Source organism: Rhea pennata, chromosome 2 (genome assembly GCF_028389875.1).
Source record: "Rhea pennata isolate bPtePen1 chromosome 2, bPtePen1.pri, whole genome shotgun sequence".
In the NCBI taxonomy this organism is placed as follows: Eukaryota; Metazoa; Chordata; class Aves; order Rheiformes; family Rheidae; genus Rhea; species Rhea pennata.
In genome coordinates, this window is record NC_084664.1 from 95,036,960 (window position 1) to 95,156,747 (window position 119,788).

General features: G+C 40.2%; 5 protein-coding genes across 18 annotated transcripts; 3 read left to right on the plus strand and 2 right to left on the minus strand.

Moving 5' to 3' along the window:
- Nucleotides 1–4,433: 4,433 nt before the first annotated feature.
- On the plus strand, nucleotides 4,434–14,865 carry FAM8A1 (family with sequence similarity 8 member A1). The gene is made up of 5 exons (XM_062569952.1): nucleotides 4,434–5,079; nucleotides 10,041–10,161; nucleotides 13,094–13,217; nucleotides 13,445–13,584; nucleotides 13,885–14,865. The coding sequence occupies exons 1-5, from the start codon at nucleotides 4,479–4,481 to the stop codon at nucleotides 14,027–14,029; spliced, it is 1,131 nt and encodes a 376-aa protein (XP_062425936.1). The 5' UTR covers nucleotides 4,434–4,478; the 3' UTR covers nucleotides 14,030–14,865.
- Nucleotides 14,866–16,537: 1,672 nt separating this feature from the next.
- Nucleotides 16,538–57,918, minus strand: NUP153 (nucleoporin 153). 5 transcript variants are annotated; one of them, XM_062569948.1, is made up of 22 exons: nucleotides 57,806–57,918; nucleotides 43,042–43,255; nucleotides 40,704–40,952; nucleotides 39,378–39,517; nucleotides 39,161–39,289; nucleotides 37,307–37,423; nucleotides 37,144–37,188; nucleotides 36,996–37,049; nucleotides 34,800–34,946; nucleotides 33,618–33,670; nucleotides 31,077–31,209; nucleotides 30,579–30,716; nucleotides 29,658–29,750; nucleotides 29,311–29,401; nucleotides 28,277–28,396; nucleotides 26,268–26,888; nucleotides 24,553–24,747; nucleotides 23,179–24,021; nucleotides 21,187–21,555; nucleotides 19,218–19,490; nucleotides 18,147–18,306; nucleotides 16,538–17,647 (listed from the first exon to the last, which is right to left on the minus strand). In XM_062569948.1, exons 1-22 carry the CDS (start codon nucleotides 57,893–57,895, stop codon nucleotides 17,563–17,565), a joined length of 4,359 nt encoding a protein of 1,452 aa, XP_062425932.1. In that variant the 5' UTR covers nucleotides 57,896–57,918; the 3' UTR covers nucleotides 16,538–17,562. The 5 variants fall into 5 exon arrangements, with proteins under 5 accessions (XP_062425932.1, XP_062425933.1, XP_062425931.1 ...); XM_062569949.1 differs by having other exon boundaries at nucleotides 40,704–40,916; nucleotides 43,042–43,258; XM_062569947.1 differs by having other exon boundaries at nucleotides 29,311–29,398; nucleotides 43,042–43,258.
- Nucleotides 57,919–58,775: 857 nt separating this feature from the next.
- LOC134137230 (tRNA selenocysteine 1-associated protein 1-like) lies at nucleotides 58,776–73,565 on the minus strand. Of its 7 annotated transcripts, XM_062569957.1 has the most exons (11): nucleotides 73,529–73,565; nucleotides 71,975–72,135; nucleotides 70,402–70,471; nucleotides 69,322–69,398; nucleotides 69,102–69,229; nucleotides 68,453–68,584; nucleotides 67,441–67,560; nucleotides 65,109–65,304; nucleotides 64,529–64,574; nucleotides 63,604–63,772; nucleotides 58,776–60,366 (listed from the first exon to the last, which is right to left on the minus strand). In XM_062569957.1, exons 1-10 carry the CDS (start codon nucleotides 73,548–73,550, stop codon nucleotides 63,636–63,638), a joined length of 1,089 nt encoding a protein of 362 aa, XP_062425941.1. In that variant the 5' UTR covers nucleotides 73,551–73,565; the 3' UTR covers nucleotides 58,776–60,366; nucleotides 63,604–63,635. The 7 variants fall into 7 exon arrangements, with proteins under 7 accessions (XP_062425941.1, XP_062425942.1, XP_062425939.1 ...); XM_062569958.1 differs by lacking the exon at nucleotides 58,776–60,366 and having other exon boundaries at nucleotides 61,387–63,772; nucleotides 69,102–69,226; XM_062569955.1 differs by lacking the exon at nucleotides 58,776–60,366 and having other exon boundaries at nucleotides 61,387–63,772.
- Nucleotides 73,297–81,367, plus strand: PAK1IP1 (PAK1 interacting protein 1). 2 transcript variants are annotated; one of them, XM_062569953.1, is made up of 10 exons: nucleotides 73,297–73,421; nucleotides 74,143–74,305; nucleotides 75,316–75,436; nucleotides 75,530–75,604; nucleotides 76,297–76,349; nucleotides 76,835–76,980; nucleotides 77,069–77,166; nucleotides 78,109–78,208; nucleotides 80,120–80,246; nucleotides 80,982–81,367. In XM_062569953.1, exons 1-10 carry the CDS (start codon nucleotides 73,359–73,361, stop codon nucleotides 81,140–81,142), a joined length of 1,107 nt encoding a protein of 368 aa, XP_062425937.1. In that variant the 5' UTR covers nucleotides 73,297–73,358; the 3' UTR covers nucleotides 81,143–81,367. The 2 variants fall into 2 exon arrangements, with proteins under 2 accessions (XP_062425937.1, XP_062425938.1); XM_062569954.1 differs by lacking the exon at nucleotides 73,297–73,421 and adding an exon at nucleotides 73,752–73,800.
- Nucleotides 81,368–82,391: 1,024 nt separating this feature from the next.
- LOC134137231 (transmembrane protein 14C-like) lies at nucleotides 82,392–93,067 on the plus strand. Of its 3 annotated transcripts, none has more exons than XM_062569966.1 (5): nucleotides 82,392–82,513; nucleotides 83,471–83,679; nucleotides 85,028–85,111; nucleotides 88,001–88,102; nucleotides 92,492–93,067. In XM_062569966.1, exons 2-5 carry the CDS (start codon nucleotides 83,490–83,492, stop codon nucleotides 92,497–92,499), a joined length of 384 nt encoding a protein of 127 aa, XP_062425950.1. In that variant the 5' UTR covers nucleotides 82,392–82,513; nucleotides 83,471–83,489; the 3' UTR covers nucleotides 92,500–93,067. The 3 variants fall into 3 exon arrangements, with proteins under 3 accessions (XP_062425950.1, XP_062425948.1, XP_062425949.1); XM_062569964.1 differs by lacking the exon at nucleotides 82,392–82,513 and adding an exon at nucleotides 92,190–92,277 and having other exon boundaries at nucleotides 83,559–83,679; XM_062569965.1 differs by lacking the exons at nucleotides 82,392–82,513; nucleotides 83,471–83,679 and adding exons at nucleotides 84,817–84,903; nucleotides 92,190–92,277.
- Nucleotides 93,068–119,788: the final 26,721 nt, after the last annotated feature.

A 119,788-nucleotide genomic window follows, 5' to 3' on the forward strand; every position in this document is an offset into this window, starting at 1 on the left:
TTTGATTTTGAAATTGTCATATTAGTAAAAGGCAAGAGTTCGATTGGGATGAAAAGGGAATAAAAATAAGCATCTGCTTCTTATTACAATGATTAATATCTTTTGTTTTGAACATTGCTAAGCATATTTTCATTGAAAGCATATTTCATTAAAAATACTTGACTGAACTTAAAAATAATACCTATTAGAGCTATTGAAGGTAAAAGGGGAAGTAATTTTAAGTCTGCATTTGAAAACCGGAAATCTTTTCAGTATGTTCAGTCAAACTTACTATGTTTTGAGTCCTCAATGTATCTGGCTCTGCATGAGTTCTTTCAGTGCTATTGTGCTACGTGCATGGTCATAAATCTCTGCACTGCATTTCTTTTTTAGAGATGAGGCATTTGGCCATCTGCAATCCTTCAGGAGTTCAACTCAGTATCCACCCTCAGTGCACTCTCCTTACGTGATACACAACCAGGCTCCTTCTAAAATGTGGAAGTAGCTGTCACTTTTTTTCATAAGCATACAGCTAAAGGAGGTAGTGCTCACACGATGACATGAACGACTAGCAAGCAGAGCAATTACTCAGAACACGTAAGATAGACTGAGTTCCCCTGCTGGAGGTGATTCAGGTTGATTCCCATGAAAATATTGCCCTGAGTAGCTGTCACCCTCAGAAGGTGCCTGTAAACAGCTGTCTGCCATATATGAAGCAGATAAAAATCATAAACAACACTCTCCAAGGAATGCTCTGGCTACTAGAAAACAAGAATCTTGCTCCCTCTTTTTGGCTGAAATAACAATGAATAAGCTTTTTCGGTACAAACTTTTAATAAACACTTTCTAATTCTTGACCACCCAAAACTCAGTAGTGAGCCTCTACACGCAAGCTTACTTCTCTAAGTCTTGCTGCATGCCGGAAGCCCTAGCTGATCACTGACCACCACAGACTTTTCTTCTGCCAAGCCCTAGGTTCCAGTTCCACCCAGCCAGTGCAGCTTCAGTGGAGGCACACTCCTATTTCCTCTCAGGGCTCATCAAGAACATGCAGGGGGATTAGGTATTTGTTACAGTTTCTCAGTGGCACAGTTACTATTTTTGCCACACTCCTGAATAGTCTTCTAGTTACTCTTCATGCAAACCAGGTCAAAGTAAAAGGCAAACAGAAGAATTTGCATACAACTCCCAAAACAGACAGTCCTGTTAAATGAGAAACCATGTTAATTATATGTACCTTTAAGAATTTGGGGGGGGGGCTTACCCCCCAAAGAACACGGCCTGTTGTCAAACATGACCACCAGGATTCTGGTTTCTGTATGTATTACACCTGAAGGTGCACTTACTGGAAAGAAACCTCCTCTTTGTGGGCCATGCCAGCTTTTAGAGCCAATCTCTCCCTGAACATCCTAAACTGGACAAGACAGATTGGTGTCACAGGGAAATGTTGCATTTACTTAATCTGTGAGGCAGTTGTGCCACTCTTCTTTACTGAAACATATTGTGTTTTATTTTCTTGTAGATGCATACGTTTATTTTTTGGTTCAAATGTCAAGGTCAGTACCTGGCTGCTTGCCCCAGCAAGGGGTAAAATTCTCACTCTTTGGTGAATCTGAAGGATCACTTTAATCAAGGTCTGCATTTAATATTCATTTTGTATATGAACACACATACTTGATACAAATGTTTAATTGGGGTGAATGTATGTAGGTTGCTAGTGGCTTTTGATGATCACTGGACACAACAATAATTGACTACTTTGGGGTGACAACAGTTCGCTGGTGATTTACGTTCAACAACTCCCATCCAAGGATTCTTTAGCAAGTGCCCCTATTATAAGGATAGGTGTGAGGCAAAAGATGTGGTTTGAATGCCTCAACTAAAGGAGGAAATTAAACTGAGATCTCATGCATCCAGATGAATGCTTCATCAATTCCTTTAAAATTTGTTTAAGAACTTGCCTTGAAAACAAGATGCTGGGTTGTAGGTCAAAAATAAACCTCTGTAGTTCTGAACAACAGCCAGATTTAAAGCAGACCAGTGTTTTATTATATCTACTGACTGTGAAAGGCTCCCCACTTAATAGTTACTGATCATGTTTTTCAGCACTTATCTATAAATAGATTAAGATGGGATTCTTAACTATTGCAATGTCAGTTTTAGGTGTTTAACTCCCTTTTCTGGATCTAGTTCAAAAGCTTTCTCCTCATCCGAATCTCACTTCTAGAAAAGAGAATATTTAGCTATCAAAGGCATTTCACCACTTATTTTCATCAATTGGCAGAATGAGCTACCCAAGATTATCTTCCTTTCTGATTGCTCACAAGAGGAAAACAAGCTCAAGTAGGGAGACATCAGCGATGTGGAAGATTGTAAGTACTCCCACAATGTGTGGCAACCTAGAACAGCAATACAAGATTCTTTGTGATCAAGCTGAATGCTTGCATTATACAGAATTTGCTTTTTTTCTTTTGTAATGGTATTCTCAAGGCAGAAGAATGAAAAATTAATGGTTGAAAAACTTGGGAATGAAGAAATACAATGTTACATTGTCTGCCTCTCCTACCTGTTACTCCCCTTCTCACTGCTGTCAGTGATGCCTTGGGTATCCAGCATAACTGTGCAGTGAGTTCCAGTTGTTTATGTCTCTGTTATGCTGCTGACAACTCTAAAATTTACAGGTGACTGACAGCATTATATAAAGCCTCTGAGATTTTGAAATTGTACCTAAAGATATGGTATGGCTAGCAGAAATTGATTATGCAGACATAAAAAAGGGTCTGTCTGACATGGACATGGTTCTAAAGGGTTTGCAGTAAACAACTAATTTAAAAAAAGTGAAACAGGCTGTAGCTGATAAAGAAATCGTTAAATATTACAAAAGTGGATCTCTGCTAAGCTACTTATACTGTTATTTTCAAAACTAGTTTTCCTATTACAAATTAATAGCTATTTTAAGACATATATTTCAGGCTATCTTAAGCATAATCTTGGGACTGCGTGAGGTATTTTGTTTATATTTTCATAAATTCAAACTCCTCGTTGCCTTTGTCTTTTCTCAAAGGGTCACCTCTAAGACACCACATTGAATGGTTTTCTTCTATACATGTACATATCTTCCTTCTCTCTTTTCCTTTCTTTCATTCTTCAATGTCCTTCCTAATCATGCCACATTCTCATGTTTCCCAAAACAATTATGCATATTGATTTTAGCCAGTGTATGATACAAAACACACATCAGTATGATTAGAACCATTTAAAACTGATCTATATAATGAGTGCCAGCACATTATCTGCATTTCTTTTAAGATGGTAGCATTATTAGCTAAGCACAATTTCAATTCACTTCAGCTTGTCTATACTAGGGATTCATAGTACAGAAATTACTTCAGTTTTTTAACGAGTTAGGATTACATGGGAGAAAAGTGTATTTGTCTAACAGAGAAATTTACTTTTTTCTTCAGTTGTGCTATTTGCTATGTCAAAAATGTGTACAAAACACTCCTCGTTTAATAGAATCTATTACCAGTTCATCCAGTATGGTGTTAACATTTATGTTGCATAGAAGTTGTAAGAACCTTAAATATTAGAAATTAATTTGGAGAACTGTGTTTAAAATTGTAGTAGTTTTTCAGCATTTTTGCACAGGAAGATGAATGAAGTACAGGAAGAGATGAGAAAAGGGAGATTTAGGCATTCATAGCGTTATTTCTCCTCCACGCTTTGGGTTTTGTTTCTACGTCTGCAACCCCGCAGCCGCTTCCGTCGTCCCACCCTTGACACGCAGCAACTCGCGGCTCTGCTAGCACGGACGGGGCGAGCAATGGGAAAGGCGCTTCCTAGGTGCCGGTTCCAGCTCCCGTCGGCAGCAGTCAAGACAGGCAAGGCAGCGCCGCAGGGGAAGAGAGCTGAGGGCGGCTGAAGGCCCCCTTCTCCCCGCCCAGGAAAGCCTGAGAGCAACGTCTCCCGCTCCTTAAGGCAGGGGCGAGGGGCGCGACGACGGCAGGAGGTGGCGCCTGCCCCGCCGCAGCTGAACCTGCCTCGCAGGCAGGGTCAGCCCCCTCCCCCCCCCAAGCGCCGTGCGGGAATTAAACCGCTGCGTCTCGCCTCAGACAGCCCCGAGCGAAGGCGCTCCGCGACGCCAACGGCTCTAACGACCCTCGGCGGAGCGCGAGACCCGCCTCCGCCTCAGCACTAGGCGAGACCATCTCACGGCTGCGCGGGGGTGGGGGCGGAAGAGCCTTTCCACTCCCTAGAGAAGCTTGTTCTTTCTTCGGCCGGCAGCAGAAGGGGGACCACTGGGCAGTGGTACGCCCCTTCCCGCGGTGTGTGGGGGCTGGCGGGGGGGGGCTGTTGGACTCTCGCTAGGCTGCGCCCGCTTCCTCCATTTCCCCCTCTCCTCCTCGGCGAATGGGAGAGGCGAGGCCGCGCCCCCGCCCCGCCCCGCCCCGCGCGTGCGCGGCGACCGCAGAGGCGCAGTGTCAGAGGGGCTGGAGGAGATGGCGGAGCCGGGCGCGGAGCCGGGCCCGGGCCGGCCCGGAGCTGGTGCAGCGGCGGCAGCAGCGGCGGCGGCGGGAAGCAGCGAGCGGAGCGACGGCGGCGCGGGAGGGGAGGCCGCGTCCGTGTCCGCGTCGCCGCTGTCGCCCTCCCCCGGCGCGGCCGTTGGGGGCGAGGGCGGCGGCGCGAAGGCGCTGAGCGCGGCGGAGTACGCGCGGCGCGTGCACCAGTGGCTCTGGGACTCCTACTGCGGCTACGTGAGCTGGCAGAGCTGCCTGCCCGCCTTGCTCGCCGCTGCCGCCCCCGCGTACGCCGCGGGCCCCGGCCGCGCTTCCTCGCCGCCGCCTCCCTCCGCCGCCGCCGCCCCTCCGGGCCCCCCGCCGCCGGGGGCAGCCGCCGCCGCCGCCTACTACAGCCCCTTCTACCTCTTGGCTCCGGCGGCAGCGCACACGGCCACCGCCGGGCCGGCGCCCCGCGCCGCTGCCGCCGCCCCCGCTTGGCAGGCAGCGTCGGGCAGGTTGGCCCCGCTGCCCAGGGCCGCCCCCAGCAGCGCCGCCGGCTCCAGCGGCAGCGGCGCCCCCCGCGAGGCGGCGCGGCCGGCAGGTGAGAGCGAGCGGGCGGGTGGGCGGGCGGAGGGGGGATGTCCTTCTCCCCGGCCTCGCTTTTGGGGCTACTCCGGCGCACTGCTGGGAAACGGAGCCTCGAGGAGGAAGCGAGGGGGGCGGCAGCACCGTGGGGGGCGGCAGGCGTAGCCGTATGGCAGGCCTGCAGGTCTGTCATGCGAAAGACGACAGCCGAAATACCGAGTTTGCAGACTTGAGAGGGTTGACTTGTGCTTACGGCTTACTGCTTTCATATTTGTAAATCGTTTTAATGGATGTGAAAGAGTTTATTTTTTTCCAGTAAAACTTACATTTGTGTTGACAGGACCATAGCTGTGCATGAAGTGTCTAGCGCTTTAAATAGTCCGTTTGGATGATGAAAGCTAAACTGGTTTTCTCTCTTTAGCTTGGTGGACTCTCAGTGCTCAAAATCATTTAAATGAAACTGAAGCAGAGAGATTAAAATATGCTTACATGCTAGTGGCTGGGCCTCAAATGAACAAGAATCTGTTATGACTTTGACAGGTTTAGCAGCGCAGTAACCTTGCTTCTGTTAACATTTGCGCAAAAGTAAGACAAACTTTTGCTCAGATCACATCAGAAAGAAAAACTGGAACACAAACACTTCTTCACAAACTCTAGGAGTGCCTAGATGACATTCCATGAATGTTTTGTAGTACCTTGAGTAATTGCAGAATCCTGCTAGAGGACTTTGGAGAAAAGCCAGAGCTCCTTTCTCTGTCTAGGGCAAAGTACAGCATTACTGGTCTCTAACAGTATTTCTAAGCTCAGTGGCTGAGTGCGAGGGGAGAATTTTTTTGTTTCTTCTTTATTTAAAAGAAAGAGAGTCTGGTTCCCAAACTTGCCTTTTTGTTGTGGGTTTGAGCAGGTGTTGTTTCAACATGGATGTAACACAAAATAGATTTTTTTTGATTATGCCCTGATTTATACATTGCTTATGACCAGATGTTACCAGTCACTGGAAAAGATGATGTGGACCAAATTTAGACTGAAATAACTCTTGGATTTTTATCTAGCTCATTAGGAGCTAATGATGAAGGTAATTTAGAATATGAATAACCCTTCATTCTTCTGAATGTGGCTATTCTGCATGCTAAATATTGTTGTAATACCCAGTCTTTCAGAGGGAATTTTTTGTGTGATATAGTGATATGGTAGTATTATAAACAAGCACTATTTTTGCCGTGCTTTTGCTCCTAATTGCATAAGGATTTACCTGGAGCAACTATAGCTACTTCCCTTCTGCTGCAGATTATTGCTCACACAGCAGGGCTGGTAGTACAGGACGTGTATCCATTCCTAAGCCAGTCTAGTGTGTGTACATAAACTGAACTAAGTGATAGTTTGTTAATACTGCAGATCTTTTTTGAGGATGTCTAAAACAGAAATTAAACTGCTTCTTCCAGTTCAGTCTGTCTGCAGATGTTTGTCAGAGCACAAATAGCACTCTGGGTAGTACCAGGCCTTTGGTAGATTTAGTCATCAGGATTCAAAATGTTTGTTTCCCTCTCCTCTCTTGATTTCTCCTCCTTGCTTTAGTGTAGGAGATTACTGCTCTTATTCTGGGAATAGCAGGAAAAAAAAAGTGTGTTCAGGCCTCGACTGCCTTATTTTACTGTCTTTATTGCTAATTTAATGTAAGACTTTGAGGCATATTTCATTCAGCTGTACCTCCAATACAAAAAGAAACTCCCAGCGAAACAGTGAATTTCTGATGCCAAAAAATATCTTGAGCTTCTGCAACAGAAATCTGCCAGAGTTGAATGGGATGTCAAAAATTTCTTAATATATTATAAGTTTCTTAATATAACATAATCTGGATGCTGATTTTCATAGTCCCAAACACTTTCATTTCTTCCTTATGCAGTTATTGTTTCAATCTACCATATTCAGTTGAAACTCTGTGTCACTAACTTCAGTAAACATGCTCATTTTAAATAATTCAGTTGCTTTGTGTTCTCCACTGCTATGTGCTCAAGCGCGTAGCTTGTTGGGGAGACTGGCTCTGTTCCCTCTTGTCTTAGCTAAAGATTCTTTAATTAGTTTTGTGACAACTTGTTGACAATCAGAATTGAATTCACAGAAGTATTATTTATGTAAGAGCCGTGCTGTGTAGCAGTGTTGACTTACGAGTTGTCGATGAAACAGGTGTGAAATAGAGATGTAAAATGAGGTACATTAAATAAGAATTTGCTCTTAGTCAGTGATTTGCTTTACCCCTTTTTAAAAATTGCAGAGGTGTCAGGGGCTTTCAGATCCATATCCTTAGCTTGTGAGGCCAGGACTGGGAATATCAGGTTTACTGATTGAATTGTGGAAGCTTCTAAGCTTTTTAGAGATTAGAGAAAGAAGCCTTTTTCACTTTCTGTTTTCTGGGCTGCACACAAAGGGAAGGACAGACATTCTAAGAAACACTTAACAGAGCCAGTCACTGTTTTCCAGATGTTACATCTAGTACAGAGGTATTTTTAACTGAAATTTTGATGAAAACTGGTTTCATGTGGGTGGCTGTGTTTGTGCTATTTGGGAAATACAGAATGGCAAATGAGTCCAGATAAAATTCTTCTGTGACGCTATTCCTTGACATTTTTCTAAGGTATTCCTAAATGCTTTATTCATTTTAATCAACTGAAGAGGGGTTAGCAATAGAAGTGTGCACTTGTTTGTTTGCCCTGTCTGAGCTTGGCCAATTAAATTGGAAAACTGTTACATTTGCTGGCTGTCATTGTAGAACAGCATGCTGTGCTTTATTGTAATAAGTTGTCTGTAGGAATGTTTACTTCAAACATGGCTAATATTTTAATCTGATCGTGTTCATTGGTTGATGATTTGAGGCATGAAGTAAGCTGCATTTTTCTTTCAGAGAGCTGGTGTTTGGTACATTCTGAAGCCTGGTTGCAGAGGGACATTCAGAAACTAATAAAGAATTCTCTTCCTTAAAAAAAAGACTGTTGCTAGGTGATAAAAATGGAATTTAACAACCCGAATTTCTCACAGTGATCATCACTAAAGAAACTTTCTTTTTCTACTGCAGTCTTTCAATAAATTAATGAAATACAATCCTGCATGATTAACTTTAAGCAATATTTGTATCTTTGTAATGGTAGAGTTATAGCAGTGCACCCTGTAGCAGAGATGCAACTACATGAGAATATTTCTTTGTCTTATCCCCTTTCTCTATGAAAAGAAAAAGAAAAAAGCTCGAGTAAGACCTCTGTACTGCAACATACTAAAGATTTTATCCCCAGCTCTGTCTAAGAGTCGGAGGTTGATGACTGAACACCAAATGTAAATGATGGCATTGCAGCATTTGAGAACACAGGAACAGTACCAAACCCTGCAAAAGGAGTAATGATGTTAAGTTTGTAATACATGATGTTGTTCTGATCCTGAGCTTCCCACACAGTCAAAACTGTTCTACCAAAAACAGCAACCCAAAACACTACAAAGCCCCTCTCACATATCACCTCTCTACATGCACCTTTGCACAAAAGTATTCTTTTGTCCACCCCGGCTTTAAAAAATACGCTAATAATTTCTTCTGAAAGCTCATGGGGTGGGGTTTGTTGTTGTTTTGCTTTGCTTAAGTCTAAACTGCAGATGAACAGAACATGAGGAATGGAAAGGACTAGTATGCCATTTATTAAAGCTTTCCTCTGAAAAACATTCATTTGCTCAGGGCAGGGAAACGTAGGCACACTGCAGTATTCCTAGAGGAAAACTGAACAAGTCTGCCGTAGCTTAAAGGAAAAATAACAGTGCTGCTTTATTTATTTATTTATTTTTTAAAAAGAAGCAGCTATATGCTTTACACACTTTACAGCAAGCGTTTTTCATATCATAGAGCCTCAGTGGCACACCTACAAGGACCCAAGTGGAACACCAGAATACAAAATTTCTCTCTTACTGTTCTGGATGACAGAAAATGCAAAAGCACTGCAAATGGAACAGAATTCCCACTCTCACCCCTACAGTTTTAAACCCCTGAGGGTGACTTTTAAGAGAGTGGTCAAAGATTATGTCTGCAGTTTGAAACCATGAAGACAGGAAGGGGTCTTCTCTTCCCCAGCACATGGAGAGAGTTCTTGTTGAGAGGGTTTTTTTTTATCTGCCGGCCTTGTATAGACCACAGGGCTTGTTGTAACAGGCTGTGCAGCTGCAGCGGCAGAGGTCTTCAGAGAAGTAAAGCCTAGAAAAACAAACAGGAAGAGAGCTTACTGCTGAAGCAACACCTCACTACCTGTAACTAAGTTACTTATAATAGTAGATGGCATAAGTGTAAACCCAAGTGCCAGTGGTGGCAATGGTATAGTCTGATGAAGTGGAACAGGAAGCCCCAGGAAATCTTACCTAAAGAGATAAAATTTCATATGCTACACTGAAACATCACAGAACATTTAATTAAAGCTTCAGGTATGGCTGATACTTTAATCTGGTCTTGTTCGTTGTTTGATGATTTGAGACATAAAGTAGGCTATATTTTACTTCCAGAGATCTGGTATTTGGTAGGTTTTGAGGCCTAGTTGCAGAGGAAAATAAAAAAATATGATAGATTTAGGAAGTTTAATGAATCTTCCTTTCATCTGAACTCTCAGATTTACTGAAATCTGTTCTACTGGCAGCTGTTCTAAAGAATAGTTTTTATATTCTGCTCTTTCAAAGGAGCGGGCTTTTGCTGTAATTTTCATTACAAAGGGACTCTGAAATCTGAAATTTTACAATTTAATTTCAGAAGGTTTTTATAGCTCAATTTATAAAATTCAATCAGTTTTGAATCCTAAAGCACCTTTTTAATAAGATTTTCTTGCAAAACGTGGGCCGGGATGAAGATTTTAGAATGTTCCTTGCAGTGGCATTAATGCAAAATGTCTTTTAGAGAACAGTGTTTACTTTATTTTAGTACAATAAAATGTGGGATAATCTCAAATATTTCTTTTACAGGTCGTGAGTTCATTATCCCTTCGTTGGCGCACAGATTTATAGCAGAGATGGTGGATTTTTTTATTCTGTTCTTTATAAAGGCAACCATTGTTTTAAGCATCATGCACCTCAGTGGAATAAAGTAAGTTGAACAATTTAAAGTATTATTATATAAAGCTTTATGTTTTTTGAGGTGTGATTTTTGTCTATGTATGTGATATGATTAAGCATATGATGGTACTTCATAACTTTCAAATATGTGGAAAAAAGCATCACTTGGTTATCCTTTTGTAAAGTACCTTCTGATTTTGAGTGATCTGATGGAAACAAAGAACTTGCAGAAGTGTAGTTTCATAGGCTCATAATTTACTTATTTAGAATAGATTAGACTTGCACTCTCATTTTTTGGAAGATACTGCCAAGGTTCAAAAAAAAATTATCTTAAAAATCTCAAAGAAAGAACAATTGCCAAGTTAATTTATTCTAAAATAATTTTTAAAATTACTTTGTATCCTGCATGTAAAATATGTATATAGCTTTTAAATATGGCCTGATTGCTAGTAATGCTTTCATGCTTCAGTCTTTAATGGTGTAAGCTGAATTTATAAGAAAGTATGATTAAACATCATATGCATCAAGTATATATTATGTTGAAACAGCCTTCATTTCACACTTCTATCCTCTGATGTAATCACTCACCCCAAAGACTGTTTCCTTTTCATCTGTTTCTTTAACTACAGATATCTTATTCCCTAGCTAGTTTAGTTCCTCCACTTTGGATTGGTATAATGAAATATTACTTTCGTCTAATCAGGAGATCAGAGCTTGGTATAGTCAGTAATTCCATTATGTACAATTACATTCCAAAACACAAGTTTTCCACTAAGAGAACCTTCCAAATGTAAATTGATACTGCACAGATAACATTTTTCAGACAGAGGTTAAACTGCTGCTTGAAAGGTGTATGGAATAGGGTTAAGTCCAAAATAATAAATATGCCAGTGTAAAATATCAGTCTTTGTTGTTCAGATAAACATACAATTAAAATTCCAACCTCTTGGTTGTATTGAGGTGCCAAAACCTCCAACTGCAACATGGCAGCACATATCTCATTTTCAATAGACTAAAAATGATTCAAGCTGAAGTACTGGAAGGATGGGAGCAACTATGTCTGTATTGCTTCTTTAAAGTGTGAGGGTGATGTGAAAGGGAGGGAGTCTTTCTCTTTTTGAATTAATTTCCAGTATATTCAATATTACTACTTTGCAAGAGCCAAGAAGTTGCTTTGAAGTAAGAGTGCTCAGAAAAAGGTTATGTTCTTGCTTATGGGATATAGTGTACTTTAGGTTAGGCAGAGGAGTTGTCATGAAAAGACATGTACTTGTTAGTTTGAGAGAGAGACTTTAGGCAAAGGTTTTGTCACTGCTGAAGGAAAATAGTTTGCCATGCTGCACTATTTTCTCAGTTCTTTGATCCTTAAGTCTGACTATAGAGGAGGGCAAGTCGTGCAGATACAAATGGACCACTCTGAAGTAGGATTGCACATTTTTATTGCCTTTTAGAAAGGTTAGTGAAAAGTCGAAATACATGTTGGAAATATGTCCATTCCAGGTAGCAGATGTTAATGTTATATCTGTAATATATATCTGTAATATATCTGTGTAATATCTGAAAATATTACACACTTGACTCCAAATTTATTCTTTGCATAGCTTTGCTAGGGTGAACAGCTAACAGAGTACCGCACGTAATAGGATGCCTTCTGCTGAATGATCTGGGGAACTCATTGTTGCATGTTGAAGATGAAACAAAATTCTGTTTGTCTCATGATCTAGTGAAAGTGTGGGAGTTTACTTTTTGTTTACATGCTAAAAGCAGGCAAAGAATGATGATGGTTGAGGAGGACCTTTTAGAAAACTTGAGGTGATTTTGTCCTTCTAAGGCAAGGTGTTGGGGTGAGTAGCATTTGAAACTTGCTATGATGTGTTACTACTGCATGAAAACTGATGAATTAGTTCATACTGAAATTTTAGGGCTTGCACTAGCTGCTCATAAAGAGGTTCATCGGTGATACTAGAAAGCTGTAAATATTTCTCTCTTGAGTGTGAATTTTATCAAGAGACAGAAATCATTTTTTTTAACATAGTTCAATAAATTATGGATGTTCATAGAACTGTTGCTAGGCCAGAACATTTGGTGTAGTAGAGTAATTTTCAGCTTACAAGTCTTTGGGGTCTGAAGACTGTGTTTTCCACATTTGAAAGTTCAGTGAATTAGAAGCTGAGAGTTAGAATCTCACTTCTAATTTTAACAGAAGGTTACAAAAATTAACAGTTTTGAGATAGAAACTGTGAATAGTTATTCTTTGAACAGTTATGGTAGATCAGGCTGCTGATATAGTTAATGATTGCTTTGAATTCCCAGTTATGAGGAGTGGACATATTTACAACAGAAATTGCATCCTGTCAGGAGAGTATCTAATTCATCATTTCATCATCTTGTGTAGCACCTTTTGACTGCATGAATTGAAGCTCTCCTATGCATGCCATGGTGCCTGCCTTTGGAGAGTATGTTGAGCAGCAAATGAGACTGAAAGTGAAGAGCCCTGATCACGCGAAGGAGGAAAAAGTCTTCCCTTGCTTGTGTAGCAGTTAGAAGAGCATTTTCTCTTCTTTTTCCTTGAAAGGTCTTGCAGAAAAAGAGACTTGCATCCCCCTGCACTACATTTATATAGAGTTAGATGATCGCACACAAAATCTCTTATGTATCTCCCAAGAATTATGGGAATTTTCAGAACAGTTCTACAACTCTCTACCTGGGACATCGTATTGCAGAAGTGGTGATAAAGAATAAGTCGTTCTTAAGTGAAAAAGACTATAAACAAATTAGAAAACCTAGAGTGAAACCTAGCACAGTTAATTTTAATGATATGTTAAATATTAAGCCAAGCAGTTTTTGTTCTTTATTTATACTAGAACAGAAGAATTAGATTCTAGCACTAAAAGGATAACATCAGCACTATGACAAGAATCATATAAGTTTTATTTTTAAAGCTCAGTTTTTATTTTGTACAGGGACATCTCTAAATTTGCTATGCATTACATAATAGAAGAAATAGATGAAGATACATCCATGGAGGATCTTCAGAAAATGATGATAGTAGCTCTCATCTACAGATTGTTAGTCTGCTTCTATGAGGTAACTAGTCATAACCATTAACTTCTAAAACTAATTGTTGTCAGCTGTTGAATATCTATCTGATTTATTTATTTTTTCTTATCATTGGTCTATAAAATAAGTAGTTTTTACTGTATTTTGGTTTACTTGAAGTTGTATGACTTCTACGCAGCTTGATGAAAACCAAATTTGCTAGACCAATCAACAACAGTGTGCTGTAGAATTAAAACAGCTCTTTTTTCTTACAGATTATCTGTATTTGGGGAGCAGGTGGAGCAACCCCAGGGAAATTTTTGCTTGGACTGCGAGTTGTGACATGTGATACATCTGTACTTATTGCACCAAGTCGTGTATTAGTGATTCCGTCCTCTAATGTCAGTATGACAACGTAAGTGCTCTTAGCTCGGTTATGTTGCTGTCAGATTAATATTGTGGAAAGCACGTTATTTGAAAGGAAATACACTTTTACTTTGTTATTGGGCTTTGCAATTCTGTGATCTAAGAATAAAATACTAATTAATCATGGAAATATTCTTTAACACATTAGGTGGTAAAGTATCTCCTCTTAAATTTCTGCGATTGACTTCGTGCTGTACAACACTGAGGCACTAAACTGATGGCAAACTAACAACTAATCTAAGCACAAAAGTGAAAACAAGGCACTGAATATTTTATTCTCATTCTGCAGGTCTACAATACGAGCTTTGATCAAAAATTTTTCTATTGCTTCGTTTTTCCCTGCATTTATTACACTGCTGTTTTTTCAGCATAACAGAACAGCCTATGATATTGTAGCAGGAACTATTGTGGTAAAAAGAAATGGCATCAGATGATACCAAAGGATGACAGATTTCCAGACTGTTTTTGAACCCTTTTTCACTCCCCGTCCCTCCAAAAAAAGCAACAGAAAAGCAACCCAAACCTGAAATTGAGAAGACTGTCAAAATCTTCTGCCTAAATTAAATAGGAGCTGATTCAGAAGCGAAAGAAACTGTGTTGCTTCAGTGGGATACCAGCAACTACCTTGAAAGTATTGGACTTTTCATAAATGCCAAAGAAAGAAGTTTGAGAGAAACTATACTTGTTAAATCTGGAAGTATTACCCTTAGATTGACAAGAGGGAGACTGCATTAACTGCAAAGAAGATGCTTTTCTGTTCCTCAGTTTATGGAAAGTGGATACCTAGAAATACTCCAGCTTAAAAGAAATGCTGTTCCTACAATTTTCGGGTGTTAACAGGTAATTAGAAAATTAAGTTGTTTTTCAAGCAGTTGCCCAAGTCCTATAACAAACTCCGAGTGGGAGGGAACTGCAGTATTATACAGTAAGGCAAAACTACATCTAATCATGTTCATTAAATTGCCAAATGTGTAGAAAGAGAGATGAGCAGTGTTTATCATTTCCCTTAAGGTATTACAGCTTCATAGATCATACTCCTTCACTTTTCAGGTATTTTACGTGACAGGTTTTTTGCACAAGTATGTCTTAAGCAGTCATTTATTTCACGTGTCTGAGCTAATAAAGAGGTGAAATAGCAACTGTTTTTTCTGTGGGAAGGGTATGTTACACTGCAGTGTTAGTGAATTGGCGTGTATATAATTTTTGGAGCTATGAACAGTGCAGATCACGCTAATAAAAAGTAACTTTCCTGCTTCTCTTTCGAGTGAAAGTACTTGTCTATTATTTCTTGCATATAAGACCAAGCAAAACAATTGACTGACTTCCAGGAGCATGCAGAAAATATTAACCAGATTATGTGTTATGGGTGTAAATCTACAGACATACAAACACTGGTTACTTTCACTTTATATTCTATAATTCTGCCTAATTGTTTTTACATTCAGAATAATTAATTTAAATACTGAATAAAAAGTCTAATATTTTGCATGACGGCATAGCTTTGGTAATTTGTCATCATGTTAAGTTTTTTTGGAAAAAAAAAAGCATATGTGCAGCAATGTTGACATTTTATTAAAATTTGTATTCAGAATTCTTCTAGAAACCCAATTTTTGTCTGTTCCTGCCTTAGGTTTGTAACTGCTAGCCAGGGGGTTCAGTTCTTCTACAGTTTTAGGTTGACAGTAGAGATGATGGTTGTTGTATAGGATTTAAGTAATCTCTTTACTGCAGGTGACATGTTAGTATTCTGTAATATTTTAGTTTGATTAGTGGTGTTCTTAGGTTTAGCAAGACAATTGCTTCGTTTTCTTCTAGGGTATATGTTTTCTGATCTTCACTTGTAATGGTATTCTGCAAGAGTAGGTGTTTTTAGACCAGATTCACTGCTTTGTAGTAGGAGAATGACATCCTGTTGCTTACCTCTCACATGATCTTTCCATGATCACTTAGTCTTGCAAATGTACCAATATTACTGACTTATCTCTGAAATAAAAATGACCAAATAATAAAAGGCAGTTAAGAAAGTCTGAAAATCCTCTGGTAGTTGCTCCATGTAAGACCAATCCATGATGTGAGCGAATGAAGACATTCAGCTGAAAACACACAGAAGACATTAGCTAGCAGATGATGTCTCACACAGAATGGTAGAGGTGTTATTTATTGTTCCTTCAAAGGCTCTGTCTCTTAAGTATTGAAGCAAAAGCTGTCAGGGCAGTTCTGTAGGTGCTGTGAGACTCCCACAAAACACACCCCTAGTTTTTACCTTCCTGTCAAGTCTGGTTCATGATTTGAAAAGGTACCTCATTTCTACAAGAACACTTGCCTGTATTATGAACTGCAAAGCAGCAAACTTACCAAAAAAAAGTCTTCTGCAGCTGGATTGTTTAAAGAGCTTGTGCAACTATTTTAAGGTAGGTAGGTTATACAGGTCTTTCTCCCTTTACGGTCTGAAAGGGAAGTGGTGGTGCTTTCAGCTGTAATTGCAGCAAGTGACCATCCCTCAGCTATAAACTAAATACTGTGACTAAGTCTGACTATAATACCTGAACATCCTCCATCATGTTACTAAAAGTAACATCTGTTAAGAAACTGCTCTAACAGCTGTTAGATGATTCACTTGGAATCACACGTGCTTTCTGCTTCTCCGTTAGAATGCCAGTGAATATCAGTGAGACAGAGCTGCTTCTTCAGAAAGCTCTAAAAGTTAACTACGATTGTACCTAGACAGCTGAGATGCAGACAAGTGGTTCCAAGCAAGCATACAATGAAAACCCCTTCACTGGCAGAGACCCTAAAAAAATTTAAGATTCTCTACAACCAGCATCAAGCTCACTGACAAAAAGCAGAGGTTGTAAAAAAACATGCAACTTCGCCCAAGTAGAGTGCCTTGTCTTGTTCGATTACAGCTGCTAATGCCTTAATTTGGAGTTAAAACTGCCAGACAATATTTCATAGTTTTTATTGATGGCATTTATCCCATGGTTTAACATGTTAATTATACTGTAATAAACATGGCTTTAATATTAAACTTTTCCTTATTATCCAAAGTCACCACAGTCCATTTCAGTAAATATAAAAATATATACTTAATACTTTGTACAATACTGGTTTTTGGTCCAAACAAAAATGGATCAGAAAAGCCAATAAACTTATTTTAAGAATTCCCAATTTTAAAGATTTTCTAAATGGATTTAGGCAACTTTGAATAATGGGATTTACGTAATAAAATCTGAGACAATACTAAACAAAAATGGCTGTAACACACAAAATTAAAATTTCAATTTCACAGATTTGTTATGCCAAAAAAGTACATAGAGAAACAAAATTGTATTTACACATGTTCCATAATAAAATAACAAAGGCGAGACAGGTGATAAAGGGCTGTAAGAATGAAAATATAGAAATAGCATATAATTATTAAATGCAGAACTACAGATCTAACAAGTCCTTAGCATGGATTATCCTTTAATCAGTCTTCCTCTATCAGAAAATTTTAGTGAACAGTACACCCAAACTCACTCACTTCACACATACACCAGCACAAACTCAGCATAGAAATCATTCATTATCAACATTCTCTACTCTATACAGAATCCCTCACTGATATAATTACAATTTTGAGGCGTCAGTAAACGCAGATGAGCGCACATAGTGGTGCGGATGAAGAGGTATTGTACAAGCCATTCACTGTGCAGGCTATATTCACGTCTATAGCCAGACCATGCCAAGTCAGTGAAAGAAGTAAATTGCTGGATTCTAAAATAGTTTTGCTCGAGAATGGCCTTGTTGCCAACTCTACTCGTTACCAAAAAACTAAATGGAGGGAGGGAAGGAAAGGGCAGCAGAGTTTTATATTCCTTTAGGCAGATCTGACTTCAGCTAACCCAGCACGAGGTACAGTCCCAACAGTTGAACGATGGTGGGATGCAGGGCAGCAGCAGTTTTGAAAGTTGCTTTACCAGGACGATTACTTTCTACGTCTAACTGCAGTCTTTATCTTCCGACCAGAAACTGAAGATCCAGAGGCAGAGAAAATATTTTTCCCATTAGTCCTATCAAAAGAAATTAGCAGTTCAGAGTTTAGGACACTGTAGCTGAAAATTCAGTAGCACCACTGAGTAGTAAACATTCCAGAATGGCTGTACTAGTTATCGGATGGCAACAAATGGTAAATGCGAAACAGGAAGAGAGTTCCAGAAACAAAAAGCAATTACATCTGTCATGCAGAAGGTAAATAGCAGCATAAGGAATAAATATAGATTTTATTTTTCCACAATTAGAACATTTCACAAATGTTGATGTGTGGTATTTCTGAGAAGTAGGCTCCTTTAAAGGCAGCATTGGTTTGTTAGTCAAGCTAATACATCAAGGAAGGATGACAAATTTAGAAACGAATTCCAAGGTTCATCTGAATACCTCTGTATTTAACAGCAGGGAGAGGCTCACCACTGCCCAACTGTTATTACCCATAGCTCAAGTGAAATTCTGATATGGTCTCTTCCCCTTACTACCTGTCTCCTACCCTTGCCCAATCCTCAGCTGAAGTCTTACCCCACAGTAAATGCTGGAGGCTGGTTGAATGAAAATCCTGAAGAGCCAGAAGGCTGCGCCGGTGCTGTTGGTGCACTAGGATTTGCGCCAAAAGTAAATACTCCTGGGTTGTTTGGAAAGTTGAAGTTAGCAGTATTACTTCCAAACTGGAATACAGGACCTGGAAAGATGGGGTGGGAATGAAAGGGAAAAGGAAAGTCAAAATTTGAGTTCTTTATCTCCACACATTTCCCACTACCTTTAACAAATGTTTTTATTTCAGGTTGCTCAATATGACAAATTATTTTGGGTTGGTTGTAGCAGAAATGCTAGATTCTATATAGAACTATAGGAACAGTACATAGAGAATCATAAAGGGATTCTTAAAGTAACAGTACTGGCATACTGCTAATGAATTGTTTGCTTATTTCTGTACCACTATTAGGTTTTTGCCTGTGTAAACTGAAGTTTACTGTTTAATAAAGTCTTAAATTACAGTACTGAATCATGTAGATTCAATATTTAAGTAAACATTCTCGTGTTAATGCAGTCGATCTGGGGACTCCATGTTATTTATTGTGCTTACACAGCAACTAATCAAAACAAGCTCCTAAATTTATACCATCAAAGTAACTGTTAAGTAACGCAGACAATCCAGAGAGTTTTTAATCTCCAAACTGCTACATGACTAAGGAAAGAGTTGGTATAGCTTGTTACTTGGTCATTATCTATTGATTAGTACAAACATAAGTTACTTTTAATAGATTACTTTTGTAGAGCTTCTGAGAGGAAAAGATAAATGTTTTTTCCCTTTAAGTATTTGAGGTGATGCTATAATTGTTTTTTAATTTTTTTTTAATAATTACTAGTGTGAAACAGGTCTTACGCTTAAATTCTCGAGATCATTCATTCTTTTCATGTATTTCATATTTCATTAGCAAAACAAACTAAAGCCTTAACCCATAGATGTTTTAGAAAGAATGCTGACAATATAGAACAAAACCCTCAATCTAATAAGCTTGAGATGTACCATCATTAGTAATAATAATAAAATTTGTGAGACCAAAAAGCAAAAGGATGGTCAGCACTCACCAGCGGTCGAGGTACCAGAGCCGAACCCTGGCTGTTGGCTTGCTTGCTGTCCAAACACAGGGGGCTGACTACTGCTCGTCACGGAGCCGAAGGCAGGAGCAGCAGGCTGGGAGCCAGCCGAAAACAACGTTGTCGATAATGATCCGAAAGTCGGAGCGTTTGGCTGGCTGGACCCTTGGCTCTGGCCAAAAGCTGGTAGCTGACTGGCACCAAATGCTGGACCAGCAGCAGGTGCTGAAGATCCAGAGCCAAACACAAATGAAGAGGATGACCCTCAGGGAAGAAAACAGAAATCTCAGTATATGCCTTTTTTCCCCCCTCAAGGATTACTCTAACTGTTCCAGAAACATAGGCTCTAAAATCTCACTTTCTAAATCCGGTACCTGAATACTGATCTTAAACTATGATAGGGCTTCATGTTTATATCCTAGTAAGTAAAACAAACACTACCTCAACCATAACATGAATTGCACCTTTTCCTCTAAGTAAGAGGAAAACCAGCATGTTTACAAGATGAAATTCATCTCAAATGCCACGGTTGTCCAGATTCAAATTACTGTCTTAAGATTCACATTCTAGAACAGACTGCCTTGAGTAGTACATATTAATTTATAATTACTAAAAGCTGATTATATCATATATTCATTCAATTTGGTTTTGTCACACATTAAAAATATAGCTCTGCATGAATCTTTTGTGCTCTCAGCAACTGCTCCCCTCTCATTGCCTGAATGTTCATTCATCCAGTTCTGGAGGCCGAATTAGCTTCCAGTGATCTGGCTGTACTCAAAAACTCAGTTTAGTAGAGAAACTCTGTCCCTTTCTATGCAACATCAACAGATACCAGTTCATTCATTTAACTGCTTCAGTTCTGCACAGCCAGCAAAAATAATGAAACAGAAATATATGACTGAACAGTGACTCTGAACATCCAGATCTGCCAAGCAAAAGGGCACATTTTAAACAGTGCTGTGACTCTTAATGCAATTCAAGTGGCTGTCATGCAACAGTGAATACCATCTATTGCACCATAACTTGGAATGGCTGACTGTTTTTCTTTCCAGGAAGAACAGACACACAGTAAAGTTTAATATTAAAGTTGAAGGCTTCTGCATTAAAAAAAAATCCTTTATGAAGATTTTTCAGTCTTCTAGTAAAGAGACTCTGAAAGTTGTTAATCTGTAAGTAGGTTAATTTGATTTGCTGACTGACATAATTTAGAACTGTTCTCTTACAGTAATACTTATAATTCCATGTCCTAATTACAAATTTTTTTCTAACAATCCAAAAAATGATTAAATTTAATTTCTGGGAATAACTAGGTTAAACAACCAGTAAACACTGCTTAATAAGTGTAAAAATAGATGCATCTTCCTTACAAGTTCAATTTTACTTCCAACAACTGCAAGGCTAGCAGGAATACAACTGATTTAGCATCTTTAGTGTTATCTTGCAACTGCTAAATTCAAGCAGGCCTTCAGTGGAGTAATGAACATAAAGCATGAATAAAACTTCAGAGTCTCATCTCCATCTTCACTGAATTAGAGGAAAATTGAAAAAAAAACCACTGACCATGACACATCAACTTATTAGAAACAAATCTAATCTTTAAGCAGCAGCAACGGCATGCATACATACTGCGTCTGTATGTACTTGCCAAATAAAAGCTTTTGCAAGTCTTGCCATTATTTACAACACTTGGGAGTTGTATGTATGAGAAAGAAAAATGAGGAATGTCATAATTCATTTAACCTTAAGAACAGGTCTGATACTGAAAAGCGGGAAACCATCTTCTCGTGATGAAAAGTTCCTATACAAATTAAAAGCCAATAGAGTTGTCCAGTGCATAAATCAATGCCACTGCCAGTTCTTAAACACATTCTCCAAAGTAAAATATCCATAAAACAGTATCTTCTTGGTTCCCTATTCTTATGGCAAAACCAGAGATCAGCACTTATTTAAAACATACCTGTTGAACTTGATGTGGTTGTGGCTCCAAAAGTAAAGCCAGAATTTGCTGCATTGCTACTGCTGGCTCCTGAACCGAAGACAAATGGCGCAACAGCCGCAGCGGTGCTGGAGGATGTGGTTGCTGGTTTGCTTTCTTGGGAGAAGCCAAATGACTGAGATGCTGTAGATTCTGCAGAATTGCCAAAAGCAGAGCTGCTCACAGTGTTGCTGGCTTGTCCAAACACAAAGGGAGTGGGAACTGGTTGAAGATTTGAAGAAGCAGTGGAGCTGCCAAACACACTGCTGCTGTTGGCTGAAGATGCAGGTACAGTTGTGCTGGAGGAACTAGAGCTCAAGAAGCTGAAGGCTGGCTTCACAGCTCCTTGATCTGAGAGGAAGAACCGTACATAAACCACCTCAGAAACGCCAAACAGAAGTACAACACTACAAACAGCAATCCTGAATGACAATCCAACTACTACCCTAGCTACCCTGTCACTTGCGTAAAACCTAGATATAATGCGCTTATTGCTGCCATCCCCATCCCCAATTAAAGGAATGGAAGAACGATGAAAAATAGGGACACCACTGAAGTCTGGGTTTTATTGGTTGCAAACATTAAGCATTAGCTAGAATTACCTGAACCAGTACAGACCAGTACCTCTGAACTTCTTGGAAAAAAATGTATTTTGGAAGTTCTTAGGGGAACAACATTAGTCACCTGGAACAGTTTTATTGACAAATGCAGTGTTACTGTTTGTTCTGTAGCCCACTCTGAAAATATAGCCCTATTCCTACAGCTTTAAATCAGACAAAGCTTACTGCCTTCCAGCCTAACTCCTCCAGCTCAAATTACTTGAGCACCTTCAAGATCTGCCTTTAAGAGCAATTGAGAATAACTCTCTCTTAAGAGGACTGTTGTAAAGCACTGATCTGCAGTTCTACACACTTGAAAGAGCTATTTTTTTTAAAATAAATCCTTCTTCAGCTTTTTCTAAGCTGTTCCTCTGTCCAATTCTCATTACTAATTTGCCTGTGATCTTGTTTTCAATTCCCCACTATCTTTTTTCCAGCAGTTAAGACACCTTTTCATCTATCCCATTTTTAAGCGACTATGCCATTTTGAAGAACATTTGTTAAAATTTCCTTTTTACACATGGCATTTGCATCAAATTTCCAAGACTAGACCAAACTCCAGAACTGTAACTGGAGGGAAAAAAACATGCGTCAGTCCTCCCTCCCTTAATTCCCACTATCCTCCCAAAATTTATTTGTTCAGTTGCAGTTAAACCATACAAATACTGTGATTAAAATCAGTATAATCCTGTCCCTTGCTTTTATTCAGGGTCACTTACAGATACTCTTTCACATACACCGTCAGAAGTGAATAAAGAATTTTGTTTTACAGAAGACTGTTGCTAGGTGATACAAATGGAATTTAACAAGCAGAATTTCTCACACAGTGATCATCACTAAAGAAACTTCATTTTCCACTGCAGCCTTTCAATAAATTAGCAAAATACAATACTGCATGATTAACTCTATTAAGCAATATTTATATCTCTGTAACAGTAGAGTTAAAGCAGTGCAGCCTGTAGCACAGATGCAATTACATGAGAATATTCTTTTTTCTCATCCTCTTTCCCTACGAAAAAAATGCTAGAGTAAGGCCTCTATATTGCACCATACTAAAGATTTTAACCCCAACTATGCTGTTACCATTGAGGCAATAACAACTTCTGTGCTCACATAAGATGTAATACAGGTAGAGGTCTGGTGAATTTTTTGTTTAACCCTAATGTTAAAACTCACTGAAATCTAGAAAGGAATTGCTGCAAATTATCTACACCTCAACAACCATAAAGATACACATGTGGCAGAGAGTAAATCTTTTTCTAAAGCTAAGCATTAATACATGAAATGCCATACATCTATTTTGTCCAGTATGGCTTCAGAGGTATTGTACAACGCATATATGCAGACAAGAGAAGACAAAAGATGTCCTGTTTACCTGAAGTACTGGTTTGTGCCCCAAATGTAAAAGCTGGCTTGGCCTGCTCAGTTTCCTTCTCTGATGGTTTTATGAAACTAAAATTAAATGTGGATTTTGCTGTGCTCTCTTCTTTGGTATGCTCAGACTTCCCAAATGAAAAGATAGGCTGTGGCTTTGGCTCTTCATTGTCAGCTTTCTTTCCAAACACTAATGGAGCAGCAGAAGTGACAGAGTCCTGTTTCTCTTCTGTCCTTCCCAAAACAAACTGCGAGGCAGGTGCAGATTCCACACTGCCAAAAGAGAAGCCTGCCTTTGTGGAAGGAGTTTCATCCTTTTTCTCATCAGGCTTCTTAAATGCAAAAGCAGCTGACGCAACCTCCTTTTCTGCCACGGTTCCAAAACCGAAGCCACTGACCCCTGTCTTATTCTCAGTCGGAGCTATGGAAGAAGTAGAACTTGTGCCAAAACCAAAGCCTCCCAGGACTGTTTCCTCTTTCTTTGCCTGCTGCCCCAGGCTCCCTGTCCCAAACTGAAATGTTGAAGGAGCCTGACTGCTTGTAGATGGAAGTCCAAAGGTAAAATTGTTGTTCTTCTCTTCTTTCTTACTGTCTTCTGGTTTGGAGTCTGAGGAAGAAACTCCAAATTTGAAGTCCCCTGAATTGCTAGGAAACTTAAATCCCCCAGTCCCAATATTGGAGGATGCAGATTCTAATGCAATACCAAACTTGAAGCCCCCTTGTTCACTAAATGTAAAACTTTTGGGGCTACCTAACGTATGAGAAGAGTCAGAGGTTGATGACTGAACACCAAATGTAAATGATGGCGTTGCAGCATTTGAGGACACAGGAACAGTACCAAACCCTGCAAAAAGAGTAATAATGTTAAGTTTGTAATACATGCTGTGGTTCTGTTCCCAAGCTTCTCACACAGTCAAAACTGTTCTACCAAAAACAGCAACCCAAAACACTACAAAGCCCCTCACACATATCACCTCTCTACATGCACCTTGTGCACAAAGGTATTCTTTTGTCCACCCCCGGCTTTAAAAAAATACGCTAATAATTTCTTCTGAAAGCTCATGGGGTGGGGTTTGTTGTTGTTTTGTTTTGCTTAAGTCTAAACTGCAGATGAACAGAACATGAGGAATGGAAAGAACCAGTATGCCATTTATTAAAGCTTTCCTCTGAAAAGCGTTCATTTTCTCAGGGCAAGGAAATGTAGGCACACTGCAATATTCCTAGAGGAAAACTGAACAAGTCTGCCATAGCTCAAAGGAAAAATAACAGTGCTGCATTTATTAAAAAAAAAAAAAAAAAAAAAAAAAAAAAAAAAAAAAAAAAAAAGCACCTATATCACAGAACGCGCGCACATACCTTCCTCATTAAACATTACCTATGAGCTCTGCTTTGGTGCCTGGCTTTGCATTTTTGCAGGCTACACATTTTGTGGCTTCTGCTTTGTTTTGGACCAAGCAGACCTCACAATCCCAGCTTCCTTCAGGCTTCTTGAATTTGTCTAAATCCAGCAGTCCTCCAGAAGAAGCAGAAAAGGCAGAAACACTGCTACTGGTCACAGGCACTGAACTCCCTAAGCAATAAAGAAAACAGTTAAACAGGCTGCCTAAATATTAAAGTGAGCACAAGCCTTTTGAGGATGCCTGCTAGGTTATGAAGCAGACAGAGTAACGCAGTAAAAAAGTTAAGTAATTCCAGTCAAACTGCATCCAAGAGCCTAAGGAATGTAACAGAAATTCAGTTTCCTCTTTAAAATCTGTTCTGTAATTTTAAATACAAATGAAACCAATGCCACACTGTACAGCAAGTGTTTTTCATATCATACAGCCTTAGTGACACACCTATGAGGACCCAAGTGGGACACCAGAATGCAAAATTTCTCTCTTACTGTTCTGGATGACAGAAAATGCAAAAGCACTGCAGATGGAACAGAATTCCCACTCTCACCCTTACAGTTTTAAACCCCGAGGGTGACTTTTAAGAGAGTGGTCAAAGATTATGTCTGCAGTTTGAAACCATGAAGACAGGAAGGGGTCTTCTCTTCCCCAGCACATGGAGAGAATTCTTATCCTCTCCTTCTAGCTGAATCGCTCTTCCCCCTGACTGATGTAACATAACTATGCAGTTCTCTGCCCCAGAATGGTCACGCTAAAGCCCTCATTTCCAAAACTACTCCTTGCAACGAATTAAGTCCTTGCTGATCACTCAGAAGCCAAGTGTTCAAGAGAATAACTTCCCTCTGTAGTGTTCAAGAGAATAATCTCCCTCTGAAACATATCATCCCAGCTGAAGAAACTTCACTTCCACTGTTTGGGATGATTAAAAAAGCAAGATCAAATCTGTGTTAGGTTTCTTTCAGGATCTCCTTGAAAAGGTGTTCTTGATGTGATGGTGTATTAAATGATGCTCATATCCAAAGAAATTCAACAGCAAAACAGTTACTTATTCTTTGAAAAATAAGAAATTCACCACACGCAATATCAGGTACAATTGCATATAAGAGGAAACAATGGACAACACACCCAATGGGTCACCCACGGTCTGGAAGGCTACTGCTGGCCTTCGCAGGCTTATCTGTACACAGGGTTTTGTTTAAGGAGACTGGTTAAGACTTCAGTCTTGAAACCTGGCTTCATACCTTCCCTCAATTATGTACAGACAGTGGGTCCAAGGCATTGTCAGCCATGTTCTGTAAATACTGTTTCTAATTAAGTTTTGAAGGAGAAAAAACAGTAACGTTTAACTCCTTCCGTTTCCTCCAGTGAAAGTAAGAAAATTGGCTGCAACTTGGTTAAGGCATTCAAGCTCGCCATCTCTCCTGACCAGCTGCAAAAGCAGGGTGTAGTGGCTTGGATTCAGCTCTGTACTAATATATTTCCCAGTCAGTTCACTTCATGTGAGAGGCTGGAATCTTGGCTGAAACCTCCAAAGTGCCTGTAATCGCTCCTGCAGGCAGATACTAACCCATCCTCCCTGTGGGGCATACAGCTCTTCTGCTCAGGATATGTTGTTTAAACAACGAGCAATTTATTTTATTCTGTAAAGAATCTGCAGAAGTCGAGAAGTGCAACAAGAGAAAGCAAAACCACATACCTGGTTTCTCAGACTGGCAGGCTATGCACTTGCTGTCTTCTGCCTTATTTGTCACACAGCACACTGTACAGTCCCAGGAGCCCTTTGGCTTCTTAAATTTGTCTCCAAATCCCAGGGTGACCGTTGTGTCAGTGCTGCTGGAGGAGGAAGTAACTGTAGCCGAGGTGTCTGGGACTGCTGGCAGTGTCAGAGCAGGCATTACTCCTGTGCCAGGCTTTGGTGTCTCACATGCTACGCATTTGGTAGCTTCTGGTTTGTTCTGGATTAGACACGTATCACAATCCCAGGTGCCAGGTGCTGTTTTAAATCTGTCTCCAAAGCCCAGTGCCCCTGCTGTGGGGGCTGCTGACTTCGAGATGCTGCTTGGGCTTGAGCTTATTGTCTGTTTTGTACTCTGCTCAGCAGTTGACACTTTAGCAGCTTGACAAGTTCCACATTTGCTGTCCGTGGCCTTGTTTTGCATGCAGGGGTCACACGTGTCAGACTGCCAATATGATGAAGCTTGTTGAGAGGTCTCTTTACCTGCAGAAAAACTACTTATTGCAGGCCTTGTATAGACCACTGTGCTTGTTGTTACAGGCTGGGCAGCTGTAGAGGCATGGGTCTTCAGAGAAGTAAAGCCTAGGAAAAAAAAAAAAAAAAAAAAAGAAAACCAGGAAGAGAGCTTACTGCTAAAGCAACACCTCGCTACCTGTAACTAAGCACTTAAAACACTTAAAATAGCAGATGGCATAAAGGTAAACTCAAGTGCCAATGGTGACAACTATATAGTCTGACAAAATGCAACAGGAAGCCCCAGGAAATCTTATCTAAAGGGATGAAATTTCATATGATACACTGGGACACAACAGAACATATAGTTAAAGCTTCATTTACCTCTTAATCTCCAAGAAAGCTTTCAAAACCTTCACTGCCTGACACTCTTATGAACAGGACTGAAAGCTATCATATCCATGAACAGAATTTTTTCCAGTTTCATTTTAAGATGCTATGCCCACTCAAATCAAATTTCTAAAGCTACTCCTGCTGTAGCAGCTGACTCACATTTACTTCAGCAACCATACAGAAATTTGTGCTTGGAGCAGCTAACCACATGGTATTTCCCCACTGATGCTGAACATTAAATAACAAAGAATGAGAAGGACAGAGCAATTAATTGTCTCATATTCCATAAGCTTTGTTCAAAATGCACCACACTGAGGCCAAATCCTATTTAAAGGTGCAAAATTTAACAGAAAATATGAAATACTAATATTAAAACACTCAAGAAAACATTAAGGCAATGCATCTTGAGTAACAGCTCAAACTACTTTTAATGCTAAATTAAAAAAAAAAATCATTTTTTAAAGTTGACTCTCAGAGCAATATGGATTTAGATTCTGCTTCTCAAAGTGATAAACAATTTGCCACCTCACTCATGGACCTTTCCTTATACCAAATGCACGCAGTATGTATTTTCTCTCATAGAAATACAAAAATTTGTCACTTCAGAAGAACAAACAAAAAATCTGATGCAACTGAAGTGAAACATCCCAATTTTGTTTAAAATTTAAAATACAATCTATAGTAATTGCTTTCACAAAAGGTCAAAGGGCTTGCAGCTTTTGAAATCTCTTTAGAAACACAATTACCTTTTTTTTCCCTAGGGCTGGTGGAGGTGGGAGAGGCACGTAGGGCTTTATAAATATTTTCTTTACAATTCTATTTATAAATTTTATTTATTTAAAATGGAACACTGATTATCTGACTATTTCTCTTTACATTTTACTTACAACACATCATAGAGGTGCAATCTATTTGTTTTTGAAGTTGTAGTTTTCCTTTCAGCGTTATAAGCCCCTTAGGACGGAAGGGGCAGACCCATCTTAATAGACACAGTGCTTATGCAATGTACTCGTACATGCATCTTTATAGCTAATATTATATTAACCATGACATTAAAGTTCTTTATCAATGTATGCTAGCATATTTTATGCAGTGTCTTTTAAAAAAGTAGTTCATCATCTCACCAGGGTTTTTTAGAATATCTAACACACTCCCTTCCTTTAAGACTTTTGCAGGTTTGAAGGGGCCATCATACTCCTCGTTTTCTTCCTTCTTATTGCTGGTGCTGTTTACAGTGGTGGTGTCTTTAGAAACAAAGCAAAGCAAAACAATACAAAAAAACACATCTTTCACAGAGCAATCCACTTAAAACAATACATTCATTTTTTCTAGAAACAAGAATTTTCAACTCATATACTTCAGTATTCAAGTATCTACAACGCATTTACAACAGAAAAAGCATATCTGTCACTGAAAAATACCAGACGTCCAGAACTTTGTACTTGTAGCAAATAAAAAATATTTTTTAATTTTTAGAGCATATACAAATCTCTTATTTGAAGTCGACTCACAACTAAAAATTAGTAACAATTCTGTTAAAAAAAAAAAAGATTAGAGAGTCTAAAATCTAATTCTGATGGAAAAATTGCAAGTATCTTTTCTCCCTCCAATTAAGTGAAAGTAAAAACAACTAAATATATTTATTTCCTCTCTGAAAATCTTGGATCTTCTACCAAGAAAGCTTAATTTAAATTTGGGGTGTGTCAGTCTTAATCAAGTTTCAGTTTGGACAACTGAACGAAAACGTTCTACTTCCAGTTACGTTATGCCAAAAAAAGTCTCTGCACGTTGTTACACTGTCATGGCTTGTCCTTCACATGCCTCTCAAGCCTTCCTCTCCACAAGGTCTAAAGCTAATTCTAAGTGAACAACAGAGTAAACCAAGGGAAATGTACACTAGACATTGAGCCCAGTTCTAAATGAGGCAAGAAGCAGAGCATCCTACTGAGACTGTAGTTTGTAGCTCACCATCAAACCACCTTTCTGTGGATCTAGCTTTCCAAAGGCTGAAAAGCCTTGCTTTGATTGGAAGTACTAAAGAACAAACTCTGAAACTCGTGAAATTGTAAGCGTTTGCTTCCTGAGAAAATCACATTTAGTATTTACAATTCAAAAATAAATCAACATCTGCAATCTGAAATGCTAAAATTTCAGTTACCTAGGGTAAGTAGGGATGTCACTGGCGTATCGCTGGACCCAGAAAGCTCTGCTGATTTTACAACAGGAACACTAAATGTAAACCCGATCTGCTACAAAAAATAAAAAAATAAAGAGAGCGTGCTTTCAAACTCTGACAAAAAAGAAATTTTATTAAAATTTCACACAAATATAAAATTGAAATCCATTCTTTAAACTTTCAGTATAAGTATACATACTGAGTAACAAGTCATATGCCAGGAACCTATATATTCATTTCCATCTTATCAGAGACAACTCTGTTTTATTGTTCCGCAATATTCTACTAAGATCCCCCCCAAAAGTTAAGCTTCTAGAGCATTTACTTACAGACAATGGAGGTAGCACTTCTGCCTCAGTAGATTTTACAATCGGAGATGAAAATCTGAACACAGGACTGCCAACATTACTTGCTAGTTGTACCTATATTTTAAAAAGAAATAAGATTTGTATCTAAAGGAAACAACATCATGTTGATGATGATGACGTTGAAACAACATCAACTACCTCAATTAATCGTCCAACAGAAGTTCTGCAGCAAAGTTGACAAATCTCATGTTTGAGATTTCTTTCTAATCCACATATAAGAAACATAATAATACACAACGAAGTTTCCAAATGAGTATATAGTACAGCAAAATGCTATAAACCACAATACAAAAACTGAGATGCTAGTCAGGTCTAAATTTATTAAATACATAGAAAAGAAGAGCAGCCAGCTTAAGAACCTTAAACTCAGGTCAACTGAGCTGAGTAAACTTAAGTCAGAGTGGCAGCAAATATTTCAACATATTAAAGCAGGTATCTGCTTCAAAATATACACAAATAATTCAAATGTTTATTTTATTTCAATAGTATTCCAATTAATGGACATCACAAATAATTCAAATGTTTATTTTATTTCAATAGTATTCCAATTAATGGATATCACCGTAGGCTTATATGACCATTAATACTACTTCTAATATGTGAAATAACTTGGTATAAAAATCCCAACAAATTTCGATAGCATTTGAAACAGTTACACAACTACGTTAACCAGAAGTTTACAAGTTGTAAGATGGAGAGAAGTCGAATCAAAATCTGTGTGCATTTTTCTCCCTAATCAAAATACAAATCAACCCTAATTTATTCAACTGGATATAAACTAATATTGATTAGTTTCATGAGCACCCTGGAACAACTCAGTGTGCAACAAAGCATACGCATACTAAGCCTAAGAAATACAAAGACTAAACAACAGAGATTTACCTTGTTCATCACTGATGTTGAAACAGTGCTTGGTGATGATGAGACAGCATTACTGGTAAGAGAACTAAAACTGAACTGAGGCAACAATGTAGTACTGATGGGTAAGGATATTTTCGGTAGTACTGGTTCCTCCACTTCCTGAAATTGTAAATTTTTATTTTAGTTTCTCTCTTTTACAAGACATTACTTTCTCATCCTCTGCACCCCAATTTGTTAACAAAGTTAAGCGTAAGAATGGAATTTACTAAGATAAAGCAAGTTTTCAAAAGGAATCCTGATATCCTCACCTTAGTCTACCATATCATTTTAATTTATGGGAAGCCTCTTTCCACATTATGCTACATCCACCACCAGTCCAGTAAAAGCAGTGAAAACTAGCTCAAAAGTGTGACTCTTGCCAGCTGCTCACTTTTTTCTACTACTTCTGAACTTTTAAACTATACATACTTAACTAGTTCCTTCAGTAATCTCAGTGAAGAAATTATCTGAGTTACTCACCTGTTGTTCTTGTCCAGGTTTTGATACATAATGTACTCCTCTTTCCCTTCTCATCTTGCCACCACCACTTGCTCCTCCTCCCGAAGACAGACCATTGGACGCAGGAGTACTGAATTTGGGGTATGTCAAATTGCTGACACAGAAAAACAATGCACAGATTGGAAAAAAAAATTATCAACTTTCTCAAGTTATCATAGCCATTATTTGTCTTGAAACTGAAACCGAATCAAAATACTAATGCTGTTTCACAAGTTACCAAATGCTGGTAAATACCTGATGTCCTGAATAGTAAGAACTATTTTAATACAAGCAGCGAGAAGGACCTATATGAGAAACAGTCACAACATCCATGTAAGAGTGTTGACTGAGGAAATTTCAACTACGAGTTTTCTGATTCCATGATGGACGTGTATCGTGATGGGGTGTACGTGTATGTACACATACATACACCCATGCAAGATGTCTGCCTACAGGAATATACAGGTTAAGATTTATGCAGCAAGACAGTATGGCAAAGGCTTCAGGAGCAGCTCTGAATTTCCCGAGGCCATTAGAAGAACCAGCAGGGGTGTTTAGGTGTACAAGCTTTCCAGAAGCCTTTTCAGACGTTAATACAGATCCCTTTTGCAAGGCATACAAAGACATTTCTCTTTTCATTATAAAAACCTTGATCAAAATCAGAAAGATTTCCTAATCCAAATGGGAAAGAAAACAAAACAAAAAACAAAACGTGTTAGGGAGTAGCAACAACAATAAAAAAAACACTGCATCAAAATAAAGTATCTGTGGAAAAAAATTACGATCTTAAAGCTCATTTTATAGATAAGCAGTCAGCCATTACAAAAGCATATTTGATCAAGTCTGAAGATACCAGCTCAGGTTTCTAGAAGACTGAGGAGAATTGACCTAAACTGGTCAGATCCTTGAAAACAGCTTGCTGAGCTCTTAGCACAGTAACCACCAAGAAGCAACTAGATCTTTAAGGCCATATGCTCAAACTTTTTTCTAATCCAAACTGACAATCAATTAGAATTCTGAAAAAAAAAACATTATGTCAAAATACAGCGTTACTCAGACAATTACAGTCCGCTCATAATAGCCTGTATTCCTCTTTCCAGTAAACACCTGTTAGTTTCTAAGGATAAAGTTCCCTGTCTTCAAGCAAAAAAATCCAATCTACTATTCTGATCCAGATTTAAAAATTAAAATCCATTTGGTAGGCCAAAGAGAGGTTTACCAAAATACTGCAGGGTAGCTGCAAAAAGGAGCTCTTGACAGCTGCCATTTACCAGTGTTGGGTTCCTTTGCCAAAACATGGCACCATTTAACACCACCCAACACCTATCTACTCCAGAAGAAAAAGTAAAACAAAGTACTAAAATCTGTGAGCCAAATTAAAAGTAGTGTCAGTTGCTGATCTTCCCTTCTACACAGAGGAGATGAAAGGAGTTCTACCAGAGAACATTTAGAATAGTTTGAAAAACCACAGTTAAAACCTAACATCTGCTTGCACCCATCTCAGAACCTGGGAGCCGGTCTCTTACACCACTGAAAAGGTGCTTACTGTGAAAGTCAAACTATTAGATGCCAAAACAAAGAAGGTTTTTCTCAAGCTGAAAAATGCCCAAGGCTTAAGAATTGCTTGGAAGACGAATACAGAGACAACAAAATACAATTTCCTACTACTATTCTTTGAAAAGTACAGATTGCCAAAAACACATACTTATGATGCAAAGTGTCTTAATTCACTCAATACCCAAAACAGTACTTGCCCCGAAGAGAAAGCCATCAATATTATTCGGAAGTGAAGTCACTCAACCTAAATTAAGAAAGCAGTGCAACACAAGACAATCTGCTCAACATAAGCACAGAGGAAATACAATTATTCACTCCCCTGCTTTTTTTTTTTTTTTTTTTTTTTTTTTTTAAGAGGTTAGTTAGCATTTGGCATTAGATGCTTCTAAAGTGCTCCTGTTTTTCACACTAACTCACAAAGCAGAGAAATGACTTCTCCATGGAAGAAGCATTAAAAGCAAAACAAAACCAAAACACCCCCCCACCCCACTTCCCCAAAAAACTCCCACTAGGTTTTTGCTTTTTCCTTTTTTAAAAAATTGAAAACCAAACATACTCATGAACAACAAGCTGTTACTTCATCTTATAAAGACTCCTTCTGAAAGGACTCTGTCCTTAAAGATTGAGCCTGCAGCCTCCATTAATTAGATAGAAAGATAAAACTAATAGCTGTTTCCCTTATGAATGCCAAGGTGGAAAAACAGCTTCATTCAAGTAACAATAATCCAGCTGACAAACTGCAAAATGATCTACCAAAGCAAACACTTTCTCACACATAAATTGATATTTAAACAGAATTTGCATACTTCATACCTCCCTCATAATGAAAATTTATACTGAATTTGCCATTTGTTTTTATATTGTTACTGCCCTTCCAAAGACAACAAGCATGAAGACTGTAGTAACAAAGGAAATCAAACAAGGATTTTACATTAAGAAAGAAAGCTAGCAATAGATTTCTCTTACCTTTCAGGTGGTTCTACTTCCTGTTCTGCAGGCAAACTCTTCTCTCTCATTCCCTGCAATTTAGGTTTGGTTTATTACAAGGTTTATCTGAATGCCTTACTATTCTAGACACAGCAAAGACAAACAACAACTCTTATGCGGTGTGTGCGTGTGTGCGCATTTTAATACGCCATTAAATAAACCTCATCTACTTAAGCTTGTCCCTTGACTCAGTATTCTAGGTACACGTCAGTTAAATTTGCAGCTAGAACAGGCAACGCTACTTCAGCCAGCACTGAGGATGAACAGATAAAATCAGTTCTCTTAAAACAAATGTCAGAAACTGTACCATAAGATGTAACTATCTTAAACAAAATGGGATCTAAATGACATGGGACACAGGGAAGTCAAATCAAGTTTTCTAATCAAAATTGCTGTTAATTTAATCAACCCATAAAAAGAGTGTAATTTTTAAATAACCCTGGTTAAAATAAGTGATTTTTCACCACCACTACCTCCCAAAAAAATCCCAAGCAGTTGCTACTATGTGCATTTCAGAACTCTTCAAAGATTGCACAAGCTAACCACCATAGGGATTTAAACACAAGAAACAACCAGTATGACTATCCAGTCTGATCTCCTACCTAACAAAGTCCATAGATTTAATATCTGATCATTTTTATATCTAGACTGATACTGGAACCACAGAGGTTTTTTGTTTGTTTGTTTTCTGAAAAAAATGCTAATCTTTTAAGGAAAGTTTAACAAGGACTTCATCTACAGCAAAGTTATCAAAATTGATGATTATGGTTATTGTTAGAAATCTCACTTGGAACACATACCTCATCTGAAAGAGAACGAATACACCTCAGCGTATCGGAGCATACACAAAGGAAGGTGTTGTCTTTTAGGGATTTTTCCACTGTGTGTGTGTGTGTCGGGGGGGGTTATTTATTTTTTTACAGCCCTAGCCAATAGCACAGCACTATATTGTGAAAATAACCACTAGACATTTACTGCACCGTAAACAATTAAATCCATGAAAACTCAAAATATTCTTTTCAGAATGGTTCCTACTGCCTTAACTCTCACCTAAAACATGCCATCACTATTCTCTGCCAGGAAAGAGCGTATTAGAAGAATTTGTTAGAAATACTCCAGGCTTGTAAAAACAGGCAGACAAGGATCAGTAAAGGTACTTACTTTGTACTTTATATTTATTCTTTGTCGAACTTTACTGGAATCAGTAGCTGGAGTCAAAGATGGTTTAAAATACTGGGTCCGACTCACTGACAAAGAGATTGCCTTTGGTGTCACAAGTTTATAGACAGGTGGATGCTGAGTTTCCATCTTTGAAAAGGAAGCAGCAATTTATATTTGCACCTGCTCAAGTTAACTGCAATATTCATTTACGAAAATATTACAGTACTATAAATCTCCCATAAGTTTTGGCTCTCAGTGAAAGTGGTTTGAGAAACTGAGAAGTATTCAACTTGAAGGGGGAAGTCTGATTGTACCTCATTTCAAAACATAAAAGAAGCCTGAAGTATTCATCTGATTTTCATTTTCAAAGCATTTTTCATAGGCCAAAATTACTTTTTAACAGCAAGCACTATACATTCTAGAACTGACCTTCCTCAATGCAAAACTGACTTAATCTTATCAAACAGAAAAGTGACCCCAAAAGACTACAACTTTTACAGAAGGCCCCATCAGACTTCTTCAGGCCTGTCTTAAGGATGTGTGCTATTTAAATTGGTATCAACAGAAAACTGTGCTTACAATACAGCATTAATTTCAGAGCATCCTCCTAACTCTTGGTAATAAAATTCACATTGTACCATCTCTAAAACAATTAAAAGTACTTATTTCTACAAACAATTATATTGATTTTGAAGTCTTGAATAAAACGTGTTTTACTTAAGCTCACAGCTCTTGTTTTGAGAGAAGGATGGTTCACTGGTGGTTTTAAATGTAAATGACTAAAAATGAAAAAATAAGTCACCCAGCTAGACATCTGAGAGCTATTCTGCCTTGTGCAGACCCTTGGAATAATAAAAGTGTGCCATATCACTGCTACCCGCTGCAGAAGTTTTGCTTCAATGCACAAGTGTTGTGTCAACTACACACTTACTTTAGCAGCAAAACACATTGCCCTCTGCTTATCAAGGGCTTTCATCAAGGGCTTCCCTTTCCATGCCAAACATTATGAATTCTAACACTGCAATAGACAATTTCTCTTCTTTTACCCAGTGACAGCTGTGCACAACATTCATTACTGACTGACAACTCCAGGCTGTCTGCTGCAAATCTAGCAGAATTTTCTTAATGCCTCATCACAGGTGTAGTTCCACAGTTTAACTGAGAATTCATATCAGCTTTGTTTTCAATTATTTTAGACATCATTTAGAGTAAAGAAATTATATCCTTTACTTTTTAATTTAATTTAGCGCATGGTAAAAGAAAATAGTACAGGAAATCTGAGATGCTTCTAAGTTCTGAAATGTTTATAAACAGTTGTACTCTTAATCAAGAGATTAGGATAGAAACTTAAAGACAGTCCATCCACTTTTGCATTAAAAGAGCAGACGGAAAATTTGCATGGAAGTAGAACCATCCTTTTGTTCTTTCAGTTGCCTGATGTTAAAGTGGCCTTTTGTGGGTTTCAGAATTGAATAAACCAAATGATACCCAATATTAACATTCGAGTTAAAAAAAAAAAAAAAAAAGACTAATTTTCAAATTTTAAGCAAAAATGAAGGAAATTGTGATTTACTACTCCATTACCACCAATTTAATGCCACCTTAGAAAAGGAATTTAGGAACACAGAATTACACAAAAGACAAAACAATTTTCCTCTTCTTACATCTAGATGGAATAAAAAGGAGAAACATCACTTTTTTGCACTGAAATGAACACAAAACTCTGACAAAATCTGTATGACAACTCAAGCAATATCTTTTCATTTTTGATGATTTCTCCAACAGAAAGTTTTCCTAAAAAACAAAATTCAACATGTAGCTTATCTTCAAATTATAGCACAACATAAAACTGTGCATGTTCCAGAACACTTGTTTTTGAGTGACATATCAAGATACCATAATACAAAAATAACATCATCCTTAAACTGATTTATCTTCACAGCTCTTCATTTAGTGTGGGCAGAAAGTTTAAAAAAAAAACAAAACAAAACAAAACAAAAAACAAAACAAAAAAAAAAAAAAAAAACAAAAAAAACCCAAACAATATAGGCACTGCCAGGACAGCTATACTTCGCAGAACACTAAAATTACCTCGAATTCATGTGCATGCTGTCATTGAGGTTTGTGACATTTCTGTTAATAGCTATAAAGCAGAGAAAGTTATGTATCTCAGCTTAAGACATTATGGATTCTTACCTGTTTTCGTTTTGAATGAAAGCCAGTCATATCCAGCACACTCCTGTCCACAGGCTAGAGGGAAAAAGTAAGCCTAAATATTAGAGGAAGATTTTCCTAAGACAAGCTTTCATGTAACAAAAAGGTGGCGATTTATTGATCAACTTACAGAAGACAGTGGAGTAGAAACAGAAGATGGAATCCTTTTAGCATCCTGTTGAACAAATAGTGCAATAGATTAATATGGATATAACATAAAGAACATCTTTATACCTGTACTAGCATTTTTGCAATTTTTAATAATACAAGAAATTGAAAGGAATGCCATTTACCGCCAAAGGACTTGACATCTTCTCCAAAGACTGCAAGATGCGCCGTGCTGTTGAACTTGTCACACCATAGGATTGCACATTTGCTTGTTTAGCTTTCACTTGTCTTCGTACTGGTGTCTGAAAAAAATAGCATTGTAAATGCTAATACACTTGACTTTGAATTAAATATGCCTATATGGCTTAAATAAACAATATAGCCAATAATCTAGTGATGATGGAGAAAAACAAACTCACTAGGAGGTCAAGTCATAAAGTAGAAAATAAACTCTTACAGAGTCAGTAGACTGAGGACCCCACATACCTTGAACGGGGGCAAAACAACGCGAACAAAAGAAATACTTAAATGTATAGGCACAAGTGGAATTAGTTGGGACTATCAGTGTCTCTGAAGCAGTAATCAGGAAAAAAGAATTCAAGCAAAGGCTTGTGCTGCAGAAAGTACTTTCAATAACAAAACAGACCTCAGAGTTTCCTAATGGTATAAGCGTATCATCTTAAAATCAGTTTATACCCTCACCATCAGGAATTTCTAGTTTTATCTATGCTTTCTCCCTTCCTCCAAGATTGTATTTTTCTGCATATCTTTTAACTCTGTTTAAAATGATCTGATTTGTACTGTAACAGATTTAAAAATTAAGTATTATGCTGAAAAAGTAAATTGTGTTTTATTGGCACCAGATGACTTAGTATCATTCAAAAACTTTCTTTACTATTACTATTTTTTCTATTGCATATATTAAACCCCTCATATTACCACATGATGTTTAACATGCTGCTATGTAAAGACAGGAAGCAAACCATATAGCATGTAAAAATTAAGCAAGACTGGCTGTAATCCACAGTAAGCAGCAACAAACAGGCTAGTTTCTCCTTTAAAAAACTAATCTTTTCGTTCCTCTTTTCAGTATAATACATACTTTTTTTAAAAAAATAAAAATAGCTGACCAAAAAGAATTTCTAGCCCGCAGGAAGTTTTGAGTCTTCTGAAGTTTGACTTAAAATCAAGTCAGAACAAACTACAAGTTTTCAAGATTTCCCAGAAGTAAAGAACTTGTAGGATACCTCCCTCCTGCCCCGGTTGCATGGCACAAAGGGACTGCCAAAGTAAGTCCAGCAAACCCATGTTTTCTGTTCCCAAATAAAAGTTCTAATCTGGATCATTTTGATTTAAACACACATTCCCAGCAAATCGGATTTTATTGACTTGCTTTTAGATTCAACTCTAGCTACTGATAGTTGTCAGTTTTTTTTATTTGCTGGTTCTTCTTAGGATGCTAAGAACTCTTAAGGGCAAGTAACTCTTTTTAAGAGGTCCATGAATCATACTGAAATAGAAAGCATTTTATTGCTTGAGATCGCATTTTCGACTGCATACCCCGCTCTAATAACAGAAGAGCAAAGGATCAGCAAAGCTGCCTTTCAGTTTTATAACATATACTTATGAGTTCATTCAAGCAGGTTGGACTATGTAAGCTTTCGCTACTGTAAATGCAAGTTTTCATAGTTATGCCATTAATGTTTTTATTTTTTAAATAAACACTGCATGAATTTGTTAATGTAATACAGTCAGAGGCAGATAAAAGCACTTGAATGAAAACTTTTTCAAAAGCCTAAACAGAGGAAAGCACAACTAGAAACAACTAGCTAGAACTAAGGTGTTACTGTCATTCTTTTTCATTAGGAGGAGGAAGTTTAGGCAAATTATTAAAAGAGAATTTATACAGAAATTCCTCTTTTCTACTCTTGCAGGCTGGTAAAATAGGAACTGGTAGCACATTTTCAGCTCTTTTTGAGTGTTATCCATTTTGTATTTCAATTACAATTCCCCTCCCACTGCTTCATTTATTCTCATACCTGATAAGGAGCAATTCGCACTTTCGTCTGTCTCGCTGCTGCAGCTGCGCCACCGTAAGTGGTCTTTCCAGGGTAAAATGGAGAATCCCCAAGCTGACTTGTCTTAAATACAGAAGTATTTCCAAGTGACTGCAGAGATATATTACAGTAAGCAGTTAGTAAAATGGATGCACATTCAGCTCAACTAAAAAAAAATAGTATAGAGCATGGTACTTACAGGAGAGAGTGCTCCGAAAGCAGATAAGTTGAATGCAGGCTTTTTAGAACTAGCTGCAGTATGCTGCGAGAGGGAATGAGATCTTTCAGCCTCTGTGGACCAGAGCGGTGGAGCCAATGTATTTTTTGAAACTGCTATATCTGCCAAAAGGACATATGCAACACATAAATACCTTGTGCACACAGAGAACTTTAAAAGATTACTCTAACTTCGGAGTTAATACAGAAAAGTAAATCTTAAAGACAAAAGAAATTCCCTAAAACTCACTTCTGCAGCACTCTGACCTTCACTCCAGAGTTCTTTAATACAGATCAATTTCAAATACTGTATGAAATCTAAACATCAATCCTGAGCTCCAAATCTGTTCACTGAATTAAGTATGTAATTTATTATCTTTGATGTTTCAAAGCATTCACAGCATATTAATACTATTCTTCAGAGTAGTTTTTCTTTTTTTCTTTCTTTCTTTTTTCTTTTTCTTTTTTTTTTTTTCCTTTCATGGAAAGATGTTAAGGGGACTCCAAAAACACAGATGCATTTATACAGATACAAATTTTTCCTATGTTGTATATGAGGCCAGCATAGGTCAGAATTGCATGGGGGGACCTGAAAGAGTCCCCAAACGCTGATCTAACAGATTCAATGACCTGTTTTCTATATGCATTATATAGAGGAAAACAAACAAACAAACAAAAAACAAACAAAAAGAGCACACAATTCAGATTGTATTGCCAAAGCCTGGCAACATCTACTCTCAACTTTTTGAGTAAGTTTTCCAGAAAGCTTGCTCATCACGCCTCAGATATTAACTACAGGAAGGACTAGAAAACGCTGCAAAACTGCTGCTTGCCCTACTGCAGTGAGGTCTCCAACTGCATCTCAAACTGCTCCTGGTAAAACTCAGAAAAGCATCTTGTGTTTCTATTTGTCACCTAGAATTATTCACATGTAAGCAGTTAGATATTGAGTCTCTCCTCTGTCCAGGCAATCACTTAGCTGTAAAGCTACAGTGAGTCATGTTCAGTTCCCACCATCTCAGTTCAAGATTTACATATAACCTAATTCAAAAGATTGTATTTCAGCACTGACTCTTTGTAGCATTGTATCATGTATCTCTAAAATATCCCTAATCATAATATATCCCTAAGCATGGTTACATTAAAAAGGTGACATGATTTTATACTTCTAAAATACTAAAAATTTAATTGAATTACAATATCCAGAACTGCCATTCACCTGTTTTATATACTACGGTGTAATGGTGTATCAAAGAATGTAAAGCATTTCATGTTGTGAAAAGAGTTAGATTGAGAAAATGAAAGTTACCTTTATCGGATGCTCTAGAGGAGAAGCCACTAGTTGTTGAGATGTTATCATCATCATGCTGAGAGGTAGAATCTTTTATTTCTTTTACAAGGGAGAGTCCAGGACTGCCAATGCCAAGTGCAGAAGATGTAGAGGGCTGACAATGTGGTACTGTGGAATCCAACATGGTACAGTTCAAATGGCTCCGATGAAGAGAGGGCCTTGTTAACACATCTGAAAAGTTTAATGCAGATCTACTCGTGGATGGTTCTAAACAAGAACAGGGAGGTAATTAGGTTTCTTATAGGCAAGCTCTCAGAAGCCAAAACTTGTTTTCTGTCAACACTCATTCTATTGCCAAGCTTTCAGTACAAAAATAGTGATGCTGAATTTAACTTCTTCCTCATCCATATAGAGTTTCATTTAACTGTCAGATTACAACAGCAACACTGCTTACAATGATGAATATTAATGTCACATTAAGAGGAAGTTGAGTATGAGGTTTTACTGCACAATAAATTCTGATCGCACAATCAAGTGCTCTAAAACTGCCTTTTATTAAATAAAACACAACCAATTCTTTTTCTTGCATATCTTGCAGTAAGTTTTCCAAAACTTAAGTTTTTACTCTTACATAGCAAGAGTTAGACACCTCTGCAATTTATGTGATCTTGTAAGAAAGAGAATGCTAAGCTAAGTATGTAACATGAAAACATCTATTTACATTTATTTTCCAAATTTTACCATAAAAGGCAAAACACTATGTCCTATTCATCAATTTTTTGAGATTTTGACACAAAGGACAAGTAAGCATCCCTGCCTCAGTAACAAGGTAAACATCCCCCCTGCCCCTCCTAAACCAAAAGGTCTGTAAACACAGCCACATCCTGGAGGAAGAAGTCTCACAGTTCAACTTACTAAATGAAGAGAAAAACTATTAATGGGTATTTTGCCTGGCATAAGTTCACAGCCTCTCTCAAGATTTCTAGGAAAGATCATTTGAACTATCCTCTTGATATCTGCACTGAAATTTAAAGTACCTAGCTCAAGCTTCATAACCACGGCAGCACTATTAATCAGGTTTCCAAAGCACTGGCAGATTTTTAGGACAGCATTGTTTCAGATGAAGTAAGTGTTTTAGACGGAAGGTCAACTGAGCAGAGGAATACAGGCTCTAGCACACTGGTACTTCAGAGCCGATGAAATGAGTATTTCTTAAGAGAAGGATTTGTTTGGGGCTGTTTGTTTGCTTGTTTGTAAGTACAGCAAAAAAAATTTGGTATATGCAATCTCCAGCCTGCAACATAGGCTATTAAAGTTTTAAAGGGTGTCCATCTGCTCCAGAGCTCTTAGAGTTAGTAAGTTTGCTGTGCAGCTGTTATTATTGAAAGGTCCGTTCACACATTTCCTTAGAAAATCCAACATGTGTTCCTCAGTTATGAAGACCTTCTCTGTTCCTTTATCCAAACTTATTCTCAGGCTATACCTACACAGAAAGTTATAAAGCTTTTTATTTACAATTAGGCTGCATTGCAGATTAAGGTACTTCTTCATTCTTTTTGATCCAGCAACAAAAAGAAGCAATGACTTTGCATGCATAGATAGGTTATCTACGTGTGCTCAGACCAAACAATCTCCTTATTAAAAATTAAGTTCTGAAAAACTGCTAGTTAAATGAAAATCAAATGAGAATATATGCAAATTTGCACAGCAGGACTACAGAAATAATTAGTGAAAGGCTCTGGATATAAAACACAGATTAATCTTTTATACTGTAAAGTAAGGATTTGGAAACCTCTTTGCCAGAGGTCCAAATAACTTTTCAAAGACTTCAGGTACAGATCATATCCAGGCACTGGTTCTCCAGTTCTCCATTTAACTAACAAGGAATTTCTGTACCCTGATCAAACAAGCCCCAATGCTGGCGGGGGGGGGGGAAGAAAGGCATAAGGAGCATTCTACCATTGCCACCAGCCCTTTGTCCCAAGGACTACAAAACACATTCAATGTTTTTTATTACCTTGGGAAATTAGATAGACTTTCATTCCAGACATCGGGGTGGGGGGGGGAGGAGGTAACCTAAAGCAATTCTGAATGAATATTATCAACATTTTGCACCAGGTTAATAGAGTACATGACGTTAACCGATGAATTCCAAGAGCTGTAAGACATCCTCCAGAATATACTTAGACAAGATGTTTCACAGTTACATTTACAGTTTAAAGCTAAGACAGTTTCACAAACAGTTCTTTGAATTCTGTCAAAATCCTCTTTCCAGCTTCCTTTAGAAATTTAAATTTGAAGTAGAAATCTGTGAATAAATACAGATGGTCAGAACACTAAATATTTTTTCACATACCTTCTGAATTAATTCTTGCTGAATCAGGTGTGACTCTCCCATCAATCACTATGGTATCTTCATCTGGATAATCATGATGAAAATTTACTGGATTCTCTTCCTGGTTAGTAGATTCATTTGTATCTACACATTCATCTTCGCTTTTATTGAAATACTTCTGTAACCATCCTGGCACGATGTTTTTCACTGATTCTGTCACTCTGCTAATGATTCCCTGCTTGAAAAAAAAAAAAAAAAAAAAAAAAAACCCACTTGCTTAATTACAGAAAAACACTCAGTAGTATAATCAAAATGCAACTTCCCACAGACCTTGAAGACAGATATTAGGTATCAAATACTTCTTTATCTTATTCTTGTTATGAGTATGATCCTTTACAGAGGATCTCTATATTTCTGGGACCCGTGGCAAAAATTTACCTATCATACTTACTACTCTCTATCAGTTTCTGCACCTCCCAGTCACCTTGGCAGTTCTCAGAATTCTGAAACTGCAGTGCAAGTTCACCAAGAACTTGCCAATTCACAAGCCCACCTGGAACATTATTTCTAAATAACTCCTGATATACATACTTGTTTCAGGATTCCTCTACCTAATGTCCTCATTTGAAATCCACCAAAAACAGACATGCAGCAGTTATCTACAGTGGCAACCATGCAATCTGTTAAAATCTGTGAATTTTAATAATCTAGCTATCTAATGCTAATTATCTGATGCTGGGCTGCAGTTACAAAATACATCAGAAACCACCATTATGCTCTGAACAGTCAGGGTATCCTGAGAGAAACCCTAGAAGAAAAGCAATGCTATAGTTGAATAGCAGATGCCTTACTACAGGATTGTTAAATAGATCCATTTTGATTAAACTTCATTTCACAGTACAGTAATGTTTTAGAGCTCTAAACCCTAACATTCTGCAATTATTGAATACATAAAAGCTATTTTCATTTTTCCATTTAACAGTTCTTTGCAATGCTTGCACTCTACACTCAAGAAATACACATTTATCATTTTGTTTTAGTCAGTCACTTCTTCCCTAGCATTTCCCCAAAATTTCAACACACTTAGTCAAATCTCAATTCTGCGTGGCAGATAACTTGTAGCACTGAGTTCCCTCCCTCCTGCACTCACTGTAGCTTCATAACTAGCTGGTAAGTCAAATTAGCAAACATGAAATTGGCAAACATTAGCTAACTCAGCAAATTCAATACTTTGAAAACTCAAAAGAAATAAGTTAGATAGATTTTTTTTGAATAACATTGTCAGTTGCTAACATGCATATCAAAGGTTCTGATACCGTACTCTGATATTTATCTGATTTTAGGCAACAGATGGTCAAAAATTATTATTCAGATGTAGAACTAGGCAATGCTTTTTCCAATTCTTTATATACATTCGATATTGCTCAATTTTTGCAATCATAGAACAAGGTATTACTGGCCTTAAAATAGGCCTGTAAGATTCTCTCACTGAAGAAATCCTCCAAATACTTACTTCTACCTATTTGAGACTTAAATGGAAGAAGTCATAGGTATCTAAGAGTAAACGTACAACCATCTTTAATATCCAAAGAATTAAATGGAGAATTCTAGCTAAACTAATAATTAATCAAGATGACATTTTACCATCCAGATCTAAATATAAGCTGGTCTTACACCTTCCTTCATATGACAACATTGCTACCCTTCACCACATCAGCAGGACTTCAAGATTAAACTCAACACAGGGTAACATCATAAACATTCATTTCAGAAGCTGCAACTTGGTAAGTGCAGTCATAGTGCAGAAAGTACTAACATGCTGAAGGACAAACAAGCAGCAGTTTTACACTCCAGAACGCCGGTGACTTACTGACAAAGCAAGGAAAAGCAAAATTCACCGCAACACACCTATTTTCTGTCCACAAAGTGAAAATACTGATTTCTAGTACTGTGAAAGAACGAGGCAGAGCTGATATGCAACAGACTATATATAAGCACAATATATATTCTTGCTAGGGCATTTTAGCAAGGTGTCATGCCTCACATTGCTTTTAAAGCTGGCATTTTAATTTTATTCTACCTTTTAATCTTTCTATTCTCCAACTTCCGCACATGTGTTTTAACATCCTTTCTCTCACCCTGCACAAGCCTACGCTGTCAGCAGGAGAGTGTTGTCCCTCCTCACTCCTGTGTCACCAGCTCCATCCCTTGCCCATCACTGGCTCCCTAATGCCCTGCAGAGGCACTGAACTCAGTACTGTGAAAGGGCAGGAGATGCCCCAGGAAAATCCTAACTGTGCACAGCAGCATTTTACTCAATGTGCTGAAAGAATAAAACACATTCAGCATAAACTCACTGATTTCAGCAGTTTGAGAACTGTCGTCAGTACCAACAATTGCCTGCTCCTTTTAAATGCATTTATATTCGATTCTCATTTTAAAATACCAGCAGGAAAGCAGAACTAAACACAGAACATAAACAGAAAATCCACAAAATCCACAACAGAGACCCAGCAGCTTAAGAATAGGTATTTACAACGGCTCTTCAAATTTGGTGCATCCTACGTGTCCACAACTCTGCTAGACAAGATCTACATATGTAAACACCACAGCAACAGTAACAACAGTACAGTTACTCAAAGCATATTAGCTTGAGATGCAACTCTGAAGAAAAAATATGGAGATAGGAATGCTAACTATTATACAAATAAGGGTTATAGTTTACTACTTTGGAATACCAGTTCCTCAAAGGATTCATATACAGAAACTAAAATCATCTGATCATAGTCACAATGATTCCCAAACTTAAAAGCAAGCTATTTCTTGGCTAAAAACACTTCAGAAATAGGACAGTATTCTTAGTTTATAAGGGTCTTTCATATATGAATATGGAACAAAGTGCTGGCAAGAGTACTCAGAAAGAGTGCATTACTGCTAAACATCTATTTTTGTAATTGAGTAGATTTCAATTTGAGAGGATTAAGTAAATCCTGCTATACAACATGCAATGCACTAAAAACTATACGTAAAGGTCATATACTAACACAAGGTCTTTAGAGATGCAAAAATCTACAACCTCATAAAAGAGCTAGTTTCCACTTCACTGTATGCACACCTCAAAGCATCAAGTTTTCACCTCCAGGCCAATTTATAGATTTTTTTTTCCTTTTCATTTTGAAGTCTAAAGTTATTAAAACATATGAATCAGTAGGTCCCCCAAAAGAAAACCTGCAAGCTACAGCACCTAAGGGTGAAGTTCATGGAGATGGGGCAGATCAATCTAACTACTTCCAGTTATCCAGAAGGAATGTTCCTCCCTCTCCATTCCCCACCAGGTTACCTTGTGCCAGCCCTGGTGCATAGCAGACTACTCTCTGTACTCAGTGAATTCATTAATCTGGCAAAAAGCACACGTTCCTCTGCTGGACTAATGAGTTCAACTGGCTCGGCGCACTGGTCAGAGAGAGAGAGAAATTAGGCAGCCAGGACAAGGGAAAAGAGGAACAAGACTTCTCCCTTCTTCAAACAATCCGTGTCTGTACTGCCATTGAAACACTGCCCCATTCTTCCCTTCACCTCCATCCACCTCCCTCGTGCTGGCACTGGCACACACGCAGCCGTGTGACAAACTGTAATCAGGGAACAGATCCAGCCCAAAATTCACTTGGAGAGCGCGAGGGCGAGGACACCCCTCCAGGAGGGGCAGCTCCCTGGTCCAGCCGCACAAGTGCTAACGCAGAGGCGAGAACAGAAACAGAACCACCACAGGGTTGTCTCTTGCAGCGGCACAGGCTCAGACCAGCTTAAACTGCATTTTTGCTGTTCAGGGAGTGGTTTCAATTTGGATGTAGGGAAACACAGAGTTTGATATTTCATTAAAAAAGACAATAAAATTTATGACTTAATATGAACAATATGTTACAGGGATGCCATTAGTTACGTAGTGTTGGGGAAAAAATATTTAAGGCAACTGGACTGGTTCAAATTTATTTCTAAAAATCATGACGAATTATGCTTCCTGATGCCAGCATATTTCCTTTTTATTGCTTGAAGTAAGACTTATTTTCCTTAGTCTAGTTAGCTTTGGAATAAATATCCCAGGGAAAGGCAAGTACTGTTTTACATTTTGGCACTGCCTGCAGATCTGCACCGTGAAAATAGTAGCCCATTACTACCGTTTCCATCAGAATGCAAAAAGCCAGCAAATGCTCCCATAGACAAATCAGCGTCTAACCCACGAGGTTAAAACCTTATGATACCGAACAGTTTTAACTCAAATTTTGTCTACACCTTTATTTGACACTGATTAAACATTTCCAACGAGAACATACGAAATACAGGACTTCTTACTTCCTCTTTTTGTAGAAAGCACTAGATTGACTAGCACTAGGTGCTAACAGTGATCAGTGATGGGTGTTGTAACACTAACTGCATGCTCAGGGATTTAAGCTTTGTGATAGGAATCTCTCAAAAATGAAAAATATGAAAGATGAAAAGGAGACTACTTTCATTAACAACCTTACAAGTAGTTTTGAAGGAGTACATTACCCTAAGAGACCATAAATGCAGCTAATATTTTTTATCAAAAGCCTCACACTTAGTGTGCATACAGCTAAGTTTCAAAGACAGTACACTAAAAGAAATGCAGCTCAATTTTTCCCCCCTTTCCTGTAAAGGAATGCTGTAGCCTGAACCAGTCATTTTTATTTAATGAGCACAACAATAACTAAAACACCACATGGCACCACGATAGCAAAGTCTGACATAACTGCATGAACAAGTTTAAAGTCTTCCAAATTAAAATTACTAAAAAATGCATTTCCCATAGCACGAGATGGTTTTGACAAGGTTATTGGAACAAAGTAAACATTTAGCAAAGTGTGATAACATACATTCATATTTAGGTTTGAATACAAAGTTCAGACAAAAATGTCTATCTTATTTACAGCAATTCTCTATGTAAGACCGGACTCATCACAGTATCTCAATATTGCCAAACTATCGCAAACTTCTGTTCGCTAATAGAAACGGCAAACTCTCCCCCTTTCCTCCTATCTACCGTAAAGAGCAACTCTTACACAGAAAGGCTTTCGATGCACCATTTCCCACTCTACCAGTCTGCTGTCTACTAAAATATACCAAATTCCAAGGAATGAACTAAACAACATTTAAGTGCCGCTTCACCTAACAGCGCACACAGACAAATACGATGCCACACGCTGATCTCAGGCACGCAGTAGCGAGGACGCGCGGCGTGTGTAGAGCACAAGCAGCGGCAGGTTCCACAACAGCTTCTGCAACAACGCTGAAACACCAGCCAGGGGCAACTCAGCTTACTGACACCATCCCCATGCCAGACGTTTTCTAGTGCAGACAAGGCTTTATAGGTAACATTGAGCATATCTCATGAAACGAAGTATTTTCTACTACAATATTTCATTACTCCCACTTTGGAGCAGCATTCCAAAGTAAGTAACTATCTTGGAACATGAAAACTAGAATTATATTTTTAAATTAAATGTGGTAGTAATAAAAGATAACTAAGTACTCCTATGCTGTTCTGAAATAGCTTTTCTGTCTGTACCAATCTACAAACTGAGCGGACCATAGTATGCCAGTGGGCCTGTCAACGTAACATATCAATTCTGTTACACATTGATTACATTATCTTATTCATAATCATTTTAGTTTTTAAAAAGACAGTTGTTTTTCTTATTGATTGCTATCAAAACTGCATTCGACAAAATCAAAATAAAAAATTTAGAAAGCCTGCATATGTATTAAATACTTCCCTAAGTCATAACAGTTACCTTGCTAGGTCCGGAGACTGAACATGGAAGTCAAAACAAAGTAACTGAAGAATCATCTTCAGGTATTCTCTGTGAACATCTAGATCTTAGCAAAATTCAAAGCCTCCCCACTTCTGAAGCATCAAACTGGCATTGTTTAGTGTATAGAAGTTAAACTTCACAATTCAGCTGCATCAACAGAAGCTGCAATAAATTTCAGTTGGACAGGGGGGTTTTTAAAATTACACTAGGTTTGACCCTGCTGCATATGCTCCCTGACTAGCTTTAAAAATACAGTAAGTGGTGCTTAGAAGAAACTAAAAAGCACCAAGTCTCAGACGCAGCTGCTTTAGCTGCAGCAGTTGTTGTACCTTATTATATCTTCAGTAATTTATCTGTTTTATCTTTGGCAATGTAAGCTAATACTGTGGAACTGTGACGGTAAGGTAGATGCACCTCTGCTACAGGGCAGTAATCTTTAGTCATTAGGGGCAGCAATGTCTTTCTGGCTGTGTATTTTCATCATAGCTCATCTGACAGAGCCAAGAGCATCCTATGTAAACATATCACCATTTTCTCCACACACTGTTCTCTTACCAGTAACACAAACTGTCATTAACCAGAGTTTTTAGTGACTGTAGACAGTAGCATCTACAATTCTGTATATATTCTGCAACTCTAAAATAACATAAATTATAAATACTAAAGGCTGACATTAGAACAGTTGCACTACTATAATTCAATTTAAAAAGTAGCTAGTTATATTAGAGTAAATCCCCAATATATGTACATTTAAACCAATTTAAACCTAGTTTATATCTGCTTAGCTTAGGATGAATGAAACTACTAATGTACCTAACATTACAGGTTTGCACATATTTCTATTGCACATAGATTTTTTTTTCCTCTAGCCAATCTAATATTTTGTTACTGTAAATAATTCATGCCTCACTACATCCTTAATCTAGTCTCAAAGAAAATGTCAGCTGAACAGTTTAAATCTTTGGTTGGTTCACTTTAATCTGGGAGGTCACCAGTCCTAGAGTTCTAATAGGCAGATGAACTGAGACAGCCCATCTGCTTCAGAAAAAAAGACAATTTCCATTAAAACACACTCACAGCCTAAAAGCAAAGTCAGCTCGCTTTGCAGGACACACTCAAACACTTCTTTCCAACAGTAAAGCTATGGAGACAATAATGTATAACCTGGGCAAGAAGAACAAAAATCTTCTCCTGCAAAGCCAGCATGTGTGCTGTAACTATAACTGAATCACTGCAATTAGGACCTCAGTACATCTTCATGTTCACATGTTAAAATACGCATTCTTCCCTCCTACAAAGTTGTATCTAAAGACTATTATAAATGTGTGCTTATTTTGAAAAACAGGAGATCACAACCAAGCTGAAGACACACAAAGACATTGTTACTAAATACACAATTATGAGGTGTGTTACAGAAACTCGAAGGAATTCCCACCCCCCCCCCCAGAAATATTCATATTCCTTCCCCAATATGAAAGCTTTAGTGATATGATATTTCCTTCCTAGAGGAGAGAAAAACATTTATATTCTCCCTCTTCCGACAGAAAAAAAAAGCTGTGCAACAAAGTTAGAAGATCTCTTCGATTATTATTTTTGTAAAGTAATTTTGAATACCACAATGACAAATAGTTGTATCAGCAACTTACAAAATTACTTATGCTTCAGGCAAAGTCAAAAAAGCTAGTTCATACTTGCCTTCACTCAAATTTAAGATGACCCAACCGACTTTGCCTAAAGGGGTTTAGAGTGTATTTACACAGTCCCTTCCAAACTAAAGCTACTGGTATAACAATCTTCCACCAAAAGTGCTGACACACAGCCATGAACAACACTAGATTTAAACAGTTCAACTGTTAACAAAATAAATACACACACACACACACGTATTTATAAACACACACACACCTAAAAAGTATATTTGCACTGCACCTTCAATTACACAGCTGTAACAGCTTTCCTGTAGACAAGACCCATATAATGCAGGTACCAGGAGAAAGCAAGTCCAGTATTTTAAGCAAAATTAAAAAAATATATATATGGAATGTAGTGGCAAGAAATAAGAGACACTTGACAAGAGTGGTCTATCCAAGGGAAAACAATAAATATGTCCAAAGTGAGCACAGTTATTCATAAAACTGAAGAGAACAAACGAACTAGTGGATAAATTATTTAACACCCTAACAAGGAAGTATTAAAAAATAGCTCAAATTCTTTATTAAAAAAATAACGTACTTACTAATTCTTTGGCAAAGACATGTATTGTACTTTTCAAAAAGCACACAGAAGAGTTTTCATTATACTGTCTTAGTAGAACATACCAAGAAACGTATACTGACAACTTTCTCATCCTTCTTGGGACTGTATTAATACCACCATTCCACAGTTCATGCTTGTACAGTATCTACTTAATAAAAACATTTAAAAGATTGCAAAAAAAAAAAAAAAAAAAAAAAAAAAAAAAAAAAAAAACCACTGATTTTCAATTTAACAGATGGAAAATGGGAAAAGGGTATAACATCACCTACCAGTTCTTTAAACAAAAAAACAAAACAAAAAACAAAACAAACAAAAAACCCACATAGCCACGGAAACAGCAACCTTAGAGAAAGGCCTCTTAGCTATGTTCTCCCTGAGGAGAACCTTACAGTTTACTCTAGATAAAATGCAACAGAGAGATGCAGGCATTATTTCTTCCCTCAGAAACCAATATAGCCCTGAAACAGAATGAGGATGCACCAGTAAAAGGATTATGAACCTAAAGTCATGTTGACATTTATGCTGGAACTGCATGTCTGTGTTCTGTGGGCCGACAGCAGCCATCACAGAACTGCACGGCCATAAAAGCCAGGTGGGACCCTGAGATCACCTAGTCCAACCTCTTGGTCAGAGAAAGCAGGTTGCCCAGGGCACTGTTCAGCTGGGTTTGGCTAGAGACCTCTCTGAGAAGCTCTTCTAGTGAGCAACCACACACTGGAACTGTGTGATTCACAGTGAAAACATTTTCCTAATATCTAATTGGCATTTCCTATTTTGCAACTTGAGTTTGCTGCCTTTTGTCCCACTGCTCTTAATATCCAAGAAGAGCTTGGCTCCTCCTTTTCTATATTCTCCCATTAGGTATTTGCAGACAGCAGGTCTCCCATTTGCTTTCCTCTTCTTAGGGCTGAATGAAGTCAGCTCTATCAGCCTCTCCTAACTATCCAGCCCCCTAATCATCTTGGTGGTCCTCTGATAGACTTGCTCCAGTATGTCAACATGTTTGGTGTACTGGGGAGGCCAAAACTGGACATGTGCTCCAGAGGCAGACTTGCAAGTGATTAATAGAGGGGAATCATCATCTTCCTCCACCTGCCGCCCACACTGTTACTAATACAGCCCAGTATGCAGTTGGCCTTCTTCACCTCCAGGGCACACTGCTGACTCACGTGCAACTCGTCCACTAGGTGCGTGCGTGGGGTTTTGTCCCAGGGAAGGACTTGGCATTTGCCCTTGCTGAACCTCCTGTCAGCCCCTTCTGTGGGGACCCCTCGATGGCAGCACCACCCTTCAGCACAGAGATGCTCCCCACGTTTGGTTTCACCCAGGAATCTGCTGAGGGAATACATTCCCTCATCCCAGATTGTTAATAAAGACATAAGCCAGTGTCAGCCCCAGTATCAACCCCCGAGAGACATGATTAATAACCAGCTACCAGTGCAACTTTGTAGTGAGCACAACCCTTGGAGCCCAGCAGCCCAGCTAATTTTCCAACCATTTTACAGTCTACTTGAGCAGTCTGTATTTCACTAATTTGGCTACAAGGCTAATACGTGAGACCATGCTTAAGACCTTGCTAAAAATCAAGGTAAACACTATCCACTGCTTATCCCTTGTCCAGTGAGTCAGCCACCTAGTTGTGTTATGAATTTGTTACACAATGCTATGCTGACCTGCATCTATGCTAAACTGAAATTGCTTTTCTTAAACTCTTTTAGGTGAGCAAAAAGGATTTTGCACTCTATCCTCACCCAGCTTTCAGAATCAGCAGCAGCTCAGCTCCTGCATAACAGTGGAGCAAGAACCAACTCTAATTACTAACCAGAGGAATAAATACTCTCTCACTCAGAGGAAGTGATGTACTGCCAGCAACTAAGGCAATTTACAGTGTCCCAGCTAATGCAACCAATTATTTCATCTGTTTTTCAATCCTCTGTCCTAAGACACCACCCACTAATATTGGGGGCTTTTTTGCCAACACTTTGCAGCCCCTAGAGATGTCATGACAACACTTTGAGACAGAATAACAAAAATATTAATAAAATGCTACAGTCAACATATTCTACAATTTGTTATACCATTGAGAGCGTTTTGCAGTGAGAGAAAATTGTCAACAAAGTTCTTCTCAACCAAGATAAATCTTTGCTTACACTGACAGCAAAAGGTATTGACTCATCTTGTAGTAAGGTATACTCACTACATAACTACGAAAAAGAACAATATTTAAAAATTCATTTTGCTAATACAATTTACTTGATAGTGCTGGGAGAGACAAAAATCAACTGAAGTTAACTAGCCCATTCTTTTAGCTGAGTATGCTAGTCTACCAAACCAAAACAAGCAGAGACATATATAAAAATAATCACCTTAGCACACTTCAAAGTATAATCCTATTGATTACAGTTAAACCAATAGTTACACTTGCATAACACCCTATAGACATTCTTAATAGTTTAAAGATTTTTTTAAATTAATATTTTCCTGCTTCACGTTTATGAAACATTACCTAATTTAAATTACTCAACATAATATTCTAGGAACACCACCTCTTGAGCATGAGAGGTTCAAGATTTGTTCTCAGAATAAAGCAAGCAGTTTATGAGATTCCTTTTGCCCACTGTCTGCAGCCACCGCCCATCGAGAAAACCCCACACATAGCATAAAACAAATCAAACAGTAGTTCAGAACTGAGTTGTCTTCAAGAGCAGGTGATAATGATTTAGACATTGCTTCATACAGTTTAAGTTCTCAGTCCTCTTGACTATTTTGGACAGAATCTTACACTCTATCTCAAATTACTTTGTAAAACTCAACAATTCGGAGCAGCTTTTGTGAGCAGGACCATCCTTCAACGGCCAGCCAGTTCCCTCTTTCTGGTAGCATCATAACTACTATCGGCACAACACCAACTACATACATGCAACGGCATATGCTGGTATAATCAAGTAAAACACATTCAGACTGTTGTGCTTTATACCAGTGCAGCACATCTACATTACAAATATGCACAGGCATATACACATGCAAGAAAAACCAAAAACAGACCACTCACCAGCACAAGTTTCAATCTGCAGTTATGACCTCCAATATAAAAAAAAGCACTAATTTGAAGCTTAAAATAAACACATAGGATTATGGCAAGGGTATAAAGTCTTTTCATATAACTTGTTTTTCCTTGAGTTTAACTCCACTTGTATGAGTTTTAAAGTCTGGAGGAGTCAAATTCCTTCATATCTTCATCTGAATAATTAATTAGCAAGTAAAAATAACCTAAAATTATTTTACTGTCCTATAATGATATATTTAGGATCTCCAAGTTACCCAGATGGGAATAGCAGTTTTCTAAGCTAAACCGGCACACACACACAAAAAGCTAAACATAAAGTTAAGAACAGGAATATGCAGATACTATAGTAGAAGCTGTGTAATAAATTGGTAATATAAACTCCCTTCCCATTCACACTAGCAATTCCAATCACCAGTCTTCCTAAGTGACCAGGACCTAACCAGCGTTTGGAAGCAGTAAAGACACATCCAGAAGTTGGCCAGCGAACAAAAATGCCAGGCACAACAGCACCCACCTTGCTTTCAAGTGCTTGGCTCTCAGAACAGAAACCGTGATTTTAGCCCAAGTGTCTAAGCTCCTTCCATGGTGCAGGAGGAGACTGGACACTTCAAATGAGATGGTTAAGTAAATCGGTAGCACGCCAAGCATGGCATTATCTAAAGTCAACACATTCAGCATGGAGCTGTCAACATTTAGCCATTAGAAAAGCACTGTGAAAGGGAAGGAACTCCTGAATTCTACTTCCAGAATGTCTAACTGTGAGGTACAAAAAGGCTGTTTTTGTGGATTCCCAGCCCAGAAGCCTCCATGGTAGGTAGGGGAGTACATACCACCTCTACTTAGCACTGCTGCCACTTTTTTTTTTCTTTTTAGTAATACAGCTACAGATAGCATCCACAGTGCCTCTTTTATATATATATAAAAAAAATATCGTAGTTCAGTTCCCATCACTAGGGGAGGGGATTTTAATCCATCTCTCCATCTCTCAGAAAAATACAAAAGCTACAAGTCATAGATAGTCCACTCTCCCACATTTTTTCAACTGTCCTATTTGGGGTTGATTTTAAAAAGGCACTAGAATTAAAAACAAAACAAACAAACAAACAAAAAACATAAGCATGCATGGCTTTAAAGCCATGCAAGGTCAGAGATTTTGTCTGGGAAGGAGGAGCAGGAAACACAAGGCCTTGCATCTTTGCTCCATAAAATATCTAACATGAAACAAGTAACTTCTGAGAACAAGGACCAAAGCCTACACATCTCCCTTACTGAAGAAGTACTCCAATTATTAGGCCAGAGGGCAACATTTTCTTATATATCCTTTTTCTGTCTCAACGAATCCTGCATTCTTTTTCTGGATAGTAAACTAGCTTCAGTCAATAGAACTAAAGACAACATACAGCTTTGCAACTAGGATATTTGCCTGGAAAGCAGATGATGTGGGTTGATTCCTCAAGGCAGAAAAGGAAATTGAAGTAGGGTCTACCACATTCTGAACAAATGCTTTAACTACTAGTTGTTATATAGCAGCAGCAGCAGCACCTCCTCTTCCAACTGTCTTCTAAAGCTGTCGCTGTATTTTATAGAAGACCGATTCTGCAGTACATGTTAGGTATGAACAGAGAATTCCCACCTGATCAAACTCCTCAGGAGACTATGGCAAAAGAATAACAACCAGAAAGCAGACACCATGATGTCAACGCATCATGGTAATCATCCTTCATACAAGTGAGAAGGAAGAAGGAAAAAAAAAAAAAGATATCCTGGGAACTTTAAAGCTATTAGCCATACTACCTATAACCTTTAGACACCCTCAAAGCTTGATGGTAAGAGATTGAGGGTTTTCAGGACTCTAATTTTGACCACAAGCATCTAAAACAGGTCTGTCAAAAAATTTCCACAGGCTATGATTCTATTTACTGATAACGCTGTAATGACTTACGGATGGGGGTCAGAATTAGAGGTATAGCGCAATGTCAGAGTTGCACTGAATACTGTCATGTCTTCTCAAACTCACTATTGAAAGACAATCAACATTAAATCAGAGAATATTTCTGCAGAGTGGACATGATATTGAAAACAAGAACACTTGGGAATTACTACGACTTAAATTAGGTATCTACCCAGCAGCTCATCTTCTTATGTAATGCAAGCTAACAAGCTGCACATGGTTAAAAAGCTACCCATGACAATAAATACACATATCTAACCTAATTAGTTTATTAATTTATTAAATCATTACTATAATTTTCTCTCCAATACTTCACTGTTAATTTGATCTGTGTGTTCAAGTTGCAGCATCCAACCTCTGAGCAGAATCCCACAGATATCCCCAACCATGTGTTTGCTTTGGCACACTGTTTAAATAAAGCTACTAGAAAAGGCACAGAGATAACAGTCAATAGAAGAGTTAGAAAACCATCTAGTCTGTAATTACTTCAGATTCATGTGTCTGGTTTATCAGTTATCTACAGTATCAACACATGCAAGACACAGCAATTTCAGTGTTTGTCTCTCATTGACGTAGAACTGTCAACATTTGTACTTAATGTCTCTGTCCTAGCTTATTATGGACAATATTGCTTATCAGAATACTATATACAAACCTAAAGAAGTATAGCACTTCCCAAAATATGAAAAAAAGAGTAACAATTCATGCATAATGTTTCCTCAGTTTCCCATATAATACTCATTCCTGTAGCTACTGATCAAGTTGTTGATTTAATAACGCAAGGGTTTTGGCTGAACAGTCAACTTCAGGTTCATAAAAACATGTGAAGGCATAAGCAGAGTGCCATTTCTCTTAAAAACTCTTAGCAAACAGGGACTGGGAAGCACCTCTGCTTCTCTCCCTCCAGCCACTAACTGGTGTGGGATTTTTGTGCTGCAACATACAAACTAGTTTTTGTTATCCGTCCACTCTCTCCTGCAATATAAAGAACAAATGCCTCACGAGTTACATTTAATTTGCACTGCATCATCACATTTAAGCACAGGCAAGAGACTGAAGAAATTACCAGATGCAGAACTGAGGGCTCTGCATGTATTACCTCCCCAAAACAAACTTGCAGATGAGTAACTGCTAGTACCCTCACAAGCTAACTCGCTGAAACTTGTGAACCAGGCAAGAGATGCACTCAGATCCGAGAAGTGCCAGTGTCAGATTTTAACCAAAGGGGCCCGTTTCGGGAGCAGCGTTCGCCAGGCGGCAAACCCAAATTCCTCTTCTTCCCGGCGTCTCCCCGCGGGCGAGAGCGGGCAAGGCACCCGGCAGCCCGGAGACACAAAGACGGTGGCCGAAGACGGGGACCAGCCCGCTCCCGCCGCAGCGGGGGGCGAGAAGGCGCGACCGGCCGCCGCCGCCGCCTCCTCCTGCCGCGGTTACTTCCGCCGAGCCGCGACATCTCCGCCCGACCGAGCGGCGGCGGGCAGCGGCGGAGGCAGTGAAACAAAAGGGCAGCGCGGCGCCCCCCGCACACGCGGCGCCCGCCCGGCTGCCGGCGGCGCGCGCCCGCCCGCCCGGAAATCCCACAATGCCGCTGCCCCGGCGGGAAACCCCTCCCCCCCCTCCCCCGCCCCGCCGCTCCACCGGGAAACCCCGGGGGCGGGGGCCGCCCGCCGCCCGCCTCACCTGCTTGCTCCTGGCGTAGGGCGGCTTCGCGGCGCCCAGGTGGTACCGCCGGGTCCGGATCTTGCCGCCACCGCCGCCGCCCGAGGCCATGTTGGGATCCGGCCCCTCTGCTGCCCCCCGCCACCCCCCCTCCCGCCGCCGCCCCGGCCGCGCCGCGCGCAGCGGGCCCGGCCCCCGCCGCCGGCCGCCTCGTGCGGCCCTGCTCCCGCTCCTCCTTCCTCCCCCCGCCGCCCTCACCGGCGCCCCCCGCCCCTCTGTGCTGTCACCGTCTCTCTAGAGACGCGCCCGGCCCGGCCCGTTGGCGGCTCCCGCCCGCCACGCGCCGCGCGGCCTGCGCGGGGGCTCCGCGGCCTGCCCCTCCCCTCCGCTCCCGCCGCGCCGCGCGCAACCCCGCGCGCGCCCTCGCTGCCGCCGCCGCCGCCGCCGCCTGCTCCCCCCGCCCCGCCGCGCTCCGCTCCCCCCGCGCGCGCGCGCGCCCTTTGCCTGCTCCGCGCCCGGGCGCCGGCCGGCCCCGTCCTGCCCGCTCGCGCCGCCGCCGAGCCCCTGCACCCCTCCCCCCTCCGCCCGACCAACCACACGGCGCCCGCCCGTCACCAGCGCGCGCCGCGCCGCTGCGTCACGCCAGCGGGACGGACCGGCAGCCCTCGCTCCCCGCCCCGCGCGCTCTCGGGAAACGCAGGCCGCGGCGGCGGCCCGTCCTCCCGCGGCCCGCCCCGCGCAGCTCCCCCGCGAGCCGCGCTGCTGCTCCGGCCGCGGCGGGCGGCGAGGCTTCAGCAGCAGGAGGCGCAGCTACGGGCGTTACCGCAGGATCCCGCGGCACGCTGCGCGTACGCGGGGAAAACGGCACCCTCCGCTTTTAACGTCGTTCATTTTCGGCTAACAGGCAGCAGGCGGAAAAGGTGAGCCCCAACCCAGCTTCCTCCACCTCAGAACCAGAGGGGCTTCCAGTACAAATCAGGAAAACGTGAAGTGTTTTAGTTCATCACATATTTTTATGCTACTGAAAATTAAAAGTTGAGAAAGCGCAGCGGCTTTGCGTCTTACTTTGTGCACTGCTGGCACCCTTAGGTGGTGCGCTCCCGTGATGGAGCTGAGCAGTGGATCTCAACCACCCAATGTGAAAGTCAGTAAGTGTTCATCACCCCAAATGCAACACAATGCAGTAACAAATGTTTTCACGCACGTTGATGCAGCAAAGAGACTACGATCACTGAGTCTATCATAGATATTCAACAATGAAAGACAGAGCCGTAATACAGTACTTCACAACCCCTTTCACCCATCTGCACAAAAAATAAAAGCAGTCATCACAACACACCCGAAGAAAGCTTATCAGACTCAAGGGTTTAGGAGAACTCACACCAGTAAAAGCAGTTCTGAAGGCCTCAAGAAAAGCAACTCAGCAGCAGCAGAGTCCTTGCTTTTAGGAGGAATCTTGGGATTTTCGCACCATGAAGTCGTTGCTTCTTGTTTCATACTGGAATTTTTAACCTCGTTGGTATCTTCCCAACTGTCTGGATTTGCCATCTCTCAGTCCACCGATTAGTCTTTAATCCTGCCTTCATGGACATCTAAATGAGGTGATCATTTCTGAAATCCCAATAGAGTGGAATTACTTTCTAGCTATTTCTCCCAATAAAATGGACCTTCGGAACTTGTCTCCTCCTCTCCTCTACCAGCCTAGCTAAAATTTTATGTCTCACGGGATGGTTTATGCCAGCCAAGACAAGGAACACATTTAGAAGGCACCTATAAGAACTACCTCATCTCTTTAAGCTGCTAGTGTTCACATTTGCACACCAATTCTAGCAGAAAGCTCTATTTCCATAACACACATGTAGAAAAAAATCAATATAATCAAAAAAGATTTACATCAGTATTATCAATAAAATACAAAGAAGGTAACATTTTAGCCTGAATTTGTCATTGTTTTGGCCAAGGAATCAATTATTGTGAGTTCCATCAGGAGAAAAAGAATCCATTATGGGAAAAAAAAGCTTCACAAGGGGATATAAATTATGCCTTTTAATAATGATCACTTATCAGTAGTAATGCCAACTTCTGAAAGTGTATTTGCCTAAAGAGTTGACTAAAATTACTCCTATATTGGACACTCTTAAGTGATGGTCTATTTTAAAATTAAGATTCTCTTTCTGATGTATGCTAAGCATATTAAGACAATCTGAAACAACAACATCTCTTCCAGATGAGTTGCAAAGGCAGCTATACTACAACTTTTCTCTGTAAATTCATCTGCTATTTTATTTACTTCCTTTACTTACATTTTACTTATTTTGAACAATTTTTATATATAGACATGCCCTTAAGGACACTTATGACTCAGAAATGCTCGTAGCTGTACTCAAACAAACATCTATTAACATGAGTCACTGAAGTTAAATATGCATTGTTAAAAGTACACCAAAACGGAAGGCAAATGCAAAAAAGAAATCCAGCGGAATGAGAGGGATCATCAGCATTAGATGAATCTTCCCTGTGAGTTAGATCTGCAAGTTTACTTTGAGGTAGTGCTAGAAAGAAGCTGTTGGTCCAAGAGCATCCTGCAAAAAGAAACAGTCATGGCTTAAGTAACTCTTTAACCTTTTTGGCCTGTTTCTTTTTCCCTGCTCACAACTGTGGGATCAGTAGCCCCTCACTCCATTGTACTAAAGCCATTCTTTTCAGAGAAGGAGTAGGAAATGTTAAAACTATTCCAGGAAAAAAGCTAGCGAAACTTAAGTAAAGGCACTAACGTAACTATGCAGAATGAAGAAGTTTTATGAAACTATTACTTGATATTCTTACAAAAAAAAAAAAACTTCATTAAGCTTAGGGAAAAAAAAAAACACCTTTCAGTTGGATAAAATGGAAACAAAAGAGAACCAGAGAAAGTGAAATATGGTGGTGTGGAAAAGGTTTCCTTTAAATTTTTTTTGTCTTTTTTGTTGTGTTTTGTTTTTGTTTTTAAGAAAGCTCCCACTGCAATCACATCTTTGTAAAACTGATGGCAGACACCCCTACAATGTGTTCAGGTCTTTGTATAGCCAGCTAACATGTTGGTAATTGTAAAACAACTGCAAGCCTACTCAGTAGAAAGTCTCAGCAATACATTCCAACAGTTCTAATGAGAACACTTCTTCCTGTATTTGGAGTTTATAGGTAATAGCAGGTAATACAGGAAGAAACTTTGCATTCAGGATGCTTCTGTAGTCAAAAACCTGCACTATAAACAGTGTTACTCCCTAAACCCTGCAACACTCCTAACCCTATGCACACACTCCTGACTGCAAAAGAGAATTGGCTAGTATGTCTCAGCAGAGGCAAAAAAAAAAAGGGGGGGAGTGCCTACAGAACTATTCTGGAACAGCACCAAAGGCTACAACCCACATATGCAACTTTTTTTTCCTCTCCTTCCCCTTTTAAGTTGATTGCAAGACAGTATACCCTCCACATTCCTCAGGTTTAGAGAGGAACTAGTGGCCCAATCTTTCACTGAATTTACAAAACTAGTATTTCCCTTACATAGGTAATTTACATTCCAGAACAGAAGGTGCATGCATATTTCAAAACAGTCTCCAATGTAGAGTGTAGCGACTTTATTAACAAGGGAAAATTGCATGAAGGTAGTAGCTACTGACTAACACTACTAAGGTTCATATAGTATGGTGCTGTCACTACCACATTGTCAGACTAAGTGAAATCACATAGCTACTTGGGCCCCAAAACATAGCCTCCCATAGTTTACACATTGTGAGCAGAATTCTCAATGGCCAAAATTCAGCAGACACTCTACAGCAATCAGCTAATGTTTCTTCTGGGCCAACACATTCTTATTCTTATCACATTTTTAATCAATAGCACAAAAGATTTCCACAGATCACTTGCTGCAACATAAGTGCAGTGTTAAGTGGTGCTATGCAAGCCACTTCAAGCAGCGTGTAACTCAGGCACAGAGCTGGACACTGCCTGCTATCCTTTCTACGTACCCTTGCTACTCATGTTGACAGTACCTACCAGCTTCAAAATCCTTTGTGTAGTAGGTCAGCTCTTACTACTAAGGTCAAGAACCACAGCTACACACCGAAGTTGCCATCAACATTTCTTCTAAGCTTTGAAAGCTTTCACGCTCCCATTCAAATTCAAGGAGCCCGCATCTTTACAGCTTTACCATCTTTACAGTTCTCCCCTCCCCTACCTCAGCCTCCTAAAACAACTCCCATCTATGGATAACAGGCTACCTCTTTCCCACCCAATCAGGTTCTTTGCTCCATCTATTTTACTTCCACATTCCATTAAATTCTCATAAATATGCTCCCCGCCACCACCAGAGGCTCATCAGTTTGCGTAAGGGAATTGTCCAAATCCCCCTTCCCAGGAACTAGCTCTCCTCAAAGCAAGGCAGCAATTGCTGACATTGTGGTGCTGCTCCCCCTGCCTACATGAAGTTCTCTGCCTTATGACTGTTCCTACAAGTAACTTCACTGACATTAATAATGTCATTAAAAGGCCAAAGAAATGGATTCCTGCATCTGCTAACAGTTGTTTTAGATTTTCCCCAAAACACACGTCAGTAGCCATGTGACAAGTGTCTTAGTTGCTAGTTCTAGTGGTTCTAGTTGCTTCAGCAGCTATTACTTACACTAAATAAATTCTGCTTCCAGCCTAAGTTATTACTACAAGTTGTTGAGTAGTGAATACTTTTGCTTGTATACTATTAAGCAGTCTGTGACTACAAAACACTTCATGCCTTTCAAGATGAAGGCAGTTTAGCAGTAAGGAAAGCTATGGTAAGAGGTGGCTGTCTAATGAAGCAGCACTCTGCTCGTTATCATCTCTCTTACTCCAACACTGAAGACTGGCATCCTACTTCAGAAAGATCTTACAACCTTCTCTTAGAAAGAAGACCCCTGATGTTGGCCCCCAGAGTCCGATCAGCAGGAAGACTCAACCAGTTGTGCAACTTATTTACACCAAAGGCACAAGAAGTTGTTAATGGGTTTTCTGTTGTTGGTAGCGGGGTTATTTTTCCTCCTTTAAATGAGAAAATCATTTCCTCCATGAATTTTTAGGTTTAAGAATGTTACAGTAGTTTGTTATAAAACATAAGCTGAGAAGGCTATAGGAGGAGGGGCAGGAGACTTTAGGGAGTAGTAGTATACTGGGGCATAGATGGTCATCTGAGAACAACCTCAGCTCATGGAATACTTGCAGCTGTGGCACCCCAAAGTTAGCACTTCTTTTTAATAAGCCATACTTACAAAGTAGTTTTAACTGACCATCAAGTCTCAACAGTAGCATAGTTAGCTCCAACAGACTACAGAAGGAACAGCAGGCATGAGTGTCCCCATAGCAAACCCTAGAACCATCTCCTGAATATATTTTTATCTAAGTAAGCACATTAAGTGCTTGTAAAAATAATTATCTATGAAACCTCAAAAACTAGAAGAGCTGGGTTTTGTTCATGGCCTGATGCCTATTCCAAGTCAACAACAGATGAAGCACTCCAATTAAATTCTCTAAGCCAGAAGAGAATGTGCTGCACACATGTATGAGTAAAATCCCTTGCTGGCAGGTTTGCAGAAACAAAATTTTATTTACACAGGCAAGTCTATCTTTAGACCCCATTTAACTCTTTACATTTCTAGAATATTTACATGATTTCAAGATGCTCCAAGAGTAGAGTGATGAACAAAAGATTACAGAATCTGTCAAAAGCATAGCAAAAAAAAAAACCAACTTATCATTGTGCTTTAAAACTTATGATCTATAGTAATGTAGAAGAAATGTAGTTTTAGCACCTTGGTCATAACGGTCATGCTATATAAGACACTTAAATAGCAAAGGGGATGTCAGAAGTGACCGTATCCAGAGGTTGCCAGTGACAATTCATGAGTGAATCATAGAGTTCTTCACTTGTCTCCATAAATTGTCTGTTCATCTCATCAATATCCAAGTGAAGTTGTGGATCTGAAAAATAAAAGCCTGGTCAGTACAAGTATCTGACTTCAGAGAGGCACAAGAGAAACTGAGAAGTAAATGCTGAAGAATATGCTTTAGAGTTGCTTTATTTAATCAATTCAATAAATCTGTTTATTCCCCCAAAATTATGATAAACTTGACAATTCCAACTTCAGAATTTTTTGTATTAGAATGCTATGACTGTATTTAAACAAGTTTAAGGATAGTTTAAGCTGTGAGTGTTTTCCCTAAACCTGTTAAGTCATTTCTACTAATGTGTTACACAGGATAAACACTGACAAAGGAAATCTCAGTGGGAAGGACTGTTCCAGAACCTTCCTAGTCAAACAATTAAGTTTGGTACCAAATCTTTAAGCACAGCCTAGATACTCATTTTAGCACAAAGTCAAGCTTTTACCTTGGGGTTTTGAAACAGAACTTTGGCCTCTTGATGAATATTTAATAAAAAAATCTGCTTAGCAGAATCAATACAGAGATGACAAGTTCGGAATTAGGAAAGAGACCAAAGGTAGCTTTAAGAGAAAGCTACTGTATTATTGACAATGTCCCATTTTACTTGGCATATAATATAAACAGTATCAACCCCAACTTCTCAGCTACACTCCAGAGATCCTTAGTGCATGAGTTACCTTCTTCAGTTTCCAGGACATACCTCAAATAGAAGTTCTATAATGATGTATATATATATATATATATATATGTATATATACACATCATTATAGAAGTTCAGAAGATCATTATTACCTTCAATTATTAGGTCATCATTGATTTCAGCCATAGCTGAAGTCTCCTGAAACAAGAAAGTGATCATAGAAATTTAATCATAAGCCATAACACATCAAAAGTACAAAACTACTTTGAACTTACGTTCACATAACCATTGTCATCTCCTAATCTCAAGTTACTCTCTCCAATTACGTGAATAGACAGCTTCTTTACAAAAGAAAACCAGAAGTATAGTTTAGGTTGGAAAGGACCTCTTTGAGGTCATCTCAGATGAGCCAATAAACTTTAAGACCATCTTATACTTTAATTTGCTTGAGGCAAAGCACATCAGAAAGACAATAGGAATATGCATAACAGCATGATTCTGTAGGTCAAAAACATTTGGTATGTGAGCAACATGCAATAATGTGTAACTATAGATGTACTGCTTTAGCACTTAATCACACAAACACCTCAGCAAGAAGCCTGCTATTCTAACCCCCACTCCATACTAAGCAAAAAAAGCATAATTTCAGTTTTAGGTCCTCATTTTTTTTGCTCCAATTTACCCAATAACTTGTGGAATTTATTATTTAGAACAAGTTTGTAGTATCTTTACCTCAAAAACAGCTGGAGCCATAACAGCATCTCCTAAAGAGCAGTCTCCAACAGCCTGCATGCTATCATAGGGAGCATAGGAGCTATAGTTGTAGTCAGCATAAGGATCATAATTCCACTGCGAGTAGTAGTTCTGATAATCTTGGTAATAATCATTATAGTTATACGACTGGTACCGCTGGAATTCTGCTTTCAGCCTGAAACATTAGAAGTTATATACTGTTAGAGTTTGAGAACAGTAAGCTTTAAAATTAGTTCTGAAGTTAAACTGGCAAACTGTTTATGTACTTCAGAATTTAAAAGGAAAAATTTCTTGAAAATAGCCACCTAGGTGACAGTGAGAAAAACCATAGCACAGTGCCTCATGTTTATACAGAGACAAACACTCTCACCTTAACCAATACCAAAAGTAATTTTCCTGAATTAACTTGAGATCCATGGCACTTATCTCTACCCATTTAAAGTATTTTTTATTAGTAGTATAAGCAAGCTGCTGCTAAATCTTTGTGCTATGCTAAAAACTAATTGACTAAAACCAGGAGGCATTTATGAGCACAGCTGCTTTAAAAGTGAATTCATTCTTAATCAGTCCTTCTATCTTTTGTTTGGTTAATTACTAAATCTTATTTCCAGAAACAAGTGAGCCAAATTAGATTCTGTTTCAGAGGAACATCTGACATTGCCTGCCAGCATGCAGTGTCCCATGTTTACCCCCACCTTTTCCACTTTATTCTCCACAAAATATTTTTCAGTAATTGCCAAAGTCTGTCAGGTGAAAGTCTTTTTAAATCATAATCACTGCCATTATCCAGTGGGAAGCCAAATCAGCAGTAAATTTACAAAATACATTGGTTCTTAAGAACCAATCTCCCCCAAAGATATTCTATGAGGCAGTTCCAGACTGACAGCAATCAAGGCACAAGTGTTATCTGCAATAAAACTGAGGTATACTGAATAAGGTAAGTTCAGATAATTCAGCTGCACATTCCAAAAGAGCCTTTATGTTTATACATTTCTTCACTGATTCAGTAGAAGCAGACCTCCTGTGTTTCCAGCACCCAGGACCTCTGTATCCCCAACAGAAAAGACAGCTTCAAACATGCCTTTTGTCAAGGACACAGATTAAAGGAATTCACAAATAGTTTCCAAATTGCATGAGTATTTGTGAAACTACTCTGATGGCTGGAAATTTTGATACTAAGAGAGCACAGAATTCAGCTGTTCAGAAATAGATACAAATTAATGACATGTATTTTACTACAACATTAAGCGTATATAATTGTTAGAATGCATGTTTAGCTTTACAGTAAAGAGGCATTTTATTATTTTGCTACTGTAGTACAAACAGCTAGATAATGTATCCTCTATGTCTTCTGCTTCTAATTTCTCTCCCCACACACACATTTCTGTAAGGAAGAAAAAACCTCAGAACACTGTCAGCATTGCTCTGGGTAGCAGAAGTGGAGAAACATGCTTCTTCATGACCTATTCTTGTTTTCAAACTCGTTTAGTCATCAGACCACTTCTGGACAGTGCCCTCTTCAATAAGAGCATTTCCATTCTTAAGTAAAGATGCAATATTTGCAGTATTATACAGAGTAAGGACAGAAAGAGTTTTTATTTCCACTGTTTAACAGAACATACAAGCTAACCTCTTAAATACAAGAGCTTTATACAAACATGTATCCTGCATCAGAGTTTATCAAATCTGGTATCAATTCTGTAACTGGTCAGAGATTGCCTCAAAGACTGACTGAAAGAACTGAGAAGGCAGAGTAAAAAGCCTCTCAAATTATAAAGATACAAACTTTAAACTCCCCACTGCCCCAACTTTGGAAAGCAAAGAATGTTACCAGAACTGTCTGTGTGAAATACCATCTCCTTTGCCCTTTTCTTCCCCCTATACACATGTATTGTTCCAGTTAACGAGTTCCTTCCTCCTCTAGCCTGCTAGGAAACCGGTGTTCTAGCATAGAAAACCTCACTCATACAAAACCCTACATTAACCTGTCATCCCTTCACCTTCTTCTTGCCTAAACCCCAAGAATATTTGTGAATGCATTCAACTTTGCTACTATGAGAAACAAGACTGGTCACAGCAACAGCTAAGCCTATGTTCCAAAACCTGGAATCTACCTCTCCCCAACAATCCTGAAAGAGGTAGATGAATCCAGGGAGTCAAAATAATATATGGAACAAAAAAAAAAAAAAAAATGCAGAAGTAGACTGCATCATGTGTACAGTCATTACAGCAAGTAAGACAGACTTTACGAAGGCAGAGCTACAAGAATCTGATTTAGAACTACTGTATCAATGCACAGCTGGTTTGTTACCTTTTAGAAATTCCTATGCTCAGCCGAATTCGTTTTCCCCCCAGACCTGGCGCATTCTGGCAGTCTTGCAGTGCCCTCATCTGATCACCTTGTTCACCAAATCTGACAAAGGCATACCCTCTACAATTTTCAAAAGGGAGAAAACAAAAATTCTAGTATGCGTAACAGTTACAAAACCAATTTGTCTTCTACAAAAAAAATATGATAGTAACTACTAGAGCTTCTGTTACAGAACTCAGCCTCTCCAGCATGTGCACATGCACAGTAAATGTTTTCACCAAATCAAAAACTTGGGCCAGAAGCAAACAGCTTGTGCCTTGGTAACATTAAGATGTAACCAGCTAAGAGCCAGCACAAACAATACGTTCTTTTTAACTGCTTATCTATGTAACTAATCAGATTCTATACTTCTGCATATACAGCAGTATTAACCAACTAGCACTATACAGCACTAACGTTTTTACCTCAAATGTGCTTTTGCTTCAGTGCGCCTATTACAGCCAGTACTATCAGAACAGCAGACTCTCATCCCTGCCTGATTCACTGCACAGCCAGTTTAGCTTCTGCTAAGTTGTATTTACTACTAGTACTAATAGGCTCAGCCCTCCAACCCCATCTACAATTTGCCAGGCCTTATTCTTTTCTTCTGCACGTAAAAATGGGAATTCTTTGTCTTCAGTATTGCAGTTGACTAAGCAGACACACTGCCATATGTGAGCAGAGCAGCACTGATTTCAATGCACAGCTCTACCCCCTCCCACCTCTTAGGTTTCCTTGCATGCAGGCATGCATGTTGAAGTTTATCCTATCAACTTCCTGAAACTAACCCCAAAGTTGTTTTTTTAAAGCAAAGAAGCTCATACTTCTAAGAGTTAAAGACTGCTATCTGCTCTGCTCTCTCCCTGCCTCGGGGGGGAAAGAAAAAAGGCGGAAAAAGTTCAGATGTAAGTGCTTATACATTACTTATAGAAGCAAACATACTGACAGCATTTCAAATTTGCTTAAAAGTTACCTGGAATATCCCAGTAGATCCGTTGCTATCTTGCAGTCAATACATGAAGGGTACCTCTTCAGGAAATAGTCATAGAGCTGGAAGTCATCCACTTCTGGGGTGAGCTCCCCAACAAATATTGAATAATCCGGTCTTCAAAAAAAAAAATTTTGTTTAGAGACTAACAACAGATTTGGAGACAAACAGATATACAGCCACTTATCACTGGACAAATAAGGAGACCAATGTGACAAAAAATATTAACTGAAAGACTACTGCTTTAGCAAAAAAAAAAAAAAAAAAAAAACAAAAAAAAAAACAAAAAAAAAAAAAACACACACACACTTAATTAGAAGCTGTTTTTTTTAGAAAGCTCAGCTTTTGCTGTTTGCAAGCAAGAAAAATGAAGGCACACAATTTTCAAGAAAAGATATTATCTCAAATTACAGTAATAATTCAAAAAAGCTACCAGCATATTGCACCACTGCTTCTCAGTAACAGTGGTAGAAATTAACTTGCTACAGAAACCTTCATTACTGTATTGCACCTGCAGTATTTGGTGTACAGGCACCAGCGGCACTATTTCAGAATAAAAAAGTTAAACAATGGCATTCACTGCTGTCAATTTAAATGAATGCAGTCAGATCTTCCCATTTCAAAAATACTTTACCTGCTTGAACTACTAACAAACTCTATTCTTCCGGGTTTTATTTTGTTCTTTTTCTTTCGTTTTTTCTGTGGTCCTCTCCACCAGCTATAGGCCTGGAGGCATTCTCTTTTGTTTTTTCCCAAATCCTGCTGGAATAAAAAAAGCACCTTTATAATATTTAGCCTCATTTACATTCCTCCCACCCACTCCCCATCACCACAGGTGATTTCCCCATATTCACCTTGCCCTTGAAAGAAGCCTGGGGTCCCATTTCTCCCTCCGCCTCCCATGAGGGAAAGCAGCCTCTGGGGAAAACGCCTGGCAAAAATAACAGAGCCAAAGGATTGTATGAACAGCCATATTCCCCTGACTTGTCAAGCTGGCTAAAGGACGGACAGCTTCTTCTCGGAATTAGGGAAAAAGCAGTTAGCCCTTTGATGTTGGCCAATCCTAAGTATTAGCTTAAGGACTGGATTGTGCGCAACTTGAGCTCTAAGACTCGAAAGAAACTCTGCAGCAGCTGTTGGAATGATGAAGAGGCAGAGACAAATCATCTCTTGCCTAGAGGGGGATCTCAGCTGTCCCTGTTTTCCCTCACCTACGGATTCTCCTCCTCCTATGTGAGATGCCTCTCCCCACTATGCTATAAGTCAACTCTCCCAGGCCAGGAGCAATGATGGGACACCAGTTAACAGAACATAAGGAGAAGGCAGACCAAGAACAGATACTAGCTTGGCTGAGGGAAAGCTCAAACCCAGATGCAAGGCCAGGAAGAAATAGGCGTAAAAAAATGCCTCTTAAAAAAAAAAGAAAAAACAAAAAGAAACCACCACAAGGTTTAAAAACAAAACAGGACAACTACAAGAAAGAAAGAAGAGGGAGACAACAGCAGTATTAACATAAGTTGCCTCCCTCATTTAAGATTCTGAAGAATGAAGATTTCCAATACAATGCTCCAAAAATAAGAACAGTAGTTTTTAGTAACTTTTACTTACGCAGACTTTAACGTTCTTCTTCTATAACACCTCTACTTACATCTTATATAGAGGGTGTTATGCACAAGATCCATCAGAACTCATGCTCAAATAATCCAAATTGCAAAATTTAGCGTTATGCCCCCAACCTACTCCAGTTGATATGATTAAGCATCCAGACGACAAACACCAATTACCAAATTACCTGAAGAAATCATAGGATTAAGAGAATGCCCCGATTTGGAGCAAGCTAGCTATTTCAGCTTTACGTTTACTATGAATTCTGAGTGTGGTTTTGGAATCCATTCAAGAACTTCCAACTTGAATTTCTCACCATATGATCTTACCTGGTTCGCCAGGGTTGCAAAGTTGTACGGCTCTCTTGCTTAAGACAGGTAGTTTATTGCAATCCTTCAGCTGAAAAAGTGTTGGGGAAGAGCAAGAAGATAAAGCATCTTTTAACTTTGAGAGGAACTATTTTCACAGATGTTCACTCTGCCTTAAGTTTTGGGGATTATTAATTCAGAACTTAAAAGTTTCTATGTTCTAACTTGTCATTGCCAAAGCATCACCTCATTATGTTTAGCAGTCCACTGAAATTGAGGTTCTGCAGATCAAAATACTGCTGTTTTACATCACATAGTAACCAAGCTTAGAGATAAAAAAGGATGCATGGCCAAAGGGACCAAAATTAGGCAGCATCTTCACATTTTTACTTTTTTATTGTGATGGCCTGCCAAGTTTGCCCATTGTCTGAAGCAGTGGGAAACGAGAGTTCAGGTCACCTGCACCTTACCATTATTTTGTACGTATGTATTCTAGTAAACAAGTGGTGTCCTTTTTGTGGGTTATTTTTTATTTTTTTTATTTAAGAGATCTAAGATAGTTTTAAAACATCACAATAAAACATACAGACTTCAACATGCTTGGTACAACCCCCTAATTCTTCCTGCCTGTGAGCCTAATTAGGTGTTGATTTACTTGTGCTGCAAGTTCCACAGCAAAACAAGCAGTGGTTCCTTTTATGTACTGAAGAGCAAGACGAAGAGAAAGGAGGGCACTATAAGGTGGGCATGATCTTTCTCTGCATGTTTACTTGCACACCTTTTCTGCCCCTTCCATGTATACACACTGTGCTTGCTAACTCACTCAGCTAGTGAGCACAGCTACTTCTGACAATTATTAAAGTTCTGGATAATTGTCACACCACAGATTTGCTATTTCTTTCAGACAGCCTTTAAGTCTTTTCCAGGCACACATCTAATACAAATCATTGCAGAAATCTTTCCTTTACAAAGTATTTTGCAGCCTCTTTCACATATGTAGCCGTTTACTGACTATTACTATCCTTTTTTCCCCTCATCCAATGTTGCTGTTTCACTACAGATACAGAATTGTTAAAGTTTTAGCTCCCATTTCCATGTAAATTTTGTAATGTATTATGTACTGACTAGTTAAGTCCACATTCACTTTTAACAGTAATTAGAGTATTTGTAACGCCTTAAAGGGCTGCCCACACAGAGAATCACTTCTGAGAAGTATGCAAAATGGCTGAAGATAAAAATAGCCAAATACTAGAGTAAGAATGTCCATGCATGGTTGTTTTCAGGATAGGATGCCTTTCACCTCCATGTCCATTCTGAAGCCAAGAATTTTTTCAAGGACAAATAAGTCCTTGAATATACACATACACTAGTATGCTTTGCAAATATGAAAACTATGTTTATGATAAAGAATTATGAATAGCTATTTTTCAGTTAAAAGTTGTCATTAAAGTGCCGTATCATGATGATTCTCTAATTCTAACCTTATTTTTATTAAAAAGGAAACCACCAATTTCTCCATACTTTAGTATTTAAATTCTAATTTTTAAGTTGACAACTACATAATATGCTTAACATTTTTTTTTAAAAAACTTACCACTTGTTCTTTGCGCAGACAGGAGATGCCACACACACAAAGCAACACTATAGCAAAAAGTGATGCAACAGCTTCTTGGTCAGTTATCTGACTTTTAAGCACAACAGCGTTTTTTTTTTTGTATTCTTCCTCCTCCTGATCTTGACTGCTTGATCTTTTCACTAAATCAAAAACATTAAGAAATTAGGATCACATGTATTCACATAATAAGATAATAACTGAAATACTGTCTTAACTGTAGTTACAGATGAAAATATTTATTACTTCAGGTTAACAGAGCAGCTCCAGAATCCAAACACCTTCTTAATAAGACTTAAAAAGCTGGTCAGATATGTGTGCATTCATTTTATTATTCTGATTCTGCTAGCAAAAATATGCACTTTCGATGCATACTAGGCTAGATAAAGCCATCCACGAATAAAGGCACTTGAGGGAAATCAGCTCATCCAGCCTCAGGGAAGAACAAGCCGTCCCCTTCTGGTGCAATTTCGCCGACACCAGGGGCCCCAGCACCATGGAGAACCGCCTCGGCGCGCTTCCAGGCGGCGCAGCGAGCTGCCGGCAGGCCCAGGCCCAAAACGCGCCGCGCCGTGACGCATTTTTTTATAAGCCACTTAGCCCGGCGGAAGGGCCGCGGCGCAGCGGGAGGCGAGGCCTTCTTCTCCCCTCCCCCACTCCCGGCCCGGCCTGCCCCGCCCGCGCCGCGGCCAAACGGGCGCCTAGGCCGCGTTTCCCATTTATTGTCGTGTTATGCGCTGTTAAAAAAAGAAAAAAAAAAAAAAAAAAAAGGAGAAAACGGCGAACCAGCCCGCACGGCCCTAACAAAGGCGCGCGGGGGGGGATGGGCGATGCGGCCCAGCGGCCGCCGGGCCTTCCCCCCCCCCCCCCCGCCATAGGCGCAGGCCGCGGCCGAGCCACCCAGGAGGCGGCGGCGCTGGCCCCGGGGGGGGGGGGGGCAGGGAGGGGCCGACCCCCCTCGGGTGGCGCAGAAGATAGTTTCATGCCCCCTCCGCCGGCGGCGGCGCCCCCCGTGAGGCCGCCCAGGGCGCTCCCTCCCCCCCCCGCCGCCGCGATCCCGGCACTAACGTCTGCCGTCCTCCGCGTCGCCATAAGGAGCAGCGCGAGCCCCGCTTCCGCCCCGCCAGGACCCGCCGCGAGGGCTGCCCCGCGCGGCGCCTGAACCCCACCGCCCGCGCCCTCACCGCGGCTCGGCGCGCCGCCGCCCCACGCCGCCCCGCGGAAGCGGCGGGCTCCTGCGCGGCGAAGCGCCCTCGGCGGCGAGGCGCGGGCGCGGCGCGGCTCGGCGGTCCCCGGCGCGGGCGCAGGCAGCGCCGCGGGCAGGCGGCGGGCGGGCCTCGAGGTGCCGCCACGCGTGGCAGCGCCGATGGAGCTAGTGGCGGGTTGCTACGAGCAGGTTCTCTTCGGGCTCGCCGCGCGGCCCGCCCAGGTACCGCGCGCGCGCACAATGCGGGGGGAGGGGGAGGAGGGGGCGCCGCGCGCTGCGTCCGTTAGCTGCGCCCCCAACGGCCGCCCGCACCGGAGGGAACCACTCACCAGCCCCACAGCTCGCCCCCATCCGCCCCGCATGGCCTCCGGGTGGGCTTTTAAGGCGCCGCGGGGGCGGAGCCGCCACCCGCAGCCGCAGGCTCGGCCCCTGCCGCGCGGCCCTGCCCGCGGAGGCGCCGTGGTCTCCGCAGAGCTGTGCGTGCTTCGAGCCGCGGTTAGCGGCCAGCCTTCCCTCAGAGACTTGAAGTGGGAAGCTGCGTAGAAAGGGCAGCACGAGGGATGCCACGTTGTCTTGTGAGACCCAGAAGGGCCCGTGCCAGGTGGGGAAGGGCATATCTCAAGCCTGTAGTGCTGGAAGAAGGGCAAATTTGTTTTGTTGCCCATGAGATTTATCTCTGTTGTAAATAGTTATTCACATACGGCTTCATTTAAACCCAACACTGATTACAAAAGAGTCTGGACATTTAAATTTTTGGAGCTAGTGGCACATTAATTTTGTAGACTCCCATTATTTTTATAATTAAGTGTATTTCCTTTGCATTTCACACATGTACATTTTGGCTTTTACTTAAAAAAAGGTATTACAGCATGATGAAGATGACTGTAGAAAAGCTCATTGCGATGAGCTTCAGAAAGACCTGTTTGTTTTGTATTTCATATAGTCTTGGACAGTTGTCCCTGATTTTACACATCATGCCCACTCTGCCTCACTGTCGGCGGTAGCAGTGAATAACAGATATGTGGTCACTGGGAGCAGAGATGAGACAATCCAAATCTATGATATGAAAAAGAAGATTGAGCATGGGGCACTGCTGCAGCACAACGGTAAGGGAGCTTTTCATCATGCAAAATACTAGTGGTAGAACCTCGTAACTGGAAAACTGGCCCTCGCTAGAAGAAAATTGAAATTGTCATGCCTTTAATAAGGCTTTAGTCTTTAAAAGTACCAGTGATGTAGCCATGATGGTCTAAGGATATAAGCAAGGTAAGCTTTTAAGCATAAAAATCCAAAAATTCTTTTGGGCATCAGCCCAAAATATAGCTTCTTTTTCCAAATATTTTTAGTTTTAGCTGTAGTTACAGCCACAAATGGTTCATGAGCCATTTTTGTTCTACCGTGACAGGTTACCTCTACCATGCTTGCTTCCAGCAACCATCTTTCCCAGTGTCCCTGTCCTGTCACAGACATACATAAGCCACCCAAAGGAAAGAAGTAGTATCTGGGAGCAGGCTGCTGCTGCCAGAACAGTTCACCTGGTCTGTTGCCTACTTCATGTGCCTCCTAAATTATAGCTGGGAAAGAGAATGGTTAATAACAGTCCAATTCAATGTGTATGGGTGATTTGTAGCTCAATCTTAAATATCCTTTTTCTCCTAACATCCAAGAAGTACATGGAATCAGACTGAACAGTCATGGTACATGCATTCCACTTACGTTTGCTAAATCTGGTGCTTCTGGGAAGCAGCATGTGCAGTAGATTGAACTGTGTGTCAAAAAGGGGGCTTTGACATGAGACCATTCCTTACGCTGACAGAAGCTGCATGTCACCTGAGTCACAGCTGTTGGTTACTGTTATTTCAAAGGATGGATCAGATAAGGTTCAGATGTATATGGCTACAGCAGGACTAACTGAGCACATAGACTGAATATAGCAAGAAAGTTTTTTTTTTTTTTTGGTGTAGAAATGCTTGGGAAATAATTAAGATTTTCCCAAGGGTAGAGCAGTAGCTGGCAAGGTTGGATGCTAGAAGCATCTCTATTTACTAATATGTTCTCTGTGTGGTGACTGTTCAATATGTACAGCATTGCTCATAGCATTGATTTTGATTCATAGGCACAATAACTTGTCTGGAGTTCTATGGTACTGCACATCTCCTGAGTGGGGCTGAAGATGGACTAATTTGTATCTGGAACACGAAGAGATGGGAATGCCTGAAATCCATTAAGGCACATAAGTGAGTTTCTTGAATCTAGATATTCATGAGTTTTCGTGTTTATGTTCCTTGTAAATAATAAATGTAGATAAAACATTGTTTTGTTTTTATCAGGGGGCACGTGACATCTCTTTCTATTCATCCTTCTGGAAAATTAGCTTTGTCGGTAGGAACAGATAAAACATTAAGGTAAGTTGAAACTGCGGAGAATCGTAGGTAAGTAGTTCTTAGTAAATTTTGTGTTTATAAGCATCAGTCCTGTGTTAGGTCTAGCCTGCAAAACACTGATAAAACATACTCCAACATAAGATGGTTGGTTTGTCCTTTTAAGTTCTAAGTAACAGCAACATTTAAAGTCTTCTCAAGAATAGCTCCTGCTGTTCCTAGCCCCTTGCTGTACTTAAACTCTTTATAACCACCAGTAGATGTCCAAACACATTCTCATTTTAGAATAATACTTGTTTAAGCTGCTGACAGCTGTCAGGTTTTTGTTCACTGTGAGAAAAGTATTATTTCATTTTGAGTGTGTACGTATTGCTGCATATATATGTCTTTTATATATATACATACATATATATATGAAGTTACTTTAACAGAAAGATTCAGCTCCTTTTGCTATTTGGCTCTGCATTGCAGACTGTGCTTTACAAAGTAAATAACACAACCTTGACCATGTAGTGTACATACAACATGTCAAATCATCAATTTCTCCTGCATTAAGAAGGTCGTGAAATAGAGATACTTAAAAATAGTATGTCATACAATACATAGAGATACTTTAAAGCTTCTTTTCGATGCATCTTGTCAGCAGATAGGATTTCACTGTGGATTTTGCTGTGCTGTTTTTAATTTGAATGCACATTGTCTGTTCTTTCTTTCAGGACATGGAATCTTGTAGAAGGACGATCAGCCTTTATCAAAAACTTAAAGCAAAGTGAGTTGATCAGTCTAAATCTGTTAAACAACTAGAATTAGATAGGTGTTTTTTGTTTGTTTAAAGTTGAGTAAAGATCAGTGGAATTATTTAATCAACAAGCCAGTTAATTCAAGGCTACTTTGACAACAACATTTTTGTACTTGCAGGCAAGCATATGTTCTTAATTATAACTATTTACCAAAAGGAAAATAGAGTAACACTAATTAAAAATCGTATTTTCTTCCTTAACATTTGATATCAGGCATTTAAATAAATGTTTTATTTTCTTTATAACTTCTGATAATTAAAAACAAGTATTTAAAACATAGTTTTACTTATTACTATTTATTCTAGGTTATTTGATTTTCTTTTTCTGTGTTTTTCTCAGGTTGACTTAGAAAACAGTGTCTAGCAGCTTCTGAAGATTTTTACTTTTAGATTTGTATGCAATATAGAATGCAAAAAGCTGTATACATGTATATATAATTTTGTCTGTTGTATAGATGCCCACATAATTAAGTGGTCTCCCAGTGGAGAGAAGTATGTGACCGTGATAACAAATAAAGTGGATGTCTATAAACTTGACACAGCCTCGATCACTGGTACCGTCACTACAGAGAAGAGAATTTCTTCGCTTACATTTATTACAGTAAGTACAAAAAGAAAGATATTGGGAAGTAAATTGTTTTGAAAACATGAATTTAATCACACTTGCATTTCTTTTCTCCTGTTTCAAGCATTCTATCCTTACGATAGCTGGAGATGATGAAGTTATAAGGCTCTATAACTGTGACTCTCAAAAATGCTTATGTGAATTTAAAGCTCATGAAAACAGGTATTTTATATTTATTCTCTTATACTATTTAAATACTTACAGCAATGCTTAGTACTCAGTACAGTCCAATGAATTGTAATGTTCAGCATATTTTAGTGTTGTTTCTGTTTCAGTATAGGAAGTAAATTTACTAATATGTGCTAATTCCAAATTTGAGACAGGCTTGTTTGCTTTTAGTGTGAACCCATGTGCTATCGTTTACATGCAAGTTGCAAAAACAGTAGGTATACAATTAGAAACATTGCAGGTGTAAACTTTTATCTAAAATATAAAATATTTAGATCGAAATATAAGATCTAAATCTCAGTATAGATCATATCTAGTTACACGCCTCAAATTAAGAGCTAAATATACTGGCATGGATTTATGTTAATCTTTTTTCAAGAAGAAGATACACACACACATATGTATAATATATATATAAAAGTTTACATCTGTGATCTATGTATTCCTGAGATTGGGCACCAATATTTTGCGAAAAGACCATCTAAAGAATGTTTAACCAGACTTCACAGACTCTGGCTGTATAGGATACTTACATAAAATAAACTAGTTGTACTCAGTCCAGACAATAGAGGGATAATTATGTATTCTCTGTTGTTGTTGAATACCAAATATTCATCCAAATGCAGATTTTAATTCATCAAAACACACAAGCATTACCTGAAATGTCAATAATGTGGATAAATTTTAGTGTGTGCTTAAAAGAGTTAAAGGGTTCTTCTGAATTGAATTCTAATGGCCTAGGAAAGACAAGTATTCCTTCTCTAAATGATAGCATTCAAAACAGATTGCCTTTCCAAGTTCCGGCCTGGCATTTGTGTTTTTCTTTTTCAAATTAATTTTTAGACTGTTGCCTATTCATCTTTAATTTCTGTCAGCTATTGTTTTGAAGTGAATTACCATGCTATAAAGTAACCAAGTATTACATTTTCTTCACAGAATAAAAGATATCTGTAGTTTTGAAAGGGAAGGACAACATATTATTGTTACTGCATCAAGTGATGGTTACATTAAAATGTGGAATCTGGATCTTAATAAGGTTGGTCGATTTAACTGGCTGGTACATTTATGGAAAAACATCAGATAACTAAAATTGCAGATTGTTCCATTTTAAAGACTAATTTTAGTCTTTAATCACTGAGGAAATTTTATTTGTAATCTGGGTATCTCAATCTTGATGCTATTTTCAGCAGAAAATGTAAATATCTACACATATATTTGTGTATACTTGTGTATCTTTGTATCTGTAATTTTTTAACAAACTATAAAATCTGATGAAATTATGAAGCTTTCATCCTCTCTCTTATGTAAAATCACGCTTTCCTTTAGACCCAGCTGAGGTCTGACTGGTCAAGGCCTGGCCAAGGTTATGGCTGTCTAATCAGTTATGTATGCTGTAAGGATTGCTGTGAATTTTTGTGATGTTGTTGACTGTTACTACTCCCCTTAAAAACATAAAATCTATGGTGTGGGGATAGTGGTTGTTCATGTGGGAGAAAAAAGTTGTCCTGCTGAAACACTCAAACTCATGAGTGTATTGGGCACTTTTTTTTCCTATATTTCCTGAACTTTTCTTTATTTTCAAACAGTTCTGAGTAATGCAGTTGAACAAAGAATCATGGCTTATCTTTAAAGTTTTCTGTGTTTATTGTTTTGCTTTAGAGTGTGATCTTTTTAAATCCAAAATAGATTTGTTTAATACCTAATCATAAAGGATCTATTATGTTCAATCATAAGTATATAATATGAAGTACATATCTGTTAACATTTTGTACTTTATATTTCTAATCTGAATTTGCCCATGTATAATTTCACCCCCCTTGACAATTTTTATACATTTAAGTATATATAGTAAGTATAGTTATGTATACATAATTAAGCTAGAGTGAAAATCCCTCTTTTATCTTTGTCTCAAATTTCTGTTCCCTTTGTACATAATCTACATTGTCATCAAGGCACTCTTCAGCCTCTCTGTAACACTGTCGTTATTTTGACTAAATGCGTGATCTTTTTCCTTCTTGCTATGCAGTCAAAATTTTGTAAAACTATTTGTGTAACTGCATGGGCTGCTCTGTCCAGTTCTGTGAGGGAGAATATCCTATTGCAAATAGTTTCTGATGTATTGATACTGTTATTCTACACTTGCTTGTGACACTTTATCCCCTTATATATGTAGAAGGATATTTGTCCAAATATTCCCAGAACTAACTGATAGAAAGCAGTTAAGAAATTGTGTAAATGCAGATAGATGCAATGGTTGATGGTTGTGGTGGGAACATAGCATGAAGAGATTATTTTTAATCAAGTCTTGTCTTTGTGAGGGAGAAAAGCAGTCTGATACAATCGCTTAAATTATTTTAGCTGCACCAATAAAATAGTTATTACTCTGGAGCTTAAATTTTTAATCATTAACAAATGTTACAGAATCACACAATAGTTGAGGTTGGCAGGGACCTCTGGAGGTCACGTAGTCCAACCACCCTGCTCAAGCAGGGTACCTAGAGCATGTTGGACAGGGTTGCATCCAGGCAGACCTTGAAGATCTCCAGAGAAGGAGACTCCACAACTTCTCTGGGCAACCAGTGCTCTGTCACTCTAAAAGTTTTTCCTCATGTTTATTGTCATTGTGGACCTGTGCTTCAGCTGCTTGTGCCTCATGTTAAACTATTTGCATGTGCCTGAAATCCGTCAGTCTTGCTTATCGAGATACTCTCTTAAAGTAGTTGGGAGTTTTGTATAAAACCACCAGTGAGGGTTGGTGTGAGGATAACAGGACTGTAACAATCTGACCATTAATCTGCACAGTGTCTAGTTCTAAACATTCTTAGGTATCTTACAGTTTCCCAGAAGCTGGGCAGTAAAATACCTTTTCAAGTTCAGATACCTGAGTAAATTTAAAGGGAAATAAAGTAACATTTAACTCTTTTATTTTTTTCTGTATTATTTTCAGATTAAAGATGTGCCTTCTTTACTATGTGAAGTCAATACCAAAGCTAGGCTGACATGTCTGGCAGTATGGTTTGACCACATTTCAGAAATCAAAGAAAATTCTGATGAAACTGCAACATCATCCCAAGGTAATAGAATCGTGTGTATTTTTAGTTGTTAACGTGATTGTGAAGTGGAAGATACTTAGTGGGAGGTTTTTTCATACATACATTGGAAAAATTTATGTAGCTTGAAGAATTGGAGATAATGAGATTGGTAAGTGACACACATATCCTTACTCATCTAGTAAGAGTCCCAAGTCTACACATAGTAATGATACAACTACAGAAGTAAGCGTAGGAAGATAGGCACAAGGACTGAGCTATGATTTGGGTCTGAGCAATGGTTTATTTGTATCTAGAAACCAGTTGCATGATATATTGTCACCTAGTTGGAAGATATCAGCCTTTTTGCACTTCTGTTATAGAAAATTTTTGTTCCTTTTTGCTGAAATAACATACTGAGGAACACAGTGGGAAGCTTTTTTAAACAGATATGAAAAGAATAAACAGTTTGATAGAACTGCATTTTTTTGTATGCACGTAGGAAAAAATAGATCTGAGGCCAATACATTTGGGCAAATTTACAAAATCCAGGTCAGTATCTTTTCTTATTTTGTTTTCCTCTATAGTAACCTATTTACAAACTTGATCTTCAGATTATTTCCATTTCACAGGCAAAGCTGTCATAAATGGCAAATTCTACTTTAAATTATTTCCCTTTAACAAAGGGGGACCATAAAATGATTCAAAAAAGTCTCTGTACCTCCTTAAACTACAAAGACTGGAAGTAAACATAGTAAAAAAATTTTTGCTTTTTTTCAGCAAATGAAGATGAGAAATTATCAATAGTCAGGAAAAAGAAAGTTTGTTGGACTGATAAGAATGGTAAAACAGCAAAAAGAGATAGAAAAATTATTTCTGAGAAGCGAAAATTGGAAACTCCACTGCAAAAGAAGAAAAAGAAACTGAAGAGCTCAGAATGAAGGCAACTACCTTCTCTCTTGAATAAAAAGTAAATGCTGGTGTTTCTAAAATCAGTTTTTACAAAGGTGTAAACCTGTGACAGAATGTACACTTTTGAAGCGATCTGATGTTTCAAAGTAACAACATCTTTTACTCTGAGGAATTGACTGATCATTGTGTGAAGTACCAAAAGAAGTGACAACTTTTCCTAAGCAACAAGGCAAAAATAAATGCATGAAGTGTAATATGTGTATTTTTTAATTAACAACGCCATATATTCTTTAACTAGCTCTGAAAATGTCAACTAAAGCAATTAAAATAGCTACATCTACATCAGTGATTATGTTTGTGTCTCAGTTAAATGCAAATTGAAAATACCTACAGTTTGTCATTTTAGTGTTGAAAAAGTTACTGTTCTTTTGACTTAGAAAGGATCTGCCTTTATCATGCATTCCTTTTGCTTCTGTAAGAAGGAACAAATTTGAATTACTTAAAATACGATGATCAAATTCCACTCATACTTTCACTAAAAAAATTTGCTTTTTACCTCTTGTCATATATGTAGAGTTTATAAACAAAATGTTTATTTTTTTAACCTTATATTTCATGCCTTTAATGTTTTTTAAGTTTTTGTGCCCATACATATAGTTTAGGTCCCTTTTTTCCAGGAGTTGATTTTCCTCGTTTAAATGAATACTCATAAAAATTCTGTATCAAGTTTATAGTATATACTTTCAAGAACTTTCAAAATACTAGTATTTATGAAATACGGATAGAATAGCTTTAGGAGGTCACATGATTTAAGTCTTTTTTTTCAGAAGACTATGTATATTTAAGTGGAAGAATTTATATTGAGTAAATTTTTCCATTTTCCTCCCTTCCCTTTAGTCTGAGCTGTATTGTAAAAAAAGAAAAAAAGAAAAATTGAAAAATTATCTAACATATTTGAAGTTTGTCATGATGGAAGAATGTTACCCATCTGTTCTGTACTTAAACAAAAAGTGAATTCCTGTACTTATCAGTCAGTGGGAACAGGATTTTATTCTAAGTCTCAACATAAGCATACAGTGGGAAAAACAAAGTTGAGGTGGAGAGAACAAGGTCAAATAGTTGTACTAAATGTTCTTTTATTTCTTTTAAATAAGGCATTTTAATGTTGTTTTCTGCACTATGATAGCAGTCTGTTTTCAAAAGATAGTTGGAGTTATACTTTGTTCTGATTCACTTTAGGAATAATCTGCTTTTCCTTATTCATGTTACAAGAGAAAAGGTCAAAGAAATCTGAAAAATGATTGAGCCAAATCTAGAGACAGGATTGCAGTCTGTCTTAAGGATATAAAATAGGACATAACTCCAGATGAGGTCCGAGTATGCTCTGACACTGAAACAAAGTGAGTATCTTCTGGGCTGTAGTGAGATTATTCATGTGGCAATGGCAGTATTCTCTTCAAGGTAGATGTCGGTAAATTGTGTGTGTGACTGTTTCCTTTATTTAGATAGTGCTCATAACCCCTGTAGGAGTTCGGTTTAATTCAACAATAGAGATTTCAGCTGTACTTTAATTTTAATTTACACAGCTTTGAACTTTAGTGGTACTTTGAATATGTGTGTACACAAACACTGCCAAATAATACAAGACTTAAAACAGTTTGTAGACTTGGCAGATTTTTAACTGATAGCTAGATACCTGTGGTATACAGGACTTGTAATATTCTCTTATTTAAGCTTCGTAAAATATTTTCAGATACCTATTTTATAGTGTTGACAAAGACTGCTGCTTGACAAAATGGCTACTACTACTAAAACAATTGCCATCATTTGAATTTTTGAATACATGAGCTTATAACCATGCACGTCACGATTTACAGAAATAAGCTCAGGTCTGAGCATCAGAAAAAATCCAGTCTGCACTGTATTTTAAAGATGAAGAAGCAACAAGTCAGAGAATTTTGGTTCTAAGAGCTAGACTTATAAATAAACATTAGACATCTGTGTAAATTTGAACACTCTGTGTAGTAACAAGGAACTACGCATCTCATGAGATTATGGAGTCTCCTTCTCTGGAGATCTTCAAAGCCCACCTGGATGCAACCCTGTCTAACAGCTGTAGGTGACCCTGCTGAGCAGGGGGGTTGGCTAGATGATCTCCAGAGGTCCCTGCCAACCTTACTGATCCTATGATTCTATGATAGTGAGGCTTGGAACAATTTGTGACTGCAGCAGGAGATAGGGAAGACAACAGCTTTTATAGTGAAATACAGAACTCATATTTTGTTTACCTTGAGTGAATGTTCAACTACTAATCAGTACTTGGCAATTTTTTTTCTTGCACACATTTTCTTTTCCAGAACATTCTCCATTCTTGTTATGGTGAGTGACAGAGGGGAGCCAACAGGGCAGAGAGAGAGGACAAGTCGGCAGGGAGAAAGCTTCTCCTGTGTCAGGGTGAACATGGATGACACTGGCAAAGTAGATAGAGCCATGGCTGCAAATCACAGCCTGGGAAGCAGCCTCTCGGCAGAGCCTCAAGTGACTTCAGCAGCTCTGGCAGCTGTGGGTAGGAATATTTTATAACCCTCTCTTTGGGAATTCCTGAACTGCATTACAAAACGCAGCCCACTGAAACCTGAGCCCACAGCTTCAACAGAAAACTGAACCCCATCCCAGAGTAGCCTAGATATGCATTGGTTAAGGCACTTTTCTGGGAAACAGAAGATCTATGTTTAAACCATTTATTCCAAAAGGGAATTAAAACACTCTCCTGCTGACTGACCCTTAGGCTAACTCATACAAGACAGAAACACCCGCCCGTTCTAAAGCAAGCTGCATTTTGCAGAAAGCCCAGAGTAGTGAGGTTTTGTAGCGCAAAACATCTACTATGTCTCTACTATGGAGGGCTACTAAAGGCCAGCTCAGGGGCATGGCTGGAGCTCTGCTGCTTGTGTGGCTAAATGTACATGAGAGGTAAGTGCCCACCCAACTGGAATAAATCATGCAGCACCACTTAAGTAAAGAAAGCCAGTTTCAGCACTTAACAAAACAAAGTTCAGCATAAATCTGTGTACACAATTTTAATCATCTGTCAACATTTTTTTTCCAGACTAAAAAAAAAAAAGCAAAACATTTTACCAGATACTTTCTTCTGTCTTTTGACTTGTTTCCCATTGCACTAGCGATGACTGTATTTTGAGGATTATAAAGTAGTCTACATTTTCCATAAAAAGGTTCTGCTGAAATTCTTACTCAAAGCTAGAAGCAGCATGTTGACTGCCTGGAGATGTGACCCGCACCAAAACCCAACCCCAAATTCGCAGCTGCACCATAAACCCTCACGTCATTTAGAGGACTAGGACGCACTGGGCGGAAATAAGTACAGTGCGGAGGGAGCCCGGCTGCCTCACTGAAGCAGCCCACAAAACCTCGTTTATACCGAAGTGTGTTCTCGTTTGCAGGCGGCTCCGTGCCTGGACATCCCCAGCACGCCCCTCCCGCATTGCCGTGCGGAGATCCCCGCACTTTCTTCGGGGCGCATCCAACCCCGCCTCCTTACATCTTTTACTTTTTCTCCTCCTCCAAAACCAGCCGGAAAAGGGAGGTTTTGGGCGGTGCGCTGCTCGCTCTCTTCCCTTCCCCTTCCGTACCCTGCTCCGCCCCGGGCTGCAGCGCAGCGGGGCCGGCAGGCGGTGAGTGCTGCGGGGGGCTCGGGCCGGCGGGGCGCTGATGCTGAGCTGCGCCGCCTTCCCAGCAAACTGGCTTGCAGCTCTTACACCTCCTGTAGGGTGTAGGCAGGCCTTGATTGCGAAAACACTCCCTGCAGCAATAGAGTGATTAAAAAAAAAAGAAAAAAGAAAAAAAGGACAGCTCTCTACCCTCTCCCCACTCCCTTCTCTTTTTTTTTCTTCCAGTTTCCAGCATGGCTGTGGACTGGCTCGGCTTTGGCTATGCTGCCCTGGTGGCAACAGGAGGGCTTATTGGCTATGCAAAAGCAGGTATGGTGTGCAAGTTGCTTGTCGTGAATCCCTCCTTCCCCACCCCACGCAGCAACATAAATGTATGTGAGCTGATGGCTTCTTACAAAAACTTCCTATCTCGGTGCTCATGCAGATGTAAAGCTTGTCAGGCTGTGCCATGTGTTGATAACTTGCTTCTGTTGGGGTGCGGTGCTTTTCAGTTTGAGCTGGTGCTTTGGGTTGATAAGCCCACAGTTTGCTCTCTGGTGGGTGTTGGTGTACAGCCTCTCTGTTGAGCTCTTTGGGACAACCAACAGAAGTTTGCTTCAGAAAGGCTTTCTCCTTTCCTGTTATTTTAAATATAAGCATTCTATAACTGTTCTGTGTTTTCAAGTGACATGAATCACAAGGGTTTCCCTCCCCCCCTACCCTCTTACAGACTAGTAAGACTCTTTTTAATGGTTGGCATTACCAGTGTCCTGCGTGCTGCAGAGAGAGTTTTCAGAAGGATCCCTTCTACAAGTACAGCTGAACAGCAAAAATCGGTCTTTAAGCTTGTTTCTGTTCCACACTGCTCACGTTAAGCTTACTCCCTAGCCTACACCTTCCCCTTCCTGACCTTTTTCTCAGTTGCTCTCCTCCAGCAGAACTGTGGATTCACCACTGCTGCAGCACAGTCCATTACTGCTTTGGAAATCCCTGAGCCATCTCAGTGCTGGTGATATAATGCGTATTCCTGCATTGCTGAAGTCAATGGGAAGCTTACCGGTGTATCTGACTACATAGCTGCTAACACCTACTCCCTACTGCTTTCTACTGGCTTGCTTTGTCCTTTGGGCTGGGAGTGGAGTTTAGGCCAGGAGGGGCAATACGGAGAACTTAAATAACTAATTTTCTGCATAGTTCTCTGAGCTCATTACAAAACAATAGGCAAGATTATCAATACTATCACTAATGATATTATCCTCTATTCCCAGGTGGGAGGACAAGGTCATGTTGAGGCAAGAAGAAAATCCAGCTCATAGGGTTTTTGAAGGGGGACATGAACTTTATGAGAAATAGTAAAATGGAGGAATTAAAGAGCAAAGGTGCAAGATCAGACAAAAGGACATGTTTGTACAGCAACTTGTAGGGAAATAAAAAAACTTGTCATATCCCTACTAATAACTGGCTGCTTTTTGATAACAAACACTGAATGAGCATGTTTGAAAGAATAGAGAGGAATGATGAAAGAGAGCACAGTCCAGAAGTATAGTTGCTTTATTCTTCACTGTCTACTTTCCATAAGCATATCTGCAAGTGTACAGTCAATCCAGTTGTGGAATAGAGTGACTGTTTTGCTATCCTTATTAAAAATGGAAAAAAATGTAATGGTATTCACAGAGGTTGTTAAATGTAATGATCAGTAGGTAGGCTCTTTAACTGGAAAAGATTTGAAATCTAACGATTATGTGCAGTTGATGATACCTTTTTCTGTTTTGGAGGTGCATTAATGAAGTAAAAGACAACTTTTATATTTTCATGATTCTCCCAAATTGATTAATAATTTGCCATGAAAATGTCTTGGAAGAAGCAAAACAAAATGGAACCTTAATCGATAGATCTAGTTATAAAAGAACAAATCATCTTAGCTTTATTTAGCCACAAAGCCAGTGGCCAGCAGTAGGGGCCTTAGGAAGAATATGATAAGAGGGTAAGCACAAATTGATTTTATTATTATTATTTCCCCCCCTCTTCAGTGTGTTCTCTGGGCCTCTGATGTTTTGGGACCTCCTGAGCCAGAGGTGGTATTATTGTCCTAGTAAGTTTATGTGCCGTAGCTGCTTAAACAATGCCTCAAGGTAAAATTCAAGGATATGACAGCCATTTGTGGGCTTTTAGGCTTGTATAAAGAATTGTAGTTAGTACGTGTTGGTTGCTGAACTGCACTAGGTCTGGAGTAGCTGCTTACTGGAGTGCGTATCTTTTCCTTGCACATGTACAAGGGTATCTTGTGTTGTCTATCATCTTTAATTCTTGCTTTTTTTGTCAAAAGTAGGATCTGAAGCAACATTGCAGCTGCCTTGTTGATAACCGAAGAATTATTATTTTCTTGTAGCAATGTACAGTCTTTCTTCAAGTAACATTGAGAGATCTTTATTAGCTTGGCTTTGCAATCTCCACTCCTTTTATAGGTGACCTAAAGAAATGGAATATACAAAGTATTGCCCTCAATAGCAATAAGTCTGAATTCTCTGTTAGCATTGTTAAGGGCATTCATCACTCACAATAGTCATGATACTTCATTAATTGATGTCATCTATGAATCATCATTTTGGATATGATATCCTTTATCTTCTGATAGCTCAGGATTGTCGTTTGTACTAAGGACTTGATCCAAATGCTAGGTGAGTCCAGGGAATCTTCTTCCAAAGTCAGCAATGACCTTTGAATCAGATCTCAGGCATACTCAAGAGATAGAGCCTCTCTTATTTGACTCCCCATTGCTCTTTGGCAACTTCTTATTTGTCTGAATACTCTCCTGCCCAGTTTAGCTTACAAATCCTTCTTTCTGATCTTGCACCTTTGCTCTTTAATTCCTCCAGTTTACTGCTTCCCATAAAATTCTGAAATCATATTGTTGAAATAACATATTTCATTTCACACAAAGATCATGCTGATTCTTAAGCTTTTCTCACTAGTTTTTGCATCATAAGTATATCGATGGCTTTGCTGTTAAAGAATTAAACACGTTTGTATCTTATGCAAGAGTATTTGAACATGGTTCTTCATTCAGCTCAGCATAGTCTTAATAACTTAAGAAAACTAATCTGCTTAATAAGAGTGAATGCTCATTTTTTTGTTATCACCTGTTTTATAGAATATCAGCAGTTGAACAGATTTTTTTTCCTTAGCTTCTAATAAATACAATGTCTTTGATTCATTCAGGTAGTGTCCCATCTCTAGCTGCTGGCCTTCTCTTTGGGAGTTTTGCTGGACTGGGTGCCTATCAGCTCTCACAGAATCCAAATAATGTATGGATTTCTCTGAGTAAGTCTTCTGGAATTTTATTTATGTGGGATTATATTTACTCAAATAACTGGGTACTTAAAATGACTACATAGAAGTGCAATAGTCACTGTACAAGAGTTAATCTGATGATGTTACAAATTACACGGAATCACAGAATTGTTGAGGTTGGAAGGGACCTCTGCAGATCATCTAGTCCAACCTTCCTGCTCAAGTAGGGTCTCCCAGAGCATGTTAGACAGGATCGTATCCAGGTGGGTTTTGAATATCTCCAGAGAAGGAGACTCCACAAGCTCTCTAGGAAACCTGTTCCAGTGCTCTGTCACTCTCACAGTGAGGAAATTCTCCGTCACATTCAGGCAGAACTTCCTGTGATTCAGTTTTTGCCCATTGCCTCTAGTCCTTTCACATGGAACAACTGAAAAGACTTTAGCCCCATCCCCTTGACACTCTCACTTCAGGTGCTTGTACACATTGATAAGATCCCCCCTCAGTCTTCTCTTCCCCAGGCTGAAGAGGCCCAGCTCTCACAGCCTTTCCTCATAGGGCAGGTGCTCCAGTCCTCTGATCAGCCTCACAACCTGATGCTGGACTCTCTCCAGTAGCCCCATGTCTCTCTTGTACTGGGGAGCCCAGAACTGGACACAGTACTTAAGATGAGGCCTCCCCAGGGCTGAGTGGAGGGGCAGGATCACCTCTCTCAACCTACTGGCAAAACCCTTCCTAATGCACCGCAGGATAGCACTGGCCTTCTTGGCTGCAAGGGCACTTTGCTGGCTCATGGTTAACTTGTCATCCACCAGCACTCCCAGGTCCTCTGCAGAGCTGCTTTCCAGCAGGTCAGCCCCCAGCTTGTACTGGTGCCTAGAGTTATTTCTCCCTAGGTGCAGGACTCTGCACTTGCCCTTGTTGAATCTCATGAGGTTCCTCTCCGCCCAGCTCTCCAGCCTGTCCAGGTCTCTCTGAATGGCAGCACAGCCCTGTGGTGTATCAGCCACTCCTCCCAGCCTGGTATCATTGGCAAACTTGCTGAGGAGGCACTCTGACCCCTCATCCAGGTCGCTGATGAAAAAGTTGAACAGGATGGGACCCAGCCGTGAGCCGCGGGGGACTCCACTAGCCACAGGCCTCCAGCTAGACTCTGCACCACCTGATGACAACCCTCTGAGATCTGTCTTTCAGCCAGTTCTCAATCCACTTCACAGTCCACTTGTATAACCCACACTTTCTGAGTTTATATAGGAGAACGTTATGGGAGACTGTCGAAAGCCTTGCTGAAGTAAGGTACACAACATCCACTGCTCTCCGCTCATCTACCCAGCCAGTCATGCCATCAAAGAAGGCTATCAGATTGGTTAAGCAGGATTTCCCCTTGGTGAATCCATGCTGACTACTCCTGATCACCTTCTTTTCCTCCATATGCTTGGAGATGACATCCAGAATGAGCTGTTCCATCACCTTTCTAGGGATGGCGATGAGGCTGACATGCCTATAGTTGCCTGGGTCCTCCTTCTTGCCCTTTTTGAAGACTGAAGTGACACTGGCTTTCTTCCAGTCCTCAGGCACCTCTCCAGTTCTCCAGGACCTTTCAAAGATGATGGAGAGCAGCCTGGCAACAACATCCGCCAGCTCCCTCAATACCTGTGGGTGCATCCCATCAGGGCCCATGGATTTTTGGATGTCAGCATTCTTATAATCCTCCCAAGTAGCCTGTCTCCTCTTCCACATTCTGTGTACTTTCTTCTTCTGTTGGAGTTTTGTCAGGAGCTCCTTGCTCATCCATGCCAATCTCCTGTCCCCTTTGCTGGACTTCTTTCTCCTTGGGATGCACTGCTCTTGAGCTTGGAGGAAGTGATGTTTGAATACAAGCCAGTTCTCCTGGACCTCCCTTCCTTCTAGGACCTTAACCCATGAGATTCCTCCAAGTAGGTCTCTGAAGAGCCAAAAGTCCGCTCTCCTGAAGTCCAGGGTTGCAGTCCTGCTTATTGTCTTTACTTCTTTCATGCAGCATCCTGAACTCCACCATCTCATGGTCACTGCAGCCAAGGCTGCCCCCAGCCTTCACATCTCGTTGTTGGTTAGAACAAGGTCCAGCAGGACACCCTTCCTTGTAGGCTCCCCCACTATCTGTGTCAAGAAGTTATCATCAATGCACGGCAGCAGCCTCCTGGACTGTTTGTGCCTACTGTGTTGTCCTTCCAGCAGATATCGGGGTAGTTGAAGTCTCCCATGAGAACCAGAGCCTGTGATCATAAGGCTGCTTCTAGCTGTCTGTAGAAGGCCTTGTTGACTTCCTCTTCCTGGTCAGGTGGCCTGTAGTAGACACCCACAACAGTGGGTGTCTCCCACCTTAGCCTGTCCTTTGATCTTCACCCATAGGCTCTCGACTGGCTCCTCCTCCACCCCTAGGCAGAGCTCAATGCATTCCAGTTGCTCTCTCCAATCTGGAACTCCACCACCTCGCCTTCCTGGCCTGTCTTTCCTAAAAAGCACATAGCCATCCATGACAACATTGAGTTTAATTTAGAGTTAAATTGAGTTTAAATTAGACCTTTAAACCTGTTCCCCTGGAGCAGGAACAGTTAACAACACTTAGTTGTTTTTATTTTTTTTTAAAGGGTGTTTTGAAAATACATATTTAAAAACCACTTTGGTGTGTCTTGCTCAGCATTTTCTCACTGTGTTCCTTCTTTCTGCATCCCTTTTATTTGAAGCATAAAATGCTTTGGATGACAATTTGAACTTATACTGTTGTTCCTCTTGGCAACAGGAGAAGAGAATATCTGTTATTCATCATGTTATTCATATTCATGGAAAATGTGTGCTAGGATAAACTGATACAGTAAACTCATATGGTAAAATAAATCAAAACACCATTATTTCACTTACTTTACCAAAAAATGAGGTACACATTTTGTGTTTAAAAACTTGTATGTACTATGACATGTGTCTCCAGAATGTGATCTTTGTCTTTATGTCCACACAGCACTCAGGCACAATCAAGTTAAGACAGCTTAGCATGTGATCATCTATTGCTTTAACCTGTGCGTGCATAAAGCCCATGCCAGCTGCAAAATAATACAACTTGAACTTAACTCTTGTTCACTAGTAAGTTAGGGTAACTTGCAATTGAAATAGGGTGAGAATATACTCGTAAATAATTTCTGCAGCTCCTGGTGTCTACCACTTGTTAGACTGCTTTAACTTAGATACTTGTAAGTGCACATTTGGCCACTATTTGTGTTTTAGTTGTATCCTCTCTGTCCTTGATCTGATTCCTTCACTAGGACCAAGGATGGGCTGGGTCCTTCAGCAATGTAACAGTTTTGCATCATGCAGGGAGCAATAATAGGGAATGCTTGTTCCAGCCACTCTTTTATGTGGTGCTGTTATGTTATCGCTGGATAGCAGCTACATGCTAAGGCTAAGGATTTCATTGGTGTGTTTTCTGCATATTTTTTGTAGTAATCAATCTTTCTTTGAGATACAGTGTTCCAGGGATTGCCCTTCCTCTTTTATTGGCTCAGTGAAACTGCTTGGCTCCTGTCTCAATGTCAAGCAGTCAAGATGGATGGTATTCACTCTTTGATATCAGATAACGGAAAGCAGTACAGCTTTCAGGGGTTGGTAGTGCTTAGCACTTAAACAGCACAACTGCTTGTCAAAGTCTTTTGCAAATATAAATCAGTTAATTCTTCAACAGTAGGAGTTAGGCAAGAAAATGCTATCTCCCTCTTCAAGAAGTGGGGGAATTACATGCACAGGTTTAGTGATTTTTGCTAGGGTGCTAGGAAAGAGTTGGTTCCAAAGCAATGTGGTATAAGTTATTCCCAGGCTCCAAAGCAGCATGTTTTACCAAAGAAACTTGGGAAGGACACGAGTATATAGAGTGCATTGTCTGCTAGAACTCATTTTTGAATATTTATTCTTTCCATACTAAGACATTCAAAAGTTTACACAATTTATTGACTCTTTTTGGCCACCACATAAAATAATCCTGTTTCACTCTTTTAATTTATATTACTTATCTCTGTTCCATTGCTTCTGAACAAGCATCTCTCTCACATGTACATCTCTGCTGACTGAACTCTTTAATTTCTCATTTAAGTTACATCTGGAACATTGACTGCCGTCATGGGAATGAGATTTTACAACTCTGGAAAATTCATGCCTGCAGGGTTAATTGCTGGTGTCAGGTACAATACAAATATAGAGAGTATATACATATTTCAACCCCCTATATGTGATTTCTTTTCTTGCTTAACTTTGATCAAATAAATTGCATTTTATATGTCTTTTTATGTTTTCTCTGCATCAGTTACATAGGAAATACTTGATAATGAATTGACAAATTATTATTATTATTGTTTAATTTTGGGAACTTATAATGTGTTTTTCCCCCATAAACAGTTTGCTAATGGTTGGAAGATTAGCACTGAAAATGATGGAAAAACCACACGATAAGTAGTTTTGCAGCTTAATCTCTGAATAAGGAAACCTGAGAATGAAGATGCAGGAATGCAGAAGAAAAAGGATGGAAAAGTTTTCTATATCAAGACAGCTTATTTTTTAATAATGGGAAAGAAAATTATGAGAGTTTTTTTTATATATATACAAGATGCCATTTGTTTCAAAGATCATTTGTAGAGCTGTTGTTGTGTGGTAAGATACTGGTCTTGGTTTCCAAACACATCTCAGTGTATTTCAACTCTTCCAGTTTTTATATTCCAAAATAAACTGATGACATGTATGAAGCAGGGAGGACTCATATTTAAGAAAGTATCCATAAAGAGTCACATGAGTGGCTGGCCAAATACAGCACTATGGTATCTCATGCCTTTTATCCTGCGTGTTACAGTATGCTTTCCCTGCTTGCATTCTAAGTTGTAAGACCATAAGTGTATAACACCAAACAGATCTTTTTATTGTGGAATGATGTTAAAAGAGAATGGCTCTTCTACAAATAAAATCTGTTATAAGACTTTACTGGCATGTTTTTGTGTCCTTTCTGTGTGTATGGGGTTGGAGGTATTTTTTACCTTCTTACTTTCTTCTCAGTGAAATTCTTTACAGTGGACTTTTACCTAAGTGCAGTCTTTTCATGATATTTAAAAATCACTTTTTAAATGGAGGTACAGAAGAGGAAATTAGGTTGGGGCCTTCAGTAATGCTGCATTAAAGCCCTCTTTAGAAAGAAATTTACACCATGGATTAACTGAGCAAGATATGTGTTAGGCTAAATGAATAGTTAAACGTTATCTATCCAAAGGACCGTATAATCAGAATTGAACAGGATAATATCATACAGTTCTGATTTTACAGGTTTAGTTGGCTACCAAATGTATCATCATTTTTTTTTCTTTTTATCACATACAGTGATGGTTATGCCTCTCAGATCTGCTTTTACTAGGAAACCTTGGGGTTGGGAGAATTCCGCATTCTTGTACGGTGCCCAATGATGTGAGTGTAGAAAAGGAATCAGCAGCACCTGTCATCTGACCCTGTAGTTTTAAATTGTTTCTCCTGTGCTCTGTCTCCCAGCTCTGTTGGCAGAAGCACAACTAGTAGAGTCTTAGCATTTCAATGAAAAAGAATTGCAAGAAATGCGTAAAAGAAAATCTTTTTTCAACATAAACCTCTAAAGAGTTTTTAAAAGTTACTAGGATTCTTGCTGTTTGTAACTCTACTTGTATTTTAAAGTGATACTTTATTTAGTGACTATTTAGAATTTCCTTTTGGGATGAGTACGCCATTGATTATATCAAACCTTTGTTAATTGCATAACATCTAATTATGGCAAATTAGGTTTAAAACATAACTTAAATTTTATGCACAGTAATCACATTCCTATAAAATATTTTCTATTTTGTAGTGCTTAAAGGAAATTTTAAACAATTCTCTCTGGAACTACATAAAGCTAACTTTAAACTACATAATTGTTCCATTTTATTGGTCACTTCAAAGCTTATATTTCCTGTTTGGAAGACACTGCTTTGACAGTATTGAGCCACAGTGGCATTTCATCACAGTGTCTTCATTTGATGAAAATCCCTGTAGCAGTAGTAGAAATAAATAATCACAGATGTATAAATGATGGGCCAATTATGATATCCATGTTATTAATTTTCTTTGCAATCTTAACGAAAGCTATGAAATTATGAAATTCATTCTAGCTTTTTGAACATGCTTCATATTGTGACCTCTCTTGTTTCTAGACACTTACCCATAAATAACCTGTTGAGTACAGGAGAGGTCTGCTGGGAGTACCATAAAAAAAAAAGTGAAAATATGTCTGAAATTCTAGTCTTAGTTAAATCATAATCTCTTGTGACTATCCTGTAGGCAAAATCCAACAGAAGTTTTATAACGACCTTTGTGTTTTTAGATCACCATGTGTAATTGAATAGACTGTTCTGTCTGCTGTAGAATTTTCTGGAACCATTCAAAAATTAGAGATTAATATCCCTTCTACAGATTGCTTATGCTTCTAGGATGATTTCTTTTCTTTTCTCTTCTCTTTTCTTCTCTTTTCTTCTCTTTTCTTCTCTTTTCTTTTTTCTCCTCTCCTCTCCTCTCCTGTCCTCTCCTCTCCTCTCCTCTCCTCTCCTCTCCTTTTTGCAGACCTGTAAGATCTTCTTTCCTATTTTCTTCTGAAGATTTTTTTTTTCACTGAGGTTGAGCTCTGTTTAAATTGAGATTATTACATTTGTACAGAATTCACTGTGACTGTGTCATGGCTTCAGCAAAACTTCACACTGTTAAGTCAAATTTTATGTAATATTTTGCAAGAGTGATTTTTTTAGGAAATTAATTGTTGAAGTAATTCTCAAATTAAGGCTAATTCAAAGCACACTGAAAATAAAAACAAGGTTGTTTACCATCTTTAATATTCTGAAATGAATACCGCTTTTTTAAAGATATGCAACAACAGGAAACTAGTCTTACAATGCACAGACTGCAGCAAATCCTTTTCTTTATTCCTCGGAGTGGAAACCCAGACCCTCTATTCACTGTGTTGCTGTCACATACAGAGTGCCTGGTGGAAGCCAGGTGGCAATAAGAAATGTTAAGTACTTCACACCTCTCTTGAGCCAAGGTGGCTGGCTCAAGACTTCAGGGAGAAATTTCCTCTACACTTTGGTGGTAGAGTGGGCTCTTGAAAGGAGGTGCTGGCCCCTAGACCTCCTGAGGGTGATGTATAAGAATAGCTGTCTAATGTATTAGCAGGTGGTTACCACAAGTCCTGAAATGTGAGGGGCCTCGGGCTCCGTTCAGTTCCCACCTCCAGGGAGGTTCAAACCCCCTTTCCCAGAGAGGCCTCGATGCCTCAGGCCATGGGATATCCCACACGGGGAATATTGCTTTGGGAAGCCATGCTACAGTGCAGAAGAGAGTGCAAAGTTTCTGGGGCCCATGGAAAAGGGAGCAACTGTTTTCTAGTGTCCTTTTAAAGCTAAGTAGTAACTGGCAAAAATACAGAAACAGTCCTGAAATCGGTGAGTGGAATCCAGGTCATGCTCTTCCCAGGTGGAGGAGCCATGAGATGACCTAAATTTCACCTGTGTTGTATGTTTCCTGTTGGCAAACCTTAGGTTCTTCCCCATTCAGGATGTTATTCAGGGCCTTTCAATTATTCTTCAAAGTCTTCTAGTGGTGCATTTTTCTTTGGGTCGATTAGACCCAAGCATTTAGGGAGGGCCCCATTTCTGAGACCCTTCGGGTTGAGGTGTGAGAAGGGTACTGAGTAGCTCACCGGGGCATCAGTGGACACATACAAAGTGGGAATGTTACATGCCACTCAGTGGAGATGTGAGCAAAGATTTTTTTGTAGGTCATAATTTTGTATACTGAGGTGCTTCGACCATGCCTTAGTCTTTGTGGGTACAGCACAGAGCCATCTAATACAGCAATAATGTACGAACGTTCAATTGCAGCAATAAATTGAGAGGAGAAAAAGCATTATTTTTACTCATCTATCAATAGATGTCACACCCTAAGCTGGTCTTTCAATTAATGTGACTCACAACTAGCAAAAATCCCTTTAATTTAATACTAGATATGTGATGTTATAATAATACGAGAATACAAGTGGTGTTACACTAGTATTACAGGCAGAAAAATGTCTTTTAAAGGCCTAGCAAAGGAGAAGAATGAGGAGGAAGGAAGAATATTTAAAGTGAAACAGCTTAGAAAGGAAATAGTCATGGGCTGTCCTACTTACCCTTGTTCTAACAACATAGCACATGACTCTGTTTTTAATGCAGAGCGTATCCCCTAGCTCTCATTCTGCTGCAGGCTTCGAAAGTGCAATTTGCCATGTCCTAGTTCTGTCAGTCATTGTAGTGGGAGCTGTTGGCACTCTGTCATCCCCGGCTGAGGGTTGGTCCCTGCTGAAACTAATATGGCCTGAAGTGTTAAGCAATTACCGCTTTGTGGTGCTAGAATTCCTAGCTTCTTGGCATTATATTCATGCTTTCTGACTGAACAATTTAATTACCTGGAAAAATGGGAGGGGAAAAAAAGGGCAGCAGAACCTCCAGGCAGTCAGTGTAGAAAGAGAAAAGTCTTTGTTTCTTCAAAATCTCTACAGTAAAAACTGCAATATGTTGCTTCAATAATGGCGCTGAGACATCCAGACATCTCATCTTCTCTCCTGCTTCCTTGAAATGCCATGCTGGAGCAGGTCAAAATGCTCATGCTTTGGTGCCATAACCCCAGCTCAATCCAGTGTCACAAGTGACTTCAGATGTTCTTTTTATCCTTCCCGTGCCTCTCTTCTGAACCTGTGAAATGGAGATAATTTCTTCTTTATCATCTACTGCACACAGTTTGCCTGTCTGCTATTTCCTGTCTTTTACTGGGTGCTTACACAGGATATTATAAAATACGTTCCCTACCACAGAAGCAAGAATTGGTAGATCTGGCACTGTTTCATTGCTGGTAATTAACATAGTCTGTCCTTGTTTTAATTCTATGCTATTTAAAAAATATATGAAGAATCATGTAGGACAAAAGGTATATTTTCTTGGAATCCATGGTGTGATTTAGCCACTAGCTGGGAGAGCAATGGACTATATTTTGGAGGTGAACTCAGACAGACTATCATAGTTGGGATGTGAGTGGCTTATTTCGTGATTATAAAGGTGTCACTTGATCTTTCTGGACATGGTATTATCCCCCCGGCGCTCACCAGAGGGTGGTCCTGCTTCCGTTCTGTCATTTCATTGCTGTTAGCATTTGCCCGGTATTTTGAGATCCTCTCCAGAAAGTACTAACTTGAATTTGGTTTTTAATACTATAACGCTCTGTTATTTAATTTTCAGGGACGAAGAAAGTGTTCAGGGTTTCGGGGATGAGATTAAAAGGGGGATGGTCCCTTCCTTTGGTGGGTTTCCTCCTCTGTCGCATCCTGCCCCTCATGCCACCCTCAGGGGCAGGGCTTGGGGAGGGGGCGCAGCTCTACCTGAGGTCAGCGGTACTACGGGGAGAGCTGGACTGACGTGGGCTGCGGAAAGCGCCCTGAGCGGCACATCGAGGAAGGGAAGGAGGGCTGGGATTAGGTACTGGGTCTCTCTAAGAGAGGCTGTTTTCTCAGCTTTTTTCTTAGTCTCATGAGCTGCTGTGGAAATGAAACAGAAACCTTCAGAGTCATTCCTCTAGGGACCACAACAGTTGTGGAAATGCTTAGTTATTACTATGAATACTCCAGCAAAAAGGAAGGTGGTTGAATGGAGACGTCACATCTGCTACCCTAAACGTGCAAATGGGAAGGAAGGGCAGAACTTTCTGATTTTAGTACATCTTTAATCATCAGAATACACAACCTCCTCATATCTCTGTTGCAGTTTGCACCAAAGCTACGTGAAGATCAGCCTCACGATGCAAAAGAAAGTTTAACGGCCGTAGCTGAAAGCAGAGGTTCATGAGCTGCTTGTCAGGTGGCGTTCCTGCCACGGTCCTCCGGGGCTGCGGAGAGCCCCCCGCTGCCCCCTCCCAGGCTGCCGTGGCCGGAAAAGCTTCTGTACCACCAGCCGTGCATGCGTATAGATACGAACGCTGAACTACAAACGGAAGGCAAAATAAAGCACGCTGTTCCCCGCGCACCTTTGCGTTCTGGCCTCCGTCTCGCAGGGTTTCTTCGGGTTTATCAGCGTTTGAGTATTTGCACCGGTGCTGGATGCAGAGTGAGTTTGGGAAGGAGAGGAGGGCCCGCTGGCCGCGCGGGTTTGCCGGCAGCCCGGCTGCGTGCTGAGCCAAGAGAGGGCGGCAGTGCTGCTCAGATGAAGCTGATGCTCTGCCAGAGCAGAGGCACAGCAGGCTGGGCACCTCTTTAGAGAGGTAGGCAAGGCTGACTGAGGATAAACAGTGCTCACCTCCCTCTAATTTGGGCAACGTGGTGTTTAACTGGTTATCCAAGCTGGAAAACCCAAAGAAGAGCACGTACTCATACTTACTCATCCCCCAAATGCCAGAGAGGGAGGGCATCCACCTCCTCCATCATTACCTGTGTGCCCATCTCAGGAACGAAAGGACGTGATTAGGGGGCTTCCCTCGCCAAGCAGGTTATACAGTCCCAAATTAGTGCTGCCAAGGAACTAGTAATAATCACACGAAGAAGGAAAATAAAACCATCCTGCCATTCTTCCTATACTTCCCGAAGGCAGCCGCTTCCTAACCATATTTGAAGATCGGCTCAGGCTTGCAAAATTTAGTCCAGCTTACATCAAGAAATAAAATCAGCCTGCATGCAATCTGCAGGTTGAATCAGCTTGTCTCATGCATGGAAGAGATTTAGGAAGACATGCCTCTTTCTCTAGACACATCTACGACCCATATAAACAGCAGAGCTTCACAAGCTGTTGTGCTACGTAATCAGGGAGAGGATGCTGGACATGTCTCTTCCAAGGTGATGCTCTTTCAGCAGTGGTATAATAACAGCAGGGAATAGTTGGAATCAAATATCTGCTGTTCACATGAGAGCATCCATATGTAGGAGAATTACTGGATGTGCTGAAAGCCCCTCTCTCCCGCCTCTGTTCCCTGATAAACCTGAACATAACTTCCTCTGGGCACGGGCCAAGTATTACTTTATTAGTATGCAGCACTGCAGCCAGCAGGGCAGAAAAATACACACCAGCAGGAGAGAAGAAAGACGAATAGCAGCAGGAGCAAAGTAAACGCTTTTAAATTCTGGGCTGAAATTTCTCTCTGCTGAAATTCCTGCCGCCACCCTCCCCCCGTAGGAAGGAACAGGCATGTGTTGTGTTTTGAGGACACATTCCCAGTGGGCCATAAATAATCATACTAGACTGCTCCACAAATGTCTCGGTGCCTGCCGGCAAGGATGATGGGGACCTAGACCTAGTTTGGGGCCAAGAGGTGCTGTTGTAAAACACAGAAGTAATCATAAGGTTATTAAATAGTATTTTAAGGCAATATCATGTTTTTAATCTGTCTGTCAGGTTATGACATCTATAGTGTTTTGAGGTGAGAGTGAGATTGATTCACTTACCCAAGATGTTTCCAAAACAATAATGGGCCCTAAATTGAAAGTTAGGGGAAATTTTCTGTGATGGGCATTAAGAATCCGAGTACCATGTCACTGAATGACAAACTTAAAAATGCTCTAAAAATACCCTAATCTGCACAGCTGTTGTGAAAATTATCCTTCTGGAGCTCCGGGTAGTTAGTATCCCTGTGTCTAACACTGTGCTAGGTGCTCTGTTGTGCATTGCTTTGGTCCTATATTCAGCAATGCCTTCAGGTCCCAAAGCCTGACTTTGCATCCAGGCAGCATTTGCATCAGCTGAGGGATCATCTCCAGGTCTTCTCCTATATCTGCAACTATCGTCTTATCCCTCCTGAGCAATGAAGATCATCTCTTTGCTTTATGTGTTTTTCCCCAGATATTTTGTAACTTTTTTTTCAAGATGTTTGCCTTGTGCTGGTTCTTTCCATCCACCTCCTTGCTGAAAGCTGGTTCTTTTTCTGTGATTACCACAGTATGTAAGTAGGCAATTTTTGCTCTCTTCTGGCCCTGCTTCTACATAGAAGTGACCGAAGAGAGTCCCCAGCACCTCTGTCCTACATGTGCACAAACTGCCATTCTCTACTCCCAGGTTTTTCCTAATCCACCACAGTCTAACTGTTCATTATCCTCACTCGCTTTGTCACGGCATGGGTAAAACGTAAGTCCTCAATGCCACAAGGTCATACACAAGATGAACTCCAGTGACATTCATGGTTTATAAGACTATTCTGGCCACGTGCACCAGCAATGAGGGCGGAAGCTGCACGTTGCAAAACCCCAGTCATTCCTCATGGTGTCACCTGAAAGCATCCAGAACGCTTCTGGATACCACAAAACTATACACAACATGCTATTTATAGAGGTAGCAGGGCATAGTTATGTAAATAGTCTCTATATAAGTTCATTTTAATGTAATTTAATTTATTTATATAAAGAACAGATTGGCCGTATCAGGGCTGGGTCCTTGGGCGGTGCGGAGAGCATCCTTGTCCAGCACAGACCCGGCTTAAGCAGCCTCCTCCTTTCAGCCACTGTTGTGCATTCAGCATGCGCAGCCACATGTATATGCAGCAACAGGCAGTGCCACGTATGCACAAGAGCTTTGCTTAAGCTTTTTATAGCATTTTATTTGCTTATATATATATCAATATTTATTTATCAGTGGATACACCATCCATTTCTGTGTATCCCATCCCCATATCATCAGCCAAATACACCCTCTAGTCTGCAGTAAAAGGCTACAGCCTTTCCGAGACAAAAGTGCCAGTGGACTGCAATGACTCCTCTTTCGCTTAGCTGTTACCACCAGAGTGATACAGTCTCTAGGGAATGGTGTGTTATAAGGAGGCAGAAAATAACCATAGATTCTGTTAGGTGGATTTGATTTATAGCATGTATCCCACAGGACTTCCTTTAGGATCAGAACATTAATCAAGAGTATTCCTTATGTGAAAGTAATGCTGTACACTGTCACCTATAGAAACAAAGCCTTCTTCAGACAGTATTATCTGGAAGACTATAAGAGTTAAAGGCGTGCTAAAAGAGTATGTTAAAAGTGTTCAAATCCTTTCCTGTCAACCATAAATGGAGATATGATATATATGTTAACAAAAAAAAAAAAAAAGGAACGGAAAGGGTTAGCTATTTAAGCAACCTTGTTAAGCAAGACCTAATTAATCTCCATTTTTCTTTTCTTCCCCTGGAGCAATAGTGTGCAGAGGAAGAGAAGGTGTTTGGGAGAAGAAGGCTAAGAGAGGTCAGCCTAACACTAATTGCATCTTGGTTAGCCAGGTCACTTCAATTGACCTCATTCAAATCTTTAATTGATGTCTTGGTTTAAAAACCAAGATGGCAACATCATGAAAGGACTGTCTGACTCATGCTATATTCATTATGCTCTCGTTCTTCAGCAAACATGGTTTTGCTATGCAGCTGCAAATTAAAATTCAGATTTAGTGTTGCTCAGAGGTAGAATGAATCTTGCATTTTTATGCCCTGCCTAGTGCTTTATTGTTCCACTTCTGTCAAAGTGGAGAGAAATGATAAATCTCTACAAAACAAAATTTATAAACACTTTATGCAGAAGATTGGAAGAAGGGATGTGCCTCTGGTTTCCTACTAAATTGAAGGGGAAATAGGATTGTGCAGCATCTTTGGAAGGAACGGAAAAAATTAAAAGACAGATGATTAAGAAAAAAAAGGAAGTGTGAAACATCTTAGTACTGTTTCTGAAGAGCTATGAAGACGTTGCCTGGGAAGAGGGGTTTTGAGAAGATTACCCTAAGGTGTCCCAGGGCCAGGCATTGCGGACTTGAGAAGCGGTACGTCAACTGCCCCACCTGAGTTTCTGTCTGTCTGTCTTTAGCTTTTAGCTTTTCAAAATAAAGCTCTGAAAACAAGACAGATGAGAGAGGATTGTGGTCAGCTGTAAAGATATTTGTTTTTCAGACTTAGAAGAAAAAAGAAAAGAAAAAGAAAAAAAAAAAAAAAAAAAAACAAAGAAAGCTCATCTCCTGAGGCTGTGCTGAAGTTTACGGAAGGGGAGAGAACTGAGGCAATAAGCATTCCTCAGGGTTTCTCTACAGAAGAGACAGCTGCGGGCTTAGTTTAAGCAATACACACAGGTAAACTAATACTCACTAATCCACTCAGAATTGTCTTGTTAAAGTGGTTGTGCTTATGGGATCCTCTCCCTACAGGCAAGGCGGGGGGGTCTGAGCGGCCTGAGCTCCTGAGTGATGAGGTGGCAACTTGCGCAGACCTGCAGGGAAGGAGAAACACTGCTCCTCCTCGCTCCACCAGCCCCTTGCGACCCAGTCTGAGGCAATTCAGCTTGACGGCAGTCTGAAGACCCGATCTGGCTTGAGGATCAGACCCTGAGCCTTCCCCAGGTGTCTTGGAGGACCTGCACAGTTTGGTTACAGAGGCCCAGAGGAAATCTTGGAGTGATCTCCTGGCCTTTTCCAGTCAGGGAAGTTTTTCTGAGCCCTGTGTATTCCCTTCTTTAGGGGAAATGATGCTTACATGGCTTTGGCTTGTGAGTTTGCCCCAGCAGGATCTGGAGAGGAGAGTATTGCACAAGGAATTGCATAGGAAATGAGAGGAACCAGGCTTTGTTAGTCCTGCTGCTGCTAGAACGATTAGGAAAAAAAATTGTAGATAGGCTTGAGGATTATAAGGACATTTACATCAAGAAGAGTGATTTTATAATGGGAGAACATAATCTTTTTCCGTTGCACTAGTGTTCCTATTTTGAAACCACAGTAGGGCCAAGAGATCCTGACAGAGCTGGAAGTGCCACCATGCTTGGTGCTGCCTAGGTCCTCACCCAGAGAGCTTTCCCTCTACAGAGACTAGACAAGCTGAAGAATGGAAACCTTATCCTGCAGTTCAGATCTTTACTAGCTGATTTTGAAATTGTTAATGCACTTATTTCCAGATCCAGAAAGAACAAAGCAAAATGTGGGGCCTGGGCTAGCTCAGTGGGGTACTTAAGAAGAGCTGAGTTGAAAGAATTGGCTTTTGGAAAGGGGATTGTTATGATTATGTCGTGTTGGGGAACGAAGTCTTTTCTATGCAAGCTTTAACTCTCTTTTAAGGCAGTCTTGGCAGAGGGAACAGGGCTACACAGCATTTATTTTCAATGCATGTTTACCAGTGTTTCTCGGGGATGCTTTCTGGTGAGCAGCTGGCAAAATGCTGAGTGAGCTACTGGGCTGGGCCCTGGAGGGTGGGAACGCTTCTGGTCTCATGAGCAGAAAGAGCCCTGGTTAGAGACTGAGGGGAAAATTGCAGTGTAGAAAAGTGCATTTCCTGGCTCACTGCAAATTCTATAGTCATGAGAGTTAAACTTTATTCCTATGGGCTGTATTTCTTCCCTTAGCTGCTGGAGGAAGCTGAAAACTTCATGAGCATTGCCTAGATGTCTCTTCCCTGTTCATTTTATTGGTGTCACCCCTGGAATAATTTATCCCTTTCCCTCTCTGCTAGTATTTCTTGAACCTTTGGTTTGCCACTATCATAAGGTTATGTGAAAAAGGCCGGCCCCACACACACGCAGAGGCCCAATGGTGGGGGGAAACCCAAATAATGCCCTGCCGCAGCCCCTGCCAGGAGGTCACGGGGAGCCGTCCACCCCAGGGCTGGAGGACGGCCACCGCAAGCAGTGTGCAGAAAGGCTTCCCAGAGCACCTTTCGGACTGAGGGGTTACTGACCAGGGGACATGGGACGCCTTATGGGATGCCGGGAAAAGCACCCTGTGATTGCACAAGACTTATTATGGGATACTTCAGGCAGGAACCAAAGGGAGGAAAAGGGAGCATAGGATCAAGGTGGTTTGGGGAAGAACAAGCATGGGAAAACAGAGGGATACAGGGATGAACGGGTCCGGTAGCATGTAAACAGGCTGCTGGGCAATACGTTTGCCTGGCCGTGCCCTGCGCCAGATCAGCAGAGTGTCCTGTCTTCTTAAGAAACTCCATCTCTAATGATTTTCCTGGGTCAGGGGACAGCTATGCTGCACGCAGGAGCATGTAGAGGCCTCTGCTAGCCCCTGGAGTGGGACTGTGTGTTTTAGGGCCTGTATATCTGTGGTGCCAGCGCCTGGAGCGAGTGAGGGTGGCGCATTGGTGTGTGACCACTACAAAATGCACAGCTGGCCCAGAGGGTGAGAGGTTGGGGAGCCTCGTGCACATGTCTGCGTGTGAGGTGACCAGAGGAGCTGCCTTCTGGTGGGATCAGGCAGTGCAGACCCACTGCTGGGGAGACTGTGGGGTCGGGGGGGCCAACTGGGAGACCCATTTGTGCGCATGCTTGTGTGCATGTTTGTTTTGTGTGTGTGTGCATGCTGGTATGCACACGGGCTCTGTCCCAGCAGCTGCTGTGGGGCTGCAGCCTTGGGGGCTCATGTGTCCCCATGCTGGCAGCTGGGGAGAGCAGGGACCCAGGGGCAGCTGCTGGGTGGCCTGAGTGACCTAGCCCAGCTCTTGGGCGACCCCAGCCCCTATGTATGCATGTACGTATGCTGAACACATGTATGCATTTTCCACTAACACCCCATCCTTGCGGTCAGTGGGACAGGATGAGGCCGTGGGTGCTGTTTGCATTTGTATGAGGGCTGAACGTGCCTGTGCATGCTGATTTGTGCAGCTGGCCAGTACACACACATTGTATACGTGTGCTACAGGGGCTGCACGTGCAGCCTCGCTGTCGGCTGGGCCTGGGCACAGAGCCAGCAGCCCCCGAGGACACTCACTGACCTGGCCTGCGAGGTGCCACCGCTGCTCACTGTCCGACGATGGGCCGAAAGGGCTGTGTCTACACCGTGCAGCCAGGCAGGCTCCAAGCCCTGCGCCCCTGCTCATGTGCAGCGCTGGGCACAGGGAAAGCAGCCCTCCCGTTGCCTAAAGCCTTCGGTGCCCAGATCCTTCACCAGTTTCTCCTCCTGGCTGCTCCATATCCTTGCAGCACATGTAAGCAGAACATACACCTGCAGTGAGCTCTTCCCTTTACGCCTCTGAAGCTTGGGAACTGTTGATTGTGTCAATAAAAATAACCTATTTTGTGGCAGGAGTGAATTTTTCTAAAGAGTGAAATGCTCTGGAAAGAAGGCCTGTGATGGAGATCCTGGTCCCTTGCTGTTGCTCATCTCAAAAGCCTTCTTCATATAAACCTGCAGCAAAGTGCACAAGTGCCAGCACACTGTCTCTGAGGAGAAATGTGATTTAGGCAACAAAAGCAAATACAATTTCTTTCTTCAGAATCAGAAAATGATATGATAGGTGCATCATTGTGGAACCTCTGTACCAAGCTATAAACTTAAACAAAAGATGATGCAAAAGCAAAGGTGGCTTTGTTCAGGTCATGCAGTGAATGAAAAATATATACCAATAAGCTTGCTCCTACTGGGTTTGATTGAATTTTAGATTTCTGGATGAATTGCTATAAATACATCACTACTGGGCCCATGACAGACCCTGTGAAAAAAAAGTGGAATCCAGCTGAGGGACCGCACAGGCTGAATTTGGAAATGGAGATGGTAACTCCCCTCTCCCTGCTCTCCCCCTCACTCCCATTTTATTTTACTTATTGCACTTATTGCACAGGCCTCTTGCCCAAAGAAGCAGAAAATTGACAGCTTGCAGAAAAATCAATCTTGTGCTCTGTGACCATCTATGCATTTTCTACACAGTCTTTTATACACAGTAGTTTGGCGACTTTGGTTGGCCCCACAATGTAAGTGGGATGCACGTGTACATAAGATTTGGCACAGCTGGAGCCTTGCTGAGTAAATAATGCCTTTTCTAATGAAGCTGCGGTGCGTGCTCCCATGAGCCGTATTTGATGGGCAGCTTTCCATAAGCTCGGCGGCTCTGGTACGCGCCTGTGGGTCTCATCCAGGAGCTACGCGAAACCTGGTTGTCAAAGCAGTGCCAGCTTGCTGCAGCCGCTCTGACTGAAGCGCTGGAGGAGGAAGGGAGCCACCGGGTGAGGAGGAGGCAGCGGATGCAGAGCTTTGCCCGAGTGCGGTTCTCGCGGGCCGCCAGCCCGTTTCGGGATGATGCATTTTTTTGCCCCTGCTCAGGATCAAGACAGCGGGTTGAGCCCCTCACGGGGAGGGGACATGGCTGCTGTCACCAGAGCAATGAGTTGCAATTAATTAAATGAACACAGGGCAATTAGTGTCGCTACCTTCCTGAGGCCTGCTGCTGCATGACCAGTCCGCAATGGGGATGTCCCCAGCTTGGCCCAGGAGAGCAGTGCCCGGGAACGCATTGCTTAGACTGGAGTTCGGCCAAGTGACGGTCTTGCAACAGGAGGTCCAGGGGAGGCCTGGAGCGGGCCGCTGGTTCAGGAGGCTGCCTAAAAGCCTTGGAGCACCCCATAAAGTACCTGAAGCAACATGAACATTACTGCCGTGCTCGTGGCAGTAAGCACGTTGTGCCCACCCGCACGTTGTGCCCACTGTGCCTGGGTGAAGGCTGCAGCCCCAGCTTCAGCTCGGCAGTAAAGACCTGCCTTGAGAAAGCAAGCAGCTGAACGGTAGGGGAGGTGTGAGGCAGCCAAACGAAAGCACGAAATTCCACCTCCAGGCTAAGGCTTTGCTATTTTAAATGTTCGCCAGGGGCACTTGGGAAGAGGGATCAAAGAGAGATGCTGGAGCTGGTCTCAGCGCAAGACGCTGAGCTAAGCATTTAAAGTTCCAATCTTCACTGCAATACAAGAATATGTACTATATTTTAAGTAAATGTATCTGTGAGGAGAATAAGAAAGGGCATTTACTTAACAAATCGCATCTGTTCCTCAGGTAAATCTCTGATCTAAATGCAAGAAACCTTGTGTATTTAAACTTAAATGTTGTTTTTCTATGTAGATTCAACACAGACTTCTAATGTATACTGTGCATTAGTTCTTTATATATACTTATACTTGCAACTAGCTTCTTAACTTACAGGGAAATATCAGTGCTGGCAATGACCGAGCTGTAAGAGAGACAAAGGGAAGGACAAATGAAGGATGTTCTTGAAACCTGGGGATGTTAATTGGTACTCTGCTCCGTATTGATCTCCTTCTCCTGCTTCTGAATTTGACTTGTGTTCTGCAGCCTTAAGGCAGGCAGATTGCCACTAAAGAGTTTGGTCTGCATTAACCCGGCAGTATTAGACTCTCTGTTGTTCTGATATCCAACTTGAAATGCCTTGTCTTTTCCTTTTATTCCCTACATGTCAGTCTAGCAGTTTCTGTCATCTCAAACTATGGACTAAAACCACAGGAATTTGCCTATCCAACCAGTGTATTAAAAATTGTCCAGCATCCCCTGAGAAAGCATATGGCTTGCAAAGCGTTGCTTAGTCTTTTTGCACTTTTATGTTTCATTCTACAAAACTGCTGATAACGTTAAAGCTTCAAATTTCTCCACAATAATTGCAATGATATTTTTCAGTCTTTTCCTGCCAACCAAGCTGCTGGCTTTTGATCAGAAATCACATGTGTTCTAGAAAGAAGTGGATCGCTGTCAGCTGGCTCTCGTAGCTTGGTGAGCCTCTAAGGTCTGTTTTGCCATGGATGTCAGGGTGAGGTGTACAAAACCAGGCTTCTGCAGCAGGGGGTGAGGACGAACAGGAGTGCATACATGAAGCCATACAATGTACATGAAAGGGCTTAAAAACCCTGATTACTCAACCAGAGGGCTCCTGTTGATGCAACACTGGGTGGGAAGTCAGCAGAAATTGCTCCTGTCCCTGGATCCCCTGCTGACCTTGGACTGCCCACCTTCCTGTGCCTCGGTTTCCGTCTACGTGAACTGGAAATGGAGGTGCCAGACTCCTTCAGAGAGAGCTTTGAGACCTGCTGACGAAAAGCAGTAGGCATTAGCTGGAATGAAATATCCTATTTGTCATTAGATGGCTTCTAATACAAGCAGCCTTATGGGGACATTGAAAAAAAAAATACGTATATATTCCCACGGAGTGGCAAAGTACCAGCAAATATAATAAATAGATGGAAAAAAACAGTTTGAGATAAGTAAAGACCAACACAGCTCCCACTAGCCTGGCTGAAAACAAGCTCTGTATCGTGCTCGTTGGCGCACAGCCCCTACACTGTAACAGTGGGGAGGGGGCCATGCTGAGGGGGAGCTCGTGGCCCTTCAGAGGGGACAGCAGGTGGAGGAAGACCCACGCTGAGGGCTGTCGTGTTTCTCCCGAGGAGGCGTTGGGTGGAGGGCCCCTTGGTGTGTCCCCTTGGTGCCCCCCCCCCCCCAGGTTTCTGAGGAGCTGTGAATTTACTGTGCACGTGCTGCACAGGTGGTGGTCGCTTGCTAAGAGAGACCTGAGAGGCAAGATGCCCCAAACGCTTTTGTTTCTGCCAAAAGTTGTTTCGAGTTTTGCTTCCCGCAGAGCAAAGAGTGAGTGAATGCCCCACTGGTTCTCCAAGCAGCTTGACCACATTGTGCTTGTTCTTCTGTTTTATGCCATCTCTTTGGGGGATTTCTTGTAGACAAGGACTGGGAGGTTTTGCTCGAGCTTTGTTTGAGCTCCTGGCTTTTTAGTGCCTTACTTGGCATTTCTTCTGAATGTCTGCACCTTCCTTTTCTGTGGTAGCGAAGTCTGCTTCTCTCTCCTCTCTCTCCCCTTCCCTTGTGTCTTCTGTGAAGAGCACAGAAAAATTTCCCTCGTATATTGATTGGATCACATATTCATCCTGTCTGGTGGTTAAATTCTGTTTTGTCTCAGACAACCCAGCAGGCTTGTGTGATTAAAATACAATGACTGCCCATACTGTGACTTCTCCTCCTACCGAAGAGGGTTTTTTCTTATACTATGGTATTTTGGGCATGGCAAAGTTCTCCCAGTCTTGAAGATGAACTGAATGTAAAGCATTTATCCATTTGAGCTAGGCTTTCAGAAGTCAGTTGCTAGAGCACTGGACAGTTGCAGGCACAGAAGCTGGCAAGATTACGGTTTTGCTATGCAAACTACAATTTGCTTAATTTGCACGTTCTTGGATTGGCCGAAGGAAACATATAGTCTTAAGAGCACTGACTCAGCTGAAGGGGATTAGAGGAAGAAAGAGGAGAAATGTCCAAGGAAATGTTGAATGTCTTGTGATATGAGAGGAAATGAGGCTATCTTATATTTTTAGAACTATTGAAAACTCAGTTTACTCCTCCTTCTGAGGTCTATGAGCATTCAGGCAGTTTCTGTATTTAACCAAGTAAGTAAGCAGAGCACAAAGGCTGAAAACATTTTCCTAGGCAGCAGGGTTCAATCTTCATGTGATAACGGACCGGAAATTAAGTACCTTGCTTTATCTCCTCCAAATCCTCAGCTGTGTATCTCACTTTATCCTATGCTGAGCTTTAACGTAGGAGCATCAAGTGCTGAATGCAACCTAACTGGCACCTCCAGAAGTCTTCTTGATCTCACCAGGGATCTCTCAGTAGGTTATACTGTCCATCCAGTACTAATGCTTGATTTCCTCCAGCAGAGGGAAGTAGCCAATAGCCTAAACTATGTAGAAAAGATGGTTCCGTAGAATGAATCATGTACTTACCCTGGTGGAAACAGGGTGGTTCCAACAAATGCATTACAGAAGGGAATAAATGAAAAAAAAAATAAGGAGAGAAAGAAACCTCTCTCCTGCAAAAGATCAACACAAGCCAGTTGTGTAACAAATTAATTCAAGAGGAGTAAACATGCAGTCAGTCAGGGGTGATGAGGATGCCTTGGCAGCTTCTTAACGTGTTGATGAAGGCTTCACTCAGCTTTTAAGACTTTAGAACTGTAATTTTTCCACCTGACATGGGGATGCAAAAATAATGCAGATGCAGTAATCATAGTCTAGTGGATAGGTTTTGGGCTGAAGCTCAAAAGTTCTGGTTTCTGTTTTGCGATCTGCTGACATGAATACTTTGTGCTAGTTTTAGGAGAGGAATGACTGCCTAAGTTTAATATTTTTGGCAGTCACAAAATCCAGTTTTAGCTTTTTGTGCTACTAAGGCTTCCTCTGCAGACAGATTTCCAGTGGTTGAGTCCCCAAGGTCTGTTTTTTAACCTTTGTTCTGGAAACTACTACTGGTCTGTAAGACATTAGAAGGTGATCTGTTGAAACACTGCAATTTAAAAACAAAATGAAATGGTAATACATGATGGCAAGAACAGACAGAATGGGGAAAACACAAGTAACAAACGCTCCTAATTGCATTTGGCTGCAAATAAAAAACATTGTGGTGAATCCTTACAAAACAGTCTTTGGACTTTTTTTTTTTTTTTTTTTTTTTTTTTTTTTTTTTCATTGAAAGAAATGAGATGATCTGGATTTGAGAACCACCACTATTAATTCCTGGCTTTTTGCTGCTTGCCATGCTCCCAAATGTATACATCTCTGATAAGGCTGAGAGTGGTGCAAAAGAGCCTGTTCTGCATGTGGAGGCTTCATCAACCCATGCAAAGCAAGTTTGGAGGGACTCATATTTTCCCTTCTATCCACAAACTCTACAGTTAGGGCACTAGTCCAAATTGTAGAATAATCAAATTCAAACCCCTTGTCTGCCCTGAGGGAGTGTGAAATCTCATCTCTCACCTTCTGAGTTTTTTTTTTTTTTTTTTTTTTTTTTTTTTTTTTTTTGTATTTAGGCTCTCAACAAATCTCAGCCTCTCCCTGCCAGTGAAGCCCTCTCACTTGGTATGGAGTATTTGCATCTTTCCTAAGCTGTCTGTGCTCATGCAGCCCACAAAACAGGGCATTTGCTTGTGAGAAAGAGGAAAGACCTGAGTTCCAGTATTTGAGTACTATGTTTGCTAACAACATTTTAAAGAAAGGCAGAGCACTGAACCGCAGAGTTGGTAAGTGAACTCCTGGAACGACTGTTTGTTGAAGTGATGAACAAATTTTCTTTTTCACTTATAGGCTTTACTGCAAGCGAAGAAAGCATATTTCCTTCATTTCCATTTCTTCACTTTAGCTCAATCAGTGTCTTGTTCATTCCAAATGAGGAACTAATTATAGGTTAAAAAACCTGGAAATTTCTTTTTCCTACCTCCAGTATGTGAATAAATGCGGACATCAGCAGCTGAAATCTACTAGTTCTAGACTGTCTAAGCACTGGTTAACCGTTTACTTCATGAACCACAATTGCCTTTGTTTAATAATTCAGTTAACCTTAAACATAAAACATGTTCCAACACATTTTTTCCTTTCATATCCAAAACATTTAAGGCAACTGTATTTAATAATGAAAAACAATGCTGCTTTTTTGTATGTTTTTACAGCCTGATTTCTATCCAAAGGCAGCTTAACGTAACTCCTACGGAAAAAAATGAATTATCTGGTAAATACGAAATGTCATTTGCCATTTTTAATATAAGAAAAGGTAAACATTAAGCACTGAATAAAAATTTAAGTATTTGAGTGGATACATAGCATATCCTAAGTTAGCAAAACAATAAAGAACAGACCAAATGTAGTAAAAGGCTAACTTCAGGTGCAACAGAACAAATCTCAATGATTACCAACTGCTGGGAATTGACTGCTCTTTGGGAAAATCAGTAAGTGCAAATGCGAAAGAGGAATCAAAACGAATCAAGGTTGTTGGCTTTCTCCTTTAAATGACGATTAAAATAGATATTGTTTAAAACCCACGAGTATAGACCACTCCACCGTGCTCATTTTGCACAACAGAACGTAACAGATTCAGATGTTCATGTGGTCATGAGGGAGTGGAGGAAGGCGATGTGCTAACCGTGTCAATGGTGGCAACATTTTTAGCTCACTCTCATTCATTCTCAGCCCTTCCTCACAAATGTCCTTTTACTCACATTTCTCTTTCCCACATTTCTGCCACGTTAGGCACTTCTCCATTCTCCTGGGCCTTTCCCTTCTGCAAACACCCATCACACTACCCTTGTTTTGTCACATTTATGTTCCCCATGGATCTCACATTCCAGAGATGTATCCCTGAAACAGTCATGTGCATTGGACCAGAAAAGCTCAAGAGAGCCCTAGATTTCAATGGAGCAGTTTCTAGGGAGTGCAGAGAACTGGGACCTACTGGGATCTGAAGAGAGAAAAACAGATGAGAGCTGGAGGCTGGTATCCTGGGAGATCAGGAGATGAAAAGGGAAACAGCTTTAATGCATTGGTTCAGCCTGGGCAAACGGCGAGTTATTTACAGTGGTGCTCCTTAGCTTGTTTTCGCTCATTTACTCCTTCCCTCCTTTCCTTTCCGCTCACAGAATCACTCCAGCATTGCACATCCTGCCCATACCCAGTACTAAGCCAGCTCGGCGCAACGGCAGCATGACTCCTCTGGATGCAGAAGGGAGAGTTCCAGACTCCCATTGCCCAGCTCCCTGCAGCTGGATTCTCTTTTGGGAGGAGGAAAGATTCAGGCTCTGTCGCGTCCCCAAGGGCAGCTCTGTCCCTCTGCCGCGGTGCTGCCCTGTGTGTAGGTTACTGAACGCTGTTGTCCTGGCTGCTGCCTCTGAACAACTCAGACACTGTTTGTAATTGCTGTTGTATTTTTGCAAAACATGTTGGTGGCCCTTAATATTCAGATCAAATATCACTACGTGATGCAGTGCCCAAGGGATAAACGGAAATAGAAGACAACATTAGAACTGCTAAAACTTATTTGCCACTGGTTAACTATACTGCAAATGTGATATGGGGGAACCACCTCAAGGCAGATTTGTTTGCCTTGAATGAAAGGAAAAGCTGCAGAACTGCAAAACCTTGCATCTACACTTACTCAGAGAGTTTAACCAGTGAAGAGCAGGATTTGCATCCACATGAGACTATCTTGAATCTAGGCTTAAGGCATTTAGCAGGACTTAGCTGTGGGAAAAGAGCTAATATTTCCTCCTACCTAATTCTCGTGAAAATGAGTCATAATTTAATTCTTGGCCATGTCATGTCCCAGACGAATGGTGCAGTGATTTTCTACTCAAATACCTCAAATGATTAAAAAAAAAGTGCAAAGACAAAAATGTTACATTCCAACACTCAAATTGCAGAGGTTCGTTCCCTTGATTATATTCTGAAATGTCTGTATTTTTCATGTGCAAAATAAATAAAAGAAAATACAAGCACCTCTCATTTCAAGATGTGCATGATTTCATGGCAAGTGCTTCATGCTTATTTTTTACTTTTCTTTGGATGTCGCTCAATCCCAATCTTTATTTATTTCATTTAAAAACTATTTCTCTGGGGAATCAAATTGAACTGGGTCCAAAGACTGAATGTAACTGTACTAACCTGGATTTACAAAACAGTTCGCAGATGCGATTAAAACCACTCTAACTTTTCATGGTAAATGATAAAAATTATGCCTGACATATTTAACTGAACGCCCCTGTGATTGCATTGTTTTCTTCAGTACCCTCCTTTGCCTTGTTTCTTTTTAGAACAATGAGAGCACAGTCACACATCTTACAGTGTCCCACATACAGTATGTGGGACACAGCCTGATGTGTACAGTATTAGCTTCATGATTCCATAATGTCCTTTATAAAGCTGCCCTACTTCCTTTGTTGCTGTGCTCTTCCAATATTAGAAGTACTGAATCCTAAAACATAGCCTTGTTAATACGCAGAAAAAATATTCTCATATTACAAAGTAATCTTTATTCATCTACTTTCAGTCATTTGTCCTACAGTAAAAGGTGAGGTGTCCTTAAACAGCTGAAAGACATGTATGTAGCTGGAACATTACCATGCACATTATAGGTAAGATATGTGACAGCTGGAAGCCCAGTGCTGCAGCCTTCATTGTAATGAGAAATCATGAATTCCTTTCATGAGGGTTTATTTGGTAAACCATGGTTGCTGCATCGGTTCCTAAAGCAGAAAGTATTGGTGTATTCCTAATGACAGATATCTAAAGCTTGACAAGATATAGTTACTTGAGCTATTAAAATTGTTTTGAAGAAATGTTCCCCTCTTAAATAGAGTTTATTTGAAATACTGCATTTGCATTTCAGCAGGAAGATTTAGGCCTTGCTTAAATATTGACAGGAATTTCTGGTGTGGAAACTATCTGTTTATCCTGAGTTGGGAATCAGTCTCTAGCTGCTATGCTTTTGAAGAACATCTAATAAATGTAACCTCATTAAAAGTGGTGCCTTATTGCTTGCCTAAGTTTGCAGTTTTCGTGAAAGAGTAGCTCTGCCCTCTTCGCTTCAAGGGTGATAACTCAGGTCCAGATACAAGAAATTGTACACACTTACAGTGTTCCTTAAGGCACCTAAAGGGAAGAGGGAATGCGCCATGAACTATACACAACTCCTTCACTGGCAGCATGTACTGGGCAAAGCAAAGGAGGAAGAGGAAACAATTAAGTCTAATTTCAAGCAGGAAGTCTTCACTTTTGAAAAATCTGAGAAATGTCTTTGACTGTTGGAAGGAAAGGAATTGAAAAATCAGTTGCTTGTTTATTTGCACATATTTCCCTTAATTTCTTTAATCTGGAATTATGATGGAACAAGCCACAGAGGTGAGATATCACTTATGTACAACATTGAATGATAACTGTGGTAAGCACATAGCACTTTTATGAAGAGTTGGGAAGTGTTATGGTGTGCAGAAGCATAGTGGTGGAATAACATTTACTTTAAAATAAAACCCCAAGCCATTAAGAAACCAGTGCTGCAAGTTTCCGATCCTCTGAATCACTTCACGGAAGCTTCTCCTCCCACCACAAGGATGGGGAGCTCAGGAACCCCGAGCAGCAGCCGTGCTCCAGGACAGACCCGCCACCCTGCTCACACCAGCGGAGGGTACTGCTGCCCTGATGAGGACAACACTTACTTACCTCCTTTACTGCTAAGATTACACAGGGCCAATACCTGCCTGCATTGAAGAAAGAACCTCTGTTTCCAAAAAATATTGGTTTTACTATTTCAGATAAAGGAGAATCTTAAAATAGCCAGTAGCCTTGTAGCTGAACTGGATTAAATGTACCCTTTACACAAATTAAAATAATCTGTAAGTGAATTTGCTAAACAAACACATGACTGATTTAACGAAGCAACATCATAGACCAGGTAATACAGGTCAGGCTCCAGCATGATCACATCAGTAGTACAGCAGGCAAATGTAAAGCCTGAGATCTAACAGTCTTACAGACTTAAATAGCACCATTTTAAGGGAGCAATAAGTGTGCAGAGGCAAGAAAAGGTCTGAAAGCCAATGACACATATTGTGTTTTTGCTATTGTACTGGTGTAGAGCTCACTGAGCTAACATTTTTTTCACTTAGCCGTTCTTTTTTTTTTAAGCAGTACATAAAGAAAAAGACTTCTTGATTTGTGTTTATTTGTTCAAATTGAGTAATCACACTGCAAGAGCTTCACATGCATGTACCATAAATTCAACACCAAAATGGAAACAAATGAGTGAACCCGTGTAGGATCACAGGATCATAATTCAGGTTGGAAAGGACCCCGAGAGGTCATCTAGTAAATACTGCTACCTCAGTTCATCTTCCTCAATTGCCTAGGAGGAGAAAGAAAAGGGTGTCACTTCAGTGTGTTCAGGAACTAACAAATCTGAGTTATGACAGATCATAGGACAAGTACAAGTTCCTGTACTGAGCATCAAAAAAAGTATATATGTGAAAACAAGCAGCAGGATGCAACCTTGCATTAGACCAGAGTGCTCTTCAGAAGCCAGCAGCTGGGTTCATTTCCTCCCAGGAAACAGATACTCCTGGGGTTCAGTATCTTCTCAGCTCACACAATATATGGGCTTGTTACAACAAGTTCAAAGAAATTCAGACCTACCCTGGTTGAATCACTGGGTCTTTGTTACACAGCAGCAAGTTTTCCACTGTGAAATGTACCTGATTTGCAGAATTCTGCCAGCTGTCCAAATCAACAGTATTTAACACGTCTGACGTTTTAAAATAGTTCCTATAACAGATACATTTGCCTTGAAAAGGTATTCCATAATTGTCTCCTCCAAGGCTTCTTGCTTGTTTCATTGAACCACATAGTCCTGGCCGTGACTAGGAGGACGACTGCCTGATCCCAATACATAGCGTTCTTGCATTACATTCCTATGAAAATGTGGATTTCTACCTAACTGAACTCTTCCAAAACACATTTTGTATGGGAAGCCTTAGAACTCTTGAATCACATGTGTTCTCCTTCACACACTTCAGCATGACTAATGAAGTGATGACTCTGTACTATTTTCATCCCCAAGTACCATCTCTGCTACCCTGTAAGGAATGCAGAATGTTCAATTGCTAAAATAATAATCACTTCTGCAGCATATTACAGTTATTTGCACAGCACTTAACAAGTGTGATATGACACAAACTACTGCCTAGGCTCAAAACCATTTTTCAGAATTAAGAATTTCTATATGACTCGTTCACCATGACTTTTTTTTTTTTTTTTTTTTTTTTCCCTGCAAGGTGCCAGAATGAGAATCTCCTTCTTTATGAGCCTACTTATGTATTTACAGCAACCTTGGATTTACTGAGGCAGTTTAGTAAGCCTTAGACACTTCTGCCTGGTCTGTTGCAGTTGCCCAGCACCTCTGGATGTCTGCCATAAGCAGGTATTACACCCTTATAGTGCACAGTTGCATCCATACAGCTATGCACCAGTTCTCTCCTATCATTAAAGGATCCTGTGTCCATCTTTGCTGACAGACTGAGGGCTGCTTTTGCACCTTGTTGAACTGTGACAAATAGGAGCTTAGAAAAGCTGGCCAAAATGGTGTCTACCAGAAGAGTCCCCATTTTGGGTGCCCAGTTGCCATTAAGCACCTGAAAAATGAAGACCTAGCAGATAACACTGCTCTGGATTTCTCTGAGCCTCGCTTTCTCCACATGTAATGTGGGAAGTCTTGCATGTGTCTTCTTTTGTCAGATGTTCATGTTATATTTATTTTGCTCCTTCTCCATGCCTTAATGAACAATGAATATTTACCAATGCCTTCATGAGTACCTTCTTGGTAGTGTCGTTTCTGGAAGCCTCACTTGTTTTGTTATAGCCTATCCACACTTGGGTTACATGTCTGCTAAGGAATGGGTATGGAAACTGAGTTTACACTGAAAATGTACAGAACAGACTCAGAGGTATGAGCAAAATCCCCATTAATCTGAATGAAGGAGGGTTGAAAGTATTGTGAACTCTTTGCTAGCACATATGGTCTACTTTTCTTTAGAGCTCTCCAATGCACTTTGGAACATTTAATACTATGAATGTTAAAGCAGTTCCCACCTTAGATCATGGAGCAAGAACTTCTCTGGGTTGTCTCAGTGGAAATGCATTCAAAGAGACACTAACATGAAGTATGTCTCTTTGCATAGAACAAAATCATATCAGCCTGAGAAACTGCCAATTGTGCAGCATCAAATGTAAAAAGGGACTTCAGCAGCTCAGTTCACACATCTTTTCTAATGCTGCATATTAAAGCTGTGGGTGACTCAGGCTGAGTGGGAGAACCAGACAGGTCTGAATCACCACCTTCCTTGTCTCTGAAGCACTATTATTTTCCCGTAAATAATTTCAAGTCTCAAGGCTATAGAAGCCCATTGGTGGTGATCACAAACCTTATAACCCAGACAGAGCCAGTGAAAATTCACAGCTGCTTCAGACAGCTGCTTGAAGACACTGATTTATGTAAAAGGAAATTAGTTAATTAATCTTAAAATCTTGGAACTTGAGAAGTATTTGGATAGATACTAAGTTCCACTTCATGATTTCACAGAAGTTGTGTATTATTCAGCTCTTTCCATTGTTGTTCAGACATACGCATTAAATGTTTGCGAAATGCAGCTGTGGAATCTGATAGTACAAATGTTTAAAAAAATCTGAAAAGAACAGCTTTTTTTTTTAGGAAAGAAAGATGGTTTAAGTGTCCTGATGCATTATAGGGCTTGCCTGCATGTTTCTGTTGAGTTCAGTTGGGTCTAGAGAGAATCTTGTGCAATATATGAGAAGAATCTCAATACATCTGAAAAGTAAATTCACAGTTTTTATCTGTTAAGTGTCAGTTGTATGGAAGACCACCAACTTTCTCTATTTAACTTATCCCAACTGTTAACAAGTATTTGCACATCATATATGCTTGATTGATTCTTTTATACCTTTTATATATCTTTTGTTACTGAATTATTTCAATTTGCTAACTGGTTTAATAATAACAAAACTAAATAACTAAATAAATGTTAAACAAAAATACATAAGTAAAACAACAAGGATTTTGATTTTTGTATTCTCAAAATTTAATAAAGAAGAAACCACTATAGTTCTACAGAAAGCACCACAATATACATGAAATCCAACCGAGAAGACAGTTTTAAAATAAGCTTTGTAAACAATAGTATAAGAATTCTGTAGAAGAGATATTAAACTAATCAGAATTTCTCAATGTTGGTAATTTACCTATTCACATTGTACAATATAATGACCCAGAGCTGCCAAACTCAGTTGAAACATGTAATAGGAATAAAATTGCAATGTAACACTTTTATGAGTTGCCTGCTGGCTGCTTTCATTTACAGAATTTAGAAACAGCAAAAGGACATATGAGCCCTTCATATTTTTGTACATGTAACTTCATGCTTTATGCTAATAACTTATTTCAAGTTAAGCAAAATATTGAGAAAACAAAAATACTGTCTCTGTGAGAGAAAACTATGGGTTTTCTTGAAAGAAAACTATGGTTTCTCCTTGAAAGAGGCTTCAGCAAACGCAAGAACAAAATGCCTGTTCTCTTGACGAGACTGATAGACTTAGATATGGAGAAATATAATGTATGGAACACCGGTGGCTTCACAGCTGTTCACATATACACAGCCCAGGGAACTACAGACCTGATCAGACCTATTTTCAAAGCAAAACACTTGGATGCTGCCTTAACCTTTCTTGCTTCTCACAAAAAAAAAAATCGCCCAGATTTGATAGTACTTAAAGCTAGAAGTGACTGGCAGGGCAAGTGTGTGGATTTGAGCACAGATTCTGTTTTCACATGTTTGTAGTCGCCTACACCGTGGTAACAGCAAGGCAGAAATTACTCGAAGGCAGATTGCCCTTCACTGTCTTCCCTCAAGCCGTCTGAGTGCTCACAGGGCCGGGCAAGCACAGCGCAGTGGCCTTATTTCACACAATTAATTGACAACGCATCTCCCCCTCTGCCCAGGGCGAAGCACTAAGGGGCATGCCCACCAAAGTCCCTGCAGCACATGAGGGTGAACACAGCGCCAGTGCAGCTGCAGCAATCCAGGTTTGGCAATGTAATGTGTTTAGATATTGACTAGGCTAACTGAAGTGCTCAGTGCTATGTGGCATTCACTCCACTGAATTCTGCAAAAGTACGTAAACCTGACTGGAAAAAAAAAACTATATATATATATATATAAAAATAAATATATATGTATATGTATATATAGTTAAAAAATTAAACTGACCAAAAAAAAATAATTTTGAAGGGTGTAATAATTTCACTCCTTAGTTTTCAGTTCCCATTTTATATGCCCAATTGAAAATTTCTCAGAACAACAAACTTACATGTATCTTCATAGATTGTGCCTACAAAAGTAATACAAAGTATATAATCAATAAATAACCATCCGATGTTTATTTCTGTTCAGCTTTCACATGTCTCTATCATGTCCCTATAACTTGGCTACTTTCTTGGGGTTTATTATTATGTGCAGAGAAG

Bases quoted from the DNA above. Each gene is read 5' to 3' on its own strand.
- LOC134137231 (XM_062569964.1), top strand. From the start codon at position 83,574: ATGGATGACACTGGCAAAGTAGATAGAGCCATGGCTGCAAATCACAGC. The intron at 83,680-85,027 runs GTAGGAATATTT...TTTTTCTTCCAG, and splicing joins AGCAGCTCTGGCAGCTGTGG to TTTCCAGCATGGCTGTGGAC. The intron at 88,103-92,189 runs GTAAGTCTTCTG...TTCTCATTTAAG, and splicing joins TAATGTATGGATTTCTCTGA to TTACATCTGGAACATTGACT.
- PAK1IP1 (XM_062569953.1), top strand. From the start codon at position 73,359: ATGGAGCTAGTGGCGGGTTGCTACGAGCAGGTTCTCTTCGGGCTCGCC. The intron at 75,437-75,529 runs GTGAGTTTCTTG...TGTTTTTATCAG, and splicing joins AAATCCATTAAGGCACATAA to GGGGCACGTGACATCTCTTT. The intron at 80,247-80,981 runs GTAATAGAATCG...GCTTTTTTTCAG, and splicing joins AACTGCAACATCATCCCAAG to CAAATGAAGATGAGAAATTA.
- NUP153 (XM_062569946.1), bottom strand. From the start codon at position 57,895: ATGGCCTCGGGCGGCGGCGGTGGCGGCAAGATCCGGACCCGGCGGTAC. The intron at 43,259-57,805 runs GTGAGGCGGGCG...TTTTTTTTCAAG, and splicing joins CCTACGCCAGGAGCAAGCAG to CAGGGAATCATTAGCAGAGT. The intron at 39,518-40,703 runs GTAACTTTCATT...TCCTTTTGGCAG, and splicing joins CTCTAGAGCATCCGATAAAG to ATATAGCAGTTTCAAAAAAT.
- FAM8A1 (XM_062569952.1), top strand. From the start codon at position 4,479: ATGGCGGAGCCGGGCGCGGAGCCGGGCCCGGGCCGGCCCGGAGCTGGT. The intron at 10,162-13,093 runs GTAAGTTGAACA...TATTTTGTACAG, and splicing joins ATGCACCTCAGTGGAATAAA to GGACATCTCTAAATTTGCTA. The intron at 13,585-13,884 runs GTAAGTGCTCTT...CTCATTCTGCAG, and splicing joins TCTAATGTCAGTATGACAAC to GTCTACAATACGAGCTTTGA.
- LOC134137230 (XM_062569957.1), bottom strand. From the start codon at position 73,550: ATGGGGGCGAGCTGTGGGGCTG. The intron at 72,136-73,528 runs GTGAGTGGTTCC...TTTTTGATTTAG, and splicing joins GGGGGCGAGCTGTGGGGCTG to TGAAAAGATCAAGCAGTCAA. The intron at 70,472-71,974 runs GTAAGTTTTTTA...ACACTTTTTCAG, and splicing joins GTCTGCGCAAAGAACAAGTG to CTGAAGGATTGCAATAAACT.